Source organism: Muntiacus reevesi, chromosome 2 (genome assembly GCF_963930625.1).
Source record: "Muntiacus reevesi chromosome 2, mMunRee1.1, whole genome shotgun sequence".
In the NCBI taxonomy this organism is placed as follows: domain Eukaryota; kingdom Metazoa; phylum Chordata; class Mammalia; order Artiodactyla; family Cervidae; genus Muntiacus; species Muntiacus reevesi.
Window position 1 is genome coordinate 198717790 of NC_089250.1, and position 144179 is coordinate 198861968.

The following is a 144179-nucleotide window of genomic DNA, read 5'->3' on the forward strand; positions in this document are numbered from 1 at the left end:
CAAATGGTGGAGTTGAAATGTTTGAGAATATGTTGGCAGTCCGTTTTATACTCTGCAGAACAAAACAGTTTTCCCTACACTTGATTTTGCCACCTTGTTTTTATATTTATTATTTATAAGGTGGCTGTGACTGGTCATAAAGCACTCTACTGGTTTTGGCATTATAAGTAGCATATTTGTTATAGAAAAAGTAGAAAATACAGAGAGGTGTGAAGAGCATGCAAGTAGATTTTAGCTGAACCATAACCCTTAGAGGACTACTATTAACATTTTGGTATATACCCTTCTTGGAGAAGGCAATGGCAACCCACTCCAGTACCCTTGCCTGGAAAATCCCATGGGCAGAGGAGCCTGGTGGGCTGCAGTCCATGGGGTCGCGAAGAGTTGGACATGACTGAGCAACTTCACTTTCACTTTTCACTTTCATGCATTGGAGAAGGAAATGGCAACCCACTCCAGTGTTCTTGCCTGGAGAATCCCAGGGGTGGGGGAGCCTGGTGGGCTGCCGTCTATGGGGTTGCACAGAGTCGGACACGACTGAAGCGGCTTAGCAGCCTCAGGAGCAGCATATACCCTTATGGACATTTTACATACATGTATGTGCCCACACATACACATTTACAAATTTTTAACATTAAAAATTTTGACAACAAAAGATACTTTTATTCTTCCAAGATGAATCATGTGAAACTCATAGACACCTATTTTCTAAATCAAAAATTGACAAGAGATGGAAGACATTTTCTATCATCTAGTGCTTGAGAGTATGCTTCTTGTTTGAAGGATTAAACCAGGAGCCTAGGAATAAAAGGATGTTTTTAAGGAATAAAAGTTGTAATAAATATTACAACTATTTATAAATAACATTAATAAATATTTATAAATAACTATCAACAGAGCAGCAGAGTCGGTAATTTCTGAAGAGTACATGTAATTCTGCCACCAACAAAGTAATGTCAGCATTATACATTTCAGTTTTTAAAAAATTTCAGGCATTGAGATGTGCTTCATTAAATGTAAAGGATTGCGAGGAAATCTCTAGAGTTCACAATTATATTTTCATTAGAAAAGATTTATTCAATTGCTCAATTATGTCCGACCCTTTGCGGATCCCAGGGACTTCCCTGTCCATCACCAACTCCCGGAGCTTGCTCAAACTCATGTCCATTGAGTCAGCAATGCCATCCAACCATCTTGTCCTCTGTCATCCCCTTCTCCTCCTGCCTTCAATCGTTCTGAGCATCAGGGTCTTTTCCGGTGAGTCGGTTCTTCACATCAGGTGGCCAAAGTATTGGAGCTTCAGCTTCAGCATCAGTCCTTCCAATTAATATTCAGGACTGATTTCCTTTAGTATTGACTGGTTTGATCTCCTTGCAGTCCAAGGAACTCTCAAGAGGCTTCTCCAACACCAGAGTTCAAAAGCATCAATTCTTCAATGCTCAGCATTCTTTATGGTCCAACTCTCACATCCATACATGACTACTAGAAAAACCATACCTTTGACTAGACGGACCTTTGTTGGCAAAGTAATGTCTCCACTTCTTAATATGCTGTCTAGGTTTGTCATAACTTTTCTTCCAAGGAGCAAGCATCTTTTAATTTCATGGATGTAGTCACCATCTGCAGTGATTTTGAAGCAAAACAAAATAAAGTCTGTCACTGTTTCCGTTGTTTCCCTATTTGCCATGAAGTGATGGGACTGAATGCTGTGCTATTAGTTTTCTGAATGTTGAGTTTTAAGTCAGCTTTTTCACTCTCTACTTTCACCTTCAGTTCAGTTCAGTCGCTCAGTCGTGTCCAACTCTTTGCAACCCCGTGAACCGCAGCACGCCAGGCCTCCCTGTCCATCACCAACTCCCGGTTGACTCAAATTCATGTCCATTGAGTTGGTGATGCCATCCAACCATCTCATCCTCTGTTGTCCCCTTCTCCCGCTTCAATATTTCCTAGCATCAGGATCTTTTCAAATGAGTCAGTTGTTCATAACTTTTCTTCCAAGGAGTAAGCATCTTTTAATTTCATGGCTGCAGTAACCGTCTGCACTGATTTTGGAGCCCCCAAAAATAAAGTCTGTCACTATTTCCAGTTTCCCCATCTATTTGCCATGAAGTGATGGGCGAGGGGAATGCCAAACCACTTCAGTATTCTTGCTTTGAGAACCCCATGAACAGTATGAAAAGGCACCTTCATCAAGAGTCTCTTTAATTCCTCTTCACTTTCTGCCATCAGGACGGTGTCCTCTGTATATCTGAGGTGATTGGTATTTCTCCTGGCAGTGTTGATTCCAGCTTCTGCTTCATCCAGCCCAGCATTTTGCATTATGTACTCTGCATATAAGTTAAATAAGCAGGGTTTCAATATACAGCCTTGATGTTATCCTTTCCCAATTTGGAATCGTCCGTTGATCCATGTCCAGTTCTAACTGTTGCTTCTTGGCCTGCATACAGGTTTCACAGCAGACAGGTAAGGTGGTCTGCTGTTACCATCTCTTTAATTTTCCACAGTTTGTTTTGATCCACACAATCAAAGGCTTTAGCATAGTCAATGAAGCAAAAGTAGATGTTTTTCTGGAATTCTCTTGCTTTTTCTGTGATCCAGCGAATGTTGGCGATTTGATTTCTGGTTCCTCTGTCTTTTCTGAATCCAGCTTGAACATCTGGAAATTCTCGGTTCATGTACTGTTGAAGCCTGGCTTAGAGCATTTTGAGCATTACTTTGCTAGCATGTGAAATGAGTGCAATTGTGTGGTAATTTGAACCTTCTTTGGCATTGCCTTTCTTTGTGATTGGAATGAAAACTGATCTTTTCCAGTCCTGTGGCCACTGCTGAGTTTTCCAAATTTGCTGGCATACTGAGGGCAGCACTTTCACAGCATCATTTCTTTGGATTTGAAATAGCTCAGTTGGAATTCCATCACCTCCACTAGCTTTGTTTGGAGTGATGCTTCCTAAGGCCCACTTGACTTTGCATTCCAGGATGTCTGGTTCTAGATGAGTTATCACACCATCGTGGTTATCTGGGTCATTAAGATCTTTTTTGTATAGTTCTTCTGTGTATTCTTGCCACCTCTTCTTAATATCTTCTGCTTCTGTTAGGTCTATACTGTTTCTGTCCTTTATTGTATCCATCTTTGCATGAAATGTTCCCTTGGTAGCTCTAATTTTCTTGACGAGATCTCTAGTCTTGCCCATTCTATTGTCCACCGCCCCCGCCCCGCCATTGATCACTGAGGAAAGCTTTCTTATCTCTCCTTGCTATTCTTTGAAACTCTGCATTCAGATGGGTATATCTTTCCTTTTCTCCTTTGCCTTTCACTTCTCTTCTTTTCTCAGCTATTTGTAAGCCCTCATCAGACAACCATTTTGCTTTTGTGCATTTCTTTTCCTTGGGGATGGTTTTGATCACTGTCTCTTGTACAATGTTACGAACTTCTGTCCATAGCTCTTCAGGCACTGGGTCTATCAGATCTAATCCCTTGAATCTATTTGTCACTTCCACTGTATAATTGTTAGGGATTTGATTTAGGCCATACCTGAATGGCCTAGTGGTTTTCCCTACTTTCTTCAGTGTAAGTATGAATTTTGTAATAAGGAGTTCCAGATCTGAGCCACTGTCAGCTGCTGGTCTTGTTTTTGTTGACTGTGTAGAGCTTAGGAAAGATAGAAAAGATAGTTATGCATAATTCCACCATGCACACCTAACACTTCAATGTATTTCCCGTTTTAATACAAATTATGCACACATGCATATACGTTGCATGTGTGCATGCTCAGTCATGTCCGACTCTTTGCAACCCCATGGACTGTAGCCTTCCAGGCTCCTCTGTCCATGGAATTTTCCAGGCAAGATTGCTGGAGTGGGTTGCCATTTCCTCCTCCACGGGATCTACCCAACCCAGGGATGGAACCTGTGTCTCCTGCATTGGCAGCCAGATTCATTATCACTGAACCACCTGGGAAGCCCTTATATAAACACATATGACTTCATGTTTGACATTTTGAGATATAAAATTATTTCCTGTGTGTCTATTACACAGTCTTTGTTCATACCCATTTAAATAGCTGTATAATCCATGAAGTTGATGTAGTATAGTTCATGTAACCATTTCCTTAATGGGAACAGGAGTTGGCTCTTTTCCTACCTGATTCTCCTTTTGCATTTACATGCAGTGCCGCTGCATTAAATATTTTGGTGCACAAACTTTTTTTTTACTTCTGAGGATTTTTTTTCCCCTTTATATAAATTTGGTCACATTTACTGACCAAGGTGTCTGAATATCTTTACAGTTCTTTTGTTTGTTTTTTACTGTTGTATTATGGAAAATTCCAAGCACATGAAAAAGAAGAAAATAGATAATAATAACCTCTGCTCAGGAGGCAGCTAGTATCAACACAGGACCAGTCTTGTTTCTCCCAGATTCCTGCCACTCCTTGAAGCCCGTTATTTCCAAGCAAGTCCCAGACATCGTGTTTCAGCTTTGTAAATATGTATCTGCAAAAGATAAGGACTCTAAAAAAAAGATCCATATTACAGTTGTCACACGTAAAGAAACTAGCCAGTAAACCTCCAGCGACCACATTGCTCCAATTGTTCCATCATTTTTAAAATAGTTTGTTTGAATTCTGATCCAAATAAAGTCCCTACACGCAATTGGTGGGTGTGTTTGGAGAGCCCTTCAGCCTCTTTCCTCGCTGCTCTTTCAGAGAGGGGCGAGGGAGAGAGCGCGCTTTTGTCGGAGTCTTGCAGCTGCGGGCCTGTGACCCCCACGGCGCTCGGGGCCCGGGTCTCCACTCCGGCCGCCGCAGGGACCGCCCGCGCGCTGGACTCGGAGCCGCGGAGCCGGCGCCGCAGGTGAGGCGCGGCGGGCGCTGCTCAGGCGCTGGGGTGCGCGGGGGCCAGGGACTCGCCGCGGGGGGCTGCCTGGAGAAGGGGCGCAAGGTACAAGGAGGGCGGCGGGGGCCAGAGGGAGAACGGAGAGTGGGCAGAGAGAGATTGGGCGACCTGAAGGGCTCGTGGGGAGGGGGCGTCCATGGGAGGGGAGGGGAGGAAATTTCTAAGAAAGGGATCGAACCCAGTTAAAAAGAGCAGCCATGAAGGCAACGACTTAGTCACGATAATATCAGTAGCAGCAACAGTAGCATCAATAATAATAGCTACTATTTGTCCAGTGTTTATATGTGCCAGTGCTGGGGTCAGTTTTTTGGGTTTTTTTCCGTTTGTTTGTTTTTTACATATTTTACATACAAGGAAATTTCCTTACATATTTTTCAAATTATATTTCATGGCTGTTGTGAGCAAGAAATGAGAATATTCAGGTAGAGCAAACAGCACCCATTATGCATTGGAAAAATTGATGAACCTTATTTTATTTTATTTTTGATGAACTTTAAAAAAACACCTTTACACAGCCTTTGTGCCTGCTTAGCAGTTTCAGTCGTGTCCAACTCTTCGGGACCCCTTGGACTGAAGCCCGCCAAGCTCCTCTATCTATGGGATTCTCCAGGCAAGAATACCGAAGTGGGTGGCCATGCCCTCCTCCTGGGGCCCTTCCCCATCCAGGGATCAAACCTGGGTCTCCTGTATTGCAGGCAGATTCTTTGCCATCTGAGCCACCAGAGAAACCCCTGTCTTTGTGAGGTATCATCGCCACCTGCATTGTACAGAGAAGGAATCGTAAGCCCAGCGAGGTCAAGGAGTTTGTTGAAGAGCACACAGCTGTAATCAGTGGTCTAAATGAAAACTGGGGCTTCTAGCCCTGCGGTGGCACTGGCCATCTGGAGTTCAGGTTCAGGGCCACTGAGCAGGGGCTGGAGAGCAGACCTACTAAGTGTTTGGAATCATTTCGTTCAGGGTTCGGGACCTGGCCCTGCCACCTAATAGTTGTGTGATTCTCGGCAGGGCACTTGACCTTTTAAAACCCATTTCCTTGTCTGTGAAATAGAAATAACGGTAATATTTGCCTCAAAGATCCTGCAAGGATTAAGTGAGGCAGTGTGTGTGGAGGGGTGCATGCTTCATTCTCACTCATTCAGGGGTCGCTACAGTGATGATTACTAAGGAGTCAGGCAGCCCTGTGTCTGGGCCCCCCTTCTGCCATTCGCTCACTCTGAGAGTTCTATGTGTCCGCTGAACCTGCCGGTGAGACCAAATAAACCCTCAGGTCTGGTGGACGGAGCAAATGAATTGGTCCAGCAGATAGAGGATGCCCAGTGAGACAGCATCCTCCTGTCTCTCCTTCTATCGCAGAATCCCAAGCCTTCCATTTTGCTCTCCTAAGACTCAAAGAGAGGGAGGAGAATGACAGGCCAGAGTCTCACCTTTAAGGACAGAGCTGGGAGCAGCACTCAGGCCTGATGCTTCTAGTCTAGAAAGAAAGCACACATAGACTTGAGTAGAACTCAAGGGATGGGGCCGTTCCAATACCACAGTTCGAAATGAAATCCAAATCCAGTTCAAATAGCATGGTATCCTACAAACCAGACAAGTTATACCACTTTGCATTAACAGTAATGAATATGGTCTTCTGGGTTATTTTTTTGCTTTCGGTAGAAAATCTCCAGGTTAGTATCTGTAGACCTGTATGTTTGTATCCATGATACAGACCTTAAATGGCATTGCTTTGCAGACAGTAAAACTCCATGTAGTTGTGAATTGTTGGTTTGTGTCTGGGTCGGGATGCCCCAGCATTGGGGGAACCTCCCAGCATCTTTGCAAAATGTCTCTCATTCATTGAATGACCAGCTCATCCCGGTTTGCCTGTAACTTTCCAGGTCTTAAAGCGGAATCCCTCAGCCCCAGGAAACCCTGATGGTCAAGGTTTTTAAGAACCCACCTTCAGTTCAGGTTTGTGGTTATTGTTACTGGTTTCATTTTGAGTTCCTTCAAAGCAGTCCTTGCCTGCCTGATTTTCGCCCATCTGCAGGCCTTTGAGGGGGAGGGGGCTGGATGCATGGAGAAAGCTATCGACCCCCAAATCACCATTGCCAAGCTCAGTCCTTTTAATCCTCTTGGCCAAGTTCCTGAAAGAGAGTGACCTGAGGGACTTTTAATTAAAATCAAATCCCATCCTGGCTTTGGACTGGGATTTCGTTGGAACAAAGACTTAATGTGCAGCAGAAAGTGGAGCTTCTGTTTCAGTAATTGTAAACCCCTTGTAGAATTAATTGGGAGACTGCAGCAATAAGCACAAGAAGCCTCATTGTCTGGGAAACTGGAGAATTGTGAATGAGGCCAATGCCCCAGGGCAGCTGACCAAAGGAAAGGGAGAAAAAAAGAGACAAAGGTTCCCCAAAGTCTCAAAGCCAGTAAGAGCTCTTAGGTGAGCTGAACATCCCCACCTGTGGGGTGGGATTGATGGGGCAGAAGGCATCTACTAAGTGCTTTGAGATCAGGTTCACTCAGAATCTGTTAGAATGCTCTGCCTTCCGTGTCTGGAGGTTTCCAAAATTTCAGTTTGTTTTTGCCCTGAGCAGTAAAATGAGCGTAACTGTTCCCAAAACCGGTTGTGGAAGTCCCCTTGGGGGGGAATAGAGAATCTATTTGCATAACAAGTCAGACAATGGCAGGGAAATCTGTATTAGAGGATGCTGGGGCACCCATAAAGTAATCTCAAGAAACCATGGTTGTGCATTGTGGGGCTGCTTTTAAGTTCCGGGGAGCCTGGCATCTGGAGATTGGGTTGTGAGCTGCCTGGGAGTCACCTGCTTTCCTACCAGCCTCTGGTCACTCCTTTCAGAACCCTTTCCCAGTTTGTCCACATCTCTCCACTCTTTTTTAAAAATAAAAAGTTTATTTTGTTTTTCTTTTAAAAAATAATTTATGTTTCGTATGCGGAGAATTTCGAACCCATGCAAAGGTAGATACAGGAATATAATGGGCTTCAGCTTCAGTTCTCAACTTGTTTCCTTCATACTTATTTTCTCCCTCCTGTATTATGTTGAAACCATCTAAAAACGTCACATTTCTTCTGTAAGTATATAAGAATGTACCTAGAGCAGGCTTGGCAAACTTTTTCAGTAAAGGCACAGAGAGTAAGTATTTTCAGCTTTGTGGGGCCATGCAGCCTCTGTTGCAACTTCCCAGCTTTGCCATTGTAGCGTGAAGGCAGCCATAGACGATATTCAAGTGAGCGGAGTGGTTGTCGTCTAATACAACTGTATTTATGGACACTAATATTTAAATTGCATGCATGAAATTTTCACGTGTCCAGACATATTGTTCTTTTGATTTTTTGAAACTGTTTAAAAACATAAAAACCATTTTTATCTCATGAGCCATGCAAGACCAGGTAACCTGTGAATTTGCCCCTTGGGTTATAGCTAGCTAACCCCTTGATGCTTTTGAACTGTGGTGTTGGAGTAGACTCTTGAGAGTCCCTTGGACTGCAAGGAGATCCAACCAGTCCATCCTAAAGGAAATCAGTCCTGGGTGTTCATTGGAAGGACTGATGCTGAAGCTGCAACTCCAATACTTTGGCCACCTCATGCGAAGAGTTGACGCATTGGAAAAGACCCTGATGGCTGGGAGGGATTGGGGGCAGGAGGAGAAGAGGACGACAGAGGATGAGATGGCTGGATGGCATCACCGACTCCATGGACATGAGTTTGAGTAAACTCTGGAAGTTTGTGATGGACAGGAAGACCTGGCGTGCTGTGATTCATGGGGTCACAAAGAGTCCTACACAACTGAGCGACTGAACTGAACTGAATTCCTTGAAGGAGGTCATGAAGAGGATGTGACCACCCATTGACCTTCAAGCTGGACCAGAGCAATCAGAGCCTCCTCACCCCTCCCTCATCCTTGGAATGTATGTTCTGCCCACTGTTCCCACCAGGGGAGTGTTTTTTCAGGGAGGTAACCTTGAGAGAGCAATGTGTTGCTGAGACCACCTGGACTTGACCGAGATCGGTTAAGTCCTCTATGTAAACTTTGCAGATTCTGGGGAGGCGAGGGTAGAGATCAACTCATCTTGGGGCCTCTCAAGACAAACCTACTTTACAGCACAGGGAACTCTACTCAATATTCTGTAATAACTTTTATGAGAAGAGAATCTGAAAAAGAATGGATATATGTATATGTATAACTGAATTACTTTGTTGTACACCTGAAACTAACACATTGTGCTAGGTAGTTAGAATACGGAAACAAGGTCCAAGATGGAAGACGAAGCAGCTGCTCAAAAAAAACAAAAGGGGGAAGCTTCCCAAGGGACTAAGAACCTCGGGTGGGAAAACATACCTTCTTCTCTGATTGGTCTCAGTCCTTAAAGCTCACCCACGTTCTCCCTTGTGCTCATTTTCTTGGTGACCTCATCCAGTGGCCTGGGTTCAAGTATCTGCTGACTGCTCTGTGTTGATAGCTCCAGTCTGAGCCCTGCTCTAACTGCAGACTCCAACACCAAACTGCCTGCTTGCTTTGTCTACTTGGGTGTTTTATGGTCATCTCAAGCTTAGCTTGTCCACATTTCCAGGGCATCTTCCTCAAATCTGCAACTCCTGTGATTTTTTCCTATTTCCCATCTCTCTAGATGCTCAGGCCCAAATCCTTGGAAGTGTCTGTGACTTGTCTTTTATTCCTCACATTCGGTTTATTGACTCTACCCTTCAAAAAATCAGCAATCTCAGATATGCAGATGCCACCACCCTTATGGCAGAAAGTGAAGAGGAATTAAAGAGCCTCTTGATGAAGGTGAAAGAGGAAAGTGAAAAAGCTAACTTAAAACTCAACATTCAAAAAAATGAAGATCATGACATCCGAGCCCATCACTTAATGGCGAATAGATGGAGAAACAATGGAAACAGTGACAGGCTTTATTTTCTTGGGCTGCAGAATCGCTGCAGATGGTGACTGCAACCATGAAATGAAAAGACACTTGCTCCTTATAACAAACCTAGACAGCATATTAAAAAGCAGAGACATCACTTTGCCTATGAAAGTCCATATAGTGAAAGCTATGGTTTTCCTAATAGTCATATATGGATGTGAGAGTTGGATCATAAAGTTTGAGTGTCAAAGAATTGATGCTTTTGAACTGTGGTGTTGGAAAAGACTCTTAAGAGTCCCTTAGACTTCAAGGAGATCAAACCAGTCAATCCTAAAGGAAATTGATCCTGAATATTAATTGGAAGGACTGATGCTGAAGCTGAAGCTCCAATACTTTGGCCAGCTGATGCCAAGAGCTGACTCATTAGAGAAGACCCTGATGCTGGGCAAGATTGAAGGCAGGAGGAAAAGGGGATGACAGAGGACAGGATGGTTGGATGGCGTCACGGACTCAATGGACATGAGTTTGAGCAAGCTCTGGGAGATGGTGAAGGACAGGGAAGTCTGGCATGCTGCAGTCCATGGCGTCGCAAAGAGTTGGACATGACTGAGCGACTGAACTACAACAACCCTTCAAAATATCCCCACCCACTTCTTCCCACCCTCACTGCCATCTGTGACTGAGTCATCACTAGTCATCTCTTACAGGTCTCTGCTTTATCTGTTGACTTTGTTCAGAGTATTCTCAACAAGCAATTGGGGTTATGGGGCTAGTGTTTTAAAAGTCAGAGCATGGCTTTCACACTCAGGCTGTGCTGGGCTCAGTCATGTCTGATTCAGTCATGTCTGATTCTTTGTGACCCCGTGGACTATAGCCCACCAGGCTCATCTGTCCATGGGATTTTCCAGGCAAGTTGGAGTAGGTTGCCATTTCTTTCTCCAGGGGATCTTCCCAACCCAGGGATCGAACCCAGGTCTCCTGTGTCTCCTGCCTTGCAGGTGGATTCTTTACTGCTGAACCACCAGGGAAGCCCGCTCTCATTCGAATATCCCTCAATGGCTCCCATCTCCCTCCAAGTAGGAGTCAAGGTGCTTACGATGACCTAATCTCACCTACTGCTATCATCTTTGTGTGACTTGTTGAACATGTAAATTGCATTCCTAACATCACAGCCTTTGCACGTCTGATTCCCTTTTTCTGGAACATTCTTTCTCCAGACTTTCCCATTATTTGAATTTTGAAAACATCAGTCTGACTTGTTTATTTCCTAAATGCATATGTAGGGCTTTCTTGGCACCAGGCATTGTTCTAAGGGATTTACTTCATTAACCAATTTTATCCTCATATGTCGCTATGAGGTAGGTACCAGGGAAGCCCTTATCTTCTCTTTTTCAGATTCTTTTCCTGAATACATCATTACAGAGTATTGAGTAGAGTTCCCTGTGCTATATGGTAGATCCTTATTAGTATCTATCTTATACACAGTAGTGTGTACATGTCAGCCCAGTCTTCCAATTTACATCTCCCCCTCCCCTGTCCCATGACCATAAGTTTATTTTCTATACCTATAACTCTGATTCTGTTTTCCAGATAAGTTCTTTTGTAGTCTTTTTAAAGATTCCACATATAAATGATATCCTGTGATATTTGTCTGTCTTACTTCACTCAGTATAACAGTCTCTAGGGCAATCCATGTTGTTGCAAATGGCATTATTTCATTCTTTTTGTTTTTGGCTGTGTAATTTTCCGTTATATGTATGTCCCACATCTTCTTTATCCATTCATTTGTTGATGGAGACTGAGGTTGCTTCCATGTCCTGGATGGAATGTAAATAGTGCTACAATGAACAATGGGATGCATATTATCTTTCCCTGTTATGGTTTTCTGTGGGTATATGCCCAGGAGTAGGATTGCTGTTCCCGGTGCTACATAGTAGGTCCTTATTAGTCATCCAGGGTAGCTGTATTTTTTTTAAGGAACCTCCACACTGTTCTCCAGAGTGGCTGCACCACTCCTAGTTCTCTTATCATTTAAGGATTTGCAAGGACTTAGGACCTAGCCCTGTGTCAGGGATGGATCAAAAACCAAGGATTAGAACAGGAGATGATCCTTGTGCTCTTATCATTTAGGAAATGGGATTTAGAGGCCCTGTTCTATGAACTGGGGGCAGAAATCAATAAATACTTTATATTTTCTCACCGTTTCCCTCCTCTCAGGGGTCTCAGTCTTGTTCTACCCGTTGTCCGATATCTGAAAACCTTTGTTTCATTTGTTTTGTTTGTTTTCTAATTGTTTAAGGCAAGGAAATTTATCTACTGCCAACTACTCCATCATAGCTGGAAGCAAAAGTCCAACTCATTCCTTATTTATTGATGAGTGGTGTTCCATTGAGTGGATATACCGTATTTGTTTAACCTTTCATCTACTGTTGAACATTTGAGTTGTTTCTCATTTTTGGAATGGAACTGTACAAATCTTTGTATGGACGTATGTTTCAATTTCTCTTGGGTAAATACCTAGGGGTAGAATTCCTAGATTGTCGAGTACTGCATACTTAACTTTATCAGACACTGCCAAACAGTTTTCTAAAGTGGCTGTATCAGCAGTGTATGAATTCACACTGCTCCACATTATTGTCAACACTTGGTGTTGTTAATCTTTTTAACTTTCAGCTATTCTAGTGCATATGTAATGAAATTGTTACCACACCAAATTTGGGTCCACTTGCTTGCACATGGTAAAGTCAATCTACAGACACCAGGTTGTGGTGAAGGAAAGTGTTGTGTTTATTGCAGGGCACAAAGCAAAGAGTCCAGGGCAACTAGTGCTTAAAAGGCGCCCCCCAGCTCCTCAAAGTCTTTTAGGGAAAGGCTTTTAAAGACAGAGTGAAGGAAGGGGAGGGGCTTGGGGTGATCAGCTCGTGGACATTCTTCTGATTACTTGCTGGTGAGGTAATCGGGAGTGACCATCTGGTTCCAACTGGTCTGGGGTTTATGGGCTTGTGGGCAGCATACTGGCTTCCCCAGGGGCTCAGCAGGAAAGAAACTGCCTGTGATGCAGAAGACACAGGAGACCTGGGTTTGATCCCTGGGTCAGGAAGATCCCCTGGAGGAGGGCATAGCAATCCGTTCCAATATTCTTGCTTGGAAAATCCCATGGGCAAAGGAGCCTGGCAGTCTACAATCCAGGGGGTCACAAAGAGTCGGACATGACTGAAGCGACTGAGGATGCACACACACAGGGGCAGAATACAGTTAACTTCTTCCACCTCTTGGGTCTTTAGTATCTACAACACAGCTCAAACGACATGGCTCAGAAGATTATCTTTAGTCCTTGAGGAGAAACTAAGGGTCCTTGACACTGTTTAATGGCTAAAGTATTATTATTTTGTCTTGCTTGACTGTTTCCCTTCCTTTCTGCATTTTCTCACTTCTCTAATTAAATTTACTCTTTGGAACTTGGGGACCCCCTAGGAAGCTAAAGTCTTTCTTTACACAAGAGGTAGGCAGAGGACATGGTGGTTGGGGGAGGGGGGACTGTTCTGGGAAGGTTCCACAGGGTCTGGCTCACTTACAGTGTCTCATTAGTTATTGACAGCATGTTCTTGAAAACTAATATTTGCCTGGCATGCTGCAGTCCGTGGGGTTGCAAAGAGTTGGACGCGATGAGCGACTGAACTGAACTGGATGATACTGATAGTCCTTTAGGTGCTTATTGGCTATTTGTATTTTTTTTTTTTTAATGAAGTTTAGGTTCATATTTTTTCCCCCGTTGGCTTGTTCATCTTCTACTTACTGAATTGTAAGAGTTGTTTTTACATTCTAGATGTAAGTCCCTTGTCAGCTATAACAGAGTCCATGCTTTTAACCACTCCTCTTTGTTCAGTTGAGGGGGATGAGAGGTGGTTGTAAGGATATAAACAGGCCATTATAACTCAAGAGAGAGATGATTGTGTTTTATACCAGCAAAGAAGTTTAGATGGAGCAAGGTGGATCGAATTAAAAAAAAAAAATCTTTAAGGGATTCTGGCTCTGTTTTTCCCTTGTCTTCTGATTATTCTTAAATATGTTTAAAATATACAACCCTGAATCTTGTCTGTGCTTGAATTAACTGCAGGAGAATGTCACAGGAACCTCGGAGATGCTCTCTTTGGCTGTTTCTTTTCCTGAGCCATGGAGTGGCAAGTTATAGAGCTTCAGACTCCCGGCAGGGTAAGTCCTGAGGGAGGAGTCATCTCTCATGGTTTCCACACATCTCAGGGAATGGAGTGGGGTTAGGTCAGTTCAGGTACGTGGTGCTATAGAGTGTTCTGGGACGTGTGCGTGCCTGTGTGCCCTCTATGTCCCTGTATATGTAGAATTTTCAGGGTTATTCTAAAAGGATTTCTCAAACCAAGATTTCCTCACCCTGAAACAAGTATAATAAAAATTCACTAAAAATTTCCTTCATGACTAACCTTTTTTGGGGACTCTTTTCTTAACGCATCTGTATTTTTGAAGGTCATCCCACTCAATTCTGTTTATACATTCAATGGCTTTGTTGCAGATTTGCACCCGTTGTTGCAAAAGATGGCGGTGAGTATTCCATATTCTTCTAAACAACATCCCCTCTGCTGAAACCGCCAACTCGTGGATGTTATACTTGATGTTATCTTTTTGCCTTTTAGGAAGAAATAATAGATGGAAGCTACCTGAATGGTAACATGCCCACTGTCCCTGCTTCTTGCCTCTAAGAATTTCAAACAGGAGCTGCCTGTGATCTCTCTGGAATGATTCCCTTTTAAGTTGTCTTTTCATTTTATTTCCATTGTAGCATTGCTGGATCTCATACAGTTTCAAAGGTAACTCATCCTAAAGGGGAGGGAGAGGGATGGAATAGATTTTCTTAATGGAAGTCCCTTAACTACAAAAAGTACTATATACTTGTTTATCTAATTTATCCAAAATTTATCCAGTGCACAAGTGTTTTAGAATAGATATATTTGTTTCATACAATTTTGGTCCCCTTTGCTGTAACACAAGAACTAACATTTACTGAGTGCTTACTATGTAGCAGGTACTATTCTAAGTGCTTTATGCATAGGAAACACATATAATCCTCACAAACCTCCGCCTCCTCCCACCCAGGTAGGTCCTTTGGTTATCTCATTGGGTAGAATAATGAAACTGAGGCCTAAGGAGGTGATTTAAGGTCACGAAGCTGGGAAGTGGTGTAGCTGGGGTATGTACCTAGCAGCCTGGTCCCAGGGCTCACTGTCACTTTATCTTTTTAGAATGCTCTATCATTTTATTTTATTTGGCCACACCATGTGGCATGTGGGAGCTTAGTTCCCTGACCAGGAATCGAACTGATGCCACCTGCCAAGGGAGTCTTAACCACTGGACCACCAGGAAAGTCCCTCGCTGTCCCTTTGTGTACTGTTAGATACCACCCTGTGGAGCAGGGCACTGCAGAGTGTTGTGGCAAGGTAAATATTAACAAATAATTCTAATATGACAAGTACTCTGAAGGACAGACGGGAGACTTGGGGCCCCTGACAGGAGCACTCAATTATGTTAAAGTGAAAGATCCCCATAAACACTCTTCTCCCTAAGGTAACTCCAGTTGACAGTATTGAATATATTCTTGCAGGCTAAAATTTTTTATCTGTCTCTAACTCTCCATTTATCTAGCAGCACCTATCTATCTATCTATAACGAGAATGTGATTATAGAAGGCCTTCTAATTGTTTAAGGCAGGAGAATTTATCCACTGCCAGTTACTCCATAACAGCTGGAAGCAAAAGTTGCACTCATTCCCCTTTTCTGAGTGAGGGGCATTCCATTGAATAGGTATTACCACCTGTTGAACATTTCACCTGTTGTTGGACATCTGAGTTGTTTTCAATTTTTGGCTGTTATGAAGGAAGGTGTGCGTTTTCTGTGTGTTTGGTGATGTTTTAGCACTTTACATGTGTGAACAAATTTAATTCTCACAGTTAGCTTTATTACATAGAAATGGAAACTGGGGCACAGGAAAACTCAGTAGATTGCCTGAGTCCACGCAGTTGAGTTGTAGAGCCAGGATTCAAATCCAGGTTTTGAGCCCACAGTCTTAACCCCGCTATTCCAGCCTCTCATGGTATATACAGCATTTGCTTTGTAAATTGAATATAGTCAGGGGGCTTCCCTGGTGGCTAAGCTGGTAAAGAACCTGCCTAGAGTGAGGGAGACCTGGGTTCGATCCCTGGGTTGGGAAGATCCCCTGGAGAAGGGACACCTGTCCAAGTCCATCTGTCTGGATTGTTAATCTGAATGGATTATTACAGGATTTAGGATATAGTACACAGCTCTGAAACCTATTACTGTCTTTGAGAGGCTGGTGTTTGCGTGGCTTCCTAGTATTGGAAACTCCTCCACACTGTGTCAGGGCAGCACCTCTCCTTCCTCCAAAGCACAGAGTTCCTAGCATCCTGGCCCACTCCCACTGTCCTCTCTGAACTTCGGTCCCCTGAGCTCTCAGCTAGCAGGGGGACTACCCATCCTAGCAGAACCTGTCATCATGACCTTGTCTGTCTGTCTTCGACTGAAGCTCCCACGTGTGGACGGCAGACCTGTCGCACAGAGTCCTGGCCTATCTGAATTCACGGCACGTTGCCTTCACCATCCCCAGCCTGCAGGTGTGTATCTGAGACCCACCCCCGTGTTCCCCTCTCAGTGCCCAGGCGTTGCAAACTCAGGAGCCAGGTGAGTTGGAGAACTGGTGGAGAGCTAGTCTTCACTTCCACAAAGAAATATGTTCTGTCCAGTGTTTTTGGAAGTGTGCTATAAGCTCTTTTGTCTTTTGTTTTTCTACTTTTGATGGAGACCTGGTGTCTGTATAGGGTGTAGGCTGAGCTGCTGTCTCTCAGCAAAGACCCCTCAAACTACAGCAGCTCAAACAATTTAGCTTATTTCTATTATATGTAATACTCCAGGGACAGGTGGGAAGTCCAGAGAGGAGAGGCAACTCTACCTCAAAAGGCCATCAAGAGGCCCAGGTTTCTTCTGTCTTGTTGCTTTGTCATCATCTAGGGAGTTATTCTGGAGAAGGGAATGGCAACCCACTCCAGTATTCTTGCCTGGAGAATCTCATGGGCAGAGCTGCCTGGCGGGATACACAGACCCCATTCCATGTGGTTGCAAAGAGTCACACATGACTGAATGACTAACACACACACAGGAAGTTGTTGCTCACGTGGTTGAAATAACATATCCATTCTCCGGCCCAGAGAGGGCGCCGTGGGAGAGGAAGTGAAGGGTGAACAGCTTCTCTTTAAAGCTGTGACCTGCAATCTGCATACTTCCTCCTGCTCACAAGTCATTGGCTCACAGTCCACAGTCACATCTCACTGCAGAGGAGTAAGATGAGAGGCCGTGTACCCGGATAAAACTTGTGGGCTTCTGTTGCTGAAAGGAATTACAAGCGAGTGGATCTTCGGTTGTAATTATCAGTCTCTCAAACGCAGGTCCAGGAAATATTTTTCTTCCCTTTAAATTTTAGTGTAAGAAAAACAGTAGCGCAAGTGTGTAAATGGATGGCAATGGATATTTACATTAGGGAGCAATAGGGGGTGGTAGGAATTGCAGGGAGCTGGCCAGCCTGTACCTCATGAGCGTAATTAGTAGACAGGGTGGAATGTGCCTTTACCAATACACTGTCAAGAGCACAGAAAACTGAAAGAACATTCTTTCAGAATTCAAAGACTTACCTGATTCAGCGAAGAGGTCATATCGCTTATGAATGAAGTTCCCACATACGTCTTTGTTGTGTCAGCTTTTACTTACCTTATGGTGAAGATGAACATTGATGTGAGAACTGCACTGAGATTGCTGGGTGCTAACCACTTAGAGCCACTAGATGGAGGTCGCCGGTGGCCTCATGGCATCTGCTTTCTTCGTCTTGCTCATCAGTCTGTGTAATCTGTAAAGAAGTGATGCGTGCCCCTTTCTAGCAGTAGGGCTCTTCATGAAATGTGTATATTTTAACCTGAGTTGAGCTATACTCCCTGTTTGTATATTCATTTATTCGTTCAGTACCTACTCATCCAGCCTCTAGTCTCTGCCAGGCACAGTTGTAGACACTGGAGACTCAGGAGAGCAGGCAGTCACCTGACCACCCATGTGGGCCTGGCATTCTAGAGGGAGAGACGTTGAGTAAACAATTCTTCCACTCGTTCAGGACAGGGGATAATGGCTGGCTCTGACTGAGAACCCTTTACGTACTCATTTACTCCTCGTGACATAGGATTAATCCTTACTTACATAGTAAGTTTGACTCTTGTCCCTACTTTTCAGCTGAGAAAACTGATACCTGGAGATGCTGTTGCCCATTTGTCAAATAACACCCAGGAATCTCAGTTAAATTTGACTTGCAGATTAATAGCAAATATATTTTTAGTATAAGTACATCCCATGCCGTATTTGGGATATACTTACGCTAAAAAATTATTCGTTGTTTATCTTTAATTCAAATGTAGCCGAGCATCCTGTATTTTATCTAGCAATCCTAGTTAAGGAGCTTGCCTGAGGCTGCACGACTAGTAAGTGGCAAGGTGGGGATTTGCACATGGGTTGTCTGGTTGTAGAGCTTACCTTTTGTCCATGATGCTTTGCTGCCTTTCTAGAGCACTTTTATTTAAGGAAGATTTTGAAAATAGCTCCCCAGATAGCAGAGGAAATCTCCTCTAGGAGAAACTGCTGGCCTCTGCTCCTTACCCTGGAGGGGATGCCACAGCCAGTTCATGTTGCCTTAATGCTGCTCCTGTGCAGAGGGCTTGGAGCATGGCAGAGGACTTGGAGCATGGCAGAGGGTTTGGAGCATGGCAGAGGGTTTGAGCAGTGACCATCTGGGCATAGTAAACTACCTGGGTAGAGGTCAGCTGCTCTGAACTTGAAACCTCAATTGCCTGCAGGGACCAGGCAGCTGTGGGATAATCAGCTACCTGGAGGGTGGTGAGCAGGAAGAGTAATTACAGTGAGCGACTGCCCCTTGGCCTGTTGATTATTACACAGAAGGGGATATGTGCCCAGTGTTGCCACATCTTTGTGGATTTTTGCCACATCATTTTGTGAGGAATTTCCTGAATTTTAAATGTTGGCAGCTCATTAAAAATTTTGGAGCCAACTCCGCCAAGCGTGTGCCGGCTGCCAGCTTGCAGTCTCTTCAGGGAATTAGGTGGCTTGGCTGGGTGCTGACTGTGTGCTCCTGTCCTGTCGTCACTGACTCACCCAGCATTCCATGTCCAGGCAGCCATGGCAAACCACCTGGAGCAGCGTTTGTACCAGCCCCAGAAGCTGTTGGAGGACCTGAGGGCAACAGACACTCTGCAGTTCCACACCGCCATGAAATGTCTCTTGGAAGACAAGAAGGACCGCCTGGTGAGGCTTTCTTGGCATCCTGGGAGTGGGGGGAGTCCAGGGCATTCAACTTGGTGCTTGTCAAGTTGAATGGAATTGAGCCTCATTCTGGCCTCTCTTCATCTTCCCCTGAAAACTCCCTGGGACCTAGATTTTCTGTCTTACTTCCTCCAGAGTTCAAATGAAGTGCCTTATAATTCATATTCTTATGGTAGCTCAGACGGTAAAGAATCCACATCCTATGCGGAGACCTGGGTTCGATCCCTGGGTTGGGCAGATCTTGGAGAAGGGAAAGGCAACCTAATCTAGTATTCTTGTCTGGAGAAGCCTATGGACAGAGAAGACTGGTGGGCTACAGTCCATGGGGTCATAAAGAGTTGGACATGACTGAGCAACTAACACTTTATAAGGACTAAGAAATGAGGGGAGCCCAGACCAGCCAGTGTAGAAACGGGCAAGACAGTTCAGTGGGGTGTGCAGCCAGACCACTCCCAGTTCACTGTAGCTCTGAACCCTCAGGAATGCCACCTGCACACACTCACACTCTGTCCAGGGTCCCGGCCTAAGCCTTACCAAGATACTGGTCTTGGTTTGGGGGTATTCTGAAATCTTAAACTAACAGAAGTTTCTTCTTTTCTAGTAGGTGTAGTCCTTCCACAATTTCAACTCTGTAAAAAAAAAATGCTTTGTAGTTAAAAGCAGTCTAAGGAAGGCTGGTGTAAAAATATTTTGATCAAAAAAAGAAAAAAGATATTGTAAAGGTACAGTTGTGGCAGTCAGTTTTTTTGAAAGTAACTTGTGAAGCATTTACCATATCCTAAATTTGCACTCTTTGCAGACTTGTGCACATATGTTCTGCTTTCAGAATAAATTTGCAGATTATACACTAAAAGGAGGAAGCTTTTTAATAAAGATATTGCATTTATAAATGATCTGTATTAGAATATAAAAATCTCCAGTTATATTCAGTTACTCCCCATGTTGTACAACAAATCCCTTCTATTTTAGTTGCTAACAAAAGGCTACACAACACACACACACACACATACACACACACACAAAGAAATGAGGGGTACTGAGGAGTCCCAATAGTTTGGCTTCATAAATACCCATGAATGATTACCGTGTACCAGGAGACTCTGGGTTCCGAGATGAAAGACTATCTCTGCCCTTAAGGAGCTTATGGTCCAGAGGAGACAAAAAACTGAAACAAGTAATTTTCATAAAATAAGGTTGGCTATGAAAGAGCAAAGAAAGGCCTCTGAGACACAGAGAATCACTGGGAACCAGAAAGGGGAGGTTTAGAGTTTTTCAGAGACAGTTGAAAGTGGAGCAGCATTTTCCTAAGGGAATTGAAGCATTTAAACATTCTAATAATCATAAATTAATTTCAATGTCTGTTATTAAAATACACATCAAAACTGTGAGTGTGATGGAGATGTAATTTTTCCTTTTGAAATGAATTTAAGTTTTAAGAAGAGTCAGTTTGAAGTTAAAAATAAACTAAATAATTGTAAAGGCGATGAAAGGTATGGCAAAAATGAGGATGGTGGCCTATGAAAATGGTCTAGATTAATGTTTATTGAGAGTTTGCCATGTGTCAGGTATTATCCTAAGGGAATGGTCAGTGAGCTGTTTCTGTAGAGGGCCTCATAATAAATATTTCAGGCTTTGCAGGCCATATAGTCTCTGTCACAACTACTAAACTCTGTGGTTGTAGTGTCAAAGTAGATGACAGGTAAATGAATGGGTCTGGATGTGTGCCTGTAAAACTTTATTTACAAAAACAGGCGGTGGGCTGAATTGGGCCTGCGGGCCATATTTGCCAACACTCTACTAAAGGTTTAACAAGCCAGGACCTTCTGAAATAAGGGTAACTAGAATCTTACCATTTCAATATTCAGATGAGGAAACAGGCTTGGAGAAGTTGAGTAAGTAACTTCAGGTTACACAGCTTGAAAGTGGCAAATCTGAGGTAAGAACCTGGGTTCCTGACTCTTCGCTGTGAGCCCGTGGTAAGGCCCGCAGGCTCCTTCTCAGAATAAGGTGTTAACATCTATACAATGAAATGCAAAGGATGATAAAGGAAGTTGATTGTATTGAAAGACATTTATCAAAACACATAAGACAGAGTTGGGGCTCAGTAATTCTTGTACACGTTCAGTAGTGAGGTTTAGTGGTTGGTCTAATAGCTTCTGTAATTTTGAGGAAATGTTGAGTGTGAGTGAGATTTCAAGTCATTTGCAACAACGGTAGTGAGTTGTGAAAGTGTTTGTGATTTTTAGTGATGACACATCAAAGCTTCTTGCTGGTTCAAAGCCACCTTGCTGGCTCGCTGCCTATGTTCATCCTTGAAGGAGATGCTGGGGGTCAGTTCCACAGCTGTGAAAGGGAGGATGCAATTCCCTCCACCGCCACCCCTGTGTTCACAGATGCCCTAATACTATCCACAGACCCCTGCCTCAGAACCCCCAAGTTACACTCTTAGCTGCCGCACTGTTTGGCCCCAGTTGGCAGTGACGGAAGTTAGGAAACTAGTAGACGTGGTTAGGATGAGTGGGCTTGGATTCAGTACACTTGTTTCAGATCCCAGCTTTGTGTGGGTTTGGACAGGTTGTCTAGTCTTGCTTTTGCTTCTCATCACCTGTGATAGTGAGTTAATTATAGCATGTAATGTTTGCTGAGCGTTCACTAGTTACCAAGCTCTCTCCATTCATTAAATCTCATTCAGTTTTTATAAATCCAAGAGGTAGGCACTGATTTTTATCTTCATTCACGAGGAAGAAACCGAGGCTTAAAAAAGATGAGTGACTTACTCAAGGACACACACATATAAGTCAAGGGCCTGGGATTTGAACCTAGGAATATCTGACCCTCAGTCTGATGGGTCTCAACCTGTAGGACTGTTGTGAGAATGACAGGAGAGTATGTATGGTTGCTCCATGCTGGCACAGTGCCTGGTGTGTAGTCCACACTCAGTAAATTGTGGTTGTTATTTTTGGAAGGTGTAGTGGGTGGAGGAGAGAGTAATGAACAGTCAAATTTTGCCTAAACTCGGTCAGCGTTCCTGGGTCTGTGGTCCAGAGGATTCATTCATTCATCCTAACAGGCTATTTCTCAACATCTTTTGCATACCAGGAATCCCACTGGGCACATGGCATGGGCCTCAGCACTTTCCTGGCTCAGCCTTAGCTGTAGACTGAATCAGATGCCAGGGCTCCACCAGAGCCCTGTTAAAGCAGACTCTGGTGGTGCTGGGGGGTCACCTCCCTCATCGTTCTGATGTGCAGCCAGGGTTGAGGTCCGCTGGCTTGGAGGAAAGATAGGTTTGTAAGCATCTCTAATCACGGAGTTTGATTCAGGATGCTCTCGAGAGCCCAGAGTGGAGGGAGGTTTGATTTGCCCAAAGTAGGACATCGGAGAAGACTTCACCGATTCAATGGTGACTGACCTTGACTTGAAAGAATCAGCTGGAATTTGCTGAGACAAGGAGGTGGGGATTCCAGCTAGAGCAAGGGCCTGAGGTGTGGCAGTCATGATGTATCTGGAGAAGGACAAGGTATTCTGTAGGTGACAGAAAAGTCTAGAATATTTGACATAGCAGCATAGTGTTTAATAGTGGTCCTGAATTTCACCTCTGCTGCTAAGCGTGGTCCCTCCCAGCGTTTCCAAGTCGAGAGGCAACCCTGACTTCTGTCACTCCTTTAGGAGTTGGACGACATCGTTATTGACTTGGGAGAGATTCGGAAGCAAGCCTTGCAGAGCCCGGGTGTGAACCGCAGCCTGTTTCTCATCACGCTGGAGAGGTGTTTCCAGGTGCTGAACCCCCTGGAGTGTGTGGAGATCCTGGGCAGGGTGCTGAGGGGGTCCTCAGGCCGCTTTCTCCAGCCGGACATCACGGAGAGGCTCCCGCGTGAGCTGCCTGAAGACGCCTTCAAGAACCTGTGAGTGTCCTCCTCCCCGCCACCCGCTGACTCCACCCGCTGCCCCTCAGAGTCTGTCCTGAGGTCAAGGAGATAACACATTTCCCCTCCTGAGGGAGGGGAGAAGGCAGGTGAGGACAGGTTAATATTCGAGGTCAGTTTAGAGATGACTTGATTAAAACAGAGTCTCCCACGTTTTAGTCATTCTGGTATCATCCTCATAATTTTTGCCATATTTGTATACCTCTTACATTATTATTTATTTTGTGTATTTAAAAAATAGTGATTCATTCTCTTTGCTTAAAATATCTATATTAAAAGTAAAAAAAGTGATACATGCTACTGTATATAAAAGGGATAACCAACAAGGACCTACTGTATAGCCCAGAGAACTAGATTCAAATTTAGTAACAATCTATAAGGGGAACAAATCTGAAAAAAATAGATATATGTGTATGTATAACTGAATCACTTTGCTGTACACTTGAAACTAAGGTAACATTTAAAATCAACTCTACTTGAATAAAATTAAGTAAATAAATTTTTAAAAAGTAAATATGGTATAGTTCCTGTAAATGGGAAACCAGTATCATTTGTCTTTGTTGTTGTTTAGCTGCTGTCATGTAAGGAATCATAAAAGTAAATTCAACAGCAATTTAAAAAGTGCCATTAAATCCTAGCTAGATATATCACTCTGAGCTCGGGACCTGTTCTCAGGTTAAAAAAGGAGCTGAGTGTGTATTGAAGACTCACTAGCACGAAATCGAGACTTTCTCCTTGAGAGGCAGCAGGATTGACAGAACGCGGTTGGATCCAGGAGCTCAAATTCCACCATCAGCAACATCTGTTTTTTTTTTTAATCTCTCAGCTCTGCCCTCCTCTGGGTTGGCCTTGCTCCCAGGCGAGCTCTCTCCACCACGGAGCATGGGCAATTCCAGGCCCCTCCTCAGAGTGCCTGGTCCAGAGGACTTTCCCAGCAGTTCCAAGCAGAGTCCTAGACCTGAATCTCATTGGTCCAGATTAGGTCACGTGCCCATTCTTAAGCCACTAACTGTGGCCAGTGGGATCTGTAAGATGAATGGCTTGCATGTGGGTCACAGTTCCACCCAAACCACATGGATGTGGGAGAAACATCATTTTCCCAAGGAAAACTGAGGTGTTGCTATGACAAGAGAGGGGGTGGTACTTGACAGTCAAAACTCAGATGTCCAGCACAAAACTTTATAGAAACCCTGAAGAAGAACCCAGGAAAAGATTGCCCTACAGAGAGAAAGATAGCAGAACAATACAGGTATAACACTGCCTGACTCCAGGTTCTCATCATCACTGGGGAGTCCAGAACATGCCCCCATTTCCTGTTTCCTGATGAGCATCACTTAATCCAACCTCTTCTTTCACAGATGAAGAAACTGAGGCCCAACAAGGGGACAGTATACCTGCAGTGACCCCATAGGGCTTGGCTTAATCTGAACTCAAGCCAATTCTCCTGAACCTCAGCTTTGCCTTCTTCTTACTCTCCCTTTCTGCTTGTGAGGATGTTGTCATTAACCCCATTCCCATTTTTCAAATGGGAAAATTGAGGCACAGTGAGATTGAAGAACTTGACCTAGGTCATGATAGAGCATTGTTACAAATGGGCAAGCTTTCCCTTAAGTAATGTTTACCATTTTTTCAGAATTACTGAATATAGCTATCTTCTGTCCCTTTCACCCCCTCTGCTGTTATGAAAAACAAAACAACAACTGAAAGAGAGAGAGAGAGAAAGAAGAGGAAGAGGAAGAAGAAGAACCAGAATAAGAGGAGAAAGAGGAAGAAAAGCGAGGAGGAGGAGGAGGAGGAAGGGCGAGGAGAGAAAAAAGAAAAGACAGATACGGAGAGAAGATCCTAAGATGGATTTAAGGGAAAGTTTGCCTCTTCACATATGAAATGGCTGGGAGAGTGACAGGGACAAACTGTAAGCTTAGGAAAGGTTGGCGAGTTGGTCATTTGGTGAACTGATTTTTAGTGGTGGTGGGTAGAATTGAGGGAAGTCTTCCAGGATGAAGAGACTCGACTGTTTTGCCGGGATGAACCAGAGGGGTGATCAGTGCCAAATGCTGAAAGGTCAACTCACATTGGACCAAATGGAACTGCTGGGTGTGGTGACAAGGAGGTCATTTGGGATTTGGACCACAAACAGTAGTGTGGCAGTGGGGAAACCAGATGATTGTGACTTAAAAAGTGACCAAGACACTTTATACCCTCAGGATGTCTGTAACTGAAATGTCAGATAATAACAAGTGTTGACAAGGAGGTGGAGAAATTAAAACCTTCAGACACTGTTGGTGAGAAAGTAAAATGGTGTAGCTACTTTGGAAAATAGTCTGGCAGTTCCTCAAAAGACTATATAGAGTTGTCATTTAACCAGAAATTCCACTTCTAGGTCTACATCCAAGGAAAATGAAGCATGTTACATAAACACTTGTATGTGAATAATTATAGCAGCATTATTCATAATGGGCAAAAGGTGGAAATAGTCCAACTGATGAGCAGATAAAGAAAATTTGGTATATTTGTACAACAGAATAGAATTTGGCCATAAAACAAAGTACTGATACATGTCCCAACATGCATGAACCTTGAAAACATCATGCCATGTGAAAGAGGCCAGATACAAATGTGACATAGTGTATGATTGCACTTATCCGAAATATCCAAAAGAGGAAAATCTATAGAGACAAAGTAGATTAGTGGTTTCTAAGAGATGGGGTGACTAGAGGTTCAGGGGTGAGAGAGAAGAGTACAGGGTTCCTTTTTGAGGCACTAAATGGATTCTAAAATGGATTGTAGTGATGCTTGTAAAAGTCCATGAATATTCTGAAAATCATTGAGTTGTGTACTTTAAATGGACAAATTGTATGGTACACAAATTACAGCTTAATGAAACTCTTATGTGAAAAAAAAGAACAGGTGGTTGGGAAGTGGAGATCTGCCTTTGGCAGATATTTAAATGTGATGGAAAGAGGAAAAATGGGAAAGTAGCTACATACGGCGAGGGGAGTGGGAAAGGCTTTTAACCAGTGATAGGTCTGTGTGCATTTGCTGTGTGGACCCTGCCTGCAGGCCTGCATCTGTTTGTTCCTTAATTGATACCCATGTTTGCGTTGTTTAGGTCTGCGCTGTTCAAAGATCTCTATGACCAGACCTCAGCCCACGCCCAGAGGGCTGTCTACTGCTGGATGACTGGGGTTTTGAAGACATCCTCCAATGTGACTGGTGAGTCCAGGCTTTGAGGTGGGAACACTTTTTAGGGGGAGTTCATCCTTAAACGTGGTGGTGCTTCATCTCTATAAATAGGGATTTGATTTCATTGTCACTTAAGACTTTTACCTCCCTCAGCTTCCAAAAAAGGACGTGATGTGGCTTGTGGGAAAACACACATACCCCATTTCATCAATGCATTTTTCACATGTTGAAGTCTCTGAAGTAAGAATCATCTGTATCTTAGAATCAAAGGTGTGTCCTAGTTTCTTAGGAAATAATAACAAGATTACAAGTTCAATAATCTGTGTTAAAAATATATATCAAAATGGGACAATATAGTTCTTTTGAAGAAAATCTTTACAGTAAAGCCCAAAAATTTAGCACGAAGCTTCCTGGCAACCAAAGCAGAAATAGGCCAGGATTTATTTATTTGACAGATGCTTATTTTTTTTGTAAATTAATTAGTTAATTTTAATTGGAAGCTAATTACTTTACAATATTATAGTGGTTTTTGCTATACATTGACATGAATCAGCCATGGGTGCATTGACAAATGTTTATTAAAAACCTACTATTAAAAAAAAACAAACCTACTATTTCCTAGAATAGTCAAATTCATGGAGATGGAATGTAGAGTGCTGGTTGCCAGGAGCTGGGAGAGGAAGGAATGGAGAGTTACTATTTATTTTGTTTATTTCATTTTGTTTATTGGCTGTGTGAGTGGCTTGTGGGATCTTAGTTCCCCGACCAGGGATTGAACCCCAGGCCCATGGCAGTGAGAGTGCTGAGTCCTGGCCACTGGACCCCCAGGGAATTGCCAGAGGTCCTGTTTAATGGGTACAGAGTTTCAGTTTTGCAAGATGAAAAAGTTCTGGAAATGGATGGTGGTGCTGGTTGCCCAGCAAAGTGAACGTACTTAATGCCACTGAACTGTGTACTTAAAAGTGATTAAGATGGTAAATTTTATGTTATGTGAATTTTACTACAATTGAAAAAAAGAGAAGAAAGAAAAGAATAGCGATGCAGATTAGTAATGCAAACAATTTCACAGGTAACGTCAACTTGTTGAATCTTTAATGTTAGTAATGTAAACAGAATAAGCTCTTTCAACACCTAAAAACAGCCCACTGGACTTACCTGGGGGTCCGGTGGTTGGGACTCCACCGTTCAGTGTGGGAGGCATGGGTTCATTTCTTGGTCGGGAACTAAGATTGCACATGCCACGGGGTGTGGCCAAGAATTAAAAAAATAATCACATTTATTAAAAAACAGCCTAGTATGTGTCAGTCACTGGAGATACAGAGGAATAGAAGACAAGTATTTGCTCTTGTGGAGCTATAGTTTTATTGTGGGTGAATAGGTGGAGAAAACTTTTAGGCAAGTCAATAAAAAGAAGCGAGGGAGAGAGAGAGAATATAGATATGAGTAACGGCTCTGCAGAAGATAAAATTGATCAATGCCATGGAGAGGGTTACTGCTTTAGACTAGAACAGGGCTTGGCCACGGTTTTCTGTAAAGGGCCAGAGTAGAAGTTTTAGACTTTGTGGGTATAACAGAAAAGCTGCCTTAGACAGCAAATAAGTAGGTGTAGCTGTAGCCCGAGAAAGCCTTATTTACAGACACTGACACGTGAATTTCATGTAATTTTCAAGTGTCACAAAATATCCTTCTTTTGATTTTCCCTCAGCCATTAAAAAGTGTGAAAACCAAGCTGAAGGCTGTCCAAAAAGAGATGCCGGGTGGGTTTGGCCCACAGGCTGTAGTTTCTGACCCCAGATAAAGGAGTCAGAGAAGAACTCTCTGGACAGGTGACATTTGGTTTGAAACCAAAATGAGAAATGGAATCAGACGTGTGAGGCTCCGGAGGATAAGTATTCCAGGCAGGGGAAGCAGCAGATAAAAGGCCCTGAGGTGGAAGGGAGCCTATGTGTGTGGGGGAGACAGAGAGAGCCAGTGGGTAGAAGTGGAGGTAGTGCCAGCCAGGCCTTTTCCTGGAATTCAGCTCTGAGATTTGTGTATAAAGAAGCATTAAACAGTGGAGTAATAGATGTCTTCCATGCACAGCAGAATTCCCTCTGCCTGGTGCATAATTGTGACCTCCGGGAAACTGAATCTCATACTACGTAATCTGGGAAATTCACTCAACTCACCCACTAGATGCTTGTTGTTTGGTTGCTAGGTCCTGTTCAGCTCTTTGCGACCCCATGGTCTGCAGCATGCCAGGCTTCTCTGTCCTTCACTATCTCCTGGAGTTTGCTCAAATCATGTCCATTGAGTTGGTGATGCCATCCAATGACCTTATCCTTTGTCGTCCCCTTCTCCTCCTGCCCTCAATCTTTCCCAGCATCAGGGTCTTTTCCAGTGAGTCAGCACTTCACATCAGGTGGCCATAGTATTGGAGTTTCAGCTTCAGTATCAGTCCTTCCAATGAGTATTCAGGGCTGATTTCCTTTAGGATTAACTGGTTTGATCTCCTTGTTGTTCACGGGACTCTCAAAAGTCTTCTCCAGCAGCACAGTTCTAGACTCTTGACTTCCCTTATGTCCTTGTTGCCAGAATGTAATTAGGGACAAACTCTCCTAAAATTCCTATGTGGTATATTTCATTATTAAACTAAAGTGAATTAAAATCAATTCTATTTTGACTTTAAACTTTTTTTTCATGAAGTTCCTTGAGGTAACTGGAAATACTTTGGGTGTCAGAAATATCCCGAGTTTGGAGATCATTGGTCTGCAAAAATACAGTTCATGCTTAATAATTAATTAAAAATGAACATCTCAGCTTAGTTCTTGGTGAATTTAGTGGTTCCTCCCCAGAATTATCTAGCCTTCAGGGCCACTCTTTCTCCTAATAACCAAGTCAAGTGTTCAGAGTTCCCATCTAGAGGATGTTTACCTGTGCTCACAGCGACAGCTATGATTCCTGGGTTGGGGATGCACCCTCTTCTTCTTGTGATATGGTCCACAGATCAGCTGACCTCACCATCTCCTTTGGGCATTCGCTGTTGTCCATGGCTTCTTGCAATAGCTTTTGGTGACTGATTCACTGCACCCTAAAAATGCTCCCTTGCTTTTTTCATTTCCCCCAAATGCTGCCAACACAATGTTTTTCTGTGTGGCAGTGGAGGATTAAGGGCAATGGCAGCCAATTCTAGTTCACTGAAATTAAAAAAAATTTTTTTTTGACCACACCCCACGGTTGGAAAGATCTCTTGGAGAAGGGAACGGCTACCTACTCCAGTGTTCTTGCCTAAAGAATTCCAGGGACAGAGGAGCCTGGTGGACTACAGTCCATGGGGTTGCAAAGAGTCAGACACGACTGAATGGCTAACACTTTCCCTTTTACTTTTTCACAGCCTGCAGGACCTTAGTTCCCTAACCAGCGATTGAACCCTTGCCCTTTGCATTGAAAAGTGAATGCTTAACCACTGGACCACCAGAGAAGTCCCAGTTCACTGAAATTTGAATTTGGATCCCGGCCATAATTGTTCTTAAAATCCCACTGACATTCGATGATGGGGAATTTCAAATGTCTGAACAGAGTGATAAAGTTCTCTGGGAATTCAGAGAAGAGAGAAACTATACTGCTGGCTGAGGAGATGAGAGAGGGTTTCAAGGAAGAGGAAATATTTGAGCTCAGTTTTTAAGGTTGGGTTTGGAAAGAGAAGGGTTAGGGGAAAGGCATTCCAGCTATTGGGAAAGTTCACGAGAGGAAAGATTTGGAGACCATTAGGGAAGCATATAAGAAAGGACAAATGGTTTGGGTTGGCTCATGTATGCAGTGATAATCAACAAGGAAGATAAGGATTGTTACTGGCAGTAATAAAAGAATCAAATATATTTCAAGTTAGTAACTAAACTAAAAATGAAACTATATTTTGTGGTCTTAGTATTAAAAAGTAATCTGCATTTCTAACTAGTTCCCAAGTGATGCTGAGGCTGCTGGTTCAAGGAGCCGCACTATGAGTAACCAAGTGGTGGACATCCGTCATTGCCTATGTATAGTGTAGCATCTCATAAGCGGAGGGCTCTCAAAAAATGGCTGTTGAATGAATTAATGGATGCAAAAAGAGGTCCTGACATCGAAGATATTTTTGACTATCATTTACCACTGCACAGGCTTTTATTTATTTACTTTTTAATCTATGTTTTGTCTTTTTTGCAGATGACTCTGTTTCATGGGTCAGTGCAGAAAACTTATGGATTTTGGGCAGATACATGGTTCACCTATCCTTTGAAGAAATTATGAGAATTAGTCCCATCGAAGTAAGTTTGAAAAGTACATTTACATGTCTCCATCACCAATACATCTGAAGTAAGGTGTGTTCTGGACTTCCCAGGTGGCGCTAGTGGTAAAGAACCTGCCTGCCAATGCAGGAGACGTAAGAGACGTGGGTTCGATCCCTGGGTTGGGAAGATCCCCTAGAGGGGAGGGCAATGCAACCCACTCCAGTAGTCTTGCCTGGAGAATCCCACGGACAGAGGAGCCTGGCGGGCTACAGTCCATTAAATTGCAAAGAGTCGAACACGACTGAATCGACTTAGCATGCACACAAGGTGTGTTCTAAACCTCTCATGTTCAGCCAGCCAGTCGAGGTGCCCTGGAAATTGAATACTCACTTTAGTTCAATATAACGTGAGGATCTAAAGAAAACTCCTTGAATAAAGCCTCAGGCAGGTAGTCACTGGATTGTGTTCTAGTGTAGAAGAGTTAAGAAAACAAGAAGAATTGTGGACAGCTAAGACAGTTCTGTTGTCAACAACATGATCTAAAGAGAAGGTTGGCTATGAACCAAAGGTCATTTAAGAGTAGTTTTGAGGTCAAGAAATGCCAAGGATTGTAGCTATAGAGTTTACAGTCATTGGAAGCACAAAGCCAAATCAAAAGCAACATGGATTAATTGCTACTTCTATTTATGGCTACTTCTATTGATAGCTACTTCAGCATAAGCAATGATTGGACTTTAAAGTTTACAGTGGAGAAGTGTACATATTCATGGTGCTTAACTCCCTGCTCAGGAATTACCCTCTTTTTCCCAATGCTGGTCTGATGATACTAAAATCATCAGAAGCATGATTCTAGAACACAGCCTCCAAGGAATGCTACCAACAGGGGGCTTTTTCATAAAGAGTTTGGGGCTTGCTACCAGGGTTACCCTATGTGCCCTAACTTTCTCCTGGTCCGTGAAAGAAGTGTTTGCATCAAATGACTGGCCTGTTCAAGGACTGACTGACCCAACCATGTCTAGTTATTATGAAACCAGAGGTTTCATAGAAACTAGGTTCCTCTTTCTTAAAAAAAAAATATTTCCTTATTTGGCTGTGCCAGTTCTTAGCTGGAGTATGTAGGATCCTTCGTTGTGGCATGTGGATCTAGTTCCCTGACCAAGTTTTGAACCTGAGCCCCCTGCTTTGGGATCATGGAGTCTTAGCCACTGGACCGCCAGGGAAGTCCCTAGGTTCCTCTTTTTACCTGACAGCCTGGGAATATTTCAGATGTTTCTCAGTTTTGTAACCCTCTGTTATAAAATGGATTAGACCTCCATTTTACTTTTTCAAAGTTGAGTGACTTTCAGAAAGTCGATAGAGGTTAAATTCTTAGGAAACTGGGCCCCTCACAGGGACTTCTTGAGATCCAGAGGCTGTTCACAACATTTCTTCATCTTCTAAACATGTAGAGAAGGGAGGTGAAGCCACAGAGGCAATTTCTTATGGACGAAGAGCACAATCCATGAGGGAGGGACAGCTTTATGAAATCTTTAAGTGAAGAATAACAGTGGATCAGAATATAGGAGACTTCAGTGCGACACTCTTGGACACACAGGCAGAAAGTGAACAATAACAGAAAGAATCTGGAGTATATTTAATAAAGTTGAAGCATTATGTATATATTTACATAATAAATGTATGTTAAATATTATGTAAACATATATTTACATACATACTATATACATATATCCAACTTTATATCTTTTTTTTTTTTTTAATTTTATTTTATTAGTTGGAGGCCAATTACTTCACAACATTTCAGTGGGTTTTGTCATACATTGACACGAATCAGCCACTGAGTTACACGTATTCCCCATCCCGATCCCCCCTCCCACCTCCCTCTCCACCCGACTCCTCTGGGTCCTTCCAGTGCACCAGGCCCGAGTACTCGTCTCATGCATTCCACCTGGGCTAGTGATCTGATTCACCATAGATAATATACATGCTGTTCTTTTGAAACATCCCACCCTCACCTTCTCCCACGGAGTTCAAAAGTCTGTTCTGTACTTCTGTGTTTCTTTTTCTGTTTTGCATATAGGGTTATCGTTACCATCTTTCTAAATTCCGTATATATGTGTTAGTATGCTGTAATGTTCTTTATCTTTCTGGCTTACTTCACTCTGTATAATGGGCTCCAGTTTCGTCCATCTTATTAGAACTGATTCAAATGAATTCTTTTTAACGGCTGAGTAATATTCCATGGTGTATATGTACCACAGCTTCCTTATCCATTCGTCTGCTGATGGGCATCTAGGTTGCTTCCATGTCCTGGCTATTATAAACAGTGCTGCGATGAACATTGGGGTGCACGTGTCTCTTTCAGATCTGGTTTCCTTGGTGTGTATGCCCAGAAGTGGTATTGCTGGGTCATATGGCAGTTCTATTTCCAGTTTTTTAAGAAATCTCCACACTGTTTTCCAATGTACAGAGAGAACACACATTCTTTTTTTAAATCACCTGTGGGTCATTTACAAATGGATTTATCTATTAAAAAAATTCTGATTCCCCAAAGCAAACAATTTGTGGACCACATTCTCTGACCTCAATAAAACAAATCTAGCAATAAATGTACAGATATTAGCTTGAAAAAAGTTCAACTGCTCATATTAAAAAAAAAACTTTCCTAAATAACAGTTGGATTGTAGAAGAAACTGAAGCAGCAGTTACAGACCATTAGGAAATCAGCGTCACTTACAGTTACCAAAGAGGAAATGGGATGAAGAACCGATTAGGAGTTTGGGATGAGCAGATCCATGCCTCTCTATATAAAAAAGATAAACCACAAGGTCCTACTGTATAGCACAGGGAACTATATTCAATATCTTGTAATAAACGATTACAGAAAAAAAAAGAAATCAGTGAAAATAGGACTGGGCATCTCCGGGTGCCTGGGGGTGGGGCGCAGCCCAGACCTCTGGGGCGGGGCCTCACAGGGGTCCCGCAGCCCCTCCTGATCTTCCTGGCCTCCTCCACCAGATTGGGCTGTTCATCAGCTATGACAACGCCACCAAGCAACTGGACACGGTTTATGACGTCACACCTGAGCTGGCCCAGGCGTTTCTGGAGAGGATCAGCTCCTCCAACTTTGACATGAGGAATACCTCTACCATCCACAGGCAAGGGGCATGGGCGCTGGGCCCCCGGAGCTGTTTCCCATCTAAGCATCAGCTTCCTCTGAGCGGCAAAAGACCCGGGGAGGGGAGGGAGGTGGCTGATCCATCTCTTGGAATCGTCCCACGTCTCTGTGCGTGTGAGGGAGGTGTTTCCCCAAAGAGACCCCTTTAAAGAGGTTATGAAGTGGAGAAGAAAACAAAATGCTTTTAAAGCCTCTCCTATGTGCTAACATTTTATACAACCTTATCAAATGCTAATATTCCAGCTCCGAGCACAGAAGTGGAACTTTTTACATACTTGGTATTCCCTCCATTCCAAGTTGTAAATGTGTCATTTACAATTGGTTGGATGGAGTATTGGAGATAGCTCACGGGCTTTGTATTTGTGAACACCTTGTTGTCTAGACCCTCCGGCGGGGAACCCTGGCGTGAGGTCAGCTCAGATTTAGTGGTTGTAACATGATCTCCAGGAACCGGAACCATTTCCAGCAGGGGAGGGCCAGGAGCTCTGTACCTGGTGACCCCAGAAAGGGTTTGAATGTCGGGGGTAGTTGTGCGGTGGGGAGGGGTGGTGGGCTCTGGTCACCCATCCTCTCTCCACCTCCCAGGGTCTCACTGTCACAGACCTTCCTCTGACGGTATCATATGACCTTACATTTTCCAAAGTCACCTGCAGAGGATATTCTCATATAAAACTCTTACACCCTCTTCCCCTGTCCTTAGTAATTTCCACCCAATAGCATGGGCCCTATTTTTTCTAGTCAGTTCAGTTCAGTTCAGTCGCTCAGTCATGTCCGACTCTTTGCGACCCCAGGGACTGCAGCACGCCAGGCTTCCCTGTCCATCACCAACTCCTGGAGCTTACTCAGACTCATGTCCATTGATTCGGCGATGCCATCCAATCATCTCACCCTCTGTTGTCCCCTTCTCCTCCCGTCTTCAATCTTAGTTACACAAAAAATAGCTTAGTGATTAAGAACATGGGGTCTGGGGCCAGAAGTCCTGGGTTTGATCCTGGCTCTGCCACTTGCAAGTTGTGTGATCTGCACCTCCCTGTGCCTCCACTTCCCTATCTGTGAAATGGGAGCTAATAAGCTGCCTATTTCATTAAGACCCTTGTAAGGATTAAGCACATTTGCACACAGAAAGTGCTCAATAAACATTAGTTATTCTTAACATGGTTATTAATATTCGGTCTTCACTTCCTCTGATATTTTTTTCCTCCTTAGACACACTTTAAAATCCTTTCCCTGAGCTGGTTGCTCTCCTGGGGACATGTCTGAGACTGTCAGTGTTTGATCATGGTCAACTAGGTAGTCCAACCATGCTAAGTCAAGTAGATTCCATACTAATGCTAAGAGCATCCATTTCAGAATAAGTGCTTAGCATCTACCAAGAAATATGCTAATCAACTGGTATGCATCTTCTCATTTAGCTCCCATAATACTCCTCATTCCTTCATTCATCATATTTATTCTGACATGCTCTGATGAGCAAAGGAAACCTCCCGAATAAAAGCTTAGAGAGGCAGGGTTATAGTAGAGTGTGCACTGCACAGCTATGTTGCAGAGAAGTAACTTGCTGAAGGTCAGATGCCTCACAGAGCTGAGCTTCAAATTCCAGTTGGGGGTGAAGCTCTGTTCTTAACCAATAGATGCAGTGCTTCCAGCTGAACCAGGGTTCAGATCTCATCTCTGCTCCTACACTGTTCTGTCTCTGTCTTTTTATTTTCTTTTGAAGCGTCATCATCTAGGGGTGTTGGTTGTAAAGCACCCTGGAAATAAACTTCTGCCTCAGAAATCCCTCAGGATGGGCAAATCCCTTATCTCTGTGTGGATAAGGAATGCTTTCCTTGTATCCCTTAATGCCCCACGAGGAGAGACGGCTTAGTTGGATAGATCTAGATCTAAGGCCCGGCACCAGTTGCCTTAATCTGAGTCTCAGTTTACCCTTCTGTGAAATGGGGCTGATGAGCACTTACCTTGCAGGGTTGTGATGCGATAACCCAGGTTACAGGGCTCAGCACGGATCCCGGTGCTCAGCAGCTGCTGTGATTGTGACCTCGTGGCTCTAACTGGAGTGGAGTCCGGGTTGTGCCCCCCACCCCACCCTCCACCAGCACCCTTATCTTCTTATGCAGGCTGGGGCTGCTGGTTTGTTTCTACGATGACCTGGAGCTGCTGGACGCTGCTGTGGCCCAAGTCCTCCTCCACCAGATGATCAGATGCAGCCACCTGAGGGGCTTCCAGGCTGGTGTTCAGAAGGTGCCGAAGTGCTCTGAAGCCCCACACCCTTGGCCTCAGTTTCACTAGCCAGAGAAATGGGAAGAACAGTCCTGTCTGCCCTTTGAGATTCGAGATTGAGTGAATCGAGACTGAGGTCCAGCCACAGCAGAAACACTGGGATGAGCTTAAAATAGGGAGGAACACCAAAAAACTGTAGGACAAGCTTGAATAGGTCAGAGTTCAATCAGAGTGGCCACCTCAGTGGCATGGAGCTATTTGGGGACCTTAAATGCAGATTTAAGGTCTGAGTGGGGCCTGAGACTGCATTTCTAACATGCTTCCAGGCGATGCTGAAGCTGCTTGGCTGGTGACTGTGCCTGGAAAAGAGAGGAAATAAAGCAGAACTCAAATCTGGTTCTAGTAGTGTTATGTCCCTTCCCCAGGCTCTACCCTCAGAGATTCTCAAGCTATTGGTCTGGGGTTTGGCCTAGGTATGGTAGGTCTTCAAAGCTATTCAGATGATTCCAAAGTAGCCAGGGGTTACTGAGTTCCTAGATCAAGGTTTTGGGCAAATTGGCACATGGGGACTATCTCATTCCCCCCGCCCCGACTCCATCTCTTTCTCTCCATTCTTCCCTTAAAGTTTTAATTCTGCCTGGCTTCTCTCACTTTTTCTTTTTTTTTAAAAAGATTTTATTTATTTGTTTATGGCCATGCTGGGTCTTTATTGCTGAATGCGCTTTCCCTCTAGTTGTGATGTGCAGGCTTCTCATAGCTGTGGCTCTCTTGTGGAGGACAGGTTCTAGGCCTGTGGGCTTCAGTAGTTGTGGGTCCCAGGCACTAGAGCACTAGCTCAGTAGTTGTAGCACATGGGCTTAGTTGCTCTGCAGCATGTGGGATCTTCCTGGACCAGGGATTGAACCCTGGTCTCCTGCATTGGTAGACCTCTGAGCCACCAGGGAAGCCCCTCTCTCACTTCTTTTTGTGTTTCTCATTTTTTAAATGGGAAAGATGACTTGAGAGCAGAATTTTGGTCACACCATCAGTTATTCCACAGCAGTTTTTCACACATCACCAAATCCTCAGTCCCATTTGGCATTTGACACTATAGGCATTTTGTTGGTCAGCGCATATTTTTGTTTTCCAGGAAAAGAGTCCTTCCCAAGCAAGCTCAAGCAAAAATAAGAAAATAAGTGTAGTTTAGGGCCACCGGGACAGTTGTGACCAAGAAGAAAGTTGGGTGCGATTAGAGATGAGAGAACCTTTGGCTCATTTGGGTCAATAGTTCTTACCCGGAGGGTGCATCAGAATCAGCTGGAGGGCTTGTTGGAAACAAGATACCCTCTTCTGACTCAGGAGGGCTGCGGGGAACCTGAGATGCTGCATTTCTAACAACTCCCCAGGTGATGCTGAAACTACTGGTTAAGGCCCACACTTTGGGAACCACTGCTCTAGGCCTTTTGCAGCTGTGGAAGCTGATCTCTAGGCAAGGGGAGCTGCTGAGTTTGGAGAAAACCAGGAGCTGTGACAGCTGTCTCTTTCACTTTCCTCTGCTGCCCCCCAGTGGCCATCTGGAGTACTTACGTACACGCCTCTGACATCATTATATGGTTCACGCAAATTCAGGTGTTAAAACACAAACCGTTCTGCTGTTTTGTTTTGTTTTTTTTTTTGTATAGAGGTCACGTTACAACAGATAAATTGATCACCTTCTTTACTGAAAGCAGTTGGGAAACACACTTGATTATAATTGGACAGGCATGTTATAAAAAATAAGGGAATCACAAAAACGTGAAAACTTGTAAGACACAATTTTAAACAGAGCAGAAAATTCCACTTCTGTTCGTGTTACACCTATGTAAAAACTAGATACCATAGTTTATTTATATAGGCATAATAAATTTTGGAAACATAAACACCTAATTACTAACCATAGTAATTTTTTTGAGGTAGAGTTTTCAGGAGACTTTTACTTTCTTGTTACTGTTGAGAATTATTTTTGCACATTTATATATTATTGTGAATCTTCCCTGGATATTTCATAAAAGAAAAGCAGCCATATAGACAGGATGTAGAGTTCAAGGTCACAAGAAGAAAATAGAAGCTACAGGACTGCGGCGGAGTTATGAGTGAACAAAATTTCCTTCCGCCATGCTTTAAGGTTGATTTAATAATAAATTAATATTTAAATGAAGTAAAGAGTGAATTTGCAGCAGAGGAAGGTCAAGGCCAGAGGAGGTGGCATTTTCAGTGGGGTGACTCAAGGTCTGGTCTCAGCAGGAGCCCCCTTCCTTTTGATGAGGGAGGGAGGAGGAGGGTGCACCCTGGGGTGTGGTTGGAAGGAACCACCGTCCTGCTTGCTGTCGACTCTCATCCTGGCTGCTTGCTCCCTTTCTAGCTCAAAGCTGAGCTCCTGGAAATTGCCACGGAGAACCAGACCCTCAATGAGACTCTGGGCTCTTTGTCGGATGCGGTCGTGGGCTTGACCCACAGTCAGCTGGAATCCCTCTCCCCCGAGGCTGTGCACGGCGCCATCTCGACCCTCAACCAGGTCTCAGGCTGGGCCAGGAGCCAGATCATCATCTTGTCTGCCAAATACCTGGCCCACCAGAAGGTCAGTTGGAGCTTTGGAATCTGTTTTAATGGCCCAAGACCGAAGGGCTGGTTATAGACCTACATCGGGGCAGCCAATCGGTAAGAGGATGGTGCCGAGGAAGGCTACCTGGGTGCAAATCCTTGGTCTTCCATGTGCGACAGTGTCTGCTGCGTGACAGTGGGGAACCAACAACTTCTCCTTGCCTCAGTTTCCCTCTTTGTAAGATGGGGATAACAGTAGCACCCATTCCATAGGTTTATGTGAGTCAGTACACAGGAAGAGGTTGGATAACACGTGACCTGGAGTCCAAGCTCAGGGAGTGTTAGCTGTCACCGAGTTAATCGTTTAACCTTCCCAACAACCCTGTGAGGTCAGTAATGTTAGAACCTCCATTTTCCAGGTCATTCATGTGAAGCACAGAGCGTATAAGGGAACTTGCAAGGCCACATGAAAGGAACAGGCCTGGGATTGAACCCAGGGCATCTGGCTTCAGAGCCCACTTGCTTCATTGCCAGGCTGACTGCCTCCATCATGGCGCCATGCCCACTGCCCACTCATTCTTGTTTCTGACTCAAAGCTAAGGGTAGACCATCCATCTTGTCCCTTCAAGACTTCTGGAGACTTTAGTGTGAAGGCTTTGCAGACCTTCTGTTTTGACGGGGGCCACCGAAGTCCACTCCGTGAATGTGATTTTAGAGAGCTGAGGGAGACAGTCTTGTTCCTCCCAGCCCTGGACCGAGTGGCTTTTCTCTTTCCTGGCGTCCAACTCTTCTTACAGAGGAATGAGGCGACTTTTGCCAAGAAGCCAAGTGCTCAAAAGCCTTTGCCCTTCTTAAGGACAGTTAAGAGACTGTTCATTCTACAGGGAATAGCTCAAGGAAACCACTCAACTGGGTTCTTTTTTTTTGAAGACCCAAGAAATGTCTCTGATTATATTACATTTAGCCTCTTTACTCCAAAGGAGGGGTTGGGAAACAGGCATGATTTTTGTTAAGGTGGCCAGCGACAGCCATACTTTTTTTAAAATATATATAAAATATCAGACTCACATCCTAAGATGCTTCTTTATTTCATCTCAAAGCTTCCTCATGAAGATAGATGAGTGCAGGGCTTTGCTGTGTCAGTTGCCTGACGGGTGATTGAGGACAGCAGGCTTCTCCTGGTGCCATGAGAGGGGTGGGCAGGGTAAACAGAGACGCCATGACCCACCCGAAGGTTCTTGCCCATTGTTGCCACTGCGGGTACTGCCTGATGTTCAGGTTTTTTTTTTTTTTTTTTTTAAATAAAGCAGAAACTCTAATTTGGATTTTTATAGGATCCCCCCAACTTTTAAATCTCGTCAGCTAGATCAGATTGTACACAGAAGAGCCCGTTGCCTGGTCAGCCGTGGCATATGGGTCACTGTGCCGTGCTGTGTCGCTCAGTCGTGTCTGACTCTTTGTGACCCCGTGGACGGCAGCCCACCAGGTTCCCCTGTCCATGGGGTTTCTCCAGGCAAGATTACTGGAGTGGGTTGCTTTGCCCTCCTCCACTGCTTTTTTATTAATTCTGCCGTGGCCTCGGATGGCGTAGGGATTACCCCAGCGGCACGGTAACCTGTGTGTTGTGTTTTGATACTTAAGTGTCTTTCCTGATGGAAGGAGGAGGGTCTGGGAGGGCGGCTTGGGTCTTGCTCACAGTGATGCCCCAGCGCCCATCCCGACGCCCAGCCTGCAGTGGGTCCTGGTAAACGCCCTTGAGGTGCAGCCCCGAGGCTGGTCCTCACCCTCCCTTGCCGGCGGCCCCAGGTGCTGTCCTTCTACAACGTCAGTCAGATGGGCGTGCTGCTGGCTGGGGTCGGCACGCAGGCCTTCCATGCCATGGATCGCAGGGACCTCATGCAGCTCCTAAGAAGCGCCACCGCCCTGCACGTGTCCGACTTGTTGCCTGCCCAGCAGCACGGTGTCCTGAGCAAGGTGAGAGGAAGACGTCTGGTCCGCAGCCCTCGGGGCTCTCAGGCGTGTGGTTTTGGGACTTTGTGAGGGGGCTGTGTCTTTGGGTGGGGTTGTTCTGAGCCTGGAGAATGCCATCTTCTGATGCCCACCTCCCGTTCTTTCCAGAAAGTGCCCCTGGGTTCGAGCCTGATTCTCCCCAGACCCTGGTGCTGTCCCTAGTCAGCTGAATCCAGAACACTTTTTTCAGTTGGATTTCTTGCTGTCATAATGTTTTAGGGGTTTGGTTCTCAAGTGTGGAAATGAATCCTGAATTCCCCTAGTGCTTCAGAAAGGCCCTCTTTTCCTATTCCAAAGTCATGTCCACATTTCTCTCTCTCACTTGCAGTGGGTCTTCTGGGCATCCTATCCCGTTGGACCTGCCATATCTAATTGCACAGTCCGCTAAGAAAGCAACTCAAAGGGTTGGGCCTAAAATACCAGTACCTTGCAGATAGCTGTAGCTCTTTTGGTTAAAGGGTGTGGGTTTTGGAATAAGGCAGAATTGGGCTTGAATCCCATGTTATCAACTTACTTGTTAAGCTTTGGTTTTCTTACCTGTAAACTGGGGATAAGGACCATCCCCACCTCATTGGGTTGCTGAGCAGACCTGGTGGGATTTATTGCCCCTGAAGCACCTGACTGACCCAGTGCCTGGCCCTCACCCAATACTCAGTCCATCTTCTGCAAAGCTGTTATTATGTTTCTTCTCGCTTTTGACAGGTGATGGAAGCAGAAGATACTGCCTCTGGCATTGTTGAAATACAGGGGCCTTTCTTTAAGGAAGTGTCTCTCTTTGATTTATGGAGGGAACCTGGATTCAACTCCACAGTCCTGAAGGAAAAGGAGATCCGGAGGGGTCAGGTACGACTGCAACGCCCAAAGGTGGTGCCTGGGGTTCTGATTGTCTTGTGGGAAAGGTCTGTTCTAAGGTTAACTTGGTACTTGGTAAAACAAACTTATTTCTGGGTGATTAAACTCATGAACTTGGTCAAACTCCGGGAGATGGTGGTAAGGGGCAGGGAAGCCTGGTGTGCTGTGGTCCATGGGCTCAGGGAGAGTTGGACATGACTTGGTGACTGAACAGCAACAAACTGCGGAGGCAGAATACTGTTAAGTTAGATGAGACCTAAGTGTGAATTCTGGGGCTACTGTTGATTAACTTTGGGGTCACTGCTTCTTCTCTCATGGCCTCAGTTTTCTCATCTGCAAAATGGGGTTCATTTCTCACTAGACTCTGCTGGACATGCACTGTACATGAGAGCATCTCCTCCTGGGGCCGCCTGGGGAGAGTTGGGCTATGGAGGCCCTTGAACTTCCTCTGACTTGCATTCATTCATTCATTCATAGTGTTTATGGAGCCCCTGGCCACTTCTCTCCCCTCTCAGGTGCCAGGTGCTGTTCGTGGTCCCGGGGACACGGAAGTGAAGGGAGCTTCCTTCCTAATAAGGGAGACGGTACGGAAGTTCTGTAGTTAAATGTATGCCCTGCTACTGTTGCCTCTTCTTTTTTTCTTTTTGGTCCCTCTGCAGGGCTTGTGGGATGTAAGTTCCCCAACCAGGGATCGAACCTGGGTCTTTGGCGTTGAGAGCGTGGCATCCTAACCACGGGACCTCCGGGGAATAGATGTGTGCCCTGTTAGATGACAGATGCTGACGAGTAGGCAGGGGTTCTAGAGGGTAGGGAGTGAGCTGTTTAGACAGGCGACTAGCTGAGCTCAGAGGTTGAAGGGGCCATGAACTCTTAGCTGCAGCATGTGGGATCTACTTCCCTGATCAGGGATCAAACCCAGGCACCCTGTACTGGGAGCACGGAGTCTTGGCCACTGGATCACCAGGGAAGACCCAGGAGATTCTTTATCTATGGAACTTTCTAGCCCATCCTGGTCTAGTCATCTCAGTTTTACTTCCTGGAATGCTGTGTGTTCAGGAACCAGCAGGTGGGCATGAAATAGGGGCTGCAGGGGGTCCTCAACTGGGCCGCGGCTTCTCTGAGCACAGGAAGTAAACCTGCTTCGCTGCCTTGACTTTGCTCCTCATTCACCTCCTGGACCACCGGGGGTGTGAGAGCGTGGGCTCTGCAATCACTGGACGCCAGCTCAAATCCCAGCTGGGCTGCTTAGTGACTGTGTAAAGTGAAAGTGAAGTCACTCAGTCGTGTCTGACTCTTTGGAACGCTGTGGACTCTAGCCCTCCAGGCTCCTCTGTCCATGGGATTTTCCAGGCGAGAATACTGGAGTGGGTTGCCATTTCCTTCTCCAGGGGATCTTCCCGACCCAGGGATCGAACTCAGGTCTCCTGCATTATAGGCAGACTCTGAACCGCCGGGGAAATCCTGCAATTGTGTGGTTCTAGGTAAATAACAAAGCTTCCATTTCCCATCTGTGAAATGGGAGCATAGGACTCATGACGATGGCCCGTGAGTGCTCCATCAATGCGGCAATCATCCTCTTCCCGCAGGCCTTGTTCCTGTTTGAGCTTCTGTCAAAGATGACCAGGAGGCCCGAGGAGCTCCTGAGGTAAGCCTGGGGCCGACGAGCCCTCTGCAGTCTCCCTCTCCAGGAGCCTCATTCCCCAGGAGGGAGAGTTGGACGTCCTGCCTGCAGTGGGTGTCGGATCAGATCTGCCTGCTCTTGCTCCTTCTTTCCTCCTCCCTGCTGCCCCTTTCTCCTGGGCCCCTTGTCTCATTTTCTAGTGCAGGGCAGCTGCTCAAAGGTGTGACGTGCCCCCACATTGACGCCATGAGTGCCGACTCCTTTCTGGCTCATTTCCAGTATTTCGAGAACAACTTCTCTCTGCTTTCACCGTATCAGGTACCATCGAAGCCCTTCCCTGCTGCTTATTCTCTCTCCCTACCCCGGTCACCGGGTGGATTAGCTGTGGTGTCTTAAGATACTCGTGCCAGGATTACTGATGCAGCTGATGATATGGGGCCAAGTATTGAGCCAGCTTTTCTCTAATTTCTGTTTTAAAAGCGCCACATACCCATGCCTCTGCAGCCAGAGTCTCAGCAGACAGGCTATTCTATACCCAGATGTGAACCTCAGATTTCAGTTGGAAAGTAGACCATTTTTGCACATTCACAATTATGCTCTCCTGGGAGTGCTGGTCACACTCTCATCCACCTTCCTACCCTTGCCAGTGGTAGCCTGGCATGGGAACAGTTCTCCAGGAGAATTTAATTTTTCATTTAGAACTTCACTTTCCAAACAGTTAAGGAGACTTTTAAATTCTTTGGGGAGACCAGAGGCAGTGCCTGATTTTCACTGTATCTAAGTAAATGAAAACAGGCCTGGGGAGCACTGTTTGGACTTGGAGTATAAGCAGTGAGCTGTATAGTGTCTGAGAGGGTGAGTACGTGGCCTGTGCATTTCAGATCTGAATGAAATGTTTCCAAGCAATAAAATTTTCTTTTTTTTGCCCCCTTCCATATATTTTAATTTTTTATTATCTTTTAAGATCTTTTAGTTTTTTCTCTTTCTTTATTAAATTATGGGAGTATGATAACACATTTCCAAGGAGACTTGGAAAATACAGAACAAAGTCACACACAGTTCCACTATATATCGTAATTATTTTTTTAAGTAGATAATTTCAGATTTTTAGTTGGAGTTTCTAGAGCAAACTCTCAAAAATTAATAGAATGAATAGGCAGAAAGTTTATAGTAGACCTGAAGGGCATTATGAACCAATTGAGCATAATTAAGATTTATATAATTTTCACACAACAGCAGGATACAGATTCTATTCAAGTTCTTGTAGACTATAAACCAGGAGACACTGGAACATATCCAGGGACAGAAAACAAGGTAAAAACATTTCATGTTCTAAGGCATTGAAGCCATACAAGGTCTGTTCTCTTATCACTGTGGAATTGTGTTAGAAATCAATATTAAAAGATATTTGAAAATCAACCACATATTTTCACATGCAATGTAGCATTTACTGAGCAAGCTCTTTGACTTAGCCGTTGAAAGCCTCAATAAAATTAAAAGACTGACAAAACAAGGAGGGTGATTGCAAAGAAGACAGCATTTAAATGAGAAAATTAATATCAAGGATACTTAAAAACACCCATGTATTTGGGAGCTAAATGTCCCACTTTCAAATGATGGGTGTATCTAAGCAGCCGTAACAAGGAAAATTAGAAAATATTTGCAACAGGACAAAAATGAAAAGAGAATTTTCTCCCCAAGAGCCAGGAAGGGTAAAGCCAACTATATAATCCTTTGACATCATTAGAATAATGTGCAGATTTTTAATGAAGCCCGTCATTCCCTAGGATTGTTTATTCTGTCAGTGGTTCTCAAAGTCAGGCTTGCATCAGCACGGCCTGAAAGGCTTGTTTGCTGCGCAGCACGTTTCAGTTTTGCCGGATGAGCGAGTTGTGATGTGATGTACGACACAGCGCCTGCAGTTCGCAATATATCTGCATTTCGCAATTTGCTAAGAGGGTTGCTCTCAAGTTCTGTGCTCTTTCTGAAGAACCAAAACCAAGGGACCGAAGGACACTTTGGGAGATGCCTGCCATCATGGGTGTTTGCACGTGCTTGCCTCATCAAAGAATATGCATATCAATTATACCTCAACAAAGCTTAAAAAATGCAGAGCCCCCCTTGCAGAGTTTTCCTGGGGCTCCTGGGATGAAGCCTGATACTTTTCAATTTAATAGTTTCCTGGTGAGAACCACTGAAATCTACAAAAAGCCTTGCCCAGGTAGGGCGGCAAGCAGGTAATTTCTGTAACCTGGACCTTGGTGTGGCTGTCTCCTTCCACTCATCCAACTGATGCAATGGGTGGAGTTCAGGCCTGCTTTGAGGAAGACCTGCACGTTCAAATAGGAAGAGATGTCCCTATAAACCTCTTTACCTGACTCTGCCCAGTTCTAAGAACCTTCAGATACAAGTATTTAGAAAATTTGCCTTTATTGTTTATCTTTTTGCTGAAAACACATGATTATTATAAAACAAAACAATAGAGAGGAAGTCCTAGAGCATAGTTCTCAACAGGGGACCACTTGGACATATCTGGAAACACCTTTTTTCATCACACCTGGAGGAGATGCCACTGACGTCTATTAGGTAGAGGCCAGGGATGCTACTTAACCATCCCATAATGCTGAGGACAGCTCCTGCAAATGGGTTTATCCTGCCTCAAATGTCAGTCATGCGGCTTCAGAGGTATAACTACAAAGGAAGTTTGTTATTGACTTGGAGAATTTTTAGTATATCTAAAACATATCTACATGTAATTTAAAAAACACAAATAAGCTCATACCATACACAATGTTCTGTTTAAATTTATATGATACACATAAATCTACCATATGGAAACAAAATAGTTGCATAGTATTCCATCATATGACTATACCATAATTTACTTCATCAGTCCCCTAGTGATGTATCTTAAGGTCACATCTCGTTTGTAGTTATAAAAGAAACTGTGGTGAGCATTCTCAGACTTAAATTTTTTGGGGCATCTTGTTCTTGCCCCAGTTTCCTCATCCATAAACTTGGTGTAGTAGTGTTACCTACATCTTAGGGTGTTAAAGTGAACGTATAAGTTAAGTGAATGTATTCAAAGCACTTAGAACAGTGTCTGACCCACAGAAAACACAATCTGTGTCTGGTCTTATTGGACTTAATTCCTAGAATTGCTTTAATCTTTCAGGTTAACTGTTTGGCGTGGAAATACTGGGAGGTTTCCAGGTCCTCTATGCCACTCTTCCTCTTGGCTGCACTCCCGTAAGTGAACGTCAAGTCCCCCCTTTTGGCATATGATTGGCAGGTGTCCCCAAAGTCAAAGTGATTCTCTCTCCCTAGGTGTCGGTGAGGAACTGGAGGCAAGTAGGGAGTGCCTTCAACAATGAAATCCTTGAGATTCGGCATATAAATTCTGAACCCCGTGTTCATGTTTCAGGCACACTCTCTTGATTATTTTTGTTCTTTAAAAACCAAAGCCAAAGCAATCTGAGCTTGAATGAGTGAATGCCCGTGAAGGGGGTCACATCTGGGCTGGCTTCACAGCTGGGTCCAGGCTCCAGGGGAATTAGGACTAATGGGAACAGTGGGATTTCTCCTAAGATGTGTGGGTGTTCAGGCCTGGGGGGGCAGCCTTGCTTTTAAAATATGGTCTGGACACAGTTTCTCTCTTTTTCTATTTCCCTCTTTCTTCTCTTGCTGCCATTGTCTTCACTGAATTAAAATTATTTGTTGAGTACTTACTACATACTAAGTCCTAAGAGGTAAGTTAATTTTCCCCTTATAAAAGCCTACAATCTCATGGAGGAAAAACAGACGAGCGTTAAGCCAACTATAATATCAAGTTGATATTTGATTGAAAGTAACAGAACCTTCACTCACACTGGCTTAGGCAATAAAAGGTAATTTTGTGTTCAGGAAAATCCAGGCGTGGACTCCAGGCATAGCTAGATCCTGGGGCTCAAATGAGAAGGCCAGAGGGGTCAGGGAGGGCTTGTGTGACACTCTTGGGTGTCTTGTATTCTGGGCACAGTTTTATGTTTCAGGGAGATCATCATCGTGGTCCGTAGAGAGGATGGAGTGCAGGGATCCTGGCTGGAAGGAGAGAGACAGTGGAGGCTTATTTCTATAAACTTGACCTTGGCATGGTTGTCTTATCCACATATCCATGTCTTATTCCACATATCCATGTCTCAGCTCAAACAGTACTCCCTTCAGAGGGCTTCCCCTGGCTGTCCTCACATTTTCCTTCATGATAGAGCCATTTAATTTTCTTCCTTTCATTCATTACTAGCTTAAATAATCTGTTTTATTAACTGGTTTCTGTGTTTCTTCCCCCTAGAGCATCCTGAGGGTGGGGACCTGCCGCTCATGTCACAGCGCTTGGCATGCAGCATGTGTCCATGCTAAATCATGTCAGTCATGTCCAACTCTTTGCTACCCTATGGACTGTAACCCACTAGGCTCCTCTGTCCAAGAGATTCTCCAGGCAAGAAGACTGGAGTGAGTTGTGATGCCCTCCTCCAGGCGATCTTCCTGATCCAGGAACATCTCCTGTGTTGGCAAGCAGGTTCCTTACCACTAGTGCCACCTGGGAAGTCCTGGCATGCCGCAGATGCTCTTTATATATTTGCTGAATGAATGAAAGTAAAGTGTGAAAGTGAAAGTGTTAGTCACAGTCATGTCCGACTCTTTGTGACTCCATGAACTGTAGCCCGCCAGGCTCCTCTGTCCATGGCAAGAATACTGGAATACTGGAGTAGGTTGCCATTCCCTTCTCCAGGGGATCTTCCCAACCCAGGGGTCGAATCCAGGTCACCTGCATTGCAGGCAGATTCTTTACTGTCTGAGCTACCAGGGAAGCCCTCTGATTGAATGACTGAAGAAATAAATAAGACAGTGACATTAGGAATGGAGAGACAAGAACAGATTTGAGTATTATTGAGGAGCCAGCAAAGAAAGATTAGGGATAAAGAGATGAAGGAGTCTTGGATGGCAGAGAGAAGGCAGAACATGTTTGAAAGGAGACTGAGTTTGGTTTTGGAATAGTGAAGTGGCAATGATGCCACATGGGTCTTTCTCAACCTTTATTTCATTATTGCCTCCCAAAGGAGAAAAATTTAATTTCTCCATAATGAGAGAAATTACAAGGAGTAAGATTGTGTTGAGTAGGGTTGAGCTTTGGCAGATCACAAATCACTGTAGTAACTAATATTCCCCATCCACATCCCTCCCTCTCCCTAAATCAGTTTCTACCCATTGGGGGAAATATTGTCCCCTGTTGAGAATATAAGGTCAAGAGCTTGGAGGAGGGTTCTCATCTCAAAGAGTACTCCCTTCAGAGGGGCTTCCCTGGCTGGTCCCCACATCATCCTTCATGATAGAGCCATTTAATTTTCTTCCTTCCATCCATTACTAGCTGAAATAATGTTTTATTAACTGGTCTCTATGTTTCTTTGCCCTAGAGAATCCTGGGCTTGACAGAATTGGGAGTCATTTCTCCCCCTACTCTCTCCTCATCCTTTTCCCTCCACTTTCTATTTCATTTTTTTCTCCTCTTTGTCTCTTTCTTCTTCTTCTTTTTCATTTCCTTTCTCCTCACCTCCCCTCAACCCGTCCAACAGGCAGCTTCTGTCTGTGGAGATCCTGTTCTCAGATCCTGCTGTTGGGTCATGGAAGAGGAGCATGATGGGAAGCTTGTTTCCACCTGTGAGAGAAGAGCATTATGGGAAGTTTGTTTCCTGACAGTAAAAAAGAAAAACGACGGGTGGGAGGCTTGCTCCCTGCTCAGAGGAGCCAGGACATCACTGGGGAGAACCAACACTTAAGGATCAGCTCTGTAGTGAGCTCCTGGGCAAATACAGAGCAGCCCCTGTCTTCCTTCCCTCATCCTCCCCATCTCCCTCCAGGGCTCGCTACCTGGCTTCTATCCCAGCTTCGCGGTGTGTGCCCTTCCTGATCAGCCTGGGGAAGAGTCAGCTGGACTCCTTGGTCTTGGATTCCCACAAAAAAAATTCCATCCTCAAGAAAGTGCAGCAGTGCCTGGTAAGGAATCTCTTCCTGGGTGACGCTTTGACTCGTGTCCCTTCCCCTCTGGGGCCTGTGGGCATCCTGGGGAATCCTCAGGGGAGCTGGCTGGGTTCTCAGGTCTGTGTGATGGCCGGAAGTCTGATTTGTGGGTCTCAAAGCTGGCACACTCTTGGCCACTGGTTCTGGGGACTTCCATTCTGGGGCCTGAATGAGGGGAGGCCGCCCTGGAGGACTGGAAGGAGCACAGTACAGAGTCTGGGCTCTGGACAAGTCTCTGCCAGTGATTGGTTTTGTGGCTTTGGGCAGGTCACTTCTCATCCTTGAACCTCGGTCTCCTCATCTGTAAAATGGGTACAGTTGCACTTTCTTCATAGAGCTCTTGTGGACATGAAATAGGTTATATAGTGTTTAATGCAAAGGCTCAAAGGGTCGAGCTGGCAGTTTCTTTATCTTGAAAAAGTGTATGATATTAGTACTTATGTAGTTACTTTGAAGATGAATAGAGTAAGACCTGGAAACACTTACAACAGTGCCCAGCACATAGTAAGTGCTGAATAAATGTTAGCTATTTTTGTCATTTTGAGAAAGAGCTTTGGAGGCTTCCAAGGGCCTATAAACTTGAAAGTACTGTTTTTATTATTGCTCTACACTCATCATAGCGGGTACTGAACAATGGGGTATCCTCAGAGCAATGACAGTGACAATGACTGCAGCCTCAGTGAGTGAGTGCTCATGATGGACGAGCCTTCTGCCCACACCCGCCCTCCACTCCGTGTGGTCACCCAGACTTCTGAGGCCAACTCCCTTGGGGTGAAATTAGGCCTTGTGTGAGTCCACGGTAGGGTAGGTGGTTTGGATCCTGGAACCTTGATGAAGTTTGGGGTCAGGAAGTGTTTTATGGGATCACGATCAGGAAGCCCACTGGGCCTTCCCACCAGTTCCACTTGTCAATTTCAGAGCCACACCATTGCTGATGAGTACGCCGTGGACATCCTGGGGAACTTGCTCTGTCACCTTCCGGCAGCCGTCATCCACCGCGGGTTGTCCCCCAGAGCCTGGGCCACCGCCCTGCGTGGCCTCAGAGACTGCCTGGACCTCAGCCCCCAGCAGAAGGCGGCGGTGAGGCTGAGGCTACTGGAACAGCACGGGTGAGGAGGGCCCCGGGCTCAACTCCGAGGCTGGGGTGGGGCTGCTGGCGAAGGGGCCCCCAGCCCTGGCTCTTCCGCCTCAAAGCAGAGCCTCTAACTTGTGATGAAGTTAGACCCTGGGATTTATTCTGGAAGCTTGACCTTTCTTCTTTTGGATTCAAATTCCCTGCAAGTGAGAATGATAGCTTCTCTGCAGGCCTCACGTGGTTGTCACCAATACATCTTGGCTTATGGAAAATGAAGGAGTCTCAAAAAAGATGGCACTTTATGGGACTTCTCTGGTGGTCTAGTACCATGCTTTGAAGGCAGGGGGAGTGGGTTCAATCCCTGGTTGGGGAACTAAGATCCCACATGCTGTGAGATGCAGCCAAAAGATAAACTTTGAAAAAAAAAAAAAGATGACACTTTACAAATGCAAGGAGGTCTTATTATTATTGTTGTTAAAATAACAACAATAATAATGCAAATAACTGAGACACTGTCAGCTCTGGGTGAGTGAGGACTCCCTGGGGGGAAACAGAGCTGTCCTTTCCCATGCAGAATTTTCTGAAGTTAGGTCAGACTTGAGTAGGGCCTAGACATCAGTTAATGGTTAGACAACAAATGTCTCTGGAGTAGTTACTGTGGCCCAGGCACTTAATATTACATAGACTTTAAGAGCCAAGACTTGGGAACCTGAGTCCTTGGGTTAAATTTTTCTATCATTTACAGCCTGTGTGACCTGGCAAAAGCTACTCCGTCGTTTTGCATTTTAGTTTTACTTCTGTAGGATGGGGGCAGTGAGAGTCCCCACAGAGGTGTTGTGATGATTAGCTGAGTTAATGCATGCAAAGGACTTACAACAGTGCCCAGCACGGTATTTGACGACTGCTTTATCACAAGGAATGGAGATTCAGTTGTTATCATTACATGTGTTATTACCTTTTGTCATGGAATTTACAGTCTAAAGGGATACTCTTGTTAATGAAAGAGACAAAGGGAGGTTTTTTGGCCAGGGATGGTTTGCCTTGGTCCTAGAGGAAGGATTATCACTGCTTATTAGACAGATCTCCTTTAGTGATATCACCAGACATCCTTTAGAGATAGTGTGGGGTATGTTCCTGTGGACATTTGTGTCTCCATAAGAACAACAGTGTATCCTGGGTGAGTGCCAGGATCCTGCCAAGTTATTATTCTGCCAAGTTTGAGAGGAAATTTCATCTTGCCATAGGATGAGACTTATAATGGTAATTATAAAAGGAATTATAAAAGGAATTATAGCATTACTTTTCTGTTGAGGAAAGGGAGGAAGGAAACACTCTGATGCAAATGAAAGAAATTCAGGAGCTCAATTCACACTAAAAAATGGGAGTTGACTGAGTTTAGAAGTGAATGTGACTTCAGGCATGGCTGGATTCAGGGGCTCAAATGATGTCATCAGGAAAATGTTCCCCCCACCTCTCAGCTCTGTGTTCTTGGGTGTGGCCTTTATTTTCTCCATTTGGTGATAGTATTGGCCTGCAATATCCCTTTTATTGCTAGAGATACCAGAAGAAAGAGAGCTTCTCTCATAGTTCCATCAAAATTCCCCAGGATGATTCTGATTGGTCAGCCTGCATTACATGTCTGTTTTCTTGGTTAGGGATGTGGACCACATGATTGACAGCTTCTCCAGGTATACAGATAATCTTCTCCTAAAAGAAAAAGATGCTGGGGGACAAGGGCAACAGCACGATCTTTCCATTTACTGCTTATTCTCTCTCCTAGACTCCCCCAGAACTGGACAGCTGAGACAGTGAAGGATTTGGGATCCTTTCTAGTGCTTTTCTCAGGAGATGAATTAAGCTCTGTTGCCACAAAGGTACCTCAATGTTCTATCTTAGAGAAGGCTGAAGGAGTTTGAAGAAGAGAAAAGTGTGGTTAGTTATATTCCCTTGGGTTTGCTGGCAGTTTGTCTTTCTGGAAACTTCCTCTCTGCCTCAAAGAGCTCAGATGTTTCCAGCTCCACTTCAGGATGCTCACGGTTCAGGGAAAGGCCATGAGGCAGCATCTAAAGGAACTCCAAGCCTTTCATGTGGCTTCTAGGCAGATGTGCGTGACCTGGGAGCTGTCACTGGCCGCCACTCTGCTATCCATGTGCCTCCCACATGCATGCCCATTGGAGGGCTCACACCCATCAGCACCGTATGTACACAACATGTGTGTCCAGTGTGTGCAGTCACATGGGCAAACATATCTGATCCAAAACCAAATCTTAACTGAGCATTGCCTTTGGGTGTAATACTCTCCTTGGAGCAATTCCCCAAGAGTTCGACAAGGCCAAGAGGTGTGCCAAATGGTCATGTACTAGGCATCTCCTGCTGTGTAACAAAGCTGCACAATCTCACTGGCATGCAACAGAAAACATTTATTTTTTGCTGCCTGCTCTGTGGGTCTGGGACTATGAGTTTGCTCTGGGGAATAGGCTACCTGGAGCCTGGTTTTCTTGCTGTGGAAATCTGAAACTCTACAAAAGGAAGGGCAAAGTGCAGCTCTCTTTAAAGCCTGGGCTGGGAAACTCCTAACCATCACTTTTCACTGACCAAAGTAAGTTATATGACCAAGCCCATCTTAGTGGGGCAGGAAATTTCCTCCATGCAGGTGGAGGGTGGAGTAGGAGGGGATGTGCTGAACAAGAGTCAGATAGACTGCAAAGCACCTCCACACACTTTCATTCTCTGTATTCACACACGTAAGGTGTACGTTGTCACACTTGCTCAGGGTACCTGAATACCTGGCATGTCATCTAGATTCACACATAAACAGCAACATTCCGGTGTCCAGTCATGGTAAAATCTTCTCTTGGGGTGTCCAAACCTAGAGTCATAAGCAGCAGATACATATGTCTTATAGGCTTGTCTAACTTTTTTAAAAATTAACTTTTAAAATTGAAAAAGTTTTATATCAATATAGTTAAAATCTCAGATACACAATGTATGATTAAAAAAAAAGTTGCCAAACATACACACAGTAGGACACTAAGTAAATAAATACGAGTTAGATTAATTTTAAGCACATTCAAAACAATTGCATATGTAAGAGAAGTTTAAAAGTGCGTGAGAATGGTTAATTATCAAATATTGAATTTGCGTTGAGAGTTACTTCTGGGGAAGGAGGGAGGCCTAGGATGAGCTATCGGTTATATTTATTTCTGATGTTTCACTTTTTAATCTGGGTTGTGGGCATGTGGATGTTTTGTTGTATTATTCTTTCTTTGTATTATTTGTTGTATTATTCTTTCAGTCGTGTCTGACTCTTTGTGACCCCATGAACTGCAGCATGCCAGGCTTCCCTGTCCTTTACTGTCTCCTGGAGTTTGCTCAAACTCATGCCCATTGAGTCGATGATGCCATCCAACCATCTCATCCTCTATCGTCCCCTTCTCCTCCTGCCTTCAATCTTTGCCAGCATCAGGGTCTTTTCCAGTGAGTTGGCTCTTCATATAAGATGACCAAAGTATTGGGGCTTCAGCTTCAGCATCAGTCCTTCCAATGAATATTCAGGGTTGATTTCTTTTAGGGTTGACTGGTTGGATCTCCTTGTTGTCCAAGGGACTCTTGACTCTTTTCCAACACCACAGTTCAAAAGCATCAATTTTTTGGTGCTTGGCCTTCTTAATGGTCCAACTCTTACATCCATACATGACTACTGGAAAAACCATAGCTTTGACTAGATGGACCTTTGTCGGCAAAGTAATGTCTCTGCTTTTTAATATCCTCTCTAGGTTTGTCTTTTCTTCCAAGCAACAAGTGTCTTAATTTCATGGCTGCAGTCACTGTCTGCAGTGATTGTGAAACCCAAGAAAATAAAGTCTGTCACTGTTTCCATTTTTTCCCCATCTATTTGCCATGAAGTGATGGGACTGGATGTCATGATCTTCAGTTTTTGAATGTTGAGTTTTAAGCCAGCTTTTTCACTCTCCTCTTTCACCTTCACCAAGAAACTCTTTAGTTCCTCTTCGCTTTCTGCCATTAAGGTGGTATAATCTGCATATCTGAGGTTGTTGATATTTCTCCCAGCAGTCTTATTCTACTTTTAGTTTTAATGACTGAAACGTTAATAGAACAAGAAATACATACTTGGGTTAGAAAAATCCCAAATACATCAAAGGCTACAGGATGTGAAGTTTCTGGCTCTGTGTTTCTGGGTTCCCAGCCTCTCCCATCAATGGTAGTTGCTCTTCCTAGATTCTTCTGCATCCTTTATGAAAAATCCTCCTCCTCCCTTTAAAAATACAAAATGGAAAATACTGTGCTGTGTAATAACTGTTTATCTTAGAGCAGCCGCTCGTGACCTTAGCTGCATATGGGAATCACCAGGGGACTAAAATGGACAGATACATGGCCCCACCCCAGACCAATGGTCTCAGAATCTCTAGGGTAGGGCCTGAGTGTCTGTGAATTTCCCAGTAAATTTCCCACATAAATTAATGTGTGACTCTGATTCTGAAAATTAGAATAGAAGGAGGAACTACTTATAACCTGGGTGACTTTGGGGACACACGCAACTGCAGGGGAGAGTTTGATGAATTCTCTGGACTCTTGGACAGATTTACCAATAATATCCTGAGTCTTGAAAAAGTGTATCAGCTCTGGATAAGAAATGGCACCTTTCTTAGGGCAACTAGAAGCCCCCTCACTGCTAGTCTTCACCTCAAACTCAGAGATAACGCTTTTCTCCTCCTTTTATACATATATATTTTAATGAAAATTAAATAACAGTACAACCCCAAAAGAGACAGGCATACATAATTTTTATAGATATTATCAGGTGGTAATGATGCACCATTTAATACTCCCACAAAGAAATAAGTATGCATAATTCCTACATCTTGGCTAGCATTAGGTATTGTCACTTTTTTATTTCTTACAATCTGATGGGTGAAAGCAATATACTTGAGCATGTATTGGATTAGCACTGAGGTTGGATATCATTTTATATGATTCTTTGTAGAGACTAGGTTAGTTGGGCAAGAAATTAAATTTATATGAGAAGCTGCTACAAGCATACCTCAGCGATATTGCGGGTTGCGTTACTGACCACCACAATAAAGTGAGTATTGCAATAAATCGAGTCACACGAGTTTTTTTTTTGGTTTCCAAGTGCATACGAAAGTTATGTTTACACCATACTGTAGTCTGTTAGTGTGCAATATTATTATGCCTAAAAAGCAATGTAAATACATTAAATAAAAAATACTTCATTGCTGAAAATGCTAACTATCATCTAAGCCTTCAGTGAGTTGTTAATGTTTTGCAGATGGAGACTTTTGTCTCAGTGTTGATGGTTGCTGAATGATCAGGGTGGTGGTTGCTGAAGACTGGGGTGACTCTTTTAATTTCTTAAGATAAGACAGCAACAAAGTTTGATGCGTCAATTGACTCTTCCTTTCACCAACAATTTCTCTGTAGCATTTAATGCTGTTTGATAGGATTTTACCCACAGTAGAACTGCTTTCAAAATTGAAATTAATCCTCTCAAATCTTGCTGTTGTTTTATCAACTAAGTTTTGATTCTGTAATATTCTCAATCCTTTGTTGTCATTTCAACAATCTTCATCGGGAGTAGATTCCATCTCAAGAAACCACTTTTTTGCTCATCCATAAGAAGCAACTCTTATCCATTAATGTTTCATCATGAGATTACAGCAATTCAGTCACATCTTTAGGCTTCACTTCTGTTTCTAGTTCTCTTGCTATTTTCACCACATCTGCAGTTACTTCCTCCACTGATGTCTTGAATGCCTCAAAGTCATCCACAAGGGTTGGAATCAACTCTTTCCAAATCCCTGTTAGTACTGATGTTTTGACCATTTTGCTTGAATCGCAAGTGTTCTTAATGGCATCTAGAATAACCATCCTTTCCAGGAGGTGTTCAATTTATTTTGCCCAGATCCATCAGAGAAATTATCTGTGGCAATCATAGTCTTAGGAAATGTATTTTTAAATAAAAAGACTTTAAAAATAATAATTGAATTGAATAATAAAACATTTAAATAATAAGCCAAAATTATTCCTTGATCTATGGGCTACAGAATGGATGTTGTGTTAAGTATGAAAACAACATCAATCTCATTGCATATCTCCATCAGAACTCTTGAGTGCATTATCAATGAACAGTAATATTTTGTTTATTTTATTTTTTTTTTATTTTTTTTTATTTTTTTTAACAGTAATATTTTGAAAGAAATCTCTTTTTCTGGGTAGTGGGTTTCAACAGTGGGCTTGAAATATTTAGTAAACCATGCTGCACTCAGATGTGCCGTCGTCTAGGCTTTATTATTCCATTTATAGAGCACAGACAGAGTATATTTAGCACAATGCTTAAGGACCCTAGGATTTTTGAAATGGTAAATGAGAACTGGCTTCAACTTAAAATCACCAGCTGAATTAGCCTGTAAAGAGAGCATCGGCTGGTCCTTTCAAGCTTTGAAGTCAGGCTTTGACTTTTCTTCTCTAGCTATGTGCGTCCTACGTGGTATCTTTTCCCAATATAAGGCTCTTTAGTGTAGCCATCTTTGTTAATTATCTTAGTGAGATCTTCTGGATATCTTAATGTGGCTTCTTCATCAGCACTTGCGGCTTCATTTTGAAATTTTATCTTATAGAGAAGACTTCTTTTCTTAAACCTCATGGACCAACTTCTGCTAGCTTCAATCTTTTCCCCTGCAGCTTCCTCACCTCTCTCAGCCTCTCAGCTCTTCACAGAATTGAAGGTTGGACTTTGCTCTGGATCAGGCTTTGGCTTAAAAGAATGTTGTGGTTGGTTTGATCTTCTATCCGAACCACTAAAGGGCTTTCCAGATGGCGCTAGTGGTAAAGAACCCACCTCCACTGCAGGAGACATAAGAGAAGCAGGTTTGATCCCTGGGTCAGGAGGATTCCCTGAAGGATGGTATAGTGACCCACTCCAGCATTCTTGCCTGGAGAATCCCCGTGGACAGAGGATCTGGTGGACTATAGTCCATAGGGTTGCAGAGTCGGACATGGCTGAAGTGACTTCATGTACACACCAGACCTCTAAAACTTTCCACATCAGCAATAAGACTGTTGTGGTTTCTTATCATCTCTGTGTTCACTAAGTAGGACTTTTTATTTGCTTCAGGAACTTTTCATTTGCAGGCACGATTTCACTTAACTGTTTGGTGCAAGAGGCCTAGCTTTCAGCTTGTCTCAGCTTTTGACATGCTTTCCTCACTAAGCTTAGTCATTTCTAGGTTTTAAATGAGACTTTTAAAGAGACTTATGACTCTTCCTTTCATTCCAACACTTAAAGGCCATCGTCAGGTTACTAACTGACCCGATTTCAGTATTGTTGTGTCTCAGAGAATAGGGAGGTGTGAGGAGAGGGAGAGAGATGGGAACAGCTCCTCGGTAGAGCAGTCGGAACACACACTACATTTATCAATCAAGGTCACTGTCTGATAAGGGTTTGGTTTGCGGTGTCCCAATTATAATAGTAACATCAAGGGTCACGGATCACAGATCACCATAACAAATATAGTAATGATAACAAAGTGTGAAATATTGTGAAAGTTACCAAAATGTGACAGAGACTTGAAATGAGCCAGTACTGTTGGCAAAATGGTACTGATTGATTTGGTCATCAGAGTTACCACAAACCTTCAACATATAAAAAAATGCAGTACTGCAATGCAATAAAGTGAAGTGCAATGAAGCGATGTATGCCTGTATAAAGAAAAAGCAAAACAATGGGGGCAATGAAGCGGTGTTCCACTTTAAACTCTTTTAATGTGTTTTAATTATTACTCGTTCCTCATCGTTCATCTTTTCTGCCCCACATAGTTTCCTGACATCCTTCAACAAACAGCTTCCGAGATGGCCGGGACTTTGCCGCCTAAAGAATTCCTCCAGGCTGTCTTTGAATCTGTTCGGAACAGCAGTGTGGAGAACCCCAGCTCTGACCCCAGCCCTGGTGAGTGTTTCTGGGGTGTCTGAGTCTGGGTCTGGCAGCAGTGTTTTGGCTGAGTTCCTGCCATCAAGCGGACTCCTTGTGCCAGGGACTGGATGCAGTGTTTGCAAAACCAGAAGAGTAGCAAAATTCCATGGGCAAAAATTACATCTTTGTAAAGTGATTTGAAATTGTATCTTGTGCTCCTCAGCCAGGCCAGTAGGTTTAATGGGTGAGCATGTGCAACAAACATTTCAGAAGGATTGATTTAAGGGCAGAATGGCGGTGTGACTATGAATTGCTGTGCTGGGGCCCGGCTGACTGGATTTGAATCCTGGGGCTGCTACTTGTGGGCTGTGTGACTTTGGGTAAGTTCCTTAACCTCCCTGTGCCTCAGGTTTCATCCTCTGTAAAATGAGGATAATGAAAGTTCCTACCTCACTAGATTATTGTGAAGACTGGTGGATTTAAACCTATAAAAGTGCAAGTGAAAGTCGCTCAGTCGTGTCTGACTCTTTGCAAACCCATGGACTAAAACTCCATGGAATTCTCCAGGCTAGAATACTGGAGTGGTTATCCGTTCCCTTCTCCAGGGGATCTTCCCGACCCAGGGATCGAACCCAGGTCTCCCGCATTGCAGGTGGATTCTTTACCAGCTGAGCTACCAGGGAAGCCCCTAAAACCTATAAACATGTCCACAACAGTGCCTGGCATGTAGGAAATGCTCAGTAAGTATTAGATATCAACAAGTATTATTGTACACCTATTAAGCATAGACTTGTGCCCAGTAGGAGGAGACAAAGTTAATCAGACCCAAGAATGGTTGTGATAATGATAGTTGACAGTCCATGCTTACTTTGTTTCCTGCAACAACTAATTTTTGAGCACCGACTATGTGAACAAAACAGAAATCCCTGCCCTCATAGAGCTGAGCTTACGGGTGTGGAGGGGGGGCGGTCACCAGACAACAAATTGCAGACATAAGTGAAATAAGAAGTGTGTTGTGTGATAAGTATCAAGAAGGAAAATTTGTTTGTTTTCTATGTCTGTGTCTCTATTCCTGCTTGCAAATAGGTTCATCTGCACCATTTTTCTAGATCCCACATATGTGTGTTAAGAGACAATATTTGTTTTTCTCTTTTTCACTCTATATGACAGTCTCTGGGTCCATCTGTGTCTCTGCAAATGGCTCAATTTCATTCCTTTTTTATGGCTAATATTCCACTGTATATATGTACCACATCTTCTTTATCCATTTCTCTGTTGATAGACATTTAGGTTGCTTCCAAGGGGGAAGAGGGGCTGGGATGAATTGGAAGATTTGGCTTTACATATATACACTACTATGTGTAAAATAGATAATGAATAAGAACCTACTATACAGCTCAGGGAGCTCTGATTGGTGCTCTGTGGTGACCTGACTGGGAAGGAAATAAAAAAAAGAGAAATACACACATATATATGTACATACACACACACATACACACATATATGTATATATGTGTATACACACATATGTATACACACATGTATATATGTGTATACACACATATGTATATATGTATGTATATATACACATACACACATATGTGTATACACACACGTATATATGCACACACATATATACACGCACACACACATATATGTATGTATCTCAGGGATGGGGGAGCCTGGTTGACTGCCATCTATGGGGTCGCACAGAGTCGGACACGACTGAAGTGACTTAGGATAGCATAGCATATATGTGTATGTATACACACACACACAGACACACATATATATGTATGTATACACACACACATATAAACATACACACATATATGCATATATATACACACACACCTATACACACATATATATGTATATATACACACACATATACACACATATATGCATGTATACACACACACGCACAGACATATGTATATACACACCCCACACATGCATGTATACACACATGTATGTATACACACATATGCACACACATATATGTATATACACATATATGTGTATACCCACATGTATATACACACATATATATGTATACACATATATGTATATATACACACATATGTATATGTATATATATACACACATGTATATATGCACACACCTATACACATATATATGTATACACACACACATATATATGTACATATAAACACACACACACACATATATATATGTATGTATACACACACACATATATATGTTTATATACACACATATACACATATATATGTATATACACATGTATATGTATATACACACATATACACACATATATATGTATATATACACACAGATATACACATATATGTATATACACACACACATATATACACACACATATATATATATATTTATATGTGACATACTATTTTGGGGGCTCTAAAATCACTGCAGATGGTGATTACAGTCATGAAATTAAAAGATGCTTGCTCCTTGGAAAAAAGTTATGACCAACCTAGACAGCATATTAAAAAGCAGAGGCATTACTTTGCCAATAAAGGTTCGTCTAGTCAAAGCTATGTTTTTCCAGTGGTCATGTATAAATGTGAGAGTTGGACTATAAAGAAAGCTGAGTGCCGAAGAATTGGTTCTTTTGAACTGTGGTGTTGGAGAAGACTCTTGAGAGTCCCTTGGACTGCAAGGAGATCCAACCAGTCAATCCTAAAGGAAATCAGTCCTGAATATTCATTGGAAGGACTGATGCTGAAGCTGAAACTCCAATCCTTTGGCCACCTGATGCGAAGAGGTGACTTATTGGAAAAGATCCTGATGCTGGGAAAGATTGAAGGTGGGAGGAGAAGGGGACGACAGAGGATGAGATAGTTGGATGGCATCACCGACTCAATGGACATGAGTCTGAGTAAACTCCGGGAGTTAGTGATGAACAGGGAGGCCTGGTGTGCTGCAGTCCATGGGGTTGTGGAGAGTCGGACATGGCTGGGCGCCTGAACTGAACTGATATATGTGTATATATATGTGTATACAGTGGATTCACTTAGTGGTACAGCAGAAATAACATAACAGTGTAAAGCAACTCTCCTCCAAGAAAATTTTTAAAAAGAAATTAAAGCAAGGACAGGAGTCAGAGAGTGGGGTGCGGGGTTGTAATTTGAAAAGACATTTGAGGAAAGACTCAAGGGAGTTGGGAGCGGGTCCAGGGGACATGCGGAGTCAGCTTCTCCGGACAGAGGAGTGGACAGGACTGGGGGAGGAAGGAGAAATGAAGGGCGGTGTGGCTGGAGTGGAGCCTTGGCTCCCTGTGAAGGAAATCTTAAGGTGAGGCTCTCACGGGGCAGCAAGCGCGGCAGCGTCACAGTCGGACTGATGCTCACCTCGGGTCCTCACCTCTGTCCTGTGGGGTGGGTGGTATGGGCGCTCCCACTCTTGACAGAGGGAATGAAGTTTCAAGAGACTCAGATTAGGCTGAAGTCTCAGAGCTAATAAATGGCAGCTCTTGGAACGGAACCCAAAGCAGGTGAAGATCACCACTAGCCCCCACGGCCCTCACGGCCCAACAGTCCAGTTGTTATAAACTCCTCCTCTGTGCCCGTGGCTACAAGAAAGTAAGACTTCTCTCACCTGGGGAGGGGGCGCTTACCTCCAGTGCTTAGTTGGCGTTTTCTTTGGTTTCTGGGTATTGATTGCTGCTGTGATTATAGTGACTAACGGATTAGCAGAACCACTACTTGGTTTCACTTGGGTAAATTTTTTTGTGTGTGTTGATTCATTCAACAAATATTTGCTGAATACCTACTATGTGCCAGGCCCCGTTCTAAGCCCTGGAAACACAGCAGTGATAACACCAAATCCCTGCTGTACTTTAAAACCATTCTTTTCTCCTCCATTCTGTACTTTCACTGGATCCTGCTTTCATTGGAAAGCGGGGCCAAGGGGGTCTAGGAGAGACAGGTCTTTTATCGTCTACAAGTGGGCTGTGATAAAGATGTTTGAGCACTAGACGTGTACCTTTGACCTGGTCCAGTTTTGCCTCTTGATTGATGTCCAGTGAATTTCCATCGAAGATGCAGTGAGAGGGGTGTGGGCACAGGGCTTGGGATATGTCCCGCCCTGGGTGGTGCTGGTGAGCCTGTCAGCATCAGGGGTTGTCAGCTACTAAGATGGGAAATCCAGGACTCCTCTTAAGACAAGGGGCCTGGTTTTCTCTTAGGTTGTGCACATCTGGGCCAGCTAAGACAGGATCTCATTTGTGTATTGGTGAGTAAATGGTTTGACTAGGTAAGGTTCAGCTTATTAAACGACCGAGACGAATGGGTTTCTCCTGTTGCCAAGGAAAATGTAACAGACCCATTTCTCTTCTCTCCTGGGATGGAAAGGCCACAGCCTCCACCAAGACTTTTATGGAAGGCAGGTTATCTTCCGTTTCCACACTTAGGAGCACATCTTCCTCATAATTCTGGAAGCCCTAACTCTTAACTCTGGGTTGCAAACTCAAATGCATGGGGCAGCTATGACAGGTAGTGTAAATAATAAAAATGGCTAACATGTACTGAGTGCTTACTGTATACTTGGCTTTATATGTAATGATACGTTTAGTCCTCACAAAAATTCTGTGAGGTATTCAACATTTTTATCCTCATTTTATAGACTAGGAATATGAGGCACAGTGGGGTTAAATAGCTTTGGATTTGAATCTAAAGCCAGAACTGCTCACCGCAGTGAACGGCTCCTACTATTGACCAGTCAGAATGATGCAAAGCTTCTACTGTGTGCATGTGGCTTTGTACAGAGCTAGCAAGATACGGCAGAAGTTTAATTCAAACTGGTCCCTGGGTGCCTGGGCTCAGCCTCTACCCTACACTGCTTCTCGTGGGTAAATCTGCTTGGAGAAAAATATTACTCACTTTAATAAAGAAGTAGACTCAGGGAATTCCCTGGCGGTCCACTGGTCGGGACTCTGCGCTTTCATTGCAAGGGGCCCGGGTTCGATCCCTAGCTGGGGAATGAAGATCCCACAGGGCTCACAGCCAAAAGTAAATAAGTAAATAAATAAAAAATAAAGTTACTGCAACCAGTGATCATGGGGGCTGGGGGAGGAGAAAAGACTCACATTTCCTGAAATTCTCTTTCCACTGTTCCTTCTCCATGTCACTTATTCTTCAGGTTGCCATGGCATCGTGGCTCCCTCTTTCGATGACATCGTCAAGCTGGCCGAAGCCAATGCCTGCTGGGCCCCTGAGGACCTGCTCTGCCTGGAGGAGGACACGTTTGTCAGGAGCGTGGAGCTGCTGGGGGCCGTCAGGAGCTTCAGCCTGGCTCAGCTGAGGAAGCTGAAGGAGAAGGCAGTACAGGTGAAGCCCGCGTTAGGCAGGAAGCCCTCACAGAGGGAATCCCAGCCCAAGGTCCCAGCCCCGCTGTGCACAGACCCGTCTCGTGGAGTTTGCACTTGGGTCATTTTGTTGGAATCTCACTGCGTCCTCTCTGAGCCAGAGCTGTGATCTGTGAGCCTGAGAGAGCTCCAGCTCCTCCCTCTCAGGGCTCTGTCGAGGATGGGATGAAATGTCTTGGCATCTAAAGGATGCCCCGTAAATCAAATTTTGTGGATACCCTGGTGCCTCTGCCTGAGGTGGTTTCTAGGAATCATGCCTTTTCTTTCTCCACTTGGAGAACCCTACTGCTGCTTGCAGGAGGTTTTCTCAGAATCTGTGGCAAATTCACCTGAGCAGAAAGGAATAAAAAGAGAACTGGAAGTAATTTGCCATCTTTATAAAGATTCCCTTGAGTGGCTTGTTTCAGCTGTTAAGATCGTTGTGGGCGATGTAGTTATGGTTGTGGGGTTAAGACATTAAATTCCTTAAAATGATAACTCTGTTTTTCATATGAGTAATCCAAATTTATTGTAGACAAGTCAGAAAATAATAAAGGAGAAAGTCAGTCAATCTTTTACCTGGAGATAACTGGGTGGCTCAAATGGTAAAGAGTCTGCCTGCAGTGCGGGAGACCTGGGTTCGATCCCTGGGTTGGGAAGATCCCCTGGAGAAGGAAATGGCTACCCACTCCAGTATTCTTGCCTGGAGAATTCCATGGAGAGAGGAGCCTGGCAGGCTCCAGTCCATGGGGTTGTAAAGAGTCGGACACGCCTGAGCGTGAAGCACTGTTAATATTTTGGTATGTTCACCCGAAGCTTCCCAGACTTCTGTGTATGCATGTAAAATATATTTAAATATTTCATACATGTATTTCATATATCTCACATATATATTCTACAAAAAATAGTATCATACTCACCAACTATTCAATGGCTTCCTCTCCACACTAACAGTGTAAGTGCATATTATTACATATCAGAAATATAAATCTATATCAGCATTTTAAATAGCTACATAATATCCTACTTTATGGTTGATCTTTATTTATATAACTAGTTGGTAGATTTTTAGACTATTTTTTTAATGCCTCAATGTACATATTTATACATATTTCTTTGGGCACTTGTCTTATTATTTACTTAGGCTAAATTCTCAGAGATGGAATTTCTGAATCAGAGTATAAATATTTTAAAAGCTTTTGATGCATGTAGCCAAATTTCCCTCTAAAAAGCATGTACCAATTTACATTCTTAACATCAACAAATGAGGGCATCCTTTATCCCATATCTCTCCAATACCATAAGTGATCATTGTTTTTACTCTTTGTCAATTTGATCAGCCAACTTAGTATTCTTTGACTGTTGTTAACGTACATTTCTTTAATATGACTGAGACAACTTTTCTCATATGTTTATTTCTTCTTTTGTGAATTTCCTATTCATGTTTTTTGTCTGTTTAAAAAATATAGTCATCATTTTCTTATTGATTTATAAGAGAACTTTATATATTAAAGAAATCTACCCCATGTCAGTTTCAAATACAGTCAGTAAAAGTGAAAGTGGAAGTCGCTTAGTCATGTCTGACTCTTTGTGACCCCATGGAATTCTCCAGGCCAGAATACTAGAGTGGGTAGCCTTTCCCTTCTCCAGGGGATCTTTCCCACTCAGAAATTGAACCAGGGTCTCCTGCATTGTAGGTGGATTCTTAACCAACTGAGCTATCAGGGAAACCACAATCAGAAGGGTCAGTCTAATCTGTTTTTTTTTTTTTTTTTCCACCTGAAGGTTTGGGACGTGCCTTCTTACTGGAGAGAGTACCATATTGTTTCCCTGGGACGCATTGCTCTGGCTCTTAATGAGAGTGAGCTGGAGCAGCTGGATCTCAGCTCCATCGATACCGTGGCATCCCTCAGCCAGCAGACAGAGTGGACCCCAGGGCAGGTAAGTAGACATGCTGGATCTCTTGAATATTCTATTCCTGTCTTAATAGTGTGTATATTTTCCTTTACATCCTAGAGCATACTTACATTAGTCATTATAGCAGCTTTAAAAGTCTTTGCTGCTGGGGACTTCCCTCATGGTCCAGTGGTTAAGACTTCACTTTCAGTACATGAAATGTGGGTTCAGTCCCTGGCCAGGGAGCTAAGATCCTGTATGTCTAACAGCAAAAAACAGAACAAAACGTGAAACAGAAACAATATTGTAACAAATTCAATAAAGACTTAAAAAATAACTAAAAAAAATAAAAGTCTTTCATCACCATTGTCATTTCTTTTTATTTTTGGCTGCACTGGATCTTCACTGCTGCTCATGGGCTTTCTCTAGTTTCTGTGAGTGGGGGCTGCTCTTTCCCATGGCTTCTCTTGTTGTGGAACATGGGACATAGGCTCTTGAACTTAAGTAGTTGAAGTGCACAGGCTTAGTTGCTCCTAGGCATATGGGGATCTTGCTAAACCAGGGATCAAACCCATGTCCCCGGCATTGGCAGGTAGATCCTTAACCATTGGACAACCAGGGAAATTCATCACTGTCTTTCTGTTAGCTAATTTCCCCCCTAATTATGGTCATATTTTCCTATTTGTAAGTCTAAAAATTTTAATGGGCTAATGGGCATTGTGAATTTTACATCTTTGAGCACTCAGTTTAGTTGCTCTGCTTTGAAGAGTACTAGGCTTTGTTCTGGCATACACTTCAATTACTTTTAGATCAGTTTGATGATTTTGAGGCTTCCCTTTGAGCATTATAAGGGTGAATCTAGAATGAGCTTTATTCAGTGGTTAATTTATCCCCATCACTGAGACGTGATTCTTCTGAGGACTCCATCTAATGCTCTGTGTATTTCAAGATCTCTTCTCTAGGGCTGGTGGGAATGTGAACTCTTCCCAGCTCCATGTGAGCTCCGAGAATTGTTTGGCCTCCTGCTTTCTGATGCCTTTTTGATATTTATGTGGACTCCCACGCCTTGTGTGTGATCAGTGCTCAGCCAGACTTGCTAAGACCTCTCTGTAGGCTTCTGGACCCCATCTCCTCTCTGTGCAATTCCTTCCTCTCCAGTACTTCGCCTGACAAATTTTAGGATCTCTGGCCTCTCTGGACTGGGCTGTCTGTATCCTCAACTCAGCCTGACCACTGGGCTTTTTTGGGTTCCCTTTCCTGCTCCACAGCCTGGAAACTGCCTCTGGGCAGACAGTAAGGGCAATGTGGGGGTCACCTGATTTGTTTTCCTTCTTTCAGTATTATAGGCTTGTGCTTCCTGTTGTCCAGTGTCTAAGTAGAGTCATATCATTTACTTTTTTCAGTTTATGGTGAGAGGGCAATTCCTGTGTCAGTGAATCCTTCATGGGCAAAATAAGGACTTCTTCCCAGAATATGTTACTGTTGGGTAGGAAGTTCATCCACTGCATTGCTGGAAAGTGGTGTCTTAGCTGTGCTGTGTTAACTTGGTTCTCAGGCGGCCCTCCCCTCAGCTGTTATTTTCAGCACCAGGCTTATATATCATGTAATTAGCAACCCCAGAAAAAAGCACTTCTATTTCATTAATTTTTGAAACAGCCCCAGCATTGCCATCAATCTTGCAATTGCCCGGTCCTAAACAATCTGGTCAGAAGTAGAATATGTGGGTTGGCCTGGCACACATCAGAGAGTAGAATCCATCTCATCAAGACCATCTGAACTGAGAACAGGGAACGTGTGTGTGATAGGCTATGTAATGACCCCCAAAGGTGTCCACTCCCTCATTGCTGGAACCCATGAATTTGTTCCCTTATGTGGCAAAAGGAACTTTGCTGATGTGATTAGTTTAAGAATCTTGCAGTGGGAGATTATCCTGGTAGGCCCAACGTAATCACAAGGGTCCTTAGTGATGGAGGTGGGGGCAGGAGGGCCCCAGATACAGAGGGCAGTGTGACCGTGGAGGCAGGGGTCACTGAGAGATTTGAAGGTGCGGCGCTGCTTGGTTTAAAGATCGAAGATGGGGCTCTGAGTCAAGGACTTCAGGCAGCCTCCAGAAGCTAAAACAGACAAAGAAATGAATGCTCTCTAGAGTCTCAAAAGGAACACACCCTGATGCCCCATTTTAGGACTTAAGATCCCCAGAACTATAATAGAATATATCCATGTCATTTCAGGCCCCGGAGTTTGTGGTAATTTGTTACAGCAGCAAAAGGAAATGAATACAGGTGGTTCACCAAGGGAAAAGCATGGTGTTATCAAGGGGAGCGTGGATACTAGGCAGGCAAAACCAAGGCATGTCCCCTACTCTCATGAGCTTCTTGCAATCAGGATTGCTGTGTCATGACTCTGAGTGGCAACATTCAAATAGAACACAGGGTGAATTGTGCTCCGCCGGAGTTGGGCAACGTGGAGGTCCTGGCCCGAAGGTTGAAGTAAGTTAATACATGTTAAATATGTGAACAACGGGCTTGCCTGGTGGCTCAGACATTAAGAATCTGCCTGCAATGCGGGAGACCTGGGTTTGATCCTTGGATTGGGAAGATCCCCTGGAGAAGGGAAAGGCTACCCACTCTAGTATTCTGGCCTGGAGAATTCCATGGACAGAGGAACCTGATGGACTACAGTCCATGGGGTCACAAAGAGTTGGACACGACTGAGCGCCTTTCACTTTCACTTTCATTGTGAACAATGCCTGCCACCTAGTAGTCAAAACAATTAGTTGTTTTCATTGTTGTCGTCAGTATATTGGCGCCATCACACCCCCTCTTTCCACAGTTTAACACTTGCCTCATTTGCAAGATGAGCGGGTTGGACCTCCCCCTGCCCCATCAGTCTGCAGATCCTTCCATTCTGACGTTCTATAATCCTGGGGTTCTGTAACTCTAAAACTGGTTTTGACTGGCTTAAGAAGTGCCACATCACACTTCCAATATTAAAATCATTCTGTTTGCAGCCTGGGAGAAAACAGGAAAATATCTCCAACTTAGAAACTACAGTATCTCTTTCCCTTTGTACCAATTTTCAATTCCCATGGATGGCAGTGAGATTTATCAATATGTTTGAAGGGGATATGAAAACCTAACATTTGCATATATCATTTGCAGTCAGTTCCTCAACTTTAGCTCCCAATCAAACCCTTAAATGCATGTTTCTAGATTAATAGTCAGACCTGGCGGAATTGCATTAACAGATAGTTCAGCTTAAAAACCAATATAAAGGAAAAAAACTATTATAGAAGCCAGAGGGATGAACAGAGAGATTGAAATCTTATAGCTATTCACTTTCAGCGGTTAATATTGCCTAAAAGTGTTGGTATTAATTGTCTTGGAATCATTACAGATACACTGGCCCAGTCATTCAAGGAAATATATTTTGGCTTATCACCTTGCAGGCTGAGCTTGCATTTTCCAGGTTCCAGTGGCAAAACAATTTAATATCACATCTTCAAAGTAATTTTATTTGAATTGTATTTTTGCACTTTCATTTTAAAATGGGCATGCCTGATAGTTGGGGAGCACAGATTGCTATGAGTCAACAAGTGAAACCTGATTATGAAGACTTAATAAGAAAAGTTCAAAAGCTAACTTGAATCTCTACCACTCCTTCATCCCCAAACATCTTCAATGGCTAAGAGTAGAGGCTCTGGAGTCAGACTGCCTGGGTTGTAATCCTAGAACCAGTCATTCAAGTCATCTTGGCATACTTGGCATTACCTTGGCATCTTGGCATAGTTACTTAACCTCTCTGTGCCTCAGTTTCCTCATCTGTGAAATAGAGATAATATTTACTTCCTAGGGTTGTGGGGATTAGAAAAGATAATATGTATAAATGGTCAAAAGAGTGTTGGCATACAGTAAGCATTCAATAAATATTACCTGTTATTATTTGAGATGCACATTTCCATTCAGTCAAGGACATTTAAATCTAAGCACAGTATTAACTGAAATTCCCTTATAGTACCTGTGAGCTTTGTAATCATTGAGGGGAACTTCATGAAGACACTGACCAATCTGATTTGCAGAAATGTAGGAAATCTCTCTGAAGCCAATCCATCATGTGATTGGATTAGAGAGGCAATAATCTGATGTCATTTCAAATGAATATATATTGCCTATGGCTTCTGTAAATCACTCACTCAGATGTTCATCTATGCATTCATTCAAAAAGTACTTATTATTCATAATGTACCCTACTGTGGGCTAGGCATTATGCCAGGTACTGGGAATATGGTAGTGAACTAGCTGGATAGGGTCTTCATCTTTGGAGATTCTGCTTGGTGATACAGACAAAAAGTTGAGCTGTCAAGAGGAAACATTGAACAACTTTTGATAGGGGATAAGCAGAAGATGGACAAGGTTCTCATGGAAATAGTGGGGAGGGAAGCTACTTGGGATGGGAGAATCCAGGAAGTCTTCTCTGAGCAGGTAGTATTTAAACAGACCTGAGGGATAGAAAGGCAACAGCCGTGTTAAAAAGTGGAATCCCATTGGAACGTTTCACAATGTTTGCCAACACTTTCTCTTAACACTAGAGTGATCCATATTGTGTGATGGGATGGACTGACATTAAAGGGAGATGGGAAGATTCACTGTGGCTCTTCCACTTCCACTCAGGAGATGTTCATCCTCGAATGTCCCCTCCCTACCTTTGCATTGTGAGCTCTGGTCCTTTTGTAATCTTTATAATCTGTCTCCATGATCCCTGACAATCCACACTATTATGCAGCTCATCTTTAGGGGATTGACTTGGGTCCTTCCTCAAATCTAACATAGGCAGATGAAATTAATCAGGATTCATCCAGTTACAAGTGACAGAAAACCCAACTCAAAGAGACTTGAGCAAGAACGGAGTTTGTTAACCCAATAAAAAACGAATGGAAGATCTAAACAGACAGTTCTTCAAAGAAGACATACACAAGGCCAAAAAGCACATGAAAAGATGCTCAACATCACTAATTATTAGAGAAATGCAAATCAAAACTACAGTGAGGTATCACCTGAGAGTGGTCAAAAAATCTACAAACAATAAATGCTGGAGAGGGTGTGGAGAAAAGGGGACTCTCCTACCCTGTTGATGGAAATGTAAATTGGTGCATTATAGAGAACGGTATAGAGCTTCCTTAAAAAATGAAATCTGAATTTCCATATGATCCAGCAATCCCACTCCTGGGCATATGTCCAGAGAAAATCATAATTCAAAAAGATACATGCACCCCAGTGTTCACTGAAGCACTATTTACAACAGCCAAGACAAGGGAGCATGCTAAATGTCCATCGACAGAGGAATGGATAAAGAAGATTTGGTACAATGGAATACTACTCAGCCATCAAAAGAGTGAAGTAATGCCATTTGCAGCACCATGGATGGACCTAGAGATTCTTATACTGAGTGAAATAAGTCAGACAGAGAAGGAAGAATACCATATGGTATCACTTATATATGGAATCTAAAAAAATGGTGCAAATGAAAGCACATTTACAAAGCAGAAATAGAGTCACAGATGCAGAAAACAAACTATGGTTACCAGGCGGAAAGGGGAGGAGGGATAAATTGGGAAACCGGCGTTGACATGTACACACTACCATATATAAAATTGATAACTGAAAGGACTTACTATAGGGCTTCCCTCATGGCTCAGATGGTAGAGAATCTGTCTGCAATGCAAGAGATCTGTGTTCGATCCTTGGGTCGGGAAGATCCCCTGAAGAAGGGAATGGCCCATGCCAGTATTCTTGCTTGGAGATTCCCATGGACAGAGGAGCCTGGTGGGCTACAGTTCATGGGGTTGCAAGGAATGTGACATGACAGTAACTAACACTCACTTTTCACTATGGACTTACCATGTAGCACGGGAGCTCTACTCAATGCTCTGTAAAGACCTATATGGGAAAAGAGTCTAAAAAAGAGTGGAGATATGTATATGTGTGTGTATATATGTGTGTATATATATATATCAATATATATGTGTGTATATATATGTGTGTGTATATATATGTGTGCATATATATATAAGTGATTCACTTTGCTATGCCCCTGAAACTAACACAGTGTTGTAAATCAACTATACTCCAATAAAATTTTTTTTTAAAAAGAATGGAATTTATTGACTCCTATCACAGAGGATGTTGAGAGTGGAATTAAAGTATGGCTGGATCTGGGGGCTTCAACACTGTTGTCAGGAATCTCTCACCATTTTTGACCCTGCTTTCTTCTGTGTTGGCTTTGTTCAGAGGCAGTTTCTTTCCATGTGGTGAGTTCTAGCAGATTCAGGTGTTTGTCTTCCAAGGTCCAGTCCAGAGTAAAGAAAGCTCAGCTCTTCTAGTTGCTCCAGCCAAAGTCCTGGTTGGTTTTGACTGGATCACATGCCCAATCTAGAACCAATCACTACGGTCAGGCTAAGAGACATTCTGGCTGGCCAGGACTGGACCACAGTATCACTCCTGGAACTTATAATGCAGTTAGCTCCAATTGGACCACATAAAGTAAGAGTGCAGGAGAGCTGGCTCACCAGGGAAAGTCATGAACAATGAGTAGCCACTATGTTAAATTAAGGGGATCCTCCACTACACATCAACCCCTAAAACCAAAGCTAATTGGAAAGATTCCCGTGTGGTTTTAAATGCCAAAGCATTTAATGTACTACCCCCTGGAACTGAAAAGTGAGAGGCAAACCTATTTCAGGGTAGATTTCATGAAGGTCACATCTGACTTGAACTCCCAAATAAAAGGATGGATTTTAACAGTTGGGAATGTAGGAAGGGCATTTCAGATTGAGGCACTGATTTGAGTAAAGGTGTAAAGGCAGAAAATTGCAAGGTTTTATCAGAAAATTGTGAAAACAGATGCTGGAAAAGTTTGGATCCTAATGTAGAAGAACTTAAATGACCAAACTATCTGAAAGTCACGAATGATGAGGGGAATAAACCAGGAGACACAGACCCAAGGTACCGATGTCTTTAATGTTGAAGGATACACGAACTTCATGGTCTAAAGATGCCTCCATAGATCAGGGGACATACTCAGTAGAAGCAGCACCATCAGGAGGTTAGCCTGGATGAGTGGCTAGGATGCTTGGAATGGATAATATGTCCAGAGGAGAAGTGAGAGCAATCAGTCAGGAGCTGGCTCCATCATCCCCTTGGATCTTGGGGTCTTAATCATCCCTGGATGGTTCATTTCTTGTCCTTCCACATTTTTATAGGCTAAATCCATTCTTCAAGGGTTTCTGGAGGATTCAGGCTATAGTGTCCAGGATCTGAAGAGCTTCCACTTGGTAGGACTTGGTGCAATGCTGTGTGCCATGAACATCACCGAAATCTCACTTATAAAGATCTTGGAATTCAGGTAACCAAAATACTAGTGCACAGAGTGGCAAATGATTGATTTGTTGGTTCATTCATTCATTCATTTATTCATCAAGATGTTCTCTGCTTCCTGCTGCTTTGCAACATTTCTGGGATAAAATAAGGAGTGAGATTAGCTGGATCCTTTCTCGGTGCTGAGCCTACCTACCTTTTGCATATCTGTTTTGGCTGGAGAGTTTCCTAGGCTCACACTCTATCCCTCCCTTGTGACCAGGGTGGTGGTGGCCAGAATCGGGACCCTGCTCTGCAGTCCCCAGGTCTTGGCGGAGTTTAAGAGGAAGGCAGAAGTTGTGTTTGGGGAGCCCACTGACTGGTCCAGATTTGTCTTGCAGGAGCTTGGAACCATTGCAGGTAAGAGGCACCTTGAGCATGCCTTTCTCCCCCTCTCCAACCTTAAATCTGGGGGCAAAAGCAAACAGCACAATCCTTGGCCACCTGTAGTGAACATCCATAGAGTTATGGTGGAACCTAGATTTCATGACTTCAAGTTGCAGAGGGTGGGGTCTGCAAGTCTGCTTTTTAAACAAGTTCTCTTGGTAATTCTGTGTGGCTAAAGTGGTTTAGCATGTTATCTAATTGGCTCCGAAATAGATTTATACACAATTTAAAATTTGTGTAAAGTGAAGCTCCTTCTGGGCATAAATTTCCTTGTAGGAGACCAATCAGGGCTAATGTGACCCACATATTTTTTCCTGGGTTGATTAAGGAACCTAACTCCCCAGTGTGACTTTCAGGACCTTTTGTAAGGAATGATGTTTGCCTAGAACATGCAGATCTGTACATTACGCAGTGCCATTAATAAAACAAACGGAGTCTGATGGCTTGAATTAAACCCTCTGATTCCTTTTTCTCCCCAGCTGGATTAACTAAAGAAGAGCTCCGAATGCTTGATAAGGATTTGATGCCATATTTCCAGCCATCAGCAATCAAATGCCTTCCTGATGAGATATTCAAAGTAAGTACTCAGTTCCTCAAGGAGAATGGGAGCTTGACCCCATTTCAAATCACACAGGGAAGCCAGATGGTGGGTGTTGGATTCTAGGGACCGCCAACCTGCTTCTGCTAATAGGGCCAGAGGAGAGCTATATGCCAACAATGGGTGGATCACAACATAATTTTAGCTGTTTTTGTTTTTAAAGTATTTTTCTTTAATTTTTAGCTTATTTTTAAATTGTGTCTATTTTTATGGTTTCCCTCTCCTCACAGCCACTGGCACTAATTTCCTATTTATGATGGTATGACAGGTGTATATTCTCTATTCCCAAACCCTTGGGAGCAGATATATTTCAGAATTTGGAATTTTTCAGAGTTTAGAAAGATCACTCTGTGAATCTACAGTATTGTAAATGAACACCTTCAGCAATGTCTGGGGGAATCACCTTGTAAGCAAGTACATTAATATTTCTATGAAGAAATCTGTGACAAATCACACTAATTGGAATAAATAGAGACTATAAATGGTTTCACATCAATTCAGGTCAGATTTTGCTGGCAAATGAGTTTGTCTTAAACTTTGGAAAAAACTTACAGGTTTCAGACTTTTTTTGGACTTCAGAATTGTAGATGAGGGATGACATTTCCATTAACATTTCTTTTTAAAATAAATTTAAGCGAAACATTTAAATTGATTTAAAGAAAAGAATTAAGAAAGCCACAATAGGATATGTAGTAAACAGCTATGGAAAAAATTGAGAGGGTTGAAGTGGATCTGAGGATAGGGAAGCAGACGTATAAGATTAGGAGAGGGTTTGGTGGCGGCAGTCTGCTCTGATGAAGAGTGACTCTGGTGTTCTTGTTTGCTGGGTAACTTGGAAACATATTCTTTCCACCAAAACTGGATAAGGCACACCAGGCTAGACAAGCTCCCATGATGCCACTCATTGGTTCTTTTTAAGACAGAGAACAGATCTTGAACCACTTCAGGACCAAGAACAGTTCCCAGCACAGACCAGGTGTGAGCTCTGTTTGAAAAGTGGAAGTCTCTTTGTGACCATGGACTAAACAGACCATGGAATTCTCCAGGCCAGAACACTGGAGTGGGTAGCTGTTCCTTTCTCCAGAGGATATTCCCAACCCAGGGATTGAACCCAGTTCTCACATTGCAGGCGGATTCTTTACCGTCTGAGCCTCCAGGGAAGCCCAAGAATACTGGAGTGGGTAGCCTAGATCCCTTCTCAAGAAGATCTTCCTGACCCAGTAATCAAACTGGGGTCTCTTGCACTACAGGTGAATTCTTTACCAGCTGAGCTCCCAGGAAAGCTGTTTGGGGGAAATAAATAAGTAGCTGTCCTTAAAGGCCATTGAGCTTCTCTTCTGGGGGCTCTGCATGGGGTAGGCGGCTTGGTCCTTGAAGTTGGCATGTTGCTGAGCATGCTCTCCTGGTCTTGTTTGGAACGTACTTTGCAGTTTACTTTTTCTGGAAATTTTAGCAGCCACTTACATTGTGGTAGGCTTCAGCCTAGGTGCTAGGGTGTAGCTACCAGACTAGGTTCACATGGCATGCACCGGTGAAGGTGTATAATGCAGTGCCTTCAGGGGCTTGAAAAAGTAACAAAAGAATGTAGTGGCCTGGGTAGGGACTAAGGTGAAATGGAGAGCCAGTCTAAAGCTAGGAAGGCTGCTTCTCATCTCTGGCACAGGATGCGATGCAGTGTGACAGTGGGACCTAGCATTGCTGCCGGATCTTCCGTTTTTTTTTTTTTTTAGAATCCTGAAGTCTCATTTTCATGTGACATCTGATCATTAAATGTTGGAACCACTTTGAATTTATTTTTTGAAACAGTTTAATAGGCCTAGGGTGGCAAGCAGCAACATTGGAAAAATAGATAATTTTTATAATACAGACTCTGTGTTAATGGTAGATGCCAGGAGTGCATGTCTGCTCTGTGTGTGTGTTTGGTGAGAGGGAGGAGGTGATGCTGAATTTTGCAGGACAAGTCAGATAGGTGAGAAGGAGGAACAGTGTTCCAGATGGAAGGATGTACTGCCTCCTGGGGATTATACCTACGGCTGCCCATTCTCCAGGAGTGAAGGGTACCAGCAAGGAATGGGGGTGGGGTGCTGGAGAGGTGGGCAGGACCCAGAGCTTGAAGGCCTTATTACTGTGTAAAGAGCTTGAACTGCGTCCTGGAGAGGGGGCAGAAAGGGTTCTAAGCAGGGGAATGACATGATTCCAGGGAAACATCAACCCCGACAAGAAAGAATAATGTGAAGGAGCAAAGACAGGGTGAAAGAGCAGAACCCCCTTCCTCAGAATCTTTGGGGCCCTTAGAAAATGAGCAGGGTGACTTTAGAGGCACCTGATATCCCATCTCATTTCACACCCACTGGAACTAGTCACCGAGTCCTCTAAGCCAGAAGTGATTGCAGAAAACATCTTGTTCAGGGCCCTTGAGCAGAATTCCCACTGCTGTGTGTCTATGGCACACATCACTAATAGATTACTGCACTTACCCTTTGTAGAACCCTTACCGGACTCACCTGTGATGAGTTGAGAATCCACATAGGAGATAAGTTCTCTGTGTCATCCCATATCTAGTCCAGAAGCACAGAGAGGCTATGAAACTTGCCCAAGGTCACACAGCTAGTGGGTGGCAGAGCTGGGACACAGATTAAAAGCTTTGCCCTTTAGATGTGTGTTTTCTCTACCACATCAGGGTTTCTCCGGTGGGGGACTTGAAGCATTGTGGGCAGGGTGACTTGCACTGCATTAAACAACATTAAGTCGCCTTATCAACTCTCTTTTACTACTGATTACTTCAAGGGGGAAATCTCAATTTGGAGCTTATATATATATATATATATTTAAAAGAGGCCCCAGGATCAGACAGTGTTGGCCAACAGATCTAGCTAGAATTTAGTAATGTTGTTTTACTTCTTCTGGCATATTTTAAACTAGTACTTCTTGCAAGTCATCCTAAGTTTCCATTTTTGGAAATTGCCATTAATTTTTTTTTCCATTTTATCATACATTTATGTCAGTAGTGAAAGAGTGATCTGATTTTAAGGAAAAATCCTCAAGAGGAGCACAAATGAGAGATACACGGGTACTGCAAAGTTGTGCGGGCCCAGGGCCGATGCCCGAGCTTTGGGAAAGTCTCGGAGGGGCGCCTCTGAGGGCGCTGTCCGCTTCCCCCCTGCAGGAGCTGTCGGCCGAGCAGATCGCCTCCCTGGGCCCTGAAAACGCGGCGGCGGTGACCCCAGCGCAGCGCCGGCAGCTCAGCATGGTGCAGCTGCAGAGCCTCCAGCGGGCGCTAGATGGCGCCAAGACTCGCTCCTGGCTGGACGCGCCTCCGAGCGCCAGCCCCGCCCGGACCCCCTCCTCGCTGTCTCCTCCTGGTGAGCCGGACAGACCCAGCCCCACTCCCACTCCTAATCCCCATTCCTCGTCTCTCGGCCCGCCCCGCCTGACAGGGGGCGGCGAGAAGGATCCTAAAATTCAGGGTGGGGTCTTCGGACGGTCCTTGAAGATTCTGCATTCAGAGAAAAACCCATAGTCTGTACCAAGCATATATAAAGAATGGTCAACTCCGGAGCATTTGCATGTCTTGGGAGGAGGGGAGCTCTTAAAAATTGCCAGCCCTACGGACCCCACCCAGAACCCACTGAATCAGAGTTTCTCAGGACTTAAGCCCTTTCAGTGGTTCCTTTGCTCCTCCGTCCTTCTCACCGTCCAGGATTAATAAATTCAGGCGATATATTTTGGGCACCTACTATGTGCTAAGCCTGCAGTAGGAGCTGGTGAGTAAGGCAGGGGAGGCTCTCTCGTAATAAACAAGGAGATTTCAAATCTGATTAAGACCAGGGAAGGAAAGCAGCAGAAGGAAGTGGTGGTGAGGAAGAAATGAGCTGAGCTGAGGAGTCGGGGGTGGAGGTGGCTTTCTTTCCCGGTTTTTTTTTTTCCCTCCCTGCCTATCTCACATGCCCTCCCCTCGCCCTCACACTTGTTTATGACTCCTGTCTTTAGTGAGCACGGTCATTGGACCAAGGATGGTGCTCGGCTCTGGGGAGGCAGCTGTGAACAAGCCTGTCCTCGTGGAGCTCCCAGTCCAGGGTGGGGGTGACGGAAGCCCCAGCACCCAGGCGACCAGGAGGCAATACGAGGGGTACTGGGAGCGGGGACACAGGGATCGCTGGGGAGAGGCAGCTTCCTGGGTTTCAGGGAGGGGAAGCGGCTGTGGAAACCTCCTGAAGACTGATTTCTAGGCTGCAAACCCAGCTGGAGAGATGGACCCAGCCAGTGGGGAGTGTCCCAGGTAGAGGCAGGAGCAGATGCAAATATCCAGAATCCAAAGAGAGCTGGGGCCTCACCATCTCCAGGTGCCCCCCCCCCCCCTTGGGGATGGGAGGATGCCCAATTTCTGCAAATGGGAGCCATGCCCTTTGATTTATTACTATCTTTAAACTTTTTCGTCTAAATATAATCTGCATACATGTAAAAGGTTTTTGAAAATGTTGCAGTGTTTTGGGTCTTATATAATGCACACAATAGACAATGCACATTGTTTAAAATATGAAAAGTCTGAAAAGGTGTGAAGTGAAACATCCACCCTCCACCCGCTGTTCCACAGTCACCCAGTTCCCCTCCTCAGAGCGGCCAATGTTACCAGCTTGTGGATCTATCCAGAGATATTCTATGCACATCCATAGATTATCTCTGCACTTTTACAAAAGCTTATTATATACTTTGTCCTGTGACTTGCATTTTTCACCTGAAAATTTACCTTAGAGACAGTTCCATATCCATATCTAGGAGCCGTGCAGTTCTTGGTTTTCTGGCTATGCTGTAACTGTCTTTAACTAGATCTCTATAGAGGATAATTCAGTTGTTTCTATTTTTATACTGTTACAATCAATGCTGCAGCGAATGACTTTATATACTTTGCATCTGTTCAAGTATATCTGCAGGGTAAACTCTTCCAAGTGAGACTGGGGGGTCAGAGGGTCGGTGCATCTGGAAATTCTGATGCAGGAGAAGCCCAGTGCCTCTTTCCTTCCATTCACCCCACCAGCCTGAGCTGGTCCTGGTAGCCAGATGAACTGTTCCTGGGGGCCAGGCACTTAATCTTGTTTCCTAAACTTGCTTTGTTATCTGAACCACCTGGGTGTGATACTTAAAATCCAGATCCCCCGGCCTGATACCTGACTTGCTGAATCAGAATTTGCAGGGGAAGATCCCCAAATTTGCATTTTTAGCCATCTCCAATCACAGGTGACTCCTGTGATTAAGGCACTTCCGCTGCTGCTTCTGCTGCTGCTGCTAAGTCGCTTCAGTTGTGTCCGACTCTGTGCGACCCCATAGACGGCAGCCCACCAGGCTCCCCCGTCCCTGGGATTCTCCAGGCAAGAACACTGGAGTGGGCTGCCATTTCCTTCTCCAATGCATGAAAGTGAAAAGTGAAAGTGAAGTTGCTCAGTCGTGTCAGACTCTTAGTGACCCCATGGACTGCAGCTCACCAGGCCCCTCCGTCCATGGAATTTTCCAGGCAAGAGAACAGGAGTGGGGTGCCAGTGCCTTCTCCGAAGGCAGTTCTGGTACTTGCTAATTCACACAGTCTCATACACTTTGCCCTCCCGCCCCTTGCTATTTGGGGTCATTATTCTTGTTTAGGGTTGAACAAGCCAAGACCTAGTGAGGGGGAGGTGCAGGGAACTGGTGCCATGTGCCCACCCTCTGTGGGCTGCTGAGACCTCCTGTGAACTCTTGTCTTGTTTCCTTGTAGGAGCCTGGGTCTCCGGGGGTCTTGGGCTGGGCTACCCTCTCCTGGTCCTGATGCCCAAGCTCGTGTGGTGAGTGGTGTTTGTGCATCGCCCTGGAGTCGAAGCAGCTGGCCAAAGCGCTTGCAGACCCCAAGGACCCTACAGAGGGTGGGAGTCCCCCACCCCAACTCGGAGCCTCAACGAGGGCAAGGAGACCTTGGTACTTTGGAACTGAAGAGGCACTAAAGGAAGAGTAATTAATAAAATGTGATCTTGCACCTTCTTAAACTGGCTTGAATCCTCGGCAGGGAGACCTCATCTCAGTCTCCCTAGTTTTCCAGCTTGAAGACTGGAAATCTGGGGAGGGGAGAGCATTTCCTGTCAACAGCATGAAAACATTAGTACAAGTTAACACCCTCTCTCTAGAGGGAGATGCCAACCAGTGATGGGTGCAGGCCTAAGCCCCGATTTCACCAAGACCTGATCTGGCTCTCTTCTGGTTTTAATTTCCCTTCCTCGGAGATATAGGCCATATTGGATTTCTCCTTCTTAGATATTTAGCAGAGCTGAAATAAATGAATCCCGTAATAGACGCCGATATTCCTGCCTGATTGTTGGGACTAATTGATATTTTGGTGGGCATTGCATTGCTTGGAAGTTAAAACATTTAACATGGCTCAACGTTAAATCAATTTTAAAATACCCTTTCCAGATACCTTCCATTTCCTTGGGAGTCAGCTGAATGAATGGCTGTTAAACTTTCAAAAATATACCTTTCTTGGTGGAGGTGGTGGCTCTTCTGGGTTTTAAGTGCTCTGGGCTTTGGGGATGGGTTGAAATAAAAGAAAATACACTGTGTAAGTCAGTCACTCCTGTGATTATGGCATGGCAGAGGAAATACACACATTGGCCCAGTCCTTTTGGAGGCTGGGATGGAGTTACCTCTGGAAACTTGCAAGATGCTCGTGACCTTTGGCTCAGGAAGGCAGAGCTCAGGAAGGTGTGCTTTGCTGCCTCCTGGATGTTATGCCTTCTCAAATTCAGCCATCAAAGTTGTTTCTCACGACATAGCTTAAGGTGGCGAGTTTTTTTGAGGGGGGATTCCCAGCCTCCACCTTCTGCAACTCCCCCAGCTGTTTGCAGAGATCACGGTACTGGTGTGTGGGTCACAGTGTGCTGGCTATGTCTCTGATTGGTCAGGGCCTGTACTGTACTGGTTATTAGTACAGGTAGATGTTGTGGAGGTTGGCTGGTCTTCAGAAGTCATGTGTGGTTATTCAGTTCAGTTCAGTCACTCAGTTGTGTCCGACTCTCTGCAACCCCATGAACCACACCATGCCAGGACTCCCTGTCTATTACCATCTCCCAGAGTCCATTCAAACCCATGTCCATTGAGTCGGTGATGCCATCCAACCATCTCATCCTCTGTTATGCCCTTCTCCTCCTGCCCTCAGTCTTTCCCAGCATCAGGGTCTTTTCAAATGAGTCAGCTCTTTGCATCAGGTGGCCAAAGTATTGGAGTTTCAGCTTCAGTATCAGTCCTTTCAATGAATATTCAGGACTGATTTCCTTTAGGATGGACTGGTTGGATCTCCTTGCAGTCCAAGAGACTCTCAAGAGTCTTCTCCAACACTACAGCACCAATTCAAAAGCACCAATTCTTCGGCACTCAGCTTTCTTTATAGTCCAACTCTCACATCCATACATGACCATTGGAAAAACCATAGCCTTGACTAGACGGACTTTTGTTGACAAAGTAATTAATGTCTCTGCTTTCCAATATGCTGTCTAGGTTGGTCATAATAGACTGGGGTGTGGAGGGTGTGGCCCTGTAGGTGTTACTTGGGGTCTGATCTGATTTTCTTTCATCCTGGTGGGGAAGTGGTTGCTAGGGCTGCTTCTGGAGCCCAGATCATGGATCTGGTTACAAACTCCAGCCCCAGTTTAGCTGGGCGGGACCGGCTGCTTCGAGCGGGGTGCTGGGTGAGAATGTGTCTGCCCAGATTCCCGTCAGAGAGGCCTTGGACCTTGCTTAGTAGTCCCACTTTCTTCCAGCCTTGAATTATCCTGGGCAACCACAACTTCCTATGAGTCAGACTTCATGCTGCCAATGCCAAGTAGCTTTGCGTCTCACTTTGGCTTCTGATCATTTGTTTCTGGGTTAGTTTCTGGGTCATTCCTCCCATCGTGGGTGACAGTAACGGCTCCTGTTCTGCAGGTCCAGTATGCATCAGGCGCTGCTCTGAGGTCTTTGCGTGTATCCTTAGCTCATGTCATCATCCCCCCGACCCTGCCAGGTGGATGCTTTTGGTTCCTGTTTTCCAGATGAGGCGACTGAACCCAAGAAAGATGAAGGAACTCTTGTCTAAGGCCTCTCAGATAGCGAGGATTTGGGTTCTGACATTTTGTCTCGCCCTCTGCTGCCTCCAGGATGGATATTCTTGAACTTCTCTAATGAGTTAGATCAGAGAGAGGTTCTGTAGATCCCTTCCCCTCCTCCTCTGGCGGGAGGCCAGCTTGCCTCACAGCTCATATAATTGGTGATTGCCTCAGGCAGGAAGACAAATCCAGCTTATGCCCTGCAGGACCCCCGGAGTCTCGGGTTGAAGTGTGCAGCCTTCTGCACGCAGAAAAGCAGCGGTCACACCACAGGTACAGCTCCCGTTCACCTTTTCAATGTCAGCGGTGCTGTCGGGTTCCCAGCCTCCACCTGCTGCAGCTCCCCCCAGCTGTTTGCAGAGATCACGGTGCCTGGCGGGTGCCGTTGCGGGTCACAGTGTGCTGGCTCTGGCTCTGATCGGTCAGGGCTTGTGCCATAGTGGTTATTCAAATTTTTGAACATTGCTCAGCTAGATCCTTTTACAGATCCCCTGCCTTCAAGCTTGATGGGGGCTGGGAGTCTTTCTGCACCTTCAGTCTGCCATCCAGTGGGATTAGATTTAAGCTATTCCCTCTAGATCTGGTACCCAGGGGTTCAGCCAGAGCGGCTGGGATGGGCTCTACTGCCAATGAAAGGTGGCTGTGAGTTGGTGCGTGTGTGAACATGTGTGAGTGTATGTTTACTTGGCTTTACTGAAGAAATGCTGTCATGCAAGAGGCAGTAAACAACTTGATATTAAATATTAGGTATTTCTTTGTCCTTAAAAATTCTTTGTCCATCCTTGCCTCCTTTAAACACATCTCTGTTGTCTCCCTATAAAGCATATATGTAATAAACAGGGAGGCCTGGCAGAATTCCAGCCCACGCAGTGTCTAAGTGGCACGTCTTCAAAGTCCAAATCTTGAAACCTTCTTGAAGTGAGTGTCCTTGCTACAAATCCATCCAGGATGTCCAGCAATTCCTGGGATTCTCAACCACCTCAGGAGGGTTGTTGTCCACTTCTCTGTCTTTCCTGTCCCAGGAACTGATTATTTCAGAAAGGGACATAGCCTGTCTGATCCTTGAAATCTTGGCAACTCACTGGCAGGTGAAGACCTTATTTGCCTTCACCTTCATCCTGGCCTTTTACGAACCCAACAAAATGCCTGCTAATGAAATGTGGGGGAAGGAACTGTCCTTTCCCAGGAGACCTCTGGCCCTGAGGAGTTCCTTCCAGTCTCCGAGACCCTCTGGAACACTCCTGTGTCGGGGGCAGCTAGACAGTGGTTCCCAACTCTTCTGCTCACTCCTTTTATTAGGATATTCCTTTATTAAAAGGAACACTCCCTTTATTAGCTTTTGCCACATGGCTTCCTTGTGCATCTCAGTGGGTAGAGTCTGCTTCCCCACCTGCTAACTTTGGCTTTGGCCATTGAGCAGACAGGACACCATCCCTCCAGCAGACGTCTTACACGTGCTTGTGTGATTTGACCTCTTGGTATTGCTTCTGCATGTAAGGAGACCTGTGGGTGAGGAGACGTGGAGCAGAACTGAGCCCAACACAAAGCTAGGAGCTAAGTTGAGATCAGCAGGACCCAGCTGAGCTCAGCCAAGCCCAGGAGAGCTGCAGCCAACCTGAATACTCCTACGTGAGAAGTATACATTTGTTAAGGGAAGCCATGGAGGTTTAGGGTTATTTGTTACTGTAGCCAAAACTGACTTGCACCCCATGTCTTCCACATGCTTTCCTGGCACGGGCTGGTCACGTGCTGTCCTTTTCTTCACATTCCCATCATTTGCCCTGTAGACTGTGCCCATTAGGGAAGCTCTTTGTTAAATGCTGTGCTTCTTGATATAACACTATGGCCCCTAACTGCCTCTTACTTCCCGTTTCCAAGACCAGGGGCTGTAGAAATCAGGTAACTGCTCCTCTGGGGTCAGAGCTTCTGCCCATAACATGGTTGTTCCATCTGCTCTGCCATGGCAGTCTTCATATATAATGGCTCATCGAACTATCCCACCTGGAGCACTCACCGATCCAACTTCACTGCCTCCAACTCTGCAGCTTAGCTCTACCCCCTGGTGCCATCAAGGCTCTGTTAGCTGGAGTTTCCCAGGGGGATGGATTTTCAGGACACATGGAATATGTGCACCGGCCCATCCTCGGGGGAGAGCATCCCAGCTGGAGAAGCCATCTGGCTGTCCTCCAGGTGTGTGTCATCGCCACTCACCCTGGAAGCTGCAAGATCCTTTGAAGCGGCTGAGGTCCACAAGTCTGACCTTGAGCTACTCTCCCCTAGGGGTCTGCTCCATCCATCTTCTTCTGTTCCTTGCCATGTCAGGCCCACTGAGACCCCACACTCTGCCATGACATCTTGGGTCAGGGATCCTGAGACTGATGGGCAGGCTGGTGGTTCTCCACTAGTGAGTGTCCAGTCAGCTTCAGGACCTCTCACACCAGGAAGGATTTGGAATTGGAGGAATGGACATGGCCAGCCAGCATGTAGCCCCACTGGAATGTAAGCTCCCGTGGGCAGAAGCCCTGACCATCTTGTTCACTGCCGTATTCTTCCTGCTCAGCAGTCCCCAGTGGGCTGGGTCATGGTTGGTGTTCACTGCCTACTTGTTGAATATGGAAGTGAAACTACATTCCCCCTCACCTCAGACTGAACTCAGTAGGACCTCTGGTCAGGCAAGTGTTGGTAAACTTCAGCTCCAAGGGAGCTGGGGAGCTGTGATAAGAATATACTCATTTAACAAAAATGCTTAATGAGAACTCACTTTTTGCCAGCCCCTGTGCTGGTCACGATGGAGGCAGAACACACACAGCCCCGTCCTCATGCAGGCCACGTTGTGCTGGGAGCTAGAAGAAACACATAATAGACACACACGTGTGAATCAGTGATCAATAAGATGGAGAGAGGTCAATCTGGTGGTGGTGGGCGTGAGGGCAGAGAACAAGCTCATCAAGTGGTCATAGGAAAGATAGTGACTGAGCAAAGACTGGAAGGTGGTATGGGGTGGCTTGAGTATACCTAAACTTATACCTGTATTTCCATCTACATTCACATCGGCATCCATATCTACATCGACGTCATCATCTCTATCTGTATCCGGTCTGGGTAGCAAGGAGGAGCGAGTGTGAAGTCCCAGAGGCAGGAGTGATGCTCTGGATGTCCAAGGACCAGCAGGTGACATGGTGGCTGGGGAGAGGCAGGAGATGAGGCTGGAGAGGTGATGGGCCAGATCAGGCAAGGCCTCGGGGGCATCACCGGGCTTAGTCTCCTGGTTCTGAATGCACGGAAAGTGGAAGGAGGTGGAACCCCATGGGATCTTTGCCCTCTTCCCGTGACACAAGGGCAGCTCAGAAAAAGTGGCTGTGGCTCCAGAACCCCAGTGGGTTCTGTCTTGCAACCTCTACATGTTGTCGGGCTCCCTGTAGTTTTCACCCTGTTGCTTCCTTGTAAAGGAGGCTTTGCATCAGTTCAGTTTGGTGAGCGTTGTCTTAATCTTAGAAGATCAGGATTTTGTTTCCAGGCCCCTTGCTGTGTCCTCAATGTGGGGAGGGACCTGACCCTTCCCTCCTCCATGCTGATGACCCCCGAGAGCACATTTCCTTCTCCCCACACAGCCAGGTGAGCGGTCAACCGCAGGAGTCTCTCCGCATCACTGTAGGTGGTTTATCAGGACCCTTTTGACTTCTATCCCTTCTGAGAGCTGGGAAAGGTTCTGGATTCAGGCCTGGCGGGATCCAGGAGCTCTGATAACATCCCCGGGGGTGGGCTTCCCTCTTGCTATCTTCTGACTCTGCCTTTAAGCCTGGTTTCTTTCCTAGGCAGACTCTTCTTTCATGGTGGCCACCACCAGCATTAAACTCATAGCCTAACATTTTTGCATTATTGAGAGAGAGAGCTTGGTCTTTCCTGGTCACGTCAGTGATCCAGTTCCCTGGATTCACTTTGATCCAGCCTGCCTGAGGCAGGCGGCATTGCTGAACTGACCCCTGTGGCTGGGATGGTGAAGTACACCAATTGGCCAAGGCTAGGTCAGGAGGTGACCCCAAATCCTACCCCAGATCACAGTGACTGAACAGCAAAGGGCTGATTCCAGGAGAGTTCAGGTACCAAACCGTGGCAGGCAGAATTCTAAGCTGGCCCCAAACTTCCTGGAGTGCATGCCCCATGTAACCTCCTCCCGATAAGTTCAGGCAGAACCTGTGCGTGTGGGTGGATGTCACTCCCAAGACTGGGATGCTCATCGGCTGACTCTGAGTTCCTCCAAAGGGAGGTCATCTGGGTAGAACTGACTTGATCAGGTGTGCCCTTGAAAGAAACCAGGCCCTTCCTGATGACAGAGCTGTTCAGAATGTGAGAACCTATGGGGAGGCCACAAGACAAGGACCCAGGGTGCGCTTAAGAAGGTGAGAGAGGTCCCTGGCTGATGACCAGCAGGAAAACAGAAACCTCGGTTGTACGATCAGAAGGAGTGAAGTCTGCAAAAACCAGCCATTCTAGAGGAGGACCTCAGCCCCAGACAAGACCCCAGCCCCAGCTGCACCATGATTTCAGCCCACTGAGATTCTGAGCAGAGCACTCAGCTGTGCCTTCTGACCTTTCGAACTGCGAGATAATAAATGTGTGGTCTTTAAGCCACTCCACTTCTGTTAATTTGTTCTGTTCTGTAGCAATGGAACACCAAGACACAGAATAAGGGGAAATGAACGCAGGGGAGGCAAAATGACTGAGGTGTCCAAGGAGCTGAAAGCCGAATGGTCAACTCTGGTTGAAATAAACCAGCTCTGAAGTTTAAGCTTAGCCCAGAAACATATCCATGAGCACGAACACCCCCTACCACCCCCCTGCCCCCACTCACCTAAGAAGTTTTCTTGGGTGGGTGGGCATCCTACCCTTTTTCTATCTCTGCCTCTTTTGCTTCTTGGCAGGAGGGAGGCCTGGCATGTTTATTTATTTTCTGCATTTGTCATTGATAGTGACTGAGCATCATTTGGGCTTCCCTGGTGACTCAGCTGGTAAAGAATCCTCCTGCAGTGTGGGAGACCTGGGTTTGATCCCTGGGCTGGGAAGATCCCCTGGAGAAGGGAAAAGCTACCCATTCCAGTATTCTGGCCTGGAGAATTCCATGGATTGTGTAGTCCATGGGGTCGCAAAGAGTCAGACACGACTGAGTGACTTTCACTTAGCATCATTTCCTCCTTTTCCACAATACTATGAATTTCCTTTGAGAACATTCCTTTAGGACTTTCACTCATGTGGATTAGGTGGGATAAATACCGCCTTCACTTCCAGTGCTGGGCTCTGATGCACTGAAACCAATCAGTATATCCCATTCCCCAGGTCACAGTGATTGACTCAGGGATGGGCCAATGAGAGCCAGGCCTGGGATTTTTATTCAACTCTTTGAAGAGAGAGGGAGAAGGAGCGAGAGAAAGCGAGGGGAATGTTCTTTTGTTCTGGGCTCAAGCTGTTCAGCCATCTTGAAACCGTGAGAAGAGAGGTTGTATGAAGGAATGGAATTGAGAAATGGAATAAGAATGGAGTTAAGGGAGGATGTGAGAAACAGCAAACAAACAAAAAGTGTTTTTTTTTTTTTTAAAAGAGAGGATGATGTAAGAAAACCCAGGTTCTGGTAGAAGTGTCTGGAGCCTGAATCAAACCATACCTGCACATCTGTCCTTGGACCATTCAAGTACAAGAACAAAATTGGGGTGGATTTTTTTGATACTTCCAATTGGTTTGAGTAGCATCTCTGTTCTTCCTTTTTCTTGATTTTTGAATGTCTGCAAATTGTTTTTTATTATGGATGTAGCTGATCACAAAATGTCATTTCCTCTATAACAAATCGTTTCTGGATATCTTGGCCACACAGGGTCCCTAACAGCTTTGTTTTACTCTGAATTTGGCTCAGATGCTCCTGTGTGTCTGTTGGGTTTATAGGGGCCCTGTTTTGAAAACTATTCTTTACATGGATGACAAAGTAATGATTTAATATTCAAGGCTTTTGCCTTGAGCCCTGGTCTTGTTCTGGAGATGACACTCATCTGAGGTGGGAGATTTGTTCCTCTCACCCTCTGGGGACCTTCCTTGTTGGGAATTTGGCCTCAGGTGGCTGAGTCATAACCGGCTGACTCCAAATACTCAAGTCTGGATCTGCTTGTCCAATGGGGCAGTTCTCCTGTCCCCCGAGGGCAGCCAATACCACCTCCTGCTTTTCTTCCTCCTGATTTAGCATCACGCAGGGCACGAATTCTGGGTACAGAAGAGGGGCCTTTAGTTCTCCCATGCAGCCTGGGTTTGCCGGAACAGCAGTCTGCTCTTAGCAAGTCTGACTTTCTCACTGGCATCCAGCTGCATCTTGTATGCTTTCCTGTAAAGGCCTGCCTGGTCTTCACACAGATGGGAGTGGTGGTGGTGGGGCAGCTTTTCTCTTTGTTTGTATAGTCCATGACTGTCTCCATAGTCAAACACCCATGCCAGTCTTGTCAAGTACTGGGCTACAGCAATGAAAGAGCAGAGCTTAATTTGCAAGGCTGCCCATTAGATCCCTGGGAACATGATGTTATGGTCCTTCACTCCCTGCCGCTCCCCAGGGACTGACTCTCTTACAGCATCCGGAAGCAGGCTCAAACCCCTTGCTCTTGGTGCCTGTACGACACTTACCAATAAGGCCTCCAGTTCAGTCGTGGCTTTATTTTAAAAGCGACTTTGTGTTTCTCCATGTTGGTTGAAATACCAGCTGTGAAGAGCCTTCCGATGTCTGCTCCTTCCCAGGAGAATTGCTTTGACTTCTGCACTTTTTAGCTCAGAACAAGCTGCCTGGTGTTTTGTTTGAATATTTTTCTGCTCTTACCTCCAGATACGCCCTCCATTCATCAGTCCCCCTCTGTCCCAGATCCTGGGTAGGTTTCACTGTCTCTGGTTTCCAGGTGGGTTGGGCAGTGGGGCGTGGCAGACGATTGGAAGGTCCTGACTCCCATTCTGTCAATCTGAGGGTCCCATCCTTGAAGGTCATGGTTCCTTTGGGGGGCTCTTCATTTCAGCTGCAGCTCTCTCTGGGTTCCAGAAGCCTCTCTCTCTATTTCCCCTTTAGCCCGGTGGTGACAGCTTGCCACTGTTGACAATTCCAGAGTAATTTACATCCCTTATTTTCTCTTAACCCTGTCTGCAACTCTGCAATCTTCCCTTCATTAAACTCTCTTCAAATACCCCATTTGAGTGTGCCATGCTTTTCCTTCCAGGACCAGACCGATCCGTTTAGAACATCCAGTGTCAAAAAATGCACTCTCCAAAGGCTGCAAAGCAAGTCCCAAAGAAGTTTCTCCAATGTCCCTCTGATTGGGGTGGCTGTCCACCTCCAGGAGGGATGAATCAGGTCAATTAATGCTGCCCTACTTTATCTGATCAAGTTTGTTACTGATGTAATGGAGATGCATGCTTCTTGCATTTGACTCAGGAATTGCTAGCTGGACACTGCACTTGTTGTTAATGACCCTGGATACAATTCTCAAATTAATCTGGGGCCAGTTGAATCTATCCAGCCTATGAGGAGCACCCCCAATTTCATGACCAGGGAAAAACCAAAGCCCTATCTGGGTTTCTGTGAATTCCTGGTGAAGCAATGCCTCTGGGGTCCTCCTAAAAAGACTAAAATGTGCTCAGTGGTGTCCAACTCTTTGCGACCCCATGGACTGTAGCCCACCAGGCTCCTCTGTCCATGGGATTTCCCAGCAAGAATACCAGAGAGGGTTGCCATTTCCTTCTCCAGGGGATCTTTCTGACCCGGGGATTGAACTTATGCCCCTTGGGTCTCCCTCATTGGCAAGGGAGTTCTTTACAACTGCACCACCTGGGAAGCCCAGAATCCTCCTACATGTATACTATTGATGCGTTCATTGCCTCGGGTGTGAAACATCTCAAATAACCCATTCACATAGGGCGCTAGTGGGTAATTGTGGTGGGAGGCTTCTAAGATAGCTCCCAATGACCCCTACCTCTTGGTATTCACATCTCTGTGTAATCCCCTTCCCGAGTGGGGGTTGGGCCCATTGACTTGTTTTAATTTGTAGAATCTGTAGCGATATGCTACCCTTGAGATAAAGTTACAGAAAACTGGGACTTCCTTCTTTCTGACATGCTCCCTCTTGCTCACTCTGATAAATCAAGCCACCATGCTGTAAGTTGCCTTAGGGAGAGGACCACCGGCGGGGATCTGAGGGCAGCCTCTAACAGCAGCTCAGGAGGAATTGAATTCTGCCAACAACCATGTGAGTGAGTTCCCTAGTCTAGCCTTAGGATAAAACCTGGCTGAGGCCTTCATTGCAACATGTGAGAGACCCTGAAGCAGAGGGCCCCATTAATCCAGGTTCAAATTTCTGACGCACATAAACCGTGAGATAGTAAATATGTGCTGTCTTAAGCTGCTGAGTTTTGGGGTGATTTGTTACACAGTGATGTACATCTAACACAGTTGCCGTTTAGTTGCGCAGCTGTGTTTGCCTCTTTGAGACACCATGGCCTGCAGCGCGCCAGGCTTCCCTGTCCTTTGCCACCTCCTGGAGTTTGCTGAAACCATATTTATTGAGTCAGTGATACTATCTGATCATTTCATCCTCTGCCACCCTCTTCTCCTTTTGCCTTTAATCTTTGCCAGCATCAGGGTCTTAACTAATGAGTCGGCTCTTGACATCAGGTGGCCAAAGTATTGAAGCCTCAGCTTCAGCATCAGTTCTTCCAATGAATATTCAGGGTTGATTTCCTTTAGGATGGACTGGTTTGATCTCTTTGCAGTCCAAGGGACTCTCAAAAGTCTTCTCCAGCATCTAACACAGTAATCTAATCTAAACATCGAGCACAGTAAACTTTACTGATGATTTCAGTGGGGAGACCAAAGTGGGACTTGCATTGCTCAACAAATAACTGAGCAGTCTAGCAGGCATTTTTCTGCGTCCTCAGCCCCCTCAGTGCTGAGGGATCCTCTGTTTTGCTCTCCCTTGATATCACTTTTCATCTTGGCAGTGCCTAGCTTCATTGACTTCAGTTTTTCAATTCTTTCTCTATTTTGCAGAGAATTTTAATGCTTACTAACTTCTACTCCCTAACTCGTTGACAAACTCCCCCAAGTTTCCAGCAGAACAATGTCCTCTCTGTCAACACAGCCCACCTTTCTCGGGGAGCAGTGCGGATTATAGATCTAAAAAATATCTGTTACATAAGTCTCTTAGCTTTTTTTTTTTGCATATATTGCTATTCAAGAGCTATTCAAAGCTATTGAAAGATGCACAAACAAAATTTCCATTTAACAGAGAAAATGCCCTTATGACATTGTTTGAGTCAAGTTCTCACACGGCATGTGAAGGAGAAGCACATGCTGCTGAAAAAAGCCTTTTAAGTCCTATGCTTTTTAACATTTCAGCTAGTATGTTAGACAAGAATACCGCAACAGAAATATAGTTAGTAACATTGTTGGAAAAATATGGACTAGAAAAGAATTCCAGAACACACAGTCTTTGAACTTGAGATGGTTTTAGAGACCGTGTGCTGTCGCTTTAGTCGTGTCTGACTCTTTGTGATCCGTAGACTGTAGCCCACCAGGCTCCTCTGTCCATGGGATTCTCCAGGCAAGAATATTGGAGTGGGTTGCCATGCCCTCCGCCAGGGGATCTTCCCGACCCAGGGATCGAACCCGCATCTCTTATGTCCTGCATTGGCAGGCGGGGTCTTTACTGCTAAGGCTGTGAAATTGTTACAGTGAAACTGTAGACTTCCTGTTTTGCACTTTTTGATTTGGTTGGTTCCTGTAGGCAGACCCTGCGTGAGCTAAGACCTTGCTAAATACCTAACATATACTCAAGCAAGAAAGACAAGTGTAGGTGTTTACATCAATGTTTTAAACATGTGATCCAATATGTTGGCAAAAATGCAGTGAAGGAAGGGTAGTAATGATTAAAAAAAGAAAAAGATACAGGGAAAACTTCAGGAGCAAACTATAAAAAAATACTTTAGCACATGGCCATTTCTGACTTTTCAAAGTGTGAGGCTCTGACAGCTCTCTCCTGGATCCCTGTGAGAACTTCCTGGCTTATCTTCTCGTCTCAGACTTGCCCCTTTGGGGTCTATTTTCAACACAACAATCAGAATGATCCTTTGGAAAAGTAAGTCAGAGCACTGTTCATACTAGTTAAAAAAGTGGAAACAACCAATGTCCCTCAGCTGATAAGCGGATAAACTAAGCATCATATACCCATACAGAGGAATGGAGCATGGATACATTCTACAGTGTGGATAGACCTTGAAAACATTAGGTTAAGTGAAAGAAATCAGTCACAAATGGCCACCTATTGTTTAAGCCCATTTACAGTCAGCAACACATCATAGTGTTTCCAAAGGTAGAGAGCCTGATGCGGCCAAAGAAGGATGTTGTTTCAGGGATGTATGAAAAAAAAAGTAAGTCAGATCATGACATTCCTCTGCTCAAAACCTTCCAGTGTCTTTCCACATAAGTAAAAACTAAGTTTCTTAACTTTGTCTGCAAGGCACACGCTGTCTCCCACCCCCGATTTCTTAACTTTGTCTGCAAGGCACACGCTGTCTCCCACCCCCCACTTGTCTGAGCTCCCCATCCTTCCTCCTGCCACTCCAGTTTCCTCCTGGTCCCTCCAGTCCCCAGACCTGTGCTGGCTGTTCTCCAGACTGGAAGGGGCTCACACCACTGCCGCCAGGCTTGTTCACATGCTTCTTTTAGGTCTTTGCTCAAATGTCACCACTTGGCCTCCTCCCTGACCAGATCATATAAAAGCATACTGCTGGACTTCCCTGATGGTATAGTGGATAAGAATCTGCCTGCCAATGCATGGGACATGGGTTCGATCCCTGGTCAGGGAAGATTCCACCTGCCATGGGGCAACTAAGCCTGTGCACCACAACTACTGAAGCCTACGTGCCCTAGAGCTCACGCTTCACAACAAGAGTGTGTGTGCATGCATTCTCGGTCATGTCTGACTCTTTGCAGCTCCATGGACTGTAGCCTCTCAGGCTCCCCTGTGAATTTTCCAGGCAAGAATACTGGAGTGAGTTGCCATTTCCTTCTCCAGGGGATCTTCCCGCCCAGGGATTGAACCTGCGTCCCTTGCATCTTCTGCATTGGCAAGTGGATTCTTTACCAGTTAAGCTGCAGGGGAAACCCAATGAGAGAAGCCACCACAATGAGACGTTTACTCACTGCAACTACTGAAGCCTGTGTGCTTAGAGCCTGTGCTCCACAACAAGAGAAGCTATCACAGTGAGAAGGCCGAGCACCGCAACTAGAGAGTAGCCCCCACTCACTGCAACTAGAGAACGCCCATGCACAGCAGCAAAGACCTAGAGCAGCCAAAAATAAAATAAAAAGCACACTGCTGTACACATTTCATTTCATTCATCAGGGTCTTTTCTGTGAGTCAGTTCTTTGCATCAGGGGGTCAAAGTATTGGAGCTTCAGCTTCAGCATCATTCCTTCCAATGAATATTCAGAGTTAATTTCCTTTAGGATTGACTGGTTGGATCTCCTTGCAGTCCAAGGGACTCTCAAGAATCTTCTCCAACACCACAGTTCAAAAGCATCAGTTCTTTGGCACTCGACCTTCTTTATGGTCGAACTCTCACATTCATATATGACTATTGGAAAAACTATAGCTTTGACTATACAGACCTTTGTCTGCAAAGTAATATCTCTGCTTTTTAATATGCTGTCTAGGTTGGTCATAGCTTTTCTTCCAAGGAGCAAGTGTCTTTTAATTTCATGGTGCAGTCACCATATGCAGTGATTTTGGAATCCAAGAAAATAAAGTCTGTCACTGTTTCCATTGTTTCCCCATCTATTTGCTATGAGGTGATGGGATGGGATCCCATGATCTTCGTTTTTTAATGTTGAATCTTAAGCCAGCTTTTTCACGCTCTTCTTTCACCTTCATCAAGAGGTTCTTTAGTTCCTCTTTGCTTTCTGTCATAAGGGTGGTGTCATCTGCATATCTGAGGTTATTGATAATTCTCCTGGCAATCTTGATCCCAACTTGTGCTTCATCCAGCCTGGCATTTCTCGTGATGTACTCTGCATATAAGTTAAATAAGCAGGGTGACAATATACAGCTTTGACACACTCTTCGCAACATGGAACCAGTCTATTGTTCCATATCTGGTTCTAACTGTTGCTTCTTGACCTGCATACAAGTTTCTCAGGAGACAGGTAAGGTGGTCTGGTATTCCCATCTTTTTAAGAATTTTCCATAGTTTTTTTGTGATCCACATAGTCAAAGGCTTTAGTACAGTCAATGAAGCAGATGTTTTTCTGGAATTCTCTTGCTTTTTCTATGATCCAGTGGATGCTGACAATTTGATCTCTGGTTCCTCTGCCTTTTCTAAATCTAGCTTGAACATCTGGGAGTTCTTGGTTCACATACGGCTGAAGCCTGGCTTCACCTTAAAGCTTCACCTTAAGGTGAAGCCTTGCACACCTTAATACATATGACTTTTTTATTTGTCATTTATTTGTATACCCTAGTAAGGTTGGAAAAAAAAATTTGACAGAAAAGGAACAGAAAAAGAGTGGCTGACCAGTTGACATCCCAGGACTTCTCTTTGAAAGCCTACTGGCTTTCTCTATCAACAGCATCTTTAACTTTTATTTCATATTGGAGTCTAGCTGCTTAACAATGTTGGGGTAGTTTCAGGGGGACAGCAAAGGGACTCAGCCATACATATACATATATCCATTCTCCCCCAAACTCCCTTCCCATCCAGGCTGACACATAACATTGAGCAGAATTCCTGGTGCTGTATAGTAGGTCCTTATTAGTCATCCATTTTAAGCATAGAAGTGTGTATTGACAGTGTCTTGATATATATGGGCAGTGCCTCCTGATCAGAAAGGCTCTCACAAAACTCTAGAACACAGTGATCTATTTATTTGAGGTCCTCCAGCAGCCCCCGAGGTGTATTCCCCATGTGCCTTGTTTCCCACATTTTAAGTCAAAGCTGTCACAAACATTCCCCCTAACTTTGTTGGGAAACACTTCAGCCATTTTTCCCATGATCCTATAAGACAGAAACTTAATCTTAAATTTCCATATACCAAGGTTCTTTGGTTTATCCATCTGGGTACCAGACTATTTGTACACGCATCTGTAACGCGACATTTTCTTCATCTCTGAAATTGTATTGTGCGCTTTACTCTATATGTCCGTACATGACAAAGGCCGGGCATTCCAGGAAACATGTGTCCTTGAACTTCTAGGTTAAATAAGAATCAGAAAGAATGGGTCTTGGACTATATGGAACTGAAAGCTAAAAGTTTAAAATGAAGGTGAAGGGGGATTTCCCTGGGGGGTCCAGTGGTTAAGATCTTGTAGTTCCATTGCAGGGGGCGTGAGTTCGAACCCTGGCTGGGGAACTAAAATCCCACATGCTGCACGGCCTAAATAAATAAGTGAACTGTTAAAAAGAAAAATGAAGGTGAAACCTGGGAGACAACAGCAGGGAAGGGTTGGATCTGGGGAGGGCTGTGGACAAAAGCCTGTTCTCCCCACAAGTGTGCATGCATCACCTGGGGCAGTGGGTGGAGTCCAAGGCCACAGTTGGCACCTGCATTTCCTTTAGATGAGTTACAAGGAGGTACCACTTCTATACAGGTGGATTAAAAGAAGTTCCTCCAGTGGGTAGAGTGGACCAGTTACCAAAAGGCATCCCTTCCTTTGGCTGAAGCCCTTTGGACCTGGCCAGATGGCTTACCTACTGATCCGAGGGAAGGCTTGATTTCTGACCTCATTCATTACCTCCATCAGGTGCTTTGTGAAGGGCACGCACAGTCCAACTGTGCTTGAAGGCCCTGAGGGTACCTGCTATTCTTCCTCATTACAAAACTCAGCCACTCAGACAGCTGAGAGAAGCATTTTAAAATCTAAATGAAGTTAAGGTAAATTTGTGTATAAGTTATAAAGAATGCCATCCAGGTGAACGAGGTTGGATGGAACCCTGTACAATCTACCTGAATCAGGGTCTAGAAGCTTTACTTGAATTGCCTTTTCTTAGAGAAAGAATTAAATTGTTTATCTGATTGAACCAGGGCTTGTGTGATATTTCAGCAGAATTTGAATGTATATGTGCATATTCTAAGGCCGATTTAGAAATTAACACTTGAATACTGTGTATGTAAGAGGGGCCCACTTGGTTTGAAATAGTCTCTTTCATTCTTTTTGGTTTATTGGTAACGATGAGTTGATTTATCCCTAAATACTTCAAAGCTTTTTCTGTTTTAGCTCTGGGAATAATGTTTTTCTTCTTTTCAAAGATGTAATATTTCTGCTAACAGTACAGAAAGATAGCAAAGATAAGAACCTTCAGGGTTCTTTGAAGACAAAATGTTATTCTGAATTGGACATTCATTAGAGTGAAAGGATAAGTCTCTAAATCTTTATGATTTGGGACTTGTTTGTTTAATGCATTTCTTTGCTTAAATTTCAGGTGCATGCATGATAATTTTAGAGAGCAGAGAGAGGAGCAAATGCTATTTGATTTATGAATCTTTTCAAAAGCATTCAAAATTTATCTCAAGTTTGGTTAAGTTTATTTTTCATAATCTTGGTTGAAGGCAAGAGTGATTGCTCCCCTCACTCCACATCTCAAAAGATGGGGTGTTTTTTACTTATAAGTTCTTTGACATTAGAGGAGGGGCCAGAAGGGTTAGAAATGAAGGTGGGGGTGGGGAGACATGTCTTAACTACCATGGGAGCAGGAAACTGCATGGAAAAGACACTGGTTTTGGATAAGGACTGCTGGTTTCAGTTCAGTTCAGTCGCTCAGCTGTGTCTGACTCTGCTCACCAGGCTTCCCTGTCTATCACCAACTTCTGGAGCTTGCTCAAACTCATGTCCATAGAGTCAGTAATGCCGTCCAACCATCTCATCCTCTGACTTCCCCTTCTCCTACTGCCTTCAGACTTTTCCAGCATTAGGGTCTTTTCCAATGACTCAGTTCTTCACATCAGGTGGCGAAAGTATTGCAGCTTTAGCTTCAGCATCAGTCCTTCCAATTAATATTCAAGACTGACTTCCTTTAGGACTGACTGGTTTGATCTCCTTGCAGTCCAAGGGACTCTCAAGAGTATTCTTCAACACCAAAGTTCAGAAGCATCAATTCTTTGGTGCTCAGCTTTGTTTATGGTCCAACTCTCACATACATACACGACTACTGGAAAAACCATAGCTTTGACTAGACGGAATTTTGTTGGCAAAGTAATGTCTCTGCTTTTTAATATGTTGTCTAGATTGATCATAATTTTTCTTTTAACTTGATGGAGCAAGTATCTTTTAACTTGATGGCTTCACTCACCGTCTTCAGTGATTTTGGAGTGCAAGGAAATAAAGTCTGTCACTGTTTCTGTTGTTTCCCCATCTATTTGCCACGAACTGATGGGACCGGATGCCGTGATCTTTGGTTTTTGAATGCTGAGTTTTAAGTCAGCTTTTTCACTCTTCTCTTTCACTTTCATCAAGAGACTCTTTAGTTCCTCTTTGCTTTCTGCCATAAGGGTGGTGTCATCTGCATATCTGAGGTTATTGCTATTACTCCCAGCAACCTTGATTCCAGCTTGTGCTTCATCCAGCCTGGCATTTCACAAGATGTACTCTGCATACAAGTTAAATAAGCAGAGTGACAATATACAGCCTTGATGTACTCCTTTTCTAGTTTGGAACCAGTCTGTTGTTCCATGTCCAGTTCTGACTGTTGTTTCTTGACCTACATACAGATTTCTCAGGAGGCAGGTAAGATGATCTGATATTCCCTTTTCTACATCCAGCTTGAACATCTGGAAGTTCTCGGTTCACATACTGTTGAAGCCTAGCTTGGAGAATTTTAAGCATTACTTTGCTAGTGTGTGAGATGAGTACAACTGTGCAGGAGTTTGAAGATTCTTTGGCATTTCTCTGGGATTGGAATGAAAACTGGCCTTTTCCGGTCCTGTGGCCACTGCTGAGTCTTCCAAATTTGCTGGTTTATTGAGTGCAGCACTTTCACAGCATCATCTTTTAGGACTTGAAATAGCTCAGCTGGAATTCCATCACCTCCACTAGCTTTGTTTGTAGTGATGCTTCCTAAGACCCACTTGACTTCACACTCCAGGATATCTGACTCTAGGTGAGTGATCACACCATCATGGTTATCCGGGTCATTAAGATCTTTTTTTGTATTGTTCTTTTGTGTATTCTTGGCACCTTTTCTTAATATCTTCTCCTTCTGTTAGGTCCATACCATTTCTGTCCTTTATTGTGCCCATTAACTGTGGATTATTTGATCTCACTCTTGATGGTGTTATGGGAATTAGGATACTGGATGTGCCCATTGTTAGCTACGATTATTCTCAGCGCCTCACGTGAGCTTACCAGACACACTTGAAGGTATTTGTACCAAGGGTTATGGGAGAACAAATTCATGGTTGATCTTTCTACTGTTCTGCCCGTAGTCCGAGTCCCCGGTCGGGAAAGAAGACTCCTCGAAACAATACAACTCGCAATAGGGGAATTTATTACTGACTCGAGCCAGGGCCTCCCGCCCTCACCAGGTGGGTGAGGACGAAAGGCCCCGAGCCCTAGTTCTCTCGGGTATTTATTAGGTCAAAACCAGCAGCAGGTAGTTGGCCCAATCAGATTGGTTACACAGTGGGTAGTTGGCGTAAGCAGATTGGTTACACAGTTGCAAGGTAATTTTTGTTGGCCCTACGTGGGGCTTTCAGCTTTCCCTTGATAGGTTCCCTTTCTTCTGGCTAGGCATATGTTGATTGGCTAGCTCCAGGTAGCCTGATAATTATGTTGCCCCAGGAAACCAGGCCTACTCCTACTCTAGGCTGCCTGCCATGGCATTAGCCGTGACAGCCTCACATTTCCCCCTTGTCTTTGTACTTTTGTAGAGAAATCTTTCTCTTCACCCTGTGAAATTGACTGATATTGTTGTCTCAATGCCATAATTTGGATGATATTTAGGCGCTCCCTAATAAATGAGACTAGACGGTTTAAAATGCATGGACCAAAGGTCAGTAACAATATTAAAACTATGAGTGGACCCAGGAGGGTAGAAATCAAAGTGGTCAACCAGGGGGAGCACTGAAACCAAGATTTAAACCAGCCTTGTTGGGCTTTTCATTCTCTCTTTCGCTGGGCTAGTCCCTCTCTTACTTTCTGGAGAGATTTTTGTACCACCCCTGAATGGTTGATATAGAAACAGCATTTTTCTCCCGATGTTGTACATAATCTTTCTTGTTGCAGAAAGAACAAATCTAAACCTCTCTTATTCTGTAACACTACTTCAGCCAAGAAGTTCAAGGATTCTTGGAGGTGCAAAATGGACTGTTCCCGTAGTTTTGCAACCCCAAGCGGCGCAATAAAAAGAATCAACTCTCCCACACTTCTCAATTCCGTTCCGATCCCTTTTTCCCCCCGGGCAGACATAGACATGCACCTGTTCGTAGTACTGTGGGCCTTTTCGCTCACAGTTACGGGTGAACAGACCGAAAGAGCTGTGGGCAAAGAACTTGGTCAGTTGGTGGGGACCAAACCCATTACCGTCAGCCGCCAGCACGCACAAATCAAAGGTCAGTATTGGCCACCATGTCCCTTTGGGGGCCACATTGGAGCTCGAATTAAGCACTTGTCCAGTCTCAGGATTGTAGATCACCCAAGTCAGGTTAGCTGGCTGATGGGTGTTGTGGCTGGTTGCTCCTGGGATGATGAAAACTGTTATCAGCAGGAGAGTTAAAAGGGCTCTCGTCGTACAAGTTTCAGTTTCAAAGGGTTTGACGGGTGAGGTCTCGCCTCCCATTCTGCTTGCATCTTTTCCTGTTCTTCTGGGGTGGCTTGCCGCACGTGATTGCAGTGAACCTAGGGCCCGATCCCGTCAACCTTAACAGCAGTAGGAGTGGTAAGGAGAACAGCATAAGGGCCTTTCCATTTAGGTTCTAATGCTTTAGATTGGTGTCATTTTACCCAAACCCAATCACCCGGGCCAATATTATGTGAGGAGATGGTCCCCTTGCTTGTTCCCTCGTGTATCTCTCGAATTAATTTTTAAACATGGCTATGCACCTTACTTAATGCCATCAGTGATTGCTGGAATTGTCTCAAGGTAGGGGGTGGTAGGCATTTTCCCTCGAATATAGGACACACAGGAGGGGGTCTTTCATACAGAATCTCAAAAGGGGTAAGATTCAGCTTATAAGGGGTGTTATGCACTCGAAAGAGCGCGAAGGGAAGGAGGGTCACCCAGTCTCCGCCAGTCTCTATTGCCAACTTTGTCAAAGTTTCTTTTAGGGTCCAATTCATTTTTTCAACCTGTCCTGAGCTCTGGGGATTATATTCACAATGTAACTTCTATTTTGTCCCCAGAGCTTGGGCCAGCCCTTGTACAATCTGGCTCACAAAGGCAGGTCCGTTATCAGAGCCCATAGTCACTGGCAGCCCATACCTAGGCACTATCTCCTCTAAGATCTTTTAAGCAACCACTGTTGCTGTCTCTCCCTTAGTGGGGAAGGCTTCTACCCATCCCGAGAGGGTATCTACCAGAACCAACAGATAGCGATACCCGTACTTGCCTGGCCTTACCTCAGTGAAATCTATCTCCCAGTGTTGCCCTGGCTCTTCCCCTCGGTACCTCGTTCCAGTGTGCTGCCTTTTCTCTGACGAGGGAACCTCAGGCAGGCTGTCTGGAGAAGAGTCAAGGTCTTTTTTTCTCCCAAGTGTGTAGTTGTGTGCAGGTGTTCACATAGGTGACGACCAGGATGGCAGGCAATATCAGGTTGTTGTTTTGATCTCGGTACCATCCATCTTTGTCATCTTTCTGGAGGGTGGTATCCTCGTTGATCTGGCGGCTGCTTTAGAACCCCTTCGATGGCGTGGGGGTGTGAACCCAGAGTTGCTGTCCATATGTCAACTTGTCGGCGTCGTGGATGAGAAGGGCAGTGACTGCAATGATGCGGAGGCAAGGGGGCCACGCAGAGGCCACCGGGTCCAGTCGCTTTGAAAGGTATGCTACCGGCCACTTCTATGGTCCCCATTGTTGCCTCAAGACCCCCTTTTTTATTCCTTGCTTTTTATCTACAAACAGCTGGAATGGTTTATTTGGGTTAGGCAGGGCAAGGGCTGGGGGTTTTAGTAGGGCCCGTCTGAGTGTCTAGAAAGCCTGTTTCATTGGCTCAGTCCAAGTCCAGTTTGGGGTCTCTTTACTTCTCTCATACAAGGGCTGGGCCTTCTCAGCAAACCCCATGGTCCACAGTCTGCAATATCCAACAGTCCCCAAAACTCTCTCACCTGGCGGGGGGGCTTGGGCTCTGGTATCTGCAATATTGTTTCCTTCATGGCCTGAGTTAGCCACCTTTGCCCTTGCCTGATCTTATACCCCAAATAGGTGACCTCTTGCTGGGATATTTGCACCTTCTTTGTGCTAGCATGATGTCCTAAGGTGCCTAGAGCCTGTAAGAGGTCACCGGTGGCATGGCTGCATGCCTCTTCTGTGGTTCCAGCCAACATAAGGTCATCTACATATTGCAGCAGGATGACCTCTGGGTGGCGAGTCCGATATTCATAGAGGTCTTCACTCAAAGCCTCATTAAAAAAGGTAGGGGAGTTCTTGAACCCTTTTGGGAGGCGGGTCTAAGTTAGTTGTACTACCAGTTGGACTTCCCCCTCAGTCCACTCAAGGGCAAATATTTCTTGGCTCTGGGCCACCAGGGGTAGGCTGAAAAAAGCATCTTTTAAGTCCAACACAGTGTACCAAGTGTACTCAGGCAGCAGACTGCTCAGGAGGGTATACGGGTTGGGGACAGTAGGGTGTATGTCACTCACCCGCTTGTTGACTTCTCGTAGGTCCTGGACAGGTCTGTAATCCGTACTCCCTGGCTTCTTCACCGGTAGTAAGGGGGTGTTCCAAGGGGATTGGCACCGCTTGAGAATTTTGGCATCCATGAGCTGTCGAATGTGGGGAGTGATCTCCCACCAAGCCTCCTGGCTCATAGGGTATTGCCTCACCCTCACAGGCGTCACCTCGGCTTTTAGTTCAATGACGACCGGATGTCTCTGTTTAGCCAGTCCCATTCCTGCTGTTTTTGTCTATGCCAACGGGTATTTGTGGACCCACGGTTGTATATCTGGTGCTATAACCTCTGAGGGCTTAGGCACAAAAAGTCTGTATTTATCTCTTAAAGCTAGAGACAAGATATGTATCGGCTGTCCAAGTCCATCCGTGACTGACATTCTCTCAGGGTCAAAATGGATCTGAGCATTAACTTTAGTCAACAAGTCCCATCCAAGAAGAGGGGCTGGGCATTCTGGTATCACCAAAAGTGAATGGGACACCTGATGGGTCCCCAGATTTACTTTTCGTTCTGTGGTCCAAAATATCTGTTTGTCCCCGTGGCTCCCTGCACCAAGCTGGTTTTTTTTTTTTTTTTTTTTTTTTTTTTTAAGACATTGGTCCCAGTTTTTGATTTAAAACAGTGTTGGGTGCCAGTGTCATGAAGCCAACGGGTTTCCCCTCTACATGTATGGTTACCCAGGACTTGGGGAGGGGTGTCGAGTCTTGACTCCCCTAGTCACTGTCTTCCCCCACATATAGAACTCGAGTTCCAGGGGAAATTTTCTCTCTCTGGGTTGTTCCTCTCTTCGGGTCCCTCTTAGGGCACTCATTTTTTTTAGTGCCCCCGTTCTTTGCAGTAAGTGTGCTGATCTTTTTTAGGGCCTGCCTTTTTGGTCTCTCTCTTTTTTTTTGTCTGGGGGCCTCGAGGCTCCCTCAATTCTGTTCTGGCCTTTATCCCCGCAAAAAGAATCTTGGCTAGCTCTCTCTGGTTCTTCCGGTTTTCCTTCGCCCTATGTTCCCTATCTTCTTTCCTGATCTTCTCAGCTAGTTCCCTTTCCTCCCGACGAAGTGTTTCTCCCTTTTTTTCTGGGGTCTCCCTATTATTAAATACCTTTTCAGCTGCTTTCAGTAAGTCTTGTATTGTCTGTTCTCCTAACCCCTCTATCTTTTGTAATTTCCTCTTAATATCTGGGGCTGCCTGATTTACAAACGCTAGTAGGACTGCAGCGCGTGATTCCTCAGCCTGGGGGTCTATAGGTGTATATTGTCTAAAGGCTTCCATTAGCCTCTCTAGGAAGGCTGACGGGCTCTCAGTGGGCTCTTGCCTTACTAAATTTACCTTTGCCAAATTTGTTGGCTTTTTAGCTGCGGCCCGCAGGCCAGCCATTCGAGTCTGGCGGTACAATCGGAGACACTCCCTACCTTTCACTCGCTCAAAATCCCAGTTAGGCCGCAACAGAGGAAACTCCTCGTCCACGAGATGAGGCTGGGCGGTTGGTCTCCTGTTGACCCCCGGGACCCGTTTCTGCGCCTCTGCCAGGATTTGCTCCCATTTTTCCATGTTGAAGAGCACCTGCAACAGCTGCTGGCAATCATCCCAGGTGGGGTTATGAGTGAACAAAATGGGAAAAGGGCCAGTATTGATAGGTTCGCTCTCCGTCCAGCTTAGCTGGTCTCACCCGCATGGGGAGTGCCTGTACAGTAGATGAAGGTAACTCTGGGTCCCCATGATCTCGCTTACCCCCACCCCCTCTATTTTCTCTTCAGGGTCGGGACTCCCCCGCCCCTTCTGATTCATCAGGGGGGCTCTTCCCCCCAGGGGGAACCTGCAACAGAGGAGGGGCATATGGCGGGGGCCTAATTTTGTCTCCAAGTCAATCAGGTTCCGGTCTGAGGATTCCTGCAAGACCGGTTTTAGGCCCTTATTCTTCTTGACTTCTTCTGGGGGAGTGGGAGTTTCTGTAACCAGGGCCTGTACATTAGGAGAATCAGGGAGTTTGTGAACAAAAGGTTTTAACCATTTGAGCGGATCTTCTACTAGATTTTGTCAGACCATAACATGTGGGACTTGGCTGGGGTGGCCCTAGGTATCAGGAGCCATAACTTTTTCTTTTACTGCCCAAATAATAGAAGGTTGAAAAGTTCCTTCTGGAGGCCATCCAACTTGGAAGGTGGGCCAGTCTGCAGAGCAAAAGGTTATTAATTTACTGTTTGTAACCAGTAGCAACGGATCATACACACTAGCCCTGACCTCCGAGAAATGATCAGTCATGAGAGAGAGACTGAGTAGATTTTCTTTGCCTCATAGTGAGAGTCAGAAGAAAGTCACCAAGAATTACCACCAATAAATCCTATCGGGAGTGGTGGCGGCCAGGAGGTTGGGCTTGTGGTATGCTTTTGGAACTGCTTATGTGCCTGCATCGTTGCACGGAAGTTTTCTTGCACCCTAAGGGTTTCTAGCCCGTTCCATGACCCCCTTATCCTTTCACGGGAGTCTTCTAGTGGCAGGCGCCCTTTCGGCTCTTAAGTGCCTGTCCCGTGCCCACACAGACGGGTTTTTATTTGGCCAGATTCTCGGTTTAGAATACGAGAAAAAAAGAAAGGAGTTTCACCCTCTCAGGCTCCCGTTACTGGGGCGGACCTGTTGGGAGGCCTTCAGAATCCGCCAGGGAGTAGCCCTGGCCGGGACTCGTCAGTTGCCCCGACAACTGTCAGCCTGTTCACTGAAACTCCCAGAAACAGAAATGAGGCTCCAAGGCTTTATAGGAAGTAGACAACGACACACCAGAGAACAACGAGACAGGAGACAATGCCGGCAGTTATACAGAAAAACACACAGACAGACAGACATCGGCCGGCAACACAGATCCTCTGGAACAAGGGTCACCTTACCGTATGGCGCCCACTGTTCCCCCAGATTCGGGCTTAGGAGAGGAGGTTTCCTTCTCGCAGAGCTGACTGCCTCCCAGCGCGCTTGCTGGCCTCGGCCTTACGCCAGCCGGAACGGCTAGTCCGTTCCCTTATGGAAAGCTTTCCCTAATGCCAGACACCTTCCCGCTTCACAGCGGGGCCTCGGCTTTACTCTGGACTTTTTCTGCGCCAGAAACCTTCCCCGCTTCACAGCGGGGCCTCGGCTTTACTCTGGACTTTTTCTGCACCAGACACCTTCTCCGCTTCACAGCGGGGCCTCGGCTTTACTCTGGACTTTTTCTAAACCTGCCTGAGCACCGGTGCTATTATCTGTCTTTTTCCCCTTTGTTCCAAAGAGCATTCTTCCCCGGTCAAGGGATCCCGGACGATCCCTTTTTTAAGGGATCGATCCCATTTTTAAGCCCCCAAATGTTCTGCCCGTAGTCCGAGTCCCCGGTCAGAAAAGAAGACTCCTCGAAACAATGCAACTCACAATAGGGGAATTTATTACTGACTCGAGCCAGGGCCTCCCGCCCTCACCAGGTGGGTGAGGACGAAAGGCCCCGAGCCCTAGTTCTCTCGGGTATTTATTAGGTCAAAACCAGCAGCAGGTAGTTGGCGCAATCGGATTGGTTACACAGTGGGTAGTTGGTGTAAGCAGATTGGTTACACAGTTGCAAGGTAATTTTTGTTGGCCCTATGTGGGGCTTTCAGCTTTCCCTTGAATAGGTTCCCTTTCTTCTGGCTAGGCATATGTTGATTGGCTAGCTCCAGGTAGCCTGATAATTATGTTGCCCCGGGAAACCAGGCCTACTCCTACTCTAGGCTGCCTGCCATGGCATTAGCCGTGACAGCCTCATACTACTTAGTGAACTTTTCAGGATTTAGGCTGAGGAAGGTGGGGAGGGCCCTGGGGCTGGCTAGCTTGTGGAAGGCTCTTGTGTTGGGGTCCTGAAAGCCCCAGGATACAAGATAACCTTTGCCAGCAGACCTGGGGACAACTGCTACCACTCAGGATTTGGGATAAACTTGAAACTCAGACTCTGCCAATGAGGTATTTTTGTTGCCTTGTGTCTGTCTGACTTTTCACGTGACTTCCATCTGCTTTTGCAGCTCTGATGGTCTGTGAAGCATTTTATTCCTCCTCAGAGCATGTGGAAGTACAATGGCAGAGTGTTTCAAAACTGGATTGCTGTATAATTTTTTAAGCTGCATTTGATCTTTAAAATGATAACTTCTTATTTTAAAACAATGTGAGATGTACAAGGGCTTCCCTGGTGGTTCAGGGGTAAAGAACCCACCTGCCAATGCAGGAGACACAGATTCAATCCCTGGGGAAGCAAATGTCATCCCACTCCAGTATTCTTGCCTGGGAAATCCCATGGACAGAGGAGCCTGGCAGGCTAGAGTCCTTGGAGTCACATAGAGTTGGATATAACTGAGCGACTAAAACAACAAAGATGTACAAGAGTTATAGATGTCCTGAATATTCATCCCCCAGCTTCTCCCAGTGATATTTATATAATCCTATTGCATTGTCAAAAACAAGAAATTGATGTTGGCTTAATACTATTCCAATTGATTTTTAAGCTTTATTTATTAATTACTTAATTGGGGTATTGTCCAGAAGCAGCTATCACAAACTTTGTAATTCCTGGCTGGAGAAGTTGCAGCTATGCCCTGTGAGAACAGCAAACAGATTATATGTTAGAAATTTCCATGATGACATCCCCTTGTTGTGAGGGGCCTGATGTGATTTTCCTCATCAAAAGGAAGAGAGGACTCTTCCTTGAGTACTTTGTGTGGGCCAGGAGCTTATCCAGAATACCTTGTTGGAGGATATTTTATTCTTCATTTGGTTGAGTCAATGCCCTAGCAACCATGATGGGGACAAGTCTAGCTAACCTACTTGCCATCAAAAATAATAAAAGATGCATACATGCATGCTCAGTCATGTCCGACTCTTTAGGACCCCACAGACTGTAGCCAGCCAGGCTCCTCCATCCAAGGAATTTCTGAGGCAAGAATACTGCAGTGGGTTGCCATTTCCTCCTCCAGGGATCTTCATGACCCAGGAATCAAACCAGTGTCTCCTGTCTTCTGCATTGGCAGGTGGATTCTTTACAACTTGAACCACTTGGGAAGGCCCTGTTAAATAGATCACAGAACCTCAAGGATGTGCTGATAATAAAGGAGAGCCCAACTCTTTGCTCAGCATCCCAGAAAAAAACCACCTTGGACATGAACGCTGATAATGGGGACACTTATGGATTGACATGAGTCTGAGCAAACTCCAGGAGGTAATGAAGGACAGGGAAGCCTGGTGTGCTGCAGTTCATGGGGTTGCAAAGAATTGGACATGACTTAGTGACTGAACGACAACAATGGATTGAGAAGGGGTAACCTCAGTGTTGCACAAAAGGAATAGAGAGAGGAATTTTTCTGGCTGTGCCACATGCCAAGTGGGATAATCAAACCTGTGCCCCCTGCAGTAGAAGCATGAGGTCATAAGCACTGAACTGTCAAGGAATTCAGTGAGAGGAAATTTGGGTGGAGGTGAGGGGATGGGCAAAGAGAGGACTAAATATAGCCCACCTGAAGAATAGCAATATTATAGAGGGCAAAGTTGAAGTTATAGGGCAAAAAGGGGACAGTCATAAGAAAGCCATTTTTTGACTATGGTGCTCTCCACGTATTATCCCTTTCAATCAGCACAACCACCTGAAGAGGTAAATAGTGGTGTTCTCTTTCATAGAGGAGGAAACTGAGTCTTGGATATGATGTTGAAGATAGTCAGGAAGACCGGTTTCTAAAAAGGGGACGTGTCAGCTGTTCTACTGACGTTCTCAACACTCTGCCTTTCATACGCCTCCACATCTGAACAGTCACTGTCTTTCCAAGTATTATCTATTCCACTTTCAAAACATACCTTTAGTTCCCCCACTTCTTTCCACCTCTTTCCAACAGCCTGTACAGTACCTGATCCTGTCACTTCCTCTTTTGCCTCCTGCAAGATGTTCTTTCAACAAGAGCCAGAGACACCTCAAACAAATACATATCTGCTAATGTGAGTCCCTTCATTTTAACCTTCAGAGGCTCCCTTAAAGTTAAAAATCCTAGACTCTTATTGTGGTCTGCAAAGCCGAGCCAGGTCCCTGCCAGCCTCTCTGGCCATATTATCATCATCTCCATCGTTGTGCTCCAGCCAGGTTGACCTTCCTTCATTTCCTAGACTGCATCCCCTCTTTCTTTCTCCGTGGTCTTCACTTGTGTTGTTCCTTCTGCTTAAGCACTTTTCCTTCCACTTTGCACCAGTGAAATGACTTATCTTTCAGGTCTGTTATGGACTAAATGTCTGTGTCCCCAGATTCACATGAATTAGGAGGTGGGGCCTTTGGGAGGTAACCAGAATTAGATGAAGGCAGGAGGGTGTGGCCCTCATGAATGGCATTAGTGCCTTTATGAGAGTCACAAGAAAGCTTGCACTCTATCCCTGCTCTCTGCCATGTGAAGGCACAAGAGAAGTCAGCCATCTACAACAATTAAGAGGACCCTCATCAGAACTCAACCATGCTGGCACCCTGATCTTGGATTTCCAGCCTCCAGAACCATGAGAAACAAATTTCTATTGTTTATAAGCCGTTGTCTGGTATTTTATTAACCCAAACAGACTAAGACATGGTCTCACCTAAAATATCAGTTCTCTAACATTCCAAATTAAAACAGATCTCCTATACTCATTTAAGAGTGGTTTATTTTTCTCAGGACACTTTTCACAATATGTAATTATTTGTTTGTGTGATGATTTATTTAACATTTGTGTCTTCCTATTAGATCATAAGCTCCAGGATCAGGGCCTTGTTCTTATTGCTCACCATTGATTATATTTCCAGGGTCCCATACAGTGCCTGGAATGTAAAGAGGCACTTGATAAATACTTCTTGAATAAATGAATGAAGAAAGATATGTAGGATTGCTGACTATTTTAGCTTTTGGTTTTCAGTATCATTTTCCACTTACTTTCTTAAACAGCAAAAGGTTTAAAGCTATATTTTCACTTAGAAGGTATAAGAGTTTGAAGCAAAAACTCAAAATCAATGACTTGTGCTATGGATTGATGGATGTCCCCACGACCCAAAGTCTCTGATCTGGGAAATGACATTGCCTCTGAGTTTGCCAGTGAACTTGACCACAAAGTTGCTGAGTGCACTGCCAACCACAACCAGCAATCGAGTAGCGAGTGGTGGTGTCAATCTTAAAAGCATAAGATATTCTTAGATGCTTATTTTTATAATTGGTTTTATTATGGAAATGCTAAAATGGGCCCAAACCATATGTCTCCATCGAGAAAAGTCTGAGCACTGATTGTATGAAACAAAGGACTTGCAGAGACATTGAAAACCACCTGTGTGACTTGGGAGGCAAAGTGCTCGTGTTTTTTTGCAACTCAAAAGAAAAGTCTTGGCTTGGAGCAGTACAATCAAATAAACAGATAAAAATTGCTTGTCTCTTCATTCAAGGTCAGTTTAGAATCACTGTAAAGGGTACATGTAATAATAGAAAAGCTGGTGGAGCCTGGAGCTGTAGAAATGGTTGAAATTATTTTGGGTCAAAAAGAGGCAGCTAGGTTGAAAAAGGTGCCCTTATTGAGTGATGCCATCAAATGGGTTCAAAAGACGCACCTGGGCAATTGGTGGAGAGACCCGGGGGCAGCCAGCTCTTTACGTGCGATGAAAGAGGAAATGTCAGTGGCTTGGCCATTTTACCATTTTACGTTTTAAAATAATGAAGGCCATGCCGGTGTGCTAATTTGCTCAGTGCTGAATGGGATAGCAGCTGGTGAACAATTTTCAGCAAGATATAATTTTTCTCCTTTTCTAGCAGTATCGATATTTGTCATGTGGTTCAGAAATGTACTGTGTCTCTGCTCCTGGAGTTCTCTGACCCTGAGAGAAAGGACAACCCTGAAGTTGTGATGTCCTTGCACCTGGACAGAGGCTGCATTTTCTGAAATGGAAAGATCAATATGACAGGGTCTTGCTAATCATAATCTCGTGGGGAATTTTTCTTTGGTGCTTCCTGATGGCAAGTCATTTATTCATTCATGAGAACAATTAAACACCCTCTTTAATGCTGTTCTTTTTAGAAGGGGTGTAATTACACGCACATGGTAAAAATTTAAGTGGTACCAAGGGTATTCAGTGAAAATTAAGCACCAGTATTTTGCGGCTCCTTCCAGAGATTGTCCATGCCTATCTGTGCACATAAATGCATTCCCTTTATTATTAGCACAATAGTAGCACCCTGCATTCTCTCTCTTTTTAAAAAAAACATTGAGGCAAAATTTACATAACAAAATTCAGTGGCATTTAGTACATTCATGTTGATGTGCAACCAAGACCTCTGTCTAGTTCCAAAACATTGTGTTTTCTTTCACTCTTTTTTTTCCCCCCATTCTTTATTGCTATTATTTCTCACATAACGATACCTCCTGGAGCTTGTTCCATACTAGGAAGCGCAAGCTTCTCTCTTCTTTATTCTATGGACGACTCTTGTGCCAGACCTGGAGACGAACAGCTCAGATCAACTTTTGAGAAAGGGCTGGCTGCCTAGCTGTGGGGAGGAGGGCAGCTGACTGGGGCTTTTTCAGGGTCCTCCTTAGTGTCGAGTTGGGGTCACACTCTTCTTGGGGCAGCCTCCAACCCAGAACTGAGCAAAGTGGTGGTACAAGGGCCTGGTTATTTTTCTATCAGTCAATCATGTCTTTTCTCTGGGCTGGTGGGGAACTTCTTAGCTCTAAATTGGGCTCTAATGGCACCCCACCCTCTCAATCCTTTCCTTTTTAACTGTTACTCCCTCATGAACATTTTATACTTGGTCTGGTATCTGCTTCTCAGAGAACCCACCTAGAACCCACTGCCACATAACCACCCACACACCACACCTCCCTTATCCAGTCTTCTATTGGTTGACATGGAGGCTGCTTGCGGTTATTTGCTGTTATTACAGGTAGTGCTGAATGAAATCCTTGCACACGTGTCTTTGTATGCATATGCAGGAATATCTGGAGAATGAGTTCCCAGGGGTTCAATTTAAATTTTGCATTTAAACTTTCGATACATAATGTCTAAACACCCCCTCCTCCCACCCAGCTGTGCCAGCCTACAGCCCCACCAGGCAGGGAGGAGAGAATTGTTTTCTCACACCCTTGTCAACAGAGTGTATGATCACATTTAACAATGTTCCCAATTTTATAGGTGAAAAATATTGTTATCATAATTTTAATTTGTTTTTCTTCTTGTGAGTGAGATTGAATGTATTTTCAACAGCTTTAAAATGATGGCAAGCAAAAGAAAACATTATTTCATATTAAAACAAGCAGACTATGTAAGCAATTTGCATTGCAATTTTTAAAGATAAACTATAACAGTTCAAAGAAATCCCCTGCTTGTGGAGGACTACTTTCTGCTAAATCCCTAAACATTTTTGGCTCAAATTCTCTTCCTGGTGCAGTTTGAGGAGACTGGGATAGAAAAGTTTTGTGAGAAATTCTGACATTGGTGTGATGAGATTTTCTGAAAGTTCAGGAGACCAACCCTCCACCTGGGTAAGGAATTTCCTGGGTACAGAATCTGTTTAGGATAAGACATTAAGGACGTTTTCATTTAAAATGTATGATGAATTAAGTATTTTTTTTTGGTGTGAGTCATCATGAGTTGATGATTAGAGTGCTCTTAATCCTGCCCCTTTAAACTCCGTCAGCCTCGGCAAGATAAAGTGTTGCACCAGAAATATTTATGGGTCCAACTTTCCTGAGTGAGTCTTAGGAGGACCCAGGCTGTGGAGGCTAAGCTCTTATTCTAAAGTAAAATCTGTGATGGAAAAAGACAGCGGGAATTTGTCCTGTCTGATGACGGGAACTAGGTGGGGGAGATGTGGAAAAGGAATACTGTGAGATTCTGAGCTCTGGTCACCCACTAGAGGCTGGTGGAGTTGATGTTTTATATCTATTTCCCTTTCCTGATTCCCCCAGGAGCAGGAGACTTGGTGAGATGTATTGGTTAGACCACCAGTTGAGCTGCTATAACAAAAGCACCAAAATACAGTGCCTCAAAAATATGACTAAAGTTTGCAATTATTTTCCATATTCTGGCCCAGGTTGGTCCAGGGTTGGGTAGGCAGGCTGGTTCCATGAACTCAAGCTTCTTCTGTCTTATTGCTCTGTCACCTCCTGGGATGTCACCTTTATTCATGTGATTAAAGTTGACGCACCAGCACCACATCGTCGGTCCAGCTCATAGGAAGGGTGAGAGGAAATTGAGGACCAGTAATTGTCTCTTAAGTGAAATGGTAGAGCTGCTGATACATGACTTACACTCACATGTCCTTGGTGAGAATTTACTCATGTGGTCATACCTACTTGCTGAGAAGTGAGATTCCATTAGAACCGTAATACCTTGAAAGGGAGTCTGGAGACCCTTCCTCATGTGGGCTTCTGTTCTTAGTAAGGACACAAAGAAGAATCTAAGGTCATACCTGTTGCAAGAAAATTTATTAACAACAAGGAAAGAAAGAACAGGTGGAAAAGAGGTGGACACGACTGAGAACACGCAAGGAAAGAGCAGAGAGAACACCTCAAGAGAGAGGTGGGTCACACCAAGGGAGGCAAATAGCCCTGAAGGGCTGGGTTGCAGAGTTTTCAAGGCAGGTCGTTTGCATATTGGGGGGTGTCACTGATTGATAGCCATTATTGACGGCTGCACGTTATATACTAAGATGTTCTACTGTGCATGTCCCTCCCATAATTCAGTCTGTTATAATTAGATGTATATATCATGAATATTTATGAGGAGTTAATGAGTCCAATGGCCACCAAAGGTTATCTCAATATAGAAGGGTGGGAAATGTGCACATGTGCTAAGTAGGGAAATTCTCAGGTTTTTCTGGGCCCCATGACTATTTTTGGAATACTGGTGGGTGTATTAGGGGCAGGACTGGCAAATTGCTTGGTGGGATTAGGTGGCTATTCCATGGCTAACTTAAGGGTCTGTGTCTCGTTGCTCTCAGCTAACTCCCTGCCTATCAATTAAAATAGTGAGGCCATGCACCCTGTTAAAACCCCATGGGGGAGTATAGAAGGAAGGAGGGCCAGTTGGGTTTGTGGACAGTTGGGTTCAGAGTCTGGCAGAATCATGGTCCAGTAATGACAATAATTCTGCACCTGTCATCAATCACATCCATTCCAAGCAGCCTGGATTGGTGACCAGGATGGGTAAAATAGTGAGGAAGAAGAGGTGCCACTTTCTTTTTTAATCTTTCAAATTGGCTTCTTTTCTTTCCTTAAGAATGTGGTATGAAGCGCTCTCAGTTGTTTAACTTGGAAGACATCAGTGATTCATTATTGAATTAATGGAGCACCCACTATGTATGTCAGGCGTTGCCTCGGTGCTGGGTACAGAGAGGTGCTCACGAAGCTTCTAGGAGACTGGAAGATGTAGACATTAAACAAAGAATCCCTCAGGTAGATGTATAATTACAAATCATGATGCATTCTCTGCAAGAAAAAGTAGAATATTCTGTGCAAGAGTATAAGACATGGATCTAATTTATATTAGAGGTTGAGGGAGGTGTTGGAGGGAGGAATATTTAAACTGAGATCTTAATGTGTTGCTGTTGGGTGGTGGATGAGGGAGAGGAAAGTGTGGTCTAGGTAGAGGGATTAGAATAATGAGTGAGGGGGAGAAAAATGATATATGTGGCTGGAGAGAGTGGCAGGGAAGGTTCTTCTTCAGCCTTGTTGGCCATGTTTAGCAGTTAGCTATTGCTACCTTTCAAACTACTCCAAAATATAGCTGGTTGACATGGCAGTCATTTACTGGTTCATGATTCAGCAGATTGACAGTTTGGGTTGGACTCAGCTGGTAGTTTCTGTGATCTAGGCTGAAGTCCCTTTTGCATCTGCAGTCAGCTAAGGACCCACAGGCGCTGGGGCCTCTGGGGGTCGGTGGGCTGTTGGCTGGGACATCTGGTCTCTCATCTTTCTCCTAGGCTAGCTCAGGCAGGCTTGTTCACCTGGTGGCGGGGTTCTGAGAGGAAAGTGGAAGCATGTAAGACCTCTGCTCAGAACGGGCACTCTATCATTTCCGCCACAGTCTATTGGCCAAAGCAAGTCACAGAACCAGCCCAAACGAGGGCTGAGGAAATACATTCCAATTCCTGATGGGAGGAGCTGCAAAGTCATATGATAGAGGGTGGGATGTAGGGAGGGGTGCGCAATTATGGGCGGTTTTGCAACCGAGTGAGGAATTTGCAACTGAGTGAGTAATCTCCTGGAAGGCACAGGAGATTTTAAGGTGGGAACTGGCAATAACTGGGCACACGCCAGGGTGAGTTGTGCGGCACTGTGGTGGAAACTTCTGAGAGTTTGGCTTGCCTAACCACACGGCTGGCGGGCCAGGGCTGGACACAGCATCCATCTGCCCGCTCAACCCCTGTGGCTGGAAACAGGAACAGAAAGCTTCAGGTTTTCAGCACCTCTAGGCTCCCCAGTGAGGTGCTGCTGAGGGCCTTTCATGAAGACAGCTTAGCTTGTTTGGAGTTGCAAAGCTAATATCCTCACCGCAAGCTGAGCTGCGAAGAATCCCAGACTTGTCTAAATTATAATTTGTTTGTTGGGCCTCGAGGGGGTCTAGAAAGCCTGTTCCAACTTGTCTCTCTCTCACAACACACAAGCATGTTTGCCCAAACAGACATTTCTCTTCTGGGCACTTTTTTTTTTGGATGGAAGTATTTTGCCAAGTGTAGCGTGTTGGTTGTTAAGCTATTGTCTCTCAATTAACCCATCCTTCTAGACTCCACTCTGCGATGCTGGGGCCGGGGACCTGGGAACCATATTTCTCCTTTGCCCGCCAGATGCTCTGTGAACAGGGAGACTGGAAGGAAGGAGGAAGGAGAAAGTGTGCCTTCCTTCTTATTTGCTTTCTTTTCTGGTCAGTATCACTCCAGTAATGATTCTACACCTTGGCAGTGGCAGTTGATTACACTGGCAGGCGTTCCAGTTTCCGATTTCATCGCCCACGTTTCCTGAACCAGAATTGGGAGCCCCTTCACAGACACCAACACTGTCTGGGCATCAGCTCCTTCTCAGAGGTCTGAGTTCCAGCTCCAAGGGGCTCTGCTTTAAGCATCTAGGTGCTAATAACCCCATACGCTCCCCTCTATTCCTTCAGGATGGTAGCTGCTTCAAGCAGTTATTATTTCTGTGTTAACTCAAGTATTCCCTTTTTGCATTGTTAGTTCTCTGTTTAAATAATTCTGATAAAACAAACGTGTGCAGTTTCTGTTGTCCTGCCTGGATCTTGACTGTGATATATGGTAAATGAGTATGTGTTTAGTCACTAAGTTGTGTCAGACTCTTTGCGACCCCATGGATTGTAACCCTCCAGGCTCCTCTGTCCATGGGATTTCCCAGGCAAGAATACTGGAGTGGGTTGTCATTTCCCTCCCCAGGGGATCTTTCCAACCCAAGGATTGAACCCACATATCCTGCATTGGCAGGTGGGTTATTTTCCACTGAGCCTACCTATAGTTTATAAGATTATCTTAAATGGTACTATGTTGAACATTAAAAAAAAATTTGCATGGGTATACTGTGCATTAGGAAAAGAAATATATAGCACATCAATTTCATTATCCCTTAGATATTATTATTTAAGATTAAAAATTAAGTCACAAGTGACTTAAGCAACAAGACTAAGCAAATAATGAAACAAATGGTTGTTATTGTTGTTCAGTCGCTCAGTCATGTTGCTCAGACTCTTAGTGATTCCATGGACTGCAGCTCGCCTGGCGTCCCTGTCCTTCAGTGTCTCCCGGAGTTTGCTCAGACTCATGTTCATTGAGTTAATGATGCCATCCAACCATCTCATCCTCTGTTACCCCCTTCTCCTCCTGCCTTCAATCTTTACCAGCATCAGAGACTTTTTCAATGAATCAGCTTTTTGTATCAGGTGGCCAAAGTATTGGAGCTTCAGCTTCAGCATCAGTCATTCCAATGAATATTCAGGGTTGATTTCCTTTAGGATGGACTGATTGGTTCTCCTTGCTGTCCAAGGGATGCTCAAGAGTCTTCTCTGACACTACAGTTCAAAAGCATCAATTTTTCAGCTCTCAGCTTTCTTTATGGTCCAAGTCTCACACTTGTACATGACCACTGGAAAAACCATAGCTTTGACTCTACAGATATTTGTCAGCAAAGTGATGTCTCTGCTTTTTAATATGCTGTCTAGGTTTTTCATAGCTTTTCTTCCAAGGAGCAAGCATCTTTTAATTTCATGCCTGCAGTCACCACCCGCAGTGATTTTGGAGTCCAAGAAAATAAAGTTTGTTACTGTTTCCATTTTTCCCCCTATCTATTTATATAGCTACAATAGTGAAGGTGGTATGTAATGGAAGTTTGAAAACACTGGGTTAAGGATGTGTACCTTGCCCATTGCCCTAAGAAAATAGCTCTTTAAGCAGGAAAATTACCTTGGTTCCAACGAAGAATTAAGATAAAGGGAAGATTAGAAAAGGCTTTAAGTCAGATTTCTTGCATCTCTTACAGTCCCATGTGTGCTGGCTTCCAAAGGTAGCTGCCAAACCTGACCTTGCCCTTGAAGGGCAGTCAATAGCTGACTTTTTGTTGCATCTGGAGATGAGGTTTACATATGCAGATCAAACAATGTTTAAGAAAGGTGGCTGCCATTAAAAAAAATTGTTCATTTCTTTATTTGGCTGCATCGGGTCTTAGTTGTATCACGTGGGCCTTTTGTTGTGGCGCATAGACAATCTTGTTGCAGAGCAGAGGCTGTGGAGTGTGTGGGCTCAGTAGTTGCGGCCTGTGGGTTTAGTTGCTCTGCGGCATGTGGGATCTTAGTTCCCTGACCAGGGATTGAACCCTTATCTCCCTGCATTGCAAGGTGGATTTTAACCATTGGACCAATGGGCAAGTCCCTTTGGCCGCCATTTTGCAAGGCCCTCTTTTGATTATGTGGAAGCAGAGCTGCATAAAAGAAACCAATGGAATCACTTAAGTTGGGTCCTCAGATTCCTGTGTTCTAGCCACATGAAGTTGCTGGACTCAAAGGTGGCATTCTGGAGGTCAAACGCCAGATGTGGGCAGACCGTGGCGAGGTCAGTGGAGGGAGGGCCACTCCAACGTCCTACCTTAGCTCAGAGGGGAGTGATATCCTGTTCCAAGCAGCCGGATGCCATCTCCTCTCACTTTAGTGCCGAGGTGTTGAGGTAGTTATTTTTGTTCCAAGCAACCCAGATGGGGGAAAACTCAACCCACACAGGCTGGAGAGGGGGAAACAAACCTTTAAATAAGAGACTTCTCAAAGAATTACAGAGGTGGCCAGGCCTAATGAGGTCACCCCGGTGGAAACTGTGAGTCTGAAATGTGACTTTTGGATTATGTGAAAATGAGTAGGAAAGAAGTGCGGTGGAGGCTCATTGTGAGAGAGGTGTCTCTGGAAACACTTCAGCAAAGGTAGACTTGGGCACATGTTCCTTCATGACTGACACCCAGTGTCATGGGCTTTAATTTTATTTCACTTCTGTGAGGAAAGTTGTCATAGGTGAACTGCAGACAGAAAAGGAAAGGGATATGAAGAACTATTTCACTTCTACCTGAATGTGACAGCAAAACCTTTTCAATTTAGACATTCAGTCTTTTACAGAGAATTCTTCATCTTTAGGGAGACTCTGATGTGTTGAAATTTTCTGGTTGAATGTTTTCCTTTAGGAAACAATCCTTTAGGAACAGAGGTTCAGAGGAAGAGGCAAAAGCAATTCAGAACCACAATTTTTCTAAGATAACTAACAGTTCCACTTGGAATGATCAATATGGTATAGAAAAAAATGGTTCCTTGGTTTCTGCACTGATTTTAATCTTTTTGGAATTATTTCTACACAGTGTCTCAAAAAGGACCAGGCTTGCTATTTATTGATAGGTTTTCCTGAATGTTTATTGATAGGTTTTCTCACCACCCAGACTTTTTTTTTTTTTAGATCATTGTTCTCTTAATCACTAAAGTGTGCCAAGTGCAGGGATGAGCACCTCAGGACTGTTTTCTCATTCTTGATTTCTGAAATATTTTGACTTGTTCCTATTCTCTGCCTTGTATCCAATCAGTTCTCAAATCCCATATACTGGGCTTATCTATTCATTCAACAAATGTTTATTGAACACCCAAATGTGCAGCTTTCCCCTCCAATCTGGAGGTGTTTATCCTTTAAGTTTTCGTTCAGTGCTTTGCATTTTGGGTTCTCAGCATCCCGGGGCACGAAGCATCTGCCATTGGCACAGATGGTCTCTGACATCTTTGGCATCAAGGGTAACACTTAGATTCATACACTGACTCTCTTGTATCCAAGCATAAATATGGTAATGATCAGGTTTCCATATATGCATCCATTTAAATAGGGAAATAAAAATAACACTGATTTCCAGTTTTGCTGTTGCTCTTGTTCAGCCATGTCCAACTCTGCGACCCCAAGGACTGCAGCATGCCAGGCTCCTCTGTCCTCCGCTATCACCCAGAGTTTGCTCAGATTCATATCCACTGAGTCCATGATGCTATCTAACCTTTTCATCCTCTGCCATCCCCTTCTCCTTTGGCCTTTAATCTTTCCCAGCCTCAGGGTCTTTTCCAATGAGTCAGCTCTTTGTGTCAAGTGGCCAAAGTATTGGAGTTTCAGCTTCAGCATCAGTCCTTCCAACGAATATTCAAATTTCCAATTACTAAATGTATAATGCAGTAGGTATTATTGTGGTCATCCCACAAAGAAGACAGGCACTCCCATTCCCCAATTTAGTGCAGATATCAAAAGTGATGCAACAGGTTTATTGCTCACACATAATGAAACTTTCTGGGGAGAGTAGGGCAGGCTCCCAAGCAGGTCCAAAAATGGCTTGAGAATAGGGAAGGTGACTGCCAGTGCTCACGATGGTTCGGGGTGGCTCTGGAGTGAGGGCTGGTGGATCTTGTGTGAGGGCTGAGGCTGTGAACTATGTGCTGGCTCCAAAGAGACAGCATCAAATCTTTCTTATCCGCCTGTCCAGATGTGGGGCAGAAGTGTAAGTGTGAGGGGTGGGTTTGGAATATGTCAGCAAACAAACCTCAAAAACAGAGACAGACTCTTTATTACAGTTCATCCTTGATGTTTGCCTAATGACTGAAATGTGTTATATTTCATTTAATTGAGTTTGAACTTGTTTAATTAAACCATTGTGCTTGTCTGTGAGCCTGTATCTTGAGATCAGTAAGGGAGATGAAATTTCCACTGAATGACTCCTTAAGGAGCCCAGCAACTGTGTGTGTTAAAAACTGAAATGAGAGTTTGGTTGAAACTCCAAAGGAGATAAGAAGTGTCTTGTGGAGGCCTTGTACTCTGGCTTTAGTTTATAAGGAGATGTAGGATATGGGCTTCCCAGGTGGTTCTAGTGGTAAAGAACCCACCTACCAATGCAGAAGATGTAAGAGACATGGATTTGATCCCTGTGTTGGGAAGATCTCCTGGAGGAGGACATGGCAACCTGCTCCAGTATTCTTGCCTGGAGAATCCCATGGACAGAGGAGCCTGGTGGGCTACAATTCATAGGGTCACAAAGAGTCAGACATGCCTGAAATGACTTAGCCCACATGCATGTAAGACTTATATTCATATATTTTGGGGATCTGTGAGGCAAGAGATTCAGGGCAAACATACCAAGGGCAAACATACCAGGGCAAAACATACCGTATCATTTCTCCCATCAGTCAGACTCCCATCGGTCAGAGTGTTGGCAGTGGTCCTTGAGCAGTGCTGGGATAAGTTCCTAAACTTGAGTACTGATCCTTGGGTATCATCCTTTTTCAGGGATATCCTGGAGTGAAGTGAAGACCAGCAGCTTTCTAGCACAACGTGATTATGATCTTTCTTGCAAAGACTGTGCACAAAGGCCGGGCTTTGAGATACCCATGGGTAGCCAGGTAAAGCTGTATCATATTCCTTTGATGGTGAAGACAAACTGCACCTGAGAAGCTGTTAAAATAGGCACTGAATACAAGAGATTTAGCCAAATCTATGACTGCAAAGTGTTTATGAGCTGCTGATCGGACAAAGTCAGCAATTTAAATAATACCTGGTGTGGGGGGCCTCAGTGTGTGGGATCATGGAATTAAGATTGCAGTATCCATGGTGAGGTGCCATTCATTCCTTCCTAGGTTAAGAAAAGGCCAAATTGGCCTATTCAATAGAGCAGTAGTGGGGATAATCACCCCCTTCTCTAAATAGGTCTTGCATAACGGGTTTCAATCTCAAAAGCTCTGTTTTGATTTATATTGGGTCTTATTAAATATTTTATCCAGCAGCAGAGAGGTCTATGGGTTTCTATATTTGTTAAAATGATTGTATATATCGAAGACTTAACTTTATCACAAATTGAGTCAGAACCTCCATGTCCATTATGGGATATTTTTGGGCAATGGCCCTTTGACTATTGGGAACTTAGGAAAGACAGTATTTCAGAGGGCTAAGAAGAGGCACACTTTTTTGTTTTCTATTTTAGGTTCAGTAGCTACCCTAAGATTACAGGGAGTACCTTCTTTAAGTTAAGTGGGGTCCCCAGGTATAACTATAATTTGAGTCTCAGTATTGATTAAGGCTGTGAAGGCTGGCCAACTAGTGCATCTCAGTAGGTGTTACAGTTAATTCAGAGGCTGTGCTATACGGCTGCAAAACCCAAACTGCACATGCTTATCTTCTTATTGTGCAAGGTTTTTTTTTGTTTTGTTTTGTTTTTTGTTTTTTTTTTAGTGAATTTTAGGTTTCCAGTTGAGCCAGATTGTGGATCTCTGCTTCAGTTTCTTTGTCTTTTCCTCTCCAGGAGTTGTTTTTATTATTATCTGGCAGTGGTTACTAGATCTACTTTGGGGGAGGAGGTCCTCTCTATCATACTCATGTTTAGAAATTTTTTCCTTCAGAGAACCTCAAAATAATATCGTCAGGTATAGGGCTTCCCCCCAAGAAAATAGTGGCTTTTTTGGGTTTTAGGGTTCACTGATTAAATCAGGTTTGAATAAACCCTTTGGCTGTTCCATGTGGGGCTATGAGCGTTTTTTCCTATAAACATGAGGATAAAAATTTTTGTTATGATGGAGGCACAGATGACAGCAAAGGCATTTTGAGGGTCCTAGTGGGCCATCTGCTTTTAGGAATGTGACCATAGTCTGTTCTTCCATGGGAGTGATCACCCAAAGGGCATGCACATTGCACAGGGTCTCAGTCTTTCCCCTGAGCGCTCCATTAAATGGGAACTAAAGCCTAGTGGAAACACATACAGTGGTCACAAGATAAGAGTCATTCCTTGCAACCTAGTGACAGTCATGGCTTAAGCTGGAATTGAGATGTGCAATTCAATCTGAGACATGCAGATGGGTCCAGGCCAAGACACATGTCCCAGTGTCATATTCTGGTTCCTAAATGTCAGTTATTGAAATTTCTGACTTTAAGTTGGTTAAATATAACAGAGGCTTGAAAGAACTCAGCAATTGCAGCAAGCTCAGTGTGAGCTAGCCAGCAGGCAGCAGCATAGCTCAGGTGCAGGCTGGCCAGGAGCCGTTCATGAAGCAACCTCTCCAGCAGGCAGCTGAGCTGGTGAGCAGGTCAGCACGGGTGAAGACAGACCCTTAGCGGTGGTCATTGTCTAGATATCCCGTGTCACCCTGAAGACTTGGGATGAGTTCCATCACCCCAAATTCATACATCACACACACCCCAAGAGGATCTGACTAGGTTTATTACCCACATGATGAGGCTTTCTGGGAAGCTGGGCAACCTTCACAAAGGGATCCTCGAGAGTAAAGAAAGGAGGCTAGGTTGGCTTTTATGGTAGTTTGAGGGTAGGGATGGGGTGAAGGTTCCTGCCCGCATGTCGGGGCTGGTGTAGTTTGCATTTCTTTTCTTATTATTTTTGGCTACACGGGGTCTCTGTTGCAGCACATGGGCTTCTCTAGTTGTGGGGCATGGGCTTAGTTGCCCTGGGGCAGGTGGGATCTTAGCTCCTCAATCGGAGCTCGAACCTATGTTCCTGCGCAATGGAAGGTGGATTCTCAACCACTGGACCACCAGGGAAGTCCCAGTTTGAACTTCTTGCCATCACCGAAGGAAGGAACAGCCAGACTTTCTTATCAACTTATTCAGATATGAGGCAGAAGGGGACTGAAAAGAATGGAGCTTGAAAGCTCTTGGCACTCAAAGTTAAAAATGGAGTCAAACTCTTTATTAGAGATACATCATCTCCTTCAATCTCATTTTACAGATGAGGTAATAGCCTGAGAAGGATTAAAACCTAGGACACGTAGCTATTAAAGAAATAAAATGAATAATGGATATAGGAGTCAAACTTAAGCCCATGTGATTTCCAAATCTGTTCACTTGAACACGAGGTTACACTGACTCTTGGGAGGAAAGGAAGAACTCACAGCTCTAACAATCTGGGTTCCTCAAATGTCACAAAGGGAATCTCAGTTATCAGTGGAGGGCCGTATCTATAAACAGGGAGCTGGACAATACTAAAGCATAAAAATGGTGGGAAGGGTGGGAAGTATGGGCCAATTCAGGTTTGAAATATATGTCAACTGTAGATCTTGGTCCCTCACTTGGTTGCTCAGAACAGCTCACTGCAATTCTGTTTGATTATCCCTTCTTGAAATGCATGTTCCCTTACACTGTACAAGCATCAGTGGATCAGTCAATATGAATCGCAGAGTTTCTTAACCTGGGCCAGGGGGAGGAAAGGCAGATATGAGGCCAGTGGATGAGTGTCATGTTCACACACACACACACACACACACACACACACACACACACACACATGAAATCACAAAGCTTTTCTTCTAGCTTTGTTTGTGTTACTTTGAAGTAATAGAAGACATCTCTGAAAAAAAAATTGTTGTCAAATTTAGGTGTTGCTTCATTTCAAACAATTGTGCTGTGGAAAGGGATGCTTGTTCCATAAGGCAATATACTAAGTTTGTGTTTATCACATGTCAGTGCTTATATTAACTTCTCACTGATTTAAATTGGAGAAGGTATATTTTGTCATAATTTTTACAGAAATCTTAAGCTTAGCTAATTTGGGAAGTTTCAAGAAACAAAAGCATGGAGAAATTTATGTAAAATTTATGTATCACTAGCTTTCACTTTCATTACTGAACATAAAGGGTCACTAAGTCTGCAAAAGGACTTGGAATATGAATGACCTGTCAAAGGGCCCATGAAACAGACATGCTGAAGGAGCACCTTCCAGCCCAGTATCCCTGTGTAGCATCCCACACTGCAAGTGTGTTTCCTGAGAAGAAGGTGAGATTTGGAAAGGATGAAACTTCACCTGGACTTACTTGCCTTTGCCTCTGCCCAAAATCACATCTTGGAAGACCCCGCAACTTCATCTCTCACATCGCCAAACAGCAGAGAATCTGCCCAATGGGGATGTCTTGGAGAAGACCCAGGCCCTAGCAACTATCAGGCTGTATTATGATTTGGAGAAGAGATGTCAATCTAATGCCTTTATCAAACAACCTCAACTACTCTAAGAGATGAACATTACTTCCTGACATTTTACAGCAAGAGGTACAATTATTCCTCTTCCCTTCGGCCTGCAATTGCAGTGAAACTGCGTATTATTTTCAGTGTGGAGCTATGACTCTTTGTTATGTGTATTCTTGTGCCATCAGAAGAAAGGCTTTCTTTTAATGGGTTCTTTTGGAAACATTAATGACTGCAAGTTTACTTTTTTTAAGGCGCGACTTTAACTGGCACAACCATCTGGGCATGGAAGGGAGCATCTGGCATGCTTGACAACCCATGGCTTCCTTGCTTGGGTGGAGACGCTGCACGCTTCATTGCTGTCTACGTTGGCATCAAAGACTGCCAAAATCTTGAAAGAAGTCTTGTCTAGTGCCATAAAAGCTGGTCGTTGGAGGAGTTTTTGTCACAAAATGGATGCATAATATTATGTTTTTATTTCAACAAACATGTGGCCTTTCCAGAAAACAAATCCGCAAGCTCTTGATTGAACACTGGACAGAATTTTTACCTCTATAAGGGAAGGGAAAGCTGCCTTGTGAAATAATTTGGCAGCAGTCTTTCACCACTGGTCTTACTTAGGGGACCTTACTAGCCATCTGAATGAAGCACATGCTTCCATTTAGGGTGCTTCAGTTACCAGGATGGATGTTGCAGAGAAACCTTGAACTCTTTGGCCCATTACCCTGCGGGAGGACAACTCTCCAAACTTGACGTAGTTAAAAGAAAGAGCTTCTGAAGACTGGAGTTGAGAATGATAGAGCCTTATTGATTTCTTGGTATGTTAAAATCTAAAGACATTGAGGAATTAGTACCAATTCCAATGAGGAGGGGGGTGTTCCCCATACCAGTTCTCCAGACACCTGTTGGGTGTCCTATAATTAATTTAGTTCAAACCCTCTCTACCAATAGACAGCATCAGATTCCATAGGTTAAGTGTTTGATCCTACAGGACTCCTGTCCCCCCATTCACTTCAGATGCCAGTGGCAAGTCCAGGTTGTCACCTGGCTTCTGACTGACTGGCTATAAATCAGAGGTTCCTATGACCCTCTCCTTTTATTTGCTAGAGTGGCTCACAGAACTCAGAGAAACATTTGGGAATGTTAATCTTTTCTTTTCCAATGCATTTTTAGGGTCCAGGATTTTTGATCATTCAGGTTCCATTTAAATTAACATTTAAAATTGATTTGGTGTTAATATCAAAGACCACTCCACAATTCCAACTTTTTATTCAAGTCAAGAAATCACAGCAATCTCATTAACATGTGATTTGAGGAAGAATTGAAAATTTTTGTTTTATGTGCAATTTTAGATCTATTCCCTCTACCACTCAAATAGACCTTGAATCTTAAAATAAGTTATAAAAAATGAGACCAAGGCTTTTTTTTTTTTTTAAAGATTGCTTTTAACTTCTCTTCATGTGCAGGAAATACATTTCCAATGTAGAAAAATCTGAATGGAAAAGTTTTGGTATATGTATTTCTGTGCATTTTTTTTTCCTGGGAAGATGGGGCACAGCTTTCTCCAGCTTTTTGAAGAAGTCTGTGATGCTCTTGGAGGAAAGGACTATTTAGCACAGACCAAGTTGGGCGAGCCGGCCTCTGCTCCACATGCTTCCAATTATTTCTAATTATTGGTCAGCCTGTTGAGTTCTCAGCACTCCTTTGCATCCCAGCCAAGCTACCCGTTAAAAACAAACCAGGAAGGTTAATCAGCCCCAGTCCCTGGTCCTTAAATCAATCAGTACATCATTGAAGTTATGCATAAATTTCCCAAAGGTAAACAGATTTCTATTTAAATGTTATTGCTCTCATTAGCATCAGCTGTTTTCATTATAAATGTGCTGAGATGTTCTTTTCTAATCTAGTTTATAAATTATGCTTATTACTTTGAGGTGTGGAAAAGAATTATTTTGGTTCCCAGTGTCCTTTTTCCTTTATGCCTTTATTTCCTGTGTCATCCGAGGAACCTTCCCTGCCTTTCTCAGTGGTCTCTTTGCCTGTGTCCCCTCTGATGCTCCGCTCTTATAAATCCTGGTTCTCCTTCTGCCCAGAGCGTTTCTGCTTTGACTCATTTACTGGTGTATTCTTCTTCCTTCCACATGATGACATGGGTGCCTTACAAGATTCAGTACTGACCCTTCTGCCTTAATCTTTCTATATTTACTCCTGTAGAGAACTCAGCCATCAAGTTTACACCATCCGTCACCTCAACCCTGACCTAATTTTCTGCTTGCTCTGCAGTAACCTAGCTTCCTGAGGTGTGGTAGGTACTTTTAGCTCATATGTAGTTTAATAGTTACTTATTTATGTGATACTGTTCATGATCAGGGGAAAAAGTAGAAGCAGTGACAGATTTTATTTTCTTGGGCTCCAAAATCACTGCAAATGGTGACTACAGCCATGAAATTAAAAGACGCTTGCTCCTTGGAAGGAAGGCCATGACAAACCTAGACAGAGTATTAAAAAGCAGAGACCTATGCCAACAAAGTCATAGGTCATATAGTCAAAGCTATGGTTTTTCAGTAGTCATGTACAGATGTGAGAGTTGAACCATAAAGAAGGCTGAGCACTGAAGAACTGACGCTTTCAAACTGTGGTGCTGGAGAAGACTCTTGAGAGCCCCTTGGACATCAAGAAGATCCAAACAGTCAATCCTAAAGGAAATCAACCCTGAATATTCACTGGAAGGACTGATGCTGAAGCTGAAGCTCCAATATTTTGGCCACCTATGCGAAGAGCTGATTCTTTGGAAAAGACCCTGATGCTGGGAAAGATTGAAGGCAAAAGGAGATGAGGGTGGCAGAGGATGAAATGATTAGATAACATCACCGACTCAAAGCACATGAATTTGAGCAAACTCTGGGAGATAGTGAAGGAGGGAAGCCTGGCGTGCTGCAGTCCATGGGGCCACGAGGAATCAGACATTACTTAGCGACTGAACACACACACAGAATACACACACACTTATGTGATTATGGAAATCCATCTATGGCAAGGAATACCGGTTTCCAGTTACATTAGTTATGTGCGGTTTCCTATTTAAAAATGCATTTTAAGTAAAAATGATTTGATTGAAAGCAGAGGTCAACACACTTTTTCTGCAAGGGGTCAGATAGTAAATATTTTTCAGTTTTTCGGGCAAATGTCTCCTTTGTAACCACTCATTTCTGTTGCTGTAGCTTGAAGGCAGCCACTGACAACATGTACACAATTGTGTGGCCAGATCTGGCCTGTAGCCTTTGTTTGCGGATCCCTGATCAAAAAATTTTTCTTATGGTAACTAGAATTCAGGGAGTAAGTGGATATAGTAGAAACCATAAAGCTGAAATATAAATGCCTCAAGAGTGAGACACGTTGATTTAAGCTGTCACTTTGTTCAATAGTTGAACAACTACTTGGTTCATTCAGAATGCTGGGAACACACATCCCTTCTTTTTAAAGAGCTTAGTCCACACGGGCAGACTGAAGGACAGAAAGTTACATTTGGCTGTTGACCTCAGAAGTACTACCAGACATGTGTATGTGTATGAGTGTGTATGTGTGTGTAGGAGGAGGAAGAAGAGGGGCTATGTTGGTCCTGAAAACATTGCCCTTTCTCACCTTCCCTAGACGATTCACTTGTACATGATTATATAATTTATGTCAGCCTTTGCCCATTTTATAGATGAGGAAATTGAGGTTCAGAGAGGTTCAAGAGTTACTGAAGGTCACAGAGCTGGTAAGGGGAGGGAGCGGGATTTGAACCAGCCAGTCTGTCTCCAAGACCCGTGTGTGTAACAGAAGCGCTACCCAGGCCCCAATTACTTAGACTAAGAAATTGGTCCCTCCCTCTGGGATGATTTCGTGCAACAGAAACCAGATCAGTCTTTGGAAAGTCGTCAACTTACACAAATACCCTTGGTGTCCTGCTCACATTGTCACCCTGCTAAGATGACTTGCAGCGTGGACAGGGGAATCTGCAGTAGAGGTGGATATAGGACTTACCAACCAGAAGCTCCAGGTTTCCGTGAGGATGAGAGGTGCCTAGTCCGTCTATTTGTCAGCTATTGCTCAATGTGCTGGGGATTCCCAGGTGTAAAGAATTTGCCTGCCAATTCAAGAGACACAAGAGATGCAGGTTCAACCTCTGGGTTGGGAAGATCCCCTGGAGGAGGAAATGGCCACCCACTCCAGTATTCTTGCCTGAAAAATTCCACGGACAGAGGAGCCTGGCTGGTTACAGTCCATGAGATCGCAGAGTCGGACACGGCTAAGCAATTGAGCCCACACGCTTACACTCCATGTGCTGAGGGACGCTTGCTTGCTTACAGGACAAAGCAACCACAGTGATAATAATAGTAATAATTAGTCATGAGAATGATGCTACACCTCTGTGTGACTTGCTAGACGTTAGACACTCTTATAAGTACTTTGCATGGCTTGCATGTATAATTAATTAATCCTCATAACAAAGCTTTGAGGGTGTGTGTTAGTTTCCTGGGGCTGCCATAACAAATAGCTGCAAACTGGGGGGCTTGCAGCGACAGAAATTTACTCTCTCGTGACTCTGGACTCTACAAGTCTGAGATCAAGGTGTCACTGGGGCCACGTTCCCTCCAAAGGCTCCGGGGAGGATCTATCCTTGCCTCTTTTATCTTCTTGGCTTGTAGCTTCATCACTCCAGTTTCTGCCTCTGTCCTCACATGGCGCTCTCCCTGCGAGTCTGTCTCCATGGCTCTGAATCTCTCTCTCTCTCTTCCTAAGGACAGAAGTCATTGAGTTTAGGGCCACCCTAATCCAGGAGGACCTCATATTTTTAAATAATTTTTTATTGGAGTAGAGTTGCTTTTCAATGTTGTATTAGGTTCTACCGTACAGTAAAGTGAATCAGCTAGATGTATACATATATTCTCTCTTTTTTTGATTTCCTTGGTATTTAGGTCACCGCAGAGCATTGAATAGAGTTCCCTGAGCTACACAGTAGGTTCTCATTAATTATCTATTTTATACATAGTATCAATAGTGTATAAATGTCATCTCAGTCTCCCAATTCATCTCCCCCCATCCCTCCTTGGTGTTCATATGTTTGTTCTCTACACCTGTGTCTCTATTTCTGCTTGTAAATAAGATCACCCGTACTGTTTTCTTCAGATTCCACATGTATGCATTAATAGGCAACACTTGATTTTCTCTTTCTGACTTACGGCACTCTGGGTGAGAGTCTCTAGGTCCATCCATATCTCTACAAAGGAAGATCTTATCTTAATCACATTTCCAAAAAACAGGTCACATACACAGGACCTGGTGGGGTGCAGATAGGACTTCAACTATAGGGGGATAAAATTCAACCCACAACAGGCAGGTACTATTATTATTTCCATTTCACAACATGAGGATTCAAGGTACTTAGAGGTTAAGAATCTATCTGAGGTCACACAGCTTTATTAGCAGAGCCAGGATTTGAACTCAGATCTTCTGGGAGGCTGTAACCCAAACCACTGTATCAACAACCGCTTTGCCTGCAGAGCAGCGTGCCTGGCACTTCAGACACTCCGTGGCCCTGCTGTAGCTTCTGGTGACAACAAACATGTACTGAATTAGCTGAGTGCGTGGAAAGCCTTGTGGCTGTGTTGGGTGACTCCCGAGGACAGGTGAGGGGCTGGGCTGTTGGTGGGGATTCTTGTTTATCTCAACAGGGAATCAGGCTCTCCGTGTGGCAAGCTGGGCACATGACCAGCTGCTGCCGTCACCTGGATAATTGGTTTTCTGTGTTCATTTCAATAATGAACAATATGAGAGGAGGCTAGAGATGCAGTGGAGATACAGCATTGTGGGAGGAACAAAGAGATTTTAATGTGTTGGATCTCAGTTGTGGGGAAGATGAGGGACACGATAATAGGGTATGAAGGCAGCACGATTATGCAGCAGCCTTTGCGCCATCCATCATGGCTCACGTCCGGGGTTGGTGGCAGAACAGGAGTCTTCTGAGATCCGGGCATTATCTCTGCTGTTTATTTACATCTCAAATCAGGTTGTACTGACAAGGAGTGAAAGGGCTTCCAGGGAAGAAATGTAACTACATGATATATTTCCTACAGAAAGTGCAAACACAATACAGACTATCTGGTTAAATATATCATCTCAGAAACGATCCAACTGCTGAAAGCCTAAGTCTGCACTTTATATTTCTTGGTGTGAGATCATTACAACAGTTCCCCCCTTAGCCATGGGGGATATGCCCCAGACCTCCTGTAGATGCCTGAAACTGTGGATAGTACTCAACCCTCTATACTGTGTTTTTCTCTTTACCTACATCCTTAGGTATTATAAACTTTAATTTATAAATTAGGTACTGGAAGGGGTTAACGATAATAACTGATAATAAAAAAATGGTAGTAATGTACTGTAATAAAAGTTTCGTGAATGTGGTTTCTCTCTGTCAAAATATTGTACAAATTTAATGCCTTTTCCATCTTAATTAAGCGTGTATCCTTCATTGTGGCTGTAACTTTTGGTTTGAGGTGTGACAGCAAAAATAGCATGGATTTCTTTTTCTTTCTCACAGTCTCATGGATAGGAAATTTGTTCTTACCATAGGTAAGCTTAGTATATGTGTTTTTTTCCTTACTAAGTCTAGAACTTTCACCTTTTCACTTAAAGGGAGCATTTTAAGGGTTCTCTTAGCACATCCATATTGCCAGCATCACCACTGTTGTGTGTTGGGGACAGTATTGGGTAAAATCAGGGTTCCTGGAACGCAAGGACTGAGGTACCAAGGCAGGCAGTCCTGATAAACTAAAGGTCTACCAGATGACCAACAGGGCGGCGAGTGGACTGTGCTGGCCAAAGGGGTGTCGCTCAGGATGGAGTTGGAAGGCGTGAGATTTCATCACCCTGCTCAGAACAGTCCACTGTTTAAAATACATAAGCTCTTTATTTCTGAATTTCCCATTTAGTATCTTTGGACTGTGGTTGACCACGGGTAACTGAAAATGCAGATAGGGCAGAGAAACTTTGGATAAGCAAGAATGACTATATATGCCCTCTGAGACCACTGGCCTCCCCTGTTCTCTTTCTGACTGCTCTGCATGACCTCCCCTGGCCCAGCCTGTATCCGGGGTTTGTTTTCCCCACCATTTCCTTCTTTTCTGGAAGGACAGCCTGCCTGGACAACCTCATCTTCTCTGTGGCTTTGACTCATGGCTAGCTATGTGCTGACGCTCCCAGACTGAATCTTCCCACTTGTTCTTCCCTTTTCAGCTCTTTACAAACTTTATGAACAGATCCTACATTTTCATAGTTAAAACCAAGACAGTATAAACAATCAGCATAAATTCCTCCTTCCTTCTTGGTCTTGCATCTGCCTAGTTTGGTTTTTCCTAGAAGGTTATTCCTGGTCTCTGATGACTCCTTCTAGAGGTGCTCCTGTGCTAGAAAATAGAAATAGTAGTTTTTCCTCCGTTTTCCTTCAAATGTGCCATATTATACACATTCTGATTTTTTTCACTTTTGATCTTTCCATGACAAGATTGAGAGAACTTCATTTTTTCTTTACTTTTAAAAATTTACAACTGCAGTGTTCCATTGTCTGGCTGTCCCATTAGTATTTAATCAGCCTTCTACCAAAGGACATTTGAGTTGTTACCAGTCATTTGCTATGATGGTTAATTTTATGTGCAATGATTTGGCCACAAGGTGCCAAATATTTGGTTAAATATTATTTCTGGGTGTGTTTTTGAGGGTTTTTGTATGAGATTAACATTTGATCCAGTGGTCTGAATAAGCACATCACCTTCCCCAATGTGGGTGGGCCTCAGCCAATCCACTGAATGTCTGAAGAGAATAAAAGGCTGAATAAGAAAGAATCCTCTCTTTGCCTGACTGTCTCTGAGCTGGGACATTGGTCTTCTCCTGCATTTGGACTCGGGCTCAGATTGGAACCATGCCATTGGCTCTCCTGGGTCTAGACTTTTCAACCTCTGTAGCTGTAAGGACCAATTCCTCATAACCAATCTCTCTCTCAATGGAAAGATATAGAGATATATAGATTTAGGTTCCAAAGGGGATCTGGATCTATTGTCATGATTTTCTCTCAATACATGCATTTCTAGAGCCTCTGACAGGTAAGGAGGAATCCAGACAGAGAGAGTATGGGGGGAAGAGGGTGGAAAACTTTCTACCCAAGCAGGGCAACAGAACCTCCTTAGGGAGAGAAATGATCCTGCCAGAGAGAAGGAGAGAATGCTAGGGGAGGAAGGTAAAACCTCCGGCTGGGCCTCCTGATCTCAAAAACTATCATGATTATGACCTTTCTCCTGGATTTTAGGAAGAGAAGCCTATGCATATTATAGGATACATGTCTTGATCCACTGTTACAGACTGACTTGTGTCTCCTTAAAATTCATATGTTGCAGGCCTAACCCCCCAATGTGACTGAATATAGAGGTAGGGCCTTTACAGAGGTAAATAAGGTTAAATGAATCATTGTTGTTGTTCAAGTCCCTCAGTCGTGTCCAACTCTTTGTGACCCCATGGACTGCAGCAAGCCAGGCTTCCTGTTCTTCACCGTCTCCCTGAGCTTGCTCAAACTCATGTCCACTAAGTCAGTGATGCCTTCCAATCGTCTCATCCTCTGTCATCCCCTTCTCCTCCTCCCTTCAATCTTTCCCAGCATCAGGGTCTTTTCCAATGAGTTGGCTCTTCGTATCAGGAGGCCAAAGTATTGGAGTTTCAGTATCAGTCCTTCCAATGAATATTCAGGATTTATTTCCTTTAGGATTGACTGGTTTGACCTCTTTGAAGTTCAAGGGACTCTCAAGAATCTTCTATCAACTCCAACTTCTCAAGTTCAAAAGCATCAATTCTTTGGTGCTCAGTAATCCTTACAGTCCACCTTTCACATCCATATATGACTACGGGAAAAATCATAGCTTTGACTATACAGACCTTTGTTGGCAAATGATGTCTCTGCTTTTTAATATGCTATCTAGGTTGATCATAGCTTTTCTTCCAAGAGACAAGCATCTTTCAATTTCATGGCTGCAGTCACCATCTGCAGTGATTTTGGAGCCCAAGAAAATAAAGTTTCCATTTTTTCCCCATCTATTTGCTATGAAGTGATGGGACCGGATGCCATGATCTTAGTTTTCTGAATGTTGAGCTTTAAGTCAACTTTTTCACTCTACTCTTTCACCTTCATCAAGGGGCTTTTTAGTTCCTCTTCACTTTCTGCCATTAGGGTGGTGTCATCTGCATATCTGAGTTTATTGATATTTCTCCCAGCAATCTTGATTACAGCTTGTGCTTCATCCAGCCCAGCGTTTCTCATGATATACTCTGCATATAAGTTAAATAAGCAGTGACAATATGCAGCTTTGACATACTCCTTTCCCAGTCTGCAACCAGTCCATTGTTCCATTTCTGGTTCTAACTGTTGCTTTTTGACTTGCATATAGGTTTTGAAGGAGGCAGGTAAGGTGATCTGCTATTCCCATCTCTTTAAGAATTTTCCACAGTTGTGATCCACACAGTCAAAGGTTTTATCATAGTCAATGAAACATAAGTGGGTGTTTTTCTAGAATTCTCTTACTTTTTCTATGATCCAATAGATGTTGGCAATTTGATCTCTGGTTCCTTTGACTTTTCTAAATCCAGCTTAAACATCTGGAAATTCTCAGTTCACATACTGTTGAAGCCTAGCTTGGAGAATTTTAAGCATTACTTTGCTAGCTAGCATGTGAGATGAGTGCAACTGTGTGGTAGTTTGAAACATTCTTTGGCATTGCCGTTCTTTGGGATTGAAATGAAAACTGACCTTTCCAGTCCTGTGGCCACTGCTGAGCTTTCCAAATTTGCTGGCATATTGAGTGCAGCACTTTCGCAGCATCATCTTTTAGGATTTGAAATAGCCCAACTGGAATTCCATCACCTCCACTAGCTTTGTTCATAGTGATGCTTCCTAAGGCCACTTGACCTTGCACTCCAGGATGTCTGGCTCTAGATGAGTGATCATACCATCGTAGTTATTTGGGTCATTAAGATCTTTTTTGTATAGTTCTTCTGTGTTTTCTTGCCACCTCTTCTTAATATTTTATGCTTCTATTAGGTCTATACTGTTTCTGTCCTTTATTGTACCCATCTTTGCATTAAATGTTCCCTTGGTATCTCTAATTTTCTTGAAGAGATCTCTAGTCTTGCCCATTCTATTGTTTTCCTCTACTTCTTTGCATTGCTCACTTAGGAAGGCTTTCTTATCTCTCCTTGCTATTCTTTGGAACTCTGCATTCAGATGGGTATATCTTTCTTTTTCTCCTTTGCCTTTCACTTCTCTTCTTTTCTCAGCTATTTGTAAGCCCCTCGCAGACAACCATTTCGCCTTTTTGCACTTCTTTTTCTTGGGAATGGTTTTGATCTCCACCTCCTGTACGATGTTACTAACTTCCATCCATAATTCTTCAGGCACTGTATCTATCAGATCTAATCCCTTGAATCTATTTGTCACTTCCACTGTATAATTGTAAGGGATTTGATTTAGGTCATACATGAACGGTCTAGTGGTTTTCCCTACTTTCTTCAATTTAAGTCTGAATTTGGCAATAAAGAGTTCATGATCTGAGACACAGTCAGCTCCCAGTGTTTTTACTGACTGCATAGAGCTTCTCCATCTTTGGTAGCAAAGGATATAAGCAATCTGATTTCGTTATTGACCATCTGGTGATGTCCATAGGTAGAGTCATCTCTTATGTTGTTGGAAGAGGGTGTTTGCTATGACTAGAGTGTTCTCTTGGCAAAATTCTGTTAGCCTTTGCCCTGCTTCATTTTGTATTCCAAGGCTAAGCTTGCCTGTTACTCCAGTATCTCTTGACTTCTTACTTTTGCATTCCAGTTACCTATGATGAAAAGGACATCCTTTTTTTTTTTTTTTTTTGGTGTTAGTTCTAGAAGGTCTTGTAGGTCTTCATAGAACCATTCAGCTTCAGCTTCTTTAGCACTGGTGGTTGGGGTGTAGACTTGGATGTCACCACCAGACACCTCAGATTGCTCCCAAGTACTGCATTTCAGACTCTTTTGTTGACTATGTGGGCTATTCCATTTCTTCTAAGGGGTTCTTGCCCACAGTAGTAGATATAAAGGTCATCTGAATTAAATTCACCCATTCTGGTCCACTTTAGTCCACTGATTCCTAAAATGCCGATGTTCACTCTTGCCATCCCCTGTGTGACCACTTCCAATTTACCTTTATTCATGGACCTAATACTCCATATCCCTATGCAATATTGTTCTTCACAGCATCGGACTTTACTTTCACCACCACACATATCCACAACCGGGCGTTGTTTCTGCTTTGCCTCAGCCTCATTCCTTCTGGAGCTATTTCTCTGCTCTCCTCCAGTCGCATATTGGGCACCTACTGATGTGGGGCGTTCATCCTTCAGTGTCCTATCTTTCTGCCTTTTCATACTGTTCATGGGAGTTCTCAGGGTAAGAATGCTGAAATGGTTTGCCATTCCCTTCTCCAGTGGACCACAGTTTGCCAGAAATCCCCACCATGACAATCTTGGATGGCCCTGCATGGATTGGCTCATTGTTTCGTTGAGTTAGACAAGGCTGTAATCCATGTGATCAGTTTGGTTAGTTTTCTGTGATTGTGGTTTTAATTATGCCTGCCCTCTGATGGATGAGGATAAGAGGCTTGTGGAAGCTTCCCTTCTTATGGGAGGGAATATAATCATAAGGATGATCTAATAGACTGATGTCCTTACAAGAAGAGGAAGAGACACCAGTGAGCTCTCTCTCTCTCTCCCAGCACAGAGAGGAAGGACCATATAAGAACACAGTAAGAGGCGGCTGTCTATAAGCCAAGAAGAGAGTTCTCAGCCCAAACCAACTCTGGCAACTTGATCCTGGACTTCTAATTTTCAGAACCATGAGAAAATAAATGCTTGTTAAGCTACTCAGTCATGGTACTTTATTACAGAACCTCAGCAGACTAATGTACCCATATTGTTTTTAATTGATTTTAGTTATATAAATAAGGGATACTTCCATTCTCCTTGTAAACAAAAGTAGATATTAAAGAGTCTTTAACCAACACCTCCCATCTTGATTCTCTAGTGCAGAGGTTGGTAAACTATGGCCCACAGGCCCAGTCTGACTCTCTCTATGTTTGAAATAGCTTTATTGGAGCACACCTCTTTCATTTATATACTGTAAGTGACTGCATTTGAACTCCATTAGAAGAGTGGATTAGTCACAACAGAGACAGTAAGACCTAATAAGCCTAAAATATTAACTCTGTGGCCCTTTATGAAAGGGCATTGCTGACCCCTGCTCTAGACCATGCCCACAAATAAGCACTATAAGTGTTTGTGTGGATTATTTCTGCTTATATAATTCTGTATTATATAGTACTGTGTGTATTACAACAATGGTGGCATCTTTTTCTGTATTTTTCAGACAACAATAAGCCTTGGAGATTTGTCCACGTTGGTAGACGTAGGTCTACTTTGTTATTTTAACTGCTGCATAATATTCCAAAGTATTAACAGACCACAGTTTATTCCATGATTTTACTAATGGAGGCTTCCCTGGTAGCTCAGTCAGCAAAGAATCTGCTTGTAATGCAGGAGACCCTGGTTCTATTTCTGGGTTGGGAAGATCCGCTGGAGAAGGAATAGGCTACCCACTCGAGTATTCTTGGGCTTCCTTGGTTGCTCAGCTGGTAGAGAATCCGTGTGCAACATGGGAGACCTGGGTTCAATCCCTAGGTTGGGAAGATCCCCTGGAGAAGGGATCAGCAACCCACTCCAGTATTCTGGCCTGGAGAATTCCATGGACAATACAGTCCATGGGGTCACAAGGAGTAGGACACAACTGAGTGACTTTCACTGGTTATTTCCAGTTTTTTCCACTATAAAAAACAGACCAACATCAAAACAAACACCTTCAATGACATCTCCTTATATGTATGTTTGAGTGACTCTCTGTGACTGATACCAAGACGGAGATTGCTAGGCCTTGAGGCAAACACATTTTAAAATTTAGTCCTATATTTCAAGTAGGTGATAGCATTTATGAGATTCAAAAAAATTAAAAAAATGCTATATAAGGTATACACTGCAAATCCTCACCTCTCCCTGTTTTCTGCCATCTCCCATCCCTAATAAGGTATTAGTTTCTTATTCATCCTTTTAGGGCTTCCTGATGAAAACACAGCAAAGGAGACTATGTACTCCTAGCATACTATATATATATTTCTTTATTTCACTATCTTTTTACTTGACAGAATATTGTGGAGTTTACAGTTATCTTCCCATATCTGTAAATCTTCTTATATAAGTATATAGAATGTGTACTCATGCCTTTTAAACATAGCATTTGGTCTGTGTAGTATTCTTTCCATTGACATACCCTACTTTATTTAACTAGTTCCTTATAGGGGATCACTATTGTTTTTCTCCTTTCTTTCGTGATGACAACAAGAAATGCACATTTTAAATGTTAATAGATATAGCCCCATTGCCAGTTTGAGGGGCTGTGTTGTTTGCATACCCACCTGGGTGCCTTTTTAAGAAGTCAAAACAGAGCAGACACTTGCTTGCAACTTAAGCTCCAGCAGTTCCCAGAACACAGCATGTTTTGTCACGTGTCCTTATTATTCTCTTTGTTGGAATCTCCCTTTCTACACCTTGTCTGTCTAGCAGACTCTAAAATCTTCCTCCAAGTATTGCCTTGAAAATCTGTGAAACTACCAACCCCTGTGGTAGAGTTGATTATTCCCTCTCTTGGGCGTTTGCCTGCATCTCTATTTTTGCATTTCTCACATGGTTCATTTTCCTTCTTTCCCAGTCTTGTCTTCTTTCCTTCATGGTGGACTTCGTGAAGGATGAGACCACTTCTTCATTCATGCTTCATTCCTAAAACCTAAGGCCGTGCCTATTGTGGGATAGGTACTCAATAAAAGTTTGGCTGAATGAATAAATTAGTGAGTAAGTGATCAGTAAAAACACAGATGAACCAACGAAATTGAATTTGGACACTGAATTCATGGGTGTGTTTATCCACTAGTCTGCCAATCATGCAGATGAGCTTATCTGCATCTGCCGATGGAATTTTGATGGAATTTGCATGCTGGAGGGGGAGGCTGCCAGTTCACAGAGGATTCTTCTAGGCATTTGTCATTCATTATAAAACATAAGCTTGCATTGGAGTTTATGCAGCGCAGTGTCAGCCAATTAGAGGAGATTGTAGCTTTGGAAACAAACATCTGCTTGGTGCTGGGTAAATAGTAGTCAGAGTCTGGTGTTTTACGACTATGTGATTAATTTGAATCTCATATAATTTAGTATTTGACCATGTGGGACTCACAGAGATCATGCCCATAATCCAAGTTACAGCCGCAAAAACCATATCTGGGATTTCCTGCTATTGGCTATAGGTACTTAGAGATGATTTCTGGTTGGTGTGACACCTGGGACTGCAGGAGAGAGTATGGGTCAGTGGTAGCCACCTCACATAAAGGCTAATAGAGAGGGACCCCTGTCTTCATATTCTGTCCTGGATGTGTGGATGTGCTTAGTCGCTTTAGTCATGTCCGACTCTTGCGACCCCATGGACTGTAAACCACTGGGCTTCTCTGTCCATGGGATTCTCCAGGCAAGAATACTGGAGTGGGTTGCCATTTCCCTCTCCAGGGGGTCTTCCCAACCCAGGGATCAAACCCGGGTCTCCTGTACTGCAGGCAGATTCTTTTCTGACTGAGCTACAAGGGAAGCCCTCTATAATTCCACCTTGGATAACCCTCCCATAGACAATACATGGAGTACTGGGAAAATATGAATGCATTCTGTTGGCTTTTGATCATTGTTTCTCTTTTTTCCAGGGGGAAGAAAGTTAAAAGAAATATGGTAAGGAAAGTACCATTAATCAAATTCCTTCTATGGTAGGTCCTTTTCCAGATGCTTTTCTTCTCTTTGCCCCATTTGCAACTCATAACAGCATGAGGCCAAGATTATTAATTCCTATTTTACAAATAAACAAAATGAGTTGGGGAGCTTTGTTCTGGGCTCTAGCTGGTAGGTGGTCATCCTGGGAGTTAAAGCTGACCTGCTCAAGCCTGTGTTTCTCCCAGGATACCACCCTGCATTCCCAGAGGATGTAGCCAATGGTGTTGGACAGAGCACTGGCTGGGCCATAGTTCTGATTTTCTGCAGATAGTGCTGGGTGGATTGGCTGTGAACTCTGCCTGCCTTGCTTCCAAATAAGATAATCGGACGCACTGTCATCTTTGCCTGTGGGGTTCTCAAGAACATCATCCAAATGCTTTGTGTGAAAAGATGAGGGGCCTAGTGAAAAGCTGGCTCTTGGCGGACTTGAGTGTGTAACAAATGACAGCCAAGTGATCGACAATGCGGAATATTTGCCAAGCTAATAAGACTGCCTGACTCCATAACTACCACAGAAATGAGAAAACAACTAGGCCATTAGATTTTCACAGAATCTTCAATGGAGCTTTGAAAAATAAGCATGTCTGGTCACCACCCACAGATATTCTGATTCCACGGGTATTTTAAACAAGCTTCCCTTGCTATTCTGATGCTCAGCCAGGTTTTGAAATCTGTGATCTAGTCAAATGGATCATTTGAGTCATCAGACCTTGAATAAGAATTGCTTTCTTTGGCTACATCTTTCCTTTATCACATTAAGTCACTCTCTCTCTCTCTGTGTCTCTCTCGTATATATTTTTTTTCCCCAGCAGTCAGAAATTCTTCAAAGCTTTTTGCCACTAAACCATCTGCTGGTGAAATCTCCCACTAGGCTTCAAATGCCAAACTGTTCCCAGTAGCAATTTTCTGTATTATTTTGGGGAAAAGAATGAATTACATTTCTTCTCTCTGAACGAAAATACTTTAAAAATAAAAATACTCATTATGGACCAATAGCAGTTGCTTATATTTTTAAAAGAATAGCTTTATTAGAGACATGTTTTGTGAGTTTTCTTCAGGCTTCCCTCACAGGCTTGATTGTTGCATCGAGAACAGGAAGCACGGATGATTCTAGTGCCAGGATGCTCTGGCGGGTAGTGGTAATATAGAGAGAATGGAGACCAATTTGGCTCAAAGAATTAGAAGATGTTTTATTGAGTTCCTGATGCCCACAAGCTTTATGGAAGTAGCCAGACGATGCTATAAGCCTCATTTGAGGGTTTATGTGGATTGTACCTTTGTCACATTATGCAATCCCCTCCCTATTCAAAACCTTTCCCCATTACTATAGAAACCCACATCCTGTGATAAGTAACAGGAGTGTTGTTAAAAGTCTTGGGAAAGATAAACCTGAAATTGTTTTATTTGCCTCTATTTGGAGATGGTTTTCTGTAAGAGTCTTGTTAGTTAATCTTCTAAACCTTTGATATTCATTTATAATGGCAGATGGCCAGCTATCCACCCAGACCTCATGATCTCCTTGCTATAGCATGACATTCTACTGGGAGACAACATCCCATCCAGGGACCACGTGACCCATTTCCCTGTGCATCATCAGTGTGTGGTTATTCAATGAGTTCTGACCAATGGGATATGAATAGAAGTGATGTGTGTGCATTTTCCATTTCTCTTTCTCTGTCAACTGTGCACAGATAATTTCAAAGACTTAGGGGGCAGTGGAATCATCATGTGGAAAGAGGCTGGATCCCTGAATCACTGCATGTAAGGAAGTTGCCTGCTGACCACAAATACCATCACTGAGCTTTCATGTGAATGAGAAGTAAGTTCTCACTAGGTTGAAGTCCTGGAGTTTGAGGGTTGCTCATTAATTGTACTGATCAGCTGAAAACTTCCATCTGGTTTAGGACACTTTGACTTTCTGACCCAGAAGTGCTGATAAGAGCAGTGACTTCTTCTCATGTCAGCATGGAATATCTGGGATCAGTAAAGAATTTTCATCTTGTGACAACCATTTTGGGTTTCCCCGGTGGCTCAGAGGTAAAGAATCTGCCTGCAATGTAGGAACTGCGGGAGATAGGGGTTCGATCCCTGGGTCGGGAAGATCCCCTGAATAAGAAAATGGCAACCCACTCCAGTATTCTTGCCTGGAGAACCTCATGGATAGAGGAGCTTGGTGGGCTGCAGTCCACGGGGTCGCAAAAAGTTGGACACGACTTAAGAGACTTGGCATGCATGCACGGCAACCATTCTAAGAGAGAAGAGAATATTTGTTACCAGAGAGTGGTATGAATAGAAAAAAGATATCAAGGATGAAAGAAGACTGAAAGTGATGCCCATTGGGACAGGCAGGTAGATGGATGATTTCTGCCCCATAAGATGGGGGGAATATTTTCTACTCTTGTCCTGTTTAAGCCTCTGATAACAGACTTTGTATCTTTTCCTGCACTAACCCTACAGAGGCAGTTCTGGCAGTCACCAGGGAAGAGGATCACTTTGCAAATAACACATTTCAGTACCAGTAGCAATAAATATCCTTGAAAGTCTCCACAAACTAGGCAGTCGTCTAGGTAGAGCGAGGACCAAAAAAAAAAAAAAAAAAAAAAACCTGCCAAATTATATGTCTTCAGAGTGCTTACAAAGCAGTCAGGCTGACAGAACATAATAATAAGAAATATTAAGGCACAAAGGCCAAGTGTAAAATTAATGGTAAGAAGCGAGCTGACACAGGCCTTCAGGAGGAAGCAACCACACTTGGGCTTGTGACATAGCATCAGGCAGAGTCCTGGGCAAGAATCTCATTTTAGCAGCTTACATCAGGGCAAAATGCAAATAAAAAATAAAGTCTCTGCAGCACCACTTGCTTTAAAATTTTTAAAATAAGTTTTAGAATTTGGGTAAGCCTATAAAATGAGTCCTTATTTATTAAATGTCATTTGACATGTAAGTAGTGACCACAATAAAAACTGCAAACCAGCATCCTAAAATTCTTCCTGCAGGATAGTCATTATGCAATTCTGTTGGAGACAAAGCCATGCTTTAAAAAAAAATGGAATATAAATTTTGGGGTAAAGTAGGTATTTTAAAAATTAAGAATTTGCTCAGCTTACAAACTGATCAATCAGAATAGACTTGAGCCTTAGAGAGGACCCAGAAGCTCCCAACTGTAGGTGGTGTTAACTCTTCACCTGCTGGATCATCATTAACAATCCTCACTGCTGCACCGGGGCATACTGGCCAAACATCAACCCAATACAGAATCATTATAAAAAGTGAAAACTCTGCTGACCAAGAACATCACTCTGTTCCCACCTCTCAGAGATGATTATCACTAAAAATTTAGGGTATACCCTTCCAGACCTAAAAAGTTTTCTGTGCAAACATAAATAACATCATATTATGCATTCTGTACCACAAGATGCTCTTTTCATCCCTCTTATAAAAAGAGTATATTATGAACACTATGTTATGTGCACACATAATTACCTATGTTCTTGCTTTTTCTTTTATCTCTTAATGAGAAGTTGTGGACCTAAATCGATACCATTATTGAAGTGTTTTAGGCACTCCCAAACTGCAGTCTCAAACTCATGCAGTATTTTAAGTGTACGTTGTTCTTTGGAGGTTGTTTGGGGAAGGCACAGCAAAGGTCCCCTCCTGCTCCTGCTACTGTCCCCTCATTATCCTCCCTGGTTGTTTTTCTAGTCCTGCTCATTCCATACCCTGGAGGGCTCACTCTTGTCTTGACCTCCTAAGTGAACTTTAGTATTTGGAAGATCCTCTGTGCATTGTTAATTCCTCAGTGTCTTTTTTTTTTTTTTTAAATATTCAAAAAATTTATTTATTTATTTAGTTGGCTTCACCAGGTCTTCACTATGGCTTGCAAATTCTTAGTTGCAGCATGTGGGGTCTAGTTCCCCAACCAGGGAGCAAACTTGGGCCCCCTGCTTTGGAAGTACGGAGTCTTAGCCACTGGACCACCAGGGAAGTCCCTCTCAGTCAGTTTCTTTTTTAAAAATTTAATTAATTAATTAATTTTGGCTATGCTGAGTTTTTGCTGCTGCTCGGGCTTTCCTCTAGTTGCGGCCAGAGGGGGCTACTCTGCGTTGCAGTGCGCGGGTTTCTCATTGCAGTGGCTTCTCTTGTTGTGGAGCACGGACATTAGGTCACATGGGCTTCAGTAGTTGCAGTTCCCAGGCTCTAGAGCGCAGGCTCAATATTTGTGGCAAATGGGTTTTGTTGCTCCATGACACCTGGGATCTTCCCAGACCAGAGATCAAATCCATGTCTCCTGCATTGATATGTGGACTCTTAACTACTGAGCTGCCAGGAAGCCCTCAGTCAATTTCTTGTACCTTTCTCTCCTTTCATAATTTCCTGGTCCTAGTGTTCTTTCCTAGGTACCCTGTCAGATGCTGGAAAGATCCTCCTGGATCTCCTGCCCCTCTTTCTCCATAAACTAGTCTTGTGGTCGCTCATCAGAAACCAGACGGTGGGGAGAAGACTTGAAATTCAAGATTGGGCTGTTTGGGTTCCTAGCTATAAGTAATGGGAGTAGATCTACCTCTTCTATGTTTCTGACGTATTCTGTACATCTTTCCAACATCCAGTGAACTTAAAGTTTGTTGCCCTTGAGGATTTTGTTCCATAAGGAAGAAGCTGCATCAGTCTTGTTCTCCACGGTATCATCATCACCCTGCCTGGCACATGGCAGGTGCTTAGCAAACATTTGAGTAAAAAACCAGGATAAAGAGGACCCCGACTGGTTGAGAACTGAGCTGAATGTCCTCAGATTCAGGGTCCCGATTGTCCACAGGCTGCAGTGACCTGAGAGGTGAGAGTGACAAGTCTATAACAGCTGCCTATTGCAAAGGAAAGGCCAGCAGATGTTCTGACTGCTTCTGGCTGTCGCTGGCAGGCTGTGTCAGATGGGGCTGCCAGGCAGGGCTGCCGTGTCAAGAGACCTTGGGGGAAGGAGCAGATCCCAAGCTGCAGCAGATGGTGAATGCTGTCTTTAGTCTTTAACATTTAAGGAAAAGAACTGGGAATAGACACTCGGCTCAGTGGCAGTTATGATGCATTTAAATAAGTCTTGCAAATCATTTACAGAAATGCAGATGCCTCCAAAGTTCTTAATTGCCCGTGGATTTTGTAGGAACTTCCTCTAGTTCATCTTTCTATCCTCAGTGTCTAGTACAGAGTGTGGGCTTGTAGTGAGCCCCCTGCATGCTGGAGTGGGGAGGGGGCTGCCCACTGAAGGATGCATATCCTGAGAGGCAATGGCATTAAGTGACTGTGAATTATTGATCATCTTCCCAGGGGAATCTGATCCCTTAAGAGCAAAAACTGCATCTTACACTTTTTTATATCCTCCTTATATCCACCCCCAATTTACTCACTTTCTTATTCTATCCAAGCTAATGTTGGGCAGGACATAGATGTCAACTACCCTATCAAATTTTCCTGAAAAACAAGGATTTCTGAGTAAGGGAAGTAGGACTTGGGAAGGTATTTCAGTTTGCTTCCATTCCCAATGGGACGATGAATACCTACTTCATAAGGTTGTTGTCAAGATTAAGTAAAATCGCATATGTAAATGGCCCCAGTCCGTGCCTGATACCTGGGTGGTAGTTACAAAATTATAGGTTTGAAGAAGTAGTATATCATGGTGGTTTTGATCATGAACCTTGCATTCATAGAGCCCTGGGCTTATATTGTCCCTCTATCACTTACTAGCTTTGCTAACTTGACAACGTATTTAACTTTTCTGAATCTCAGTGTCCTCATAGAGAAAATGTCACTAATAACAGTGTCTAACTCATAGAGTTGATGTAGGATGAAATATAATAATTAAATTAAATGCAATAATGCATATAGTCAGTGCTCAAAAAAAGACAATACTCATTAATGTCATCATTATTATGGGACAGAGAATGGTAAGTAGGGTATCTTGGTTGCTTGAACTTATATGGGCAAATTTGGGTTGGGTGAGTATATACAGAGAATTTTCACCCTCCCAGTTGTTCAAGCTAAAAAACTTGTTAATTATTCTTAAATCTTCTG

The 144179-nt window shown here is 44.1% G+C and overlaps 1 protein-coding gene and 1 pseudogene across 1 annotated transcript; one reads left to right on the plus strand and one right to left on the minus strand.

Annotated features, from left to right (window-relative positions):
• Nucleotides 1–13884: 13884 nt before the first annotated feature.
• On the plus strand, nt 13885–79923 carry OTOA (otoancorin). The gene is made up of 28 exons (XM_065920321.1): nt 13885–13975; nt 14310–14338; nt 14431–14461; nt 14577–14604; nt 16335–16422; nt 19031–19162; nt 22850–23085; nt 26216–26319; nt 30472–30572; nt 33552–33691; nt 35829–35952; nt 38312–38527; nt 40297–40464; nt 41203–41343; nt 42939–42997; nt 43174–43291; nt 46149–46222; nt 48868–49003; nt 49946–50136; nt 51883–51976; nt 57960–58089; nt 63199–63386; nt 65189–65344; nt 72558–72700; nt 72935–73071; nt 73578–73675; nt 76863–77058; nt 79443–79923. Exons 1-28 carry the CDS (start codon nt 13885–13887, stop codon nt 79511–79513), a joined length of 3420 nt encoding a protein of 1139 aa, XP_065776393.1. The 3' UTR covers nt 79514–79923.
• Nucleotides 55370–57434, minus strand: LOC136159053 (tigger transposable element-derived protein 1-like; annotated as a pseudogene).
• Nucleotides 79924–144179: the final 64256 nt, after the last annotated feature.

Bases quoted from the DNA above. Each gene is read 5' to 3' on its own strand.
- OTOA (XM_065920321.1), top strand. From the start codon at position 13,885: ATGTCACAGGAACCTCGGAGATGCTCTCTTTGGCTGTTTCTTTTCCTG. The intron at 72,701-72,934 runs GTAACCAAAATA...CCTTGTGACCAG, and splicing joins ATAAAGATCTTGGAATTCAG to GGTGGTGGTGGCCAGAATCG. The intron at 73,676-76,862 runs GTAAGTACTCAG...TCCCCCCTGCAG, and splicing joins TTCCTGATGAGATATTCAAA to GAGCTGTCGGCCGAGCAGAT.